The sequence below is a fragment of the Hyla sarda genome, chromosome 2 (assembly GCF_029499605.1).
Source record: "Hyla sarda isolate aHylSar1 chromosome 2, aHylSar1.hap1, whole genome shotgun sequence".
NCBI lineage: Eukaryota > Metazoa > Chordata > Amphibia > Anura > Hylidae > Hyla > Hyla sarda.
Window position 1 is genome coordinate 37,245,794 of NC_079190.1, and position 144,179 is coordinate 37,389,972.

General features: G+C 44.3%; 1 protein-coding gene and 1 long non-coding RNA gene across 4 annotated transcripts; one reads left to right on the plus strand and one right to left on the minus strand.

Annotated features, from left to right (window-relative positions):
- Window positions 1-12,498: 12,498 nt before the first annotated feature.
- Window positions 12,499-105,247, minus strand: PGR (progesterone receptor). Of its 3 annotated transcripts, XM_056561540.1 has the most exons (9): window positions 104,084-105,247; window positions 101,113-101,191; window positions 70,217-70,365; window positions 65,446-65,562; window positions 34,027-34,329; window positions 32,154-32,298; window positions 30,930-31,060; window positions 20,675-20,832; window positions 12,499-13,038 (listed from the first exon to the last, which is right to left on the minus strand). In XM_056561540.1, exons 1-9 carry the CDS (start codon window positions 104,088-104,090, stop codon window positions 12,883-12,885), a joined length of 1,245 nt encoding a protein of 414 aa, XP_056417515.1. In that variant the 5' UTR covers window positions 104,091-105,247; the 3' UTR covers window positions 12,499-12,882. The 3 variants fall into 3 exon arrangements, with proteins under 3 accessions (XP_056417515.1, XP_056417516.1, XP_056417514.1); XM_056561541.1 differs by lacking the exons at window positions 101,113-101,191; window positions 104,084-105,247 and adding an exon at window positions 88,895-88,950; XM_056561539.1 differs by lacking the exons at window positions 101,113-101,191; window positions 104,084-105,247 and adding an exon at window positions 77,774-79,293.
- Window positions 79,020-99,695, plus strand: LOC130358374 (uncharacterized). Its single transcript, XR_008889495.1, has 3 exons — window positions 79,020-79,158; window positions 80,905-80,951; window positions 98,473-99,695. It is a non-coding gene; the product is annotated as an uncharacterized LOC130358374 (long non-coding RNA).
- Window positions 105,248-144,179: the final 38,932 nt, after the last annotated feature.

Here is a 144,179-nt window from a genome sequence, read left to right on the forward strand (position 1 = left end):
GTTCAGGGTGGAGAAGTAAGCAGCCAACCCAAGGGCCGTGAGTGACTCCTCGATCATTGGCAATGGGTAGGCGTTTTTGTGTGTGACATTATTCAGTTTCCTATATTCGACACAGAAGCAGATGGTTCGGTCTTTCTTCTTGACCAGGACAAGTGGCGCCACCCAGGGGCTCTGACTCTTCTGCCTCTTTCATGTTGGCCAGCATCTTTTTGACAGTCTGATACATGCCTGGCTCGACGGACGGTGTCTATCCTTGATAGGTGCTGGATTATTGAAGTCTGCCCGAAGTCTGTGAGGTGCCTGCTGAAAGCCTCGTGGTACCTCTTGGCGACATTGATGATTCCACTGACTTGGTCCCTTGGTGTAGTGTTGTCTCCAACCTGGAGTTACGCCCACCAGGGCACTGGAGGGCTCACACTGGATCCTTAAGCCACTTGAGCTGCACGCTGTCGGGCCACCAGAAGTTCTGTGACAATGTCCTTCGACTCTAAGAGGTACAGCTGGACTACAGGAGTGTATTTGGGCAAGACAGTAGCATAATCAGACCGGGACTCTCCCGTTGGTGACAGTGACGAGACTTCTCGCAGCTCGAGCAAGAGGATGATCTCTCAATTGCATAGGTTCCAGCAGGACTTGATAGTCCCTATTCTTGACTCGGGACGTGCACGAAACCAGATGATGGTCCCCGTGTTGGGTTGTATAGTCACTGACCTCATGTCTTGAACTCGTACTCTGCATATTTCCCCTTGCTTGTTGGCAAATTTCTGCTCTGCCTGTAGGACTTTCAAGTGGTGCTGTGCTACTATGAAGTTAACATCATCAGGCTCACACAATAAACTAGCACCCCAATGCTTATAGAAAATACTTTTAGATATAGTAGACACTTGTGACCCTGTATCTATTAACGCCTCTAAAGGTACACCTTCTACAATAACTTTTACATAGGGGCAGGAGGCGACATAAAGTGAGAGTCCTGACTTAAGTCATTCGGGGATTGGACCTGATGACTGTTTTCCTGAGGGCCGGTCCTCGACCTCAGGGGAAATCCGTTTAAATCCTGGCACTGCATTTTCCAATGTCCTGACTTATTACATTAAGTGCAAAAAGGTCTTTGAGTCCCCGAGGGTCTATTGGGCGGAGGATTGCAGTAACTGAAATTGCGGGGAGCAGGGGCAGGTTTTCTAGGCAGGGGCAGTTCACAGTCAGGTGGAGTGGACCGGGTAGCAAGCTCTTTCAAAGCCTTAGTCATCGTTCAGGGTCCTGCCTAACACTCTGTAAATCTGAGGCTGCAGTGACTGGCAAAGTAGAGGACACTGGGGCGGGGGCTGGTGATGATTGTGATATAGGTCTGGCTACCACCCCTAGTGGCTCTTGAACGGGTGCAAGGGGTGTACAAACTAACTCTAACTCAGTCCCGGACTCAATCACTTGGATAGCCAGCCTTTCGAAAGCGGGGAATGACATGTTGGGGTTTTGGACCGCTAACATTCTCAGCTGGGCTTTGTCCCACTTATTATGAGCCCCATCAATAAAGCTGTCCAATTCTCCAGTAATCCTATGGTTGCTCAGTTATACAGCTTGTCAGAGCATGTATGGACATTGATACAGAGACTCTCTTGCATTCTCAGTTTTTGTCAGCAAACAGCCTGGATATGGATGTTAATTGCAATGCCCCAGGACTGCATGCATCCCCGTGGCCATTTCGCTCCTCAGCCTTCCAGGACGGAGGTCGAGGGTGACTTTACACAGGTAGGGGGGTTTGTGGTGTCCCAATACAGGATATGGTCCCATATGTTCCTTCTGTCTTGTAGAGTAAAGAATAAAGAGTAAAGGACCTTTATTGTTAGTTACATGATTATGTTTAAGTCACATGTTTAAGTCATATGATTGTTACCCAGAGAACCCAGTGACCAGGTGACCTCCCAAGTCAGGGGAGGAGCTGTAATCTCTCTCTTTCATCTCTCCTGTTCCTGAGGTCCAGTGCAGTCAAGTCGTCTCAATGCCTGTGTCCAGAGCATTGGAGGCCTCAAGCCTAAAGTCTGCAGCCATCTGTCATTTGCAAGTAAGCTAAAGTCATCTAATTGTCAGTCATCAAGTCAGTCAAGTCAAGTCTACTGTCTAGTCACCGTGGCCTGCATTATAGTCAGTCTACCTACTGTAAGTCCCAGCAAGCCTTAGAGGTCTCTCTGTGTCACTGGCCACCTCTCTGGGATATTGGCTGAACTGTATAGACTGTACCATCTGTCTAACCTCAGTAAAAGCTACCATTACCCTTAACCTGGCCTTGGACTCTTTATTGCCCCTGCCTGACCTAGGACTAGCGGTACTACCTTCGGGTGGTTATATAGGTAAACCACAAACACGTCACGAACACGAAGGGGTTAATACCATCTACCCCTGGGCAACACCATCTGCCTTTTACACCTCACCTCACACCCTGTGGCTCGTCACACTCATTGATTGTCATGTTATGGGCCCGAGCAGCATGGAGAAGATGGGGCCTGTTACATGGCACTTGTCACGATGCCGGCTGGCAGGTAGTGGATCCTCTGTGCCAGAGAGGGATTGGCGTGGACCGTGCTAGTGGATCGGTTCTAAGTCACTACTGGTTTTCACCAGAGCCCGCCGCAAAGCGGGATGGTCTTGCTGCGGCGGTAGTGACCAGGTCATATCCACTAGCAACGGCTCAACCTCTCTGACTGCTGAAGATAGGCGCGGTACAAGGGAGTAGACAGAAGCAAGGTCGGACGTAGCAGAAGGTCGGGGCAGGCAGCAAGGATCGTAGTCGGGGGCAACGGCAGGAGGTCTGGAACACAGGCTAGGAACACACAAGGAAACGCTTTCACTGGCACAATGGCAACAAGATCCGGCGAGGGAGTGAAGGGGAAGTGAAGTATAAATAGGGAGTGCACAGGTGAACACACTAATTGGAACCACTGCGCCAATCAGCGGCGCAGTGGCCCTTTAAATCGCAGAGACCCGGCGCACGCGCGCCCTAGGGAGCGGGGCCGCGCGCGCCGGGACAGGACAGACGGAGAGCGAGTCAGGTACGGGAGCCGGGGTGCGCATCGCGAGCGGGCGCTACCCGCATCGCGAATCGCATCCCGGCTGGAGACGGTATCGCAGCGCACCGGGTCAGTGGAGCTGCCCGGAGCGCTGCGGTAGCGAGAGAGAAGCGAGCGCTCCGGGGAGGAGCGGGGACCCGGAGCGCTCGGCGTAACAGTACCCCCCCCTTGGGTCTCCCCCTCTTCTTAGAGCCTGAGAACCTGAGGAGCAGACTTTTGTCTAGGATGTTGTCCTCAGGTTCCCAGGATCTCTCTTCAGGTCCACAGCCCTCCCAATCCACCAAAAAGAACTTTTTTCCTCTGATCGTCTTGGAGGCCAGTATCTCTTTCACCGAGAAGACGTCAGAAGAACCGGAGACAGGAGTGGGAGAAACTAACTTGGGAGAGAAACGGTTGATGATGAGTGGTTTAAGAAGAGAGACATGAAAGGCATTAGGAATACGGAGAGAAGGAGGAAGAAGAAGTTTGTAAGAGACAGGATTAATTTGGCACAAGACTTTGAAAGGACCAAGATAGCGTGGACCCAGTTTGTAACTGGGGACACGAAAGCGGACATATTTAGCGGAGAGCCATACCTTGTCTCCGGGAGCAAAAATGGGGGGAGCTCTTCTTTTCTTATCGGCAAACTTTTTCATGCGAGATGAAGCCTGTAAAAGAGAATCTTGGGTCTCTTTCCATATGATGGAAAGATCACGAGTCACTTCATCTACAGCGGGCAAACCAGAGGGCAAGGGAGTAGGGAGGGGGGGAAGAGGGTGACGGCCGTACACCACGAAAAATGGGGATTTGGAGGAAGATTCAGAGACTCTAAAGTTATACGAGAATTCGGCCCATGGTAGAAGATCTGCCCAATCATCCTGGCGGGAGGAAACAAAATGTCGTAAATAATCACCCAAGACCTGGTTAATTCTTTCCACTTGTCCATTGGATTGAGGATGATATGCAGAAGAAAAGTTTAATTTAATCTTGAGTTGTTTACAGAGAGCCCTCCAGAATTTTGACACGAATTGGACGCCTCTATCCGAGACTATCTGTGTGGGCAACCCGTGAAGACGAAAAATGTGTACAAAAAATTGTTTAGCCAACTGAGGCGCTGAAGGAAGACCAGGAAGAGGGATGAAATGTGCCATCTTGGAGAATCGATCAACGACCACCCAAACAACAGTGTTGCCACGGGATGGGGGTAGGTCTATAATAAAATCCATACCAATCAGAGACCAAGGCTGTTCGGGGACAGGCAGAGGATGAAGAAAACCAGCGGGCTTCTGGCGAGGAGTCTTATCCCGGGCACAGACAGTGCAGGCTCGCACAAAGTCCACGACATCCGTCTCCAGAGTCGGCCACCAATAGAAGCGAGAGATGAGTTGCACAGATTTCTTGATGCCTACATGACCTGCGAGGAGTGACCCCATTTGAGGATTCCGAGGCGTTGGCGTGGAGAGACGAAGGTCTTTCCTGGAGGAGTTTGCCTGATGGAGGCTGGAGAAGTGGAAATCAGGCAGTCAGGAGGAATGATGTGTTGCGGAGAGAGTTCAACTTCCGAGGCATCCGAGGAACGAGAGAGAGCATCGGCCCTAATGTTCTTATCGGCAGGCCGAAAGTGAATTTCAAAATTCAATCGGGCAAAGAACAGAGACCACCTGGCCTGGCGAGGATTCAGCCGTTGGGCAGACTGGAGATAGGAGAGGTTCTTGTGATCGGTGTAAATAATAACTGGAAATCTTGATCCCTCCAGCAGATGCCTCCATTCCTCAAGTGCTAATTTAATGGCTAGAAGCTCTCGATCCCCGATGGAGTAGTTTCTCTCCGCCGGAGAGAAGGTCCTAGAAAAAAAACCACAAGTAACAGCATGCCCGGAAGAATTTTTTTGTAGAAGGACCGCTCCAGCTCCTACAGAGGAGGCATCAACCTCCAATAGGAAGGGTTTAGAAGGGTCAGGTCTGGAGAGCACGGGAGCCGAAGAAAAGGCAGACTTGAGCCGTTTAAAGGCGTCTTCCGCTTGAGGAGGCCAAGACTTGGGATTGGCATTTTTTTTGGTTAAAGCCACGATAGGGGCCACAACGGTAGAAAAATGTGGAATAAATTGCCTGTAATAATTGGCGAACCCCAAAAAACGTTGGATAGCACGGAGTCCGGAGGGGCGTGGCCAATCTAAGACGGCAGAGAGTTTGTCTGGATCCATTTGTAGTCCCTGGCCAGAGACCAAGTATCCTAGGAAAGGAAGAGATTGGCATTCAAACAGACATTTCTCTATCTTGGCATAAAGTTGATTGTCACGAAGTCTCTGAAGAACCATACGGACATGCTGGCGGTGTTCTTCTAGATTGGCAGAAAAAATCAGGATATCGTCCAGATATACAACAACACAGGAGTATAAGAGATCACGAAAAATTTCATTAACAAAGTCTTGGAAGACGGCAGGGGCGTTGCACAGGCCAAAGGGCATGACCAGATACTCAAAGTGTCCATCTCTAGTGTTAAATGCCGTTTTCCATTCATCCCCCTCTCTGATGCGGATGAGATTATAAGCACCTCTTAAGTCCAGTTTAGTAAAGATGTGGGCACCTTGGAGGCGATCAAAGAGTTCAGAGATGAGGGGTAGGGGGTAGCGGTTCTTTACCGTGATTTTATTAAGACCGCGGTAGTCAATGCAAGGACGTAGAGAGCCATCTTTTTTGGACACAAAGAAAAATCCGGCTCCGGCAGGAGAGGAGGATTTACGGATAAAGCCTTTTTTTAAATTTTCCTGGATGTACTCCGACATAGCAAGAGTCTCTGGGGCGGACAGAGGATAGATTCTGCCCCGGGGTGGAGTAGTGCCCGGGAGGAGGTCAATAGGACAATCATAAGGCCTGTGAGGAGGTAGAGTCTCAGCTTGTTTTTTGCAAAAAACATCCGCAAAGTCCATATAGGCCTTAGGGAGACCGGTTACAGGGGGAACCACCGAGTCACGGCAAGGGGTACTGGGAACCGGCTTTAGGCAGTCCTTGAAACAAGAGGGCCCCCAACTCTTGATCTCCCCAGTGGACCAATCCAGGGTTGGGGAATGGAGTTGAAGCCAGGGTAGTCCAAGGAGGATTTCGGAAGTGCAATTGGGGAGGACCAAAAATTCAATCTTCTCGTGATGAGGTCCGATGCACATTAGAAGGGGCTCCGTGCGGAAACGTATGGTACAGTCCAATCTTTCATTGTTTACACAATTGATGTAGAGGGGTCTGGCGAGACTGGTCACTGGGATGTTGAACCTGTTGACGAGAGAGGCCAAAATAAAATTTCCTGCAGATCCGGAATCCAAGAAGGCCATAGTAGAGAAGGATAAGGCAGAGGCAGATATCCGCACAGGCACAGTAAGACGTGGAGAAGCAGAGTAGACATCAAGGACTGTCTCACCCTTGTGCGGAGTCAGCGTACGTCTTTCCAGGCGGGGAGGACGGATAGGACAATCCTTCAGGAAGTGTTCGGTACTGGCACAGTACAGGCAGAGATTCTCCATGCGGCGTCGTGTCCTCTCTTGAGGTGTCAGGCGAGACCGGTCGACCTGCATAGCCTCCACGGCGGGAGGCACAGGAACGGATTGCAGGGGACCAGAGGAGAGAGGAGCCGGGGAGAAAAAACGCCTTGTGCGAACAAAGTCCATATCCTGGCGGAGCTCCTGACGCCTTTCGGAAAAACGCATGTCAATGCGAGTGGCAAGATGGATGAGTTCATGTAGGTTAGCAGGGATTTCTCATGCGGCCAGAACATCTTTAATGTTGCTGGATAGGCCTTTTTTAAAGGTCGCGCAGAGGGCCTCATTATTCCAGGATAATTCTGAAGCAAGAGTACGGAATTGTACGGCGTACTCGCCAACGGAAGAATTACCCTGGACCAGGTTCAACAGGGCAGTCTCAGCAGAAGAGGCTCGGGCAGGTTCCTCAAAGACACTTCGAATTTCCGAGAAGAAGGAGTGTATAGAGGCAGTGACGGGGTCATTGCGGTCCCAGAGCGGTGTGGCCCATGACAGAGCTTTTCCAGACAGAAGGCTGACTACGAAAGCCACCTTAGACCTTTCAGTAGGAAACTGGTCCGACATCATCTCCAAGTGCAGGGAACATTGGGAAAGAAAGCCACGGCAGAATTTAGAGTCCCCATCAAATTTATCCAGCAAGGATAGTCGTAGACCAGAAGCGGCCACTCGCTGCGGAGGAGGTGCAGGAGCTGGCGGAGGAGATGATTGCTGAAGCTGTGGTAGTAGCTGCTGTAGCATCACGGTCAGTTGAGACAGCTGTTGGCCTTGTTGCGCTATCTGTTGTGACTGCTGGGCGACCACCGTGGTGAGGTCGGCGACAACTGGCAGAGGAACTTCAGCGGGATCCATGGCCGGATCTACTGTCACGATGCCGGCTGGCAGGTAGTGGATCCTCTGTGCCAGAGAGGGATTGGCGTGGACCGTGCTAGTGGATCGGTTCTAAGTCACTACTGGTTTTCACCAGAGCCCGCCGCAAAGCGGGATGGTCTTGCTGCGGCGGTAGTGACCAGGTCGTATCCACTAGCAACGGCTCAACCTCTCTGACTGCTGAAGATAGGCGCGGTACAAGGGAGTAGACAGAAGCAAGGTCGGACGTAGCAGAAGGTCGGGGCAGGCAGCAAGGATCGTAGTCGGGGGCAACGGCAGGAGGTCTGGAACACAGGCTAGGAACACACAAGGAAACGCTTTCACTGGCACAATGGCAACAAGATCCGGCGAGGGAGTGAAGGGGAAGTGAAGTATAAATAGGGAGTGCACAGGTGAACACACTAATTGGAACCACTGCGCCAATCAGCGGCGCAGTGGCCCTTTAAATCGCAGAGACCCGGCGCGCGTGCGCCCTAGGGAGCGGGGCCGCGCGCGCCGGGACAGGACAGACGGAGAGCGAGTCAGGTACGGGAGCCGGGGTGCGCATCGCGAGCGGGCGCTACCCGCATCGCGAATCGCATCCCGGCTGGAGACGGTATCGCAGCGCACCGGGTCAGTGGAGCTGCCCGGAGCGCTGCGGTAGCGAGAGAGAAGCGAGCGCTCCGGGGAGGAGCGGGGACCCGGAGCGCTCGGCGTAACAGCACTGCACTTAGCGTATCACAGCCCGAGGCGGGACATTAACGTGGCCAGCAATAAGCTGATTGCAGTGTGATGCCTCAGGATCCAAAATGCAGAATAAGACCGTCCCCAGAAGACAGAAGACCGATATCGGTGCATTGGGGGAGCACCGGAAGGGGAGTAAAAATTGTTATGCTTTTTGCAGCTTGGGCACAATGGATGGATAAAATATTCCGACGGAGTGCTCCTTTTATAATATTATAACTATCATTATTATTATCATTATTATTAAAAACTAATATATGCATATAATAAAGCTGTAACTTGGTTAAATGAGACGTTATATTTTGTACATACAGTTAATCTGTTCTGTGTACTGTGCCAAGGAAAGGAGGGGAATTCACCAAGGGCTGTAGTTTGCGCAAAATTTTTCAACTTTGCATCACAGATACAAATTGGGCAAAGCTTGGTATAATATAGGGCTAAAAGGAGGAGTGGTCTCACGTGACACCAAATTTATTACAATTTAGGCTAGAAAGATAGCATAAATTGAGCTGATAGGAGCCAATATAGAATTCAAAGGTCAGCGCATGGACAGCTGCTGAACTCCCTGATTTACTATGAGGCAGTGGCGTAGCGACCGGGGTGCGGGGGGTGCGGGCCACACCGGGTGACATAAGCCTGATGGGGTGACACCAGGTACGAGCTAGCAACCACCCACCCAGTCCTCAGTAGCGCTGCCCCGTAGCGCCGTAGTAACCCCCCCAGCCCTTGGTGGTACGTCCTGCCCATCCACTAGCACACCCCTTCCCCCGTCCAGTCCTCAGTTGCGCCACCAGGTGGCATGTCCTGCACATCCACAAAGGTACCTGTGCTGTGGGTCCGTGATGTGACGTTGTGACTGCCACTGACCTGCTAAAAACTGGACCAGTGGTGCAGGTCAGTCAGAACACCACTGACCAAGGAATCACGGGTATTGCCAGCAAGCCACCCAGCCAGCCAGCAAGCAAGCAAAGTAAGCTACTGCCAGAGAGAAAGGGGTTGATGGTGGTGATACTACCAGGAGGATGATCCTGCTAATGGATGATGTGATTGCTACTGGCGCTCCCTGGCAGTAGCACCCCCATCACTCATCGGCAGGGTCATCCTCCTGGCAGTAGCACCCCCATCATCCTGGAAGATGGTGCTGCCAATGGATGATGGGGGCGCTACTGCCAGGAGGATGATCCTGCAGATGGATGATGGGGGTGCTACTGCCAGGAGGACGATCCGGCTGATGGATGATGAGGGTGCTACTGACCCCCTGGCAGTAGCACCCCCATCATCCATTAACAGGAACATCAGAGGGTGCAGTGTGTGGTAGTATTTTATCCAGGGGGGTACACTATGTGGCAGTATTTTGCTCAGGGGGTTCAGTGTGTGGAAGTATATTCAGAGGGTGCAGTATGTGGCAGAATTATATTGGGGGGGGGGTCGCAGTGTGTGGTAGTATTATATTCAGAGGGTGCAGTGTGTAGCAATATTATATTCAGGTGGGGGGTGCAGTATGTGGCAGCAGAATTATATTCAGGAGGCGTGCAGTGTGTCGCAGTATTATATTCAAAGGGTACAGTGTCTGGCAGTATTATATTCAGAGGGTACAGTGTGTGGCAGTTTTATATTCAGAGGGCACAGTGTGTGGCAGTTATATATTCAGAGGGCACAGTGTGTGGCAGTATTACATTCAGAGGGTGCAGTGTGTTGCAGTCTTATATTTAGAGGGTACAGTGTGGCAGTATTATATTTAGAGGATACAGTGTGTGGCATTATTATATTGGGGGGGGGGGCGCAGTGTGTGGCAGTATTATATTCAGAGGGTTCAGTGTGTGGTAGTATTCTATTGAAAGGATACAATGTCTGGCATCATTAAATTAATAACTGTTTTCAAATTTTTAAGAGGATTAGAATGTGCTGATAAAGTAAGGAGCCATCTGGGCGTCAAGTTCTGCAGAGAGAAGATTTAGCTGGAACAAGTCAGGGCGGTATGTTCCATCTGAATTAGATAAATCTTTCCCATAGGGCCCATAGCAACAAAGTAGAGCTGAGCTTTCATTTCTAAAACTGACAGGATAAAACGAATGGAAATTGTACCGCAATTCTGCAAATTATTTTAAAACTGTGTACTTTTAATTTTGGAATGCAGTAAAAAATGTGTGGAAAATGTACCACCTAAAGACACCTAAACACAGCCTAAAGATGTCAAATCTTCATAAAATACATAAATTGTGATTATACAGGGTGGGCCATTTATATGGATACACCTTAATAAAATGGGAATGGTTGGTGATATTAACTTCCTGTTTGTGGCACATTAGTATATGTGAGGGGGGGGGGGGAAACTTTTCAAGATGGGTGGTGACCATTGCGGACATTTTGAAGTCGGCCATTTTGAATCCAAATTTAGTTTTTTCAATAGGAAGACGGTCAAGTGACACATCAAACTTATTGGGAATTTCACAAGAAAAACAATGATGTGCTTGGTTTTAATGTAACTTTATTCTTTCATAAGTTATTTACAAGTTTCTGATCACTTATAAAATGTGTTCAATGTGCTGCCCATTGTGTTGGATTGTCAATGCAACCCTCTTCTCTATATACTGCTATATACTACTATATACACCGCAGGAGAAATGCTAGCACAGGCTTCCAGTATCCATATACACTGCTATATACTACTATATACACCGCAGGAGAAATGCTAGCACAGGCTTCCAGTATCCGTATACACTGCTATATACACCGCAGGAGAAATGTTAGCACACGCTTCCAGTATCCGTAGTTTCAGGTGCTGCACATCTCGTATCTTCACAGCATAGACAATTGCCTTCAGATGACCCCAAAGATAAAAGTCTAAGGGGGTCAGATCGGGAGACCTTGGGGGCCATTCAACTGGCCCACGACGACCAATCCACTTTCCAGGAAACTGTTCATCTAGGAATGCTCGGACCTGATACCCATAATGTGGTGGTCACCATCTTGCTGGAAAAACTCAGGGAAAGTGCCAGCTTCAGTGCATAAAGAGAGAAACACATCATCATGTAGCAATTTCGCATATCCAGTGGCCTTGAGGTCTCCCGATCTGACCCCCTTAGAATTTTATCTTTGGGGTCATCTGAAGGCAATTGTCTATGCTGTGAAGATACGAGATGTGCAGCACCTGAAACTACGTACACTGGAAGCCTGTGCTAGCATTTCTCTTGCGGTGTATATAGTAGTATATAGCAGTGTATACGGATACTGAAAGCCTGCGCTAGCATTTCTCCTGCGGTGTATATAGTAGTATATAGCAGTGTATACGGATACTGGAAGCCTGTGCTAGCATTTCTCCTGCGATGTATATAGTAGTATATAGCAGTGTATACGGATACTGGAAGCCTGTGCTAGCATTTCTCCTGCGGTGTATATAGTAGTATATAGCAGTGTATACGGATACTGGAAGCCTGTGCTAGCATTTCTCCTGCGGTGTTGCTATCAGTGTGTGAAGAGTGGGAGAAGAGGGTTGCATTGACAATCCAACACAATGGGCAGAACATTGAACACATTTTATAAGTGGTCAGAAACTTGTAAATAACTCATGAAAGAATAAAGTTATGTTAAAACCAAGCACATCATTGTTTTTCTTGTGAAATTCCCAATAAGTTTGATGTGTCACATGACCCTCTTCCTATTGAAAAAACAAAAGTTGGATTCAAAATGGCCGACTTAAAAATGGCCGCCATGGTCACCACCCCTCTTGAAAAGTTTCCCCTCTCACATATACTAATGTGCCACAAACAGGAAGTTAATATCGCCAACCATTCCCATTTTATTACGGTGTATCCATATAAATGGTCACCCTGTAGATCAAATAACTTTCTCTTCATGGTGATATTTCTCTGATAAATGAACTTTGAGTAATACAACGTATGAAAACTGCACAGTGTGAATGGATACCAACCCACTTATGAGTCTAATGAGTTCACCTGGGTCATTTACACACTAGCAGCCTCATGAGATGACCAAATGGAGTGATTAAACACCTGACCCTCAGCCAGAGAATTTATTGGAAACGTAGGCTGCCGTACAAAACCACATCTTTGTGCATTTGTTAAAAAAAATGGAGCCTATCCCATGCCTGCCACATCAGTAGAAAGAGGTAGGCACCAGAATTATGCACATTATTCTCTAATAATAACCACTATCCAAGCCCTACAAAAAACATAAAAAATACAGGAGATAGCATTTTCTCACATGCTCTGCAACGCAATTTGGCTCAAGTGTCTTATAACTATGGTGAATGATAAGTAGCCAACAGCCCTCATACCCCAGAAGTCCACCATCCATTCAAAGTTTTACATCTTCCGCAAAAAGCAGGGACACTTATCGGGAATGTTGTATCAGTTTAATGTGTCAAGTTCACTTTAAATACAGTATAAGCAGAGGAACGTTGTACTCGTAAAGCAACATATGAAATAACCATCGGGCCACTGAATGTGCGCCATGCTAATAGCGTAGAGCGCCACGTAAACAGTAGCACGCTGCTGAAAAATGTTGCCCGCTGTCACATCTGTATACAGTTGGTGGGACAACATGACCAACCTGAAGAAAAAACGTAGTCAGAGAGGCTTATTTGAGTGCTAGCTCTTCTGCCAATCTTTACTGCCATGTTAGCCAGGACATTACTATATGATGAGACAAGAGCTACCATAAACGGAAAATAAATAAGTCAGCGGTGGAGAGGGGTATTCACTTTTTGTGAAAGATGAGCGGCTTTACCATGCCGGCGAGGATCTTGGGTAACTGCGCCGAAATCACTTCAGTCATCATCTCAGGGAATTCCACACTCAGCGCCCGGGACTGGAGGAAAGTGTTGAGGCAATAGAGATGGAGCTTCTTCACCAGCTGTTTTATGGAAAGGTAAAGTCACAGATTAACCCCTTCCCTCTTTGGCAATTTTTCTTTTTTGCACTTTAGTTTTTTCTTCCTCACCTTCTAAAAATCATAACACTTTCAATTTTCCCCCTAAAAATCCATATGAGGGCTTGTTCTTTGCGCAAAAATTTTACTTTGTAATACCATTAATAATTTCATTACAAAATCTACGGCGAAAGCCATTTTTCAAATTTTTGAGGCCTCCGTTTCTACGCAGTGCAGTTTTTGGTAAAAATTGCACCTAATATTTATTCTATAGGTCCATATGGTCGCAAAGATACCCAATTTATATAGGTTTGTTTTTATTTTACTCCCAAAAATATATATAACTACATGCATTATAATTAATACGTAGAAAAATATCCTTTTCTGACCCCCATAACTTTATTATTTTTCCATATATAGGGCGGTATGAGGACTAATTTTTTGCACCGTGATCTGAGGTTTTTAGCGGTACCATTTTTGTTTTGATCTGACTTTTTGATCGCTTTTTATTCATTTTTTTATGGTATAAAAAGTGATCAAAAATACGCAGTTTAATTAAGGATATATTTTTATAGTTTGGACATTTACACATGCGGCGATACCACATATGTTTATTTTTATTTACACTGGTTTTTTTTTTGTTTTTTTTTATGGGAAAAGGGGGGTGATTCAAACTTTTATTAAGGAAGGGTTAAATCACATTTATTAACATTTCATTTTCATTTTTTGCAATGTTATGGGGCTATAACACTGCACACACTGATTTCCTACACTGATCACTGCCATGCAATAGCATGGCATTGATCAGTGTTATCGCCACTCGACTGCTTCTGCCTGGATCTCAGGCACGGGGCAGTCATTCGGCGATTGGACCACAAGGAGGCAGGTAAGGATCCTCCTTGTGTCCTGCAAGCTGTTCGGGATCACCGCGGCGGTCCCGAACAGCACCACTGAGCTTAGGGTGCATTCACACCACGTTCCGGATCCGGCGGGGGGAAGGGGCAAACCGGGTGCTCCCATACCCCGGCCGGATCAGCCCGTGACTCCATTTACTTTAATGATCCAACAGGAGTCAAACGGTGACTCCGGTCGGCTCAGTTTTGACCCGTATGCGGTTTTGGACCGGACCTAAAACCATAGTATACTACTGAAACGGTGTGCCCACCTGCCTCTTGATAAAGCTGCTTCGGTAGTGAAACATGTCGAGGGGGGCCGTATGAAATTGGTTTTAAACTGGGTGCCATTGTCCTATATTCCCAAGAGTAAGGGTGTTCCTGCAGGTACCTACATTGGTACAAACTGAGTACTTTCCATAGACCGGCTGGTCAGGATATTTTTCTATAGACAGGACAATATGCCACTTAGATATTTTAAACAAAATTAATGTGCGGATTCAAATCAATAAAGATTGCACTTTTAATCATTATAATTTGGTATATGGGAAGAAAAGGGTATTTTTGGGTTGCCTTTGGTGACCTATAAGTAAGTGGCTTAATAATCCACCCTCAATATATTGGTCTCATCAACGTGTGTACCAAAACGGGGAGGGAGGTAAGTAACAGTCTGTTATTTATTGATTTTAATTTTAAAAGATGGAGAGCCCCTTTAAATCTTGTTGATGTTTAATTTACTGCCATATAGTTGGGGGGAGGCAAGAATCAGTTATGTTCAGAATAATTATTTTTTTAAATTTATTATTATTGCTTTTTTTAAAGGAAATCTGTCATCAGTGTCACCTGCACTAATCTGTCAGTACAGACCGGTAGTACAGGTGGCACTGATAACAATGGTACTTATCTTGTCCCGTTCCGTGCTGTGGTTCTCTGGCAAACCTCTTCAGTATCTTCAGCTCTGAGGCCGACTTGGAACATGGGCGGAGCTTAGTGATGTCACTGAGGCTGCTTTCACACTATGAGGTTCTCCCGTTAATACACGTACGATTGAAACATAATTATTAACACACGTTAAACAACCCCATTCAAGTCAATGGTTTTTTCGTTTACCCTTTGTCACACGTTATAGCCCGTCATGACTAACGTATGTTAGTTGTGACGGGAAAAATAACGGCACATGCACTAATTTTTCACACGTCACAAGAAATGGGTAAATTAACGTACGTTATTTTTAACATTGAAGTCTATGGCCGACATACGTTAGTAAATACACCCGTTAATGCCCGTTATTATAACGGACATTATTTTTACTGAGCATGCTCAGAAGAGGTGACATCAGTAGACTCCTGCAGTGCTGGGGGACTACTACTGCTCCCATCATGGAACAGACTTGTTTCCATGCTGGGAGTAGTAATTCCCCACTGCGGGGGTCTGCCGGTGGCTGGGGAGGTTACATTAGTGTTTGTACTACTACCCCCATCATGGAACAGACTCTGTTCCATGATGGGAGTTGTAGTACAGGGGCTGAGGGATTGATCGCACGGGGTCTCACTTCTGACACCCGATGCGATCAGAGGTTATTAAGCAGGGGAGCGGGCGGCATGCTCCGCAACCCTGCGATCACAATGTATTTTTTACTTTCATTTTTTTAAATTCCCCGCGGGAATCCCTGAATGGCCGGTACTGAGGAGCCAATCAGGGATCCCTGCTGGGTTTTTAAAATGGACAATGTGAGGGGACATATGTACAATAAAAGTGTTGTGTGTGTGTGTGTGTGTGTGTGTGGGGTGGGCATAGAGCGCTATATATCTAGCCCCCGCCAGTGCATTAATAAAAATATGACCCCCGCCAGCGCATTTATAAGTATATATCTATACCCCCCGCCAGCGCATAATGTGACCCCGCCAGCGCATTTGTCCTAATTTTCTATTGCAGCGCTATATTTGAGAACCATACCTATCAGAACGTATTCAGCAGCCGACCCGCCAGATGATCCTGACAGATATACTATTCATTCATAGCGCCGGCAGCTGTATATGTATATAGATGTGCTGGGGGCAGACATATAGCGTTATCTGCGTTATTTTTTTATTTTTATTTTTTTCCTTTTTTTTCTACTCCTCCCTGGACCAGGGATTTGGGTGGTGGGCGGGAAGGGGCAGAATAGTAAATGTTTATTATTTAAATTTGTATTCGCATCTGTCTCTTTTTTGGGATGATTAATGTGATTAATGTTGTATTTATGGTTGGTGACAGTGGAATACAATGGATTGTACAGTTTTATATTTATATAAAAATGAAAATAAAGATCTGCCCCCCACAGCGCTTCTATATACATATACAGCTGCCGCGATATGAATGAATAATGTATCTGTCAGGATCATCGGCCGAGCTGCTGCTGGATGCGCTCCTGACATATATACTTGTCATATATATCGCGCTTTGGGCAGCGCTATATATGAGAAGTATAAATGTCAGGATCGCATCCAGCAGCGCCTGGTCGATGCTGCAGACAGCATTAATGTGCTGACGGGGACCAGATATATAGCGCTCTATGCCCCCCCACACACACACACACATACACAACACTTTTATTATACATATGTCCCCTCACATTGTCCATTTAAAAAAAAAAAAAAAACGGGGATCCCTGATTGGCTCCTCAGTACCGGCCATTCAGGGATCCCTGCGGGGAGTTTAAAAATGAAAGTGAAAAATACATTGTGATCGCAGGATTGTGGAGCATGCCGCCCGCTCCCCTGCTTAATAACTTCTGATCGCATCGGGTGTCAGAAGTGAGACCCGGTGCGATCTATCCCTCAGCCCCTGTACTACAACTCCCATCATGGAAACAAGTCTGTTCCATGATGGGAGTAGTAGTAGTTTTGGCTGTGGGAGTCTGTAGGCAGAGGTGTAAAAACGTCCGTACATGACGGTTAATTCACCCATTATTAAACGTCCATTAATAATACATACTGTATTTTTCGCCCTATAGGACGCACCCTATTTTTAGATGCAAAATCTAAATAATTAAAGATTTTGAACCCAATAGTGGTCTTCAACCTGCGGACCTCCAGATGTTGCAAAACTACAACTCCCAGCATGCCCGGACAGCCGTTGGCTGTCCGGGCATGCTGGGAGTTGTAGTTTTGCAACATCTGGAGGTCGGCAGATTGAAGACCACTGCATTGGAGGTAATACTCACTTGTCCCCTCCGCTCCGGACCCGTCACCGCTGCCCTGGATGTCGCTCCATCGATGTCGCCGTGTCCCCATCGCTCCGGAACATCTCTGCTGCCGGCCGGGTATCCTCGCTCTCCGTCGCCGCCATCACGTTGTTACGCACGCCGACGCACGTACGCGACGACGTGATGACGAGGAAGGAGAGCGCCGGCCATACAGGGGATCCCTGAACAGAGAAGACACCGAGGAGGCAGGTAAGGTCCCTCCCGGTGTCCTGTAAGCACTAACCCGGCTATTCAGTCGGGCTGTTTGGGACCACCGCGGTGAAATTGCGGCGGTCCCGAACAGCCCGACTAAACAGCCGGGTTAGTGTCACTTTTCCTTCAGACGCGGCGGTCAGCTTTGATCGCCGCGTCTGATGGGTTAATACAGGGCATCACCGCGATCGGTGATGTCCTGTATTAGCCGCGGGTCCCGGCCGTTGATGGCCACAGGGACCGCCGCGATAGGGGTGTATTCGCCGTATAAGACGCACCGACTTTTTCCCCCCAGTTTTGGGGAAGAAAAAGTGCGTCTTATACGGCGAAAAATACGGTAATAACATACGTTTATTAACGGGTGAACTTCATAGTGTGAAAGCAGGCTAAGCTCCGCCAATGCTCCAAGTCGGCCCCAGAGCTGAAGATACCGAAAAGGATTGCCAGAGAACAACAGCACGGGACGGGACAAGGTAAGTACCTCTGTTATCAGTGTCACCTGCACTACTGGTCTGTACTGACAGGTAAGTGCAGGTGACACTGATGACAGATTTCCTTTAAAGTTGGATAACCACTTTAACATTGACAAAAAATAACTTTGTGGGTAATAATCTACGGTTTAGTTTGGTGATATTTGAGCTAGAATAGTGCCAACTTGATAAGTATTGTAGATAGGCCATTACCCAGTGGTTCTGAGTTGCCTTCCCCATGGTCATCCACTCCACAACCCTGTATTCAGGATGACAAGTTGTGCTTTTAGGCCAAAATAGTGACCCCCTAAACAAGCAGGACACAAAAGGTCTAGCAGGAGAAAACTTAAAGGGGTATTCCAGGGAAAAACATTTTTTTTAAATATCAACTGGCTCCAGAAAGTTAAACAGATTTGTAAATTACGTCTATTAAAAAAATCTTAATCCTTTCAGTTCTTAAGAGCTGCTGAAGTTGAGTTGTTCTTTTCTGTCTAAGTGCTCTCTGATGACACTTGTCTCGGGAACCGCCCTGTTTGGAAGCAAATCCCCATAGCAAACCTCTTCTACTCCGTGCAGTTCCCGAGACAAGCAGAGATGTCAGCAGAGAGCCCTGTTGCCAGACTGATAATTATTGAAAGGATTAAGATTTTTTAATAGAAGTAATTTACAAATCTGTTTAACTTTGTGTAGCCAGTTGATATAAAATAGAAAAAGGTTTTTCCTGGAATACCCCTTTAATATAGCTTACTATGAGGGTCTATTTCAGAAATCTCCTATTAGATCTTATGGCTGATCGGTCCTCTGTACAATGAGAAGGACAGTGTAAGTGGACGTGTCCTGTATATATGGGGGTTGGGATCTCACCGATCTGGGATGACTCTGACAGACACCTTTTCGTAAGTGGTGAAATGTCATGTGAGAAGTCTGCTTGTATTTTGGGAAGCTCTTGTTTAGATATCAGGAGATTACAGTGTTTTCTAGTTTAAACTTGTTTTTTTCTTATTTTTTATCTTTCTTCTCTGCCAAGAACATACTTAACCATCTAAAAAGGATAGATAAAGAAGAGTAGAATGCGGAGGTCAAGGCTGTTCTCTGACATATATAGGACATAATCCTCTTTTATAGATACTAGTAAATGTGTCTAAATATATAAAACATATGGGCAAATACAAGTTTATTTTTAAGGTTTGGTGGTGGTGGGGGGGGGGGGGCATACTGATCGTCATTGAGAAGACACAGTGGAGTATGAAGATTTATATTCAGGCAATGTTCCATGGGAAAATAGCATGTTAGCTCTCTACAAGTATAAACAAATTGATGTCATTCCAGCCAAACCAGTCACCTCCAAAGGGAAGAAAGGGGTGCTACTATGTCCACTGTGTGATGACAGCTAAATGGCCCCCATGTACCAATTAAGAATTAAAGGGGTAATCCACTGCTCAGCGTTTGGAACAAACAGCTTGTGATGTCATAGCCCCGCCCCCTCATGACCTCACACCACGCCCCACCCCGCCCCCTCAATGCAAGTCTATCAAGTCACGCCCCCTCCCATGGACTTGCATTGAGGGGGCGTGTCACCATGAGGGGCGGGGCTATGACATCACAAGCTCCTGGCATCGGCTCCAGTGTTCGGAACTGTTTGTTCCAAATGCTGAGCAGCGGAGTACACCTTTAAGGACGGCGGGTTTTGCCCTTAGGACACTTTTAATTTTTGTGTTTTCATTTTTTCATTGTGTTTCCATTTTAAGGGCCATAACTCTTTTATTTTTCCATCCACAGTCTCATATGAGGGCTTTTTCTTTGCACGACCAATTGTTCTTTGTATGTACGGCACAACTAAATTATTACTATTTTTTATCTTTCTGCATATGGGGCTGCATTTTCTGTGGGAACCTTAGTAAATATGTTGGGTTTTTGTGAAAATGCTGGGAAAACGCTCCTTTTCGTTGACCACGCCCCCTTTCCCCAACAACCACGCCCCTTTTTCAGGCTTTCTTACCAAAATGGAGAGTTAGTCAGGTTTTTTTCAATTCTGGCGCAAATTCTGGCGCAGACAGAATTTCTGGTGCATTACGCCAGAATCTGGCGCACAACCCAAAACATGTCGGGTTTGCAATAGTAAATGAGGGCCACTATGTCATAAGTCACATGATGAAAATACAGCATGTCCTAGTTTTTTTCTCTGCTTAAAGGGATACTCCACTGCTCAGCGTTTGGAACAAAATGTTTTGAACGCTTAGAGCCGGGTGATGTCATAGCCCCGCCCCTCATGGTGTCACGCCCCTCATGGCATCACGCCCCACCCCACCCCGCCACCTCAATGCAAGTCTATGGGAGGTGGCGTTATGGCTGTCACGCCTGCTCCCATAGACTTGCATTGAGGGGACGTGTCATCATGAGGGGCGGGGCTATGATGTCATGAGCTCCCGGTGCCGGCTCTAAGCGTTAGGAACATTTTGTTCCAAACGCTGAGCAGCGGAGTACCCCTTTAACTCCTGTAACATGTCGAACACCCGAAGGACCACCAGTGGATCTAACATCACTCCTATAGTTCCTACTTCTTCTTTCTTGATGTTATTTTAGCAGGTTCTGCCAAACTGAACTGCCTGAAGTTCGAGTTGTAGCCGGACACTACTTTTGGAAAGTTCTGACAAACTCAGATTCTATGGGTCGTGTTCGCTCATCTCTACCCCTAAATGTTTTTGTTTCAACAGACAGATAAACTTTCCACCATTACTGTCTACTGTCACCTCCTACCAGTTGGTGATATTACTGAATGGAAGATTACATGGAAACCTAAATAAGGAGGGAGCACTTACCTCATGCATGGAGTCCATAACTTTAGTTAGATGATAGAACCTCTGGGAACTTGCAACAACTCCTTTATGTCTTAAGCCGATCGCTTTTGCCAATTCTCTTATGTAGTTTGACCTCATCTCATCGAAAAGACTTTGGCTTTTGAGACCTTCCAAAGGAACTGAAGAGATAGACAGAACGTTCTACATTGATAACAGTTAGAATGGAAACCTCTATAATCGAAGAAGAATTTCTGTAATGTAGGACGTAGTACAGAAAGAGATAGACAAGACACTAATGCCTAGTCTTACACACCTTCTATTTCAATGTTATATACAAGTATGGAGGATATTTTCTTGTTATCCCTCCAGAACCGATGTCTACCTCTTGATTCTGGCAACCATCTGATGATCTAGCACCAATATTTTGAAGGTTGGTAGGTAGTCTGGCATTCGGTGTTGAACCAAACATACTTAAACACTCACTTTCACATTATAAATTACAAAATGTTCCAAACGCTGGGGCAGGGACAGGCGACATCTTTTTGATAAACCCTTATAATTCCTCTATCCTGGCAATTCTCTATTATCCCCTAAAGGACTCGTTTTTCCGTTTTTGCATTTTCATTTTTTCCTCATCATCTTCTAAGAATCATAACGCTTTCATTTTTACACGATATGATAGTTTATTTTTTGTGTCACCAATTCTACTTTGCAGTGACATTAGTAATTTTACCAAAAAATCCACGGCGAAACGGAAAAAAAATTAATTGTGCGACAAAATTGAACAAAAAATGTCATTTAGTAACTTTTGGGGCTTCCGTTTCTATGCAGTGCATTTTTCAGTAAAAATGACACCTTCTCTTTATTCTGTAGGTCCATACGATTAAAATGATACCCTACTTATATAGGTTTGATTTTGTCGTACTTCTTAAAAAAATCATAACTACATGCAGGAAAATTCATACGTTAAAAATTCTCATCTTCTGACCCCTATAACTTTTATTTTTCCGCTTATGGGCCGGTATGAGGGCTCATTTTCTGTACTGTTTTCTGAAGTTTTTATCGGTACCATTTTTGTATTGATCGGACTTTTTGATCACTTTTTATTCATTTTTTCATGATAAAAAAAGTGACCAAAAATACGCAATTTTACACGTTGGAATTTTTTGCGCATACACCCTCGACCGTTCGGTTTAATTAACAAAATATTTTTATAGTTCGGACATTTCCGCATGCGGCGATACCACATATGTTTATTTTTATTTACACAGTTTTTTTTATGGGGAAAGGGGGGTGATTCAAACTTTTATTAGGGAAGGGGTTAAATGACCTTTATTAACTTTTTTTTCTCACTTTTTTTTGCAGTGTTATAGGTCCCATAGGGATCTATAACACTGCACACACTGATCTCTTATGCTGATCCTTGCAAAGCCATAGCTTTGCATGGATCAGCGTTATAGGGGGTTGATTGCTCAAGCCTGTAGCTCAGGCTTGGACCAATCAAACGCCAATCGGACGTGATGGAGCAAGGTAAGGGGACCTCCGCTCGCATCCTAGCTGATCGGGACTTTGTGATTTTATCGCAATAGTCCCGATCAGCCCGACTGAGCTGCCGGGAAGCTTTTACTTTCGTTTTAGACGCGACGATCAACTTTATTCGCCGCGTCTAAAGGGTTAATAGCGTGCGGCACAACGATCGGTTGTCCCAGCTATCATAAGCCGCCGGGATCGACCCGGTAAAATGCAGGGTCACGGCGTGAGCCCGTTTTAAATCCCGGGATCGGGCGCAGGGCGTACAGGTACACCCTGCGTCCTTAAGAGGATTATACATGAACGCCCTGCATCCTTAAGAGGATTATACATGCTTGGCTAATTTATTCCTTGTTTATTTAACAGTTTCAGACAAATTTCCTAGTCTTTCTGTTTGGAGGTCTGCATACATGGAATTGTTATGTGTCTTTTGTAGTCTGTATTTTGATAAATGCAAATTAAAAGTTGTTTTTAGAAAAAAAGAAGCATATTTCCCAACATTTTAAAATATTAAAATCAGGAAATGTAAGCTCCACCCTGGAGGGTGCCTAGGACCTCCCTCTTTTAATCTGGATTTTAGCTCGGTTTGCACGATAGGGTCAAGTATGTAAATTTATCATACGTGTCGATCCCAGAGGTGATCTCTATGCTGTACACAGGGGTTTTCCATTTCACATTCTAAATAGTTGGACAGACAGTATAGAAGGAAAACAGAGGTAGCCACATTCAGTATATGAGCGGTCCATTTCTTTCACTTCTGAGGGAGTTACAGAAACCGTGTAGTTGCTTGGCCGAGTCTGTAACTTCCATAGAACAGAATTAACTGAGCCACATCTCCATTCTTCCTTGTTACGCCGAGCGCTCCGGGTTCCCGCTCCTCCCCGGAGCGCTCGCTTCTCCCCCTCCGCTGCAGCGCTCCGGTCACGTCCTCTGACCCGGGGCGCTGCGATCCTGCTGCCAGCCGGGATGCGATTCGCGATGCGGGTAGCGCCCGCTCGCGATGCGCACCCCGGCTCCCCTACCTGACTCGCTCCCCGTCTGTTCTGTCCCGGCGCGCGCGGCCCCGCTCCCTAGGGCGCGCGCGCGCCGGGTCTCTGCGATTTAAAGGGCCACTGCGCCGCTGATTGGCGCAGTGGTTCCAATTAGGGTTTTCACCTGTGCACTTCCCTATATTACCTCACTTCCCTTGCACTCCCTTGCCGGATCTTGTTGCCTTAGTGCCAGTGAAAGCGTTCCTTGTGTGTCCCTTGCCAGTGTTTCCAGACCTTCTGCCGTTGCCCCTGACTACGATCCTTGCTGCCTGCCCCGACCTTCTGCTACGTCCGACCTTGCTTCTGCCTACTCCCTTGTACCGCGCCTATCTTCAGCAGCCAGAGAGGTGAGCCGTTGCTAGTGGATACGACCTGGTCACTACCGCCGCAGCAAGACCATCCCGCTTTGCGGCGGGCTCTGGTGAATACCAGTAGTGGCTTAGAACCGGTCCACTAGCACGGTCCACGCCAATCCCTCTCTGGCACAGAGGGTCCACTACCTGCCAGCCGGCATCGTGACAGTAGATCCGGCCATGGATCCCGCTGAAGTTCCTCTGCCAGTTGTCGCTGACCTCACCACGGTGGTCGCCCAGCAGTCACAACAGATTGCGCAACAAGGCCAACAGCTGTCTCAACTGACCGTTATGCTACAACAGTTGCTACCACAGCTTCAGCAGTCATCTCCTCCGCCAGCTCCTGCACCTCCTCCGCAGCGAGTGGCCGCTCCTGGGATACGCTTATCCTTGCCGGATAAATTTGATGGGGACTCTAAGTTTTGCCGTGGCTTCCTTTCCCAATGTTCCCTGCATCTGGAGATGATGTCGGACCTGTTTCCCACTGAAAGGTCTAAGGTGGCTTTCGTAGTCAGTCTTCTGTCCGGAAAAGCCCTGTCATGGGCCACACCGCTCTGGGACCGCAATGACCCCGTCACTGCCTCTGTACACTCCTTCTTCTCGGAAATCCGAAGTGTCTTTGAGGAACCTGCCCGAGCCTCTTCTGCTGAGACTGCCCTGTTGAACCTGGTCCAGGGTAATTCTTCCGTTGGCGAGTATGCCGTACAATTCCGTACACTTGCTTCAGAATTGTCCTGGAATAATGAGGCCCTCTGCGCGACCTTCAAAAAAGGCCTATCCAGCAACATTAAAGATGTTCTGGCCGCACGAGAAATTCCTGCTAATCTACATGAACTTATTCACCTAGCCACTCGCATTGACATGCGTTTTTCTGAAAGGCGTCAGGAACTCCGTCAAGATATGGACTCTGTTCGCACGAGGCGTTTCGTCTCCTCGGCTCCTCTCTCCTCTGGTACCCTGCAATCTGTTCCTGTGCCTCCCGCCGTGGAGGCTATGCAGGTCGACCGGTCTCGCCTGACACCTCAAGAGAGGACACGACGCCGTATGGAGAACCTCTGCCTGTACTGTGCTAGTACCGAACACTTCCTGAGGGATTGTCCTATCCGTCCTCCCCGCCTGGAAAGACGTACGCTGACTCCGCACAAAGGTGAGACAGTCCTTGATGTCTACTCTGCTTCTCCACGTCTTACTGTGCCTGTGCGGATGTCTGCCTCTGCCTTCTCCTTCTCTACAGTGGCCTTCCTGGACTCTGGATCTGCAGGAAATTTTATTTTGGCCTCTCTCGTCAACAGGTTCAACATCCCAGTGACCAGTCTCGCCAGACCCCTCTACATCAATTGTGTAAATAATGAAAGATTGGACTGTGCCATACGTTTCCGCACGGAGCCCCTTCTTATGAGCATCGGATCTCATCATGAGAGGATTGAACTTTTGGTCCTCCCCAATTGCACCTCGGAGATTCTCCTTGGACTTCCCTGGCTTCAACTTCATTCCCCAACCCTGGATTGGTCCACTGGGGAGATCAAGAGTTGGGGGTCCTCTTGTTCCAAGAACTGTCTAAAACCGGTTCCCAATAACCCTTGCCGTAACTCTGTGGTTCCTCCAGTAACCGGTCTCCCTAAGGCCTATATGGACTTCGCGGATGTTTTCTGCAAAAAACAAGCTGAGACTCTACCTCCTCACAGGCCTTATGATTGCCCTATCGACCTACTCCCGGGTACTACTCCACCCCGGGGCAGAATTTATCCTCTCTCTGCCCCAGAGACTCTTGCCATGTCCGAATACGTCCAGGAGAATCTAAAAAAGGGCTTTATCCGTAAATCCTCCTCTCCTGCCGGAGCCGGATTTTTCTTTGTGTCCAAAAAAGATGGCTCCCTACGTCCTTGCATTGACTACCGCGGTCTTAATAAAATCACGGTTAAGAACCGCTACCCCTTACCCCTCATCTCTGAACTCTTTGATCGCCTCCAAGGTGCCCACATCTTCACTAAATTGGACTTAAGAGGCGCCTATAACCTCATCCGCATCAGAGAGGGGGACGAGTGGAAAACGGCATTTAACACCAGAGATGGACACTTTGAGTATCTGGTCATGCCCTTTGGACTGTGCAATGCCCCTGCCGTCTTCCAAGACTTTGTCAATGAAATTTTTCGTGATCTGTTATACTCCTGTGTTGTGGTATATCTGGACGATATCCTAATTTTTTCTGCCAATCTAGAAGAACACCGCCAGCATGTCCGTATGGTTCTTCAGAGACTTCGTGACAACCAACTCTATGCCAAAATTGAGAAATGTCTGTTTGAATGCCAATCTCTTCCTTTTCTAGGATATTTGGTCTCTGGCCAGGGACTACAGATGGATCCAGACAAACTCTCTGCCGTCTTAAATTGGCCACGCCCCTCCGGACTCCGTGCTATCCAACGCTTTTTGGGGTTCGCCAATTATTACAGGCAATTTATTCCACATTTTTCTACCATTGTGGCTCCTATCGTGGCTTTAACCAAGAAAAATGCTGATCCCAAGTCTTGGCCTCCTCAAGCAGAGGACTCCTTTAAACGACTCAAGTCTGCCTTTTCTTCGGCTCCCGTGCTCTCCAGACCTGACCCTTCCAAACCCTTCCTATTGGAGGTTGATGCCTCCTCAGTAGGAGCTGGAGCTGTTCTTCTACAAAAAAATTCTTCCGGGCATGCTGTCACTTGTGGTTTTTTCTCTAGGACCTTCTCTCCAGCGGAGAGGAACTACTCCATCGGGGATCGAGAGCTTCTAGCCATTAAATTAGCACTTGAGGAATGGAGGCATCTGCTGGAGGGATCAAGATTTCCTGTCATTATCTACACCGACCACAAGAACCTCTCCTACCTCCAGTCGGCCCAACGGCTGAATCCTCGCCAGGCCCGGTGGTCTCTGTTCTTTGCCCGATTTAATTTTGAGATTCACTTTCGTCCTGCCGATAAGAACATTAGGGCCGATGCTCTCTCTCGTTCCTCGGATGCCTCAGAAGTTGATCTCCCTCCGCAACACATCATTCCACCTGACTGCCTGATCTCCACTTCTCCTGCCTCCATCAGGCAGACTCCTCCAGGAAAGACCTTTGTTTCTCCACGCCAACGCCTCGGAATCCTCAAATGGGGTCACTCCTCCCATCTCGCAGGTCATGCGGGCATCAAGAAATCTGTGCAACTCATCTCCCGCTTCTATTGGTGGCCGACTCTGGAGACGGATGTTGGGGACTTTGTGCGAGCCTGCACTATCTGTGCCCGGGATAAGACTCCTCGCCAGAAGCCCGCTGGTTTTCTTCATCCTCTGCCTGTCCCCGAACAGCCTTGGTCTCTGATTGGTATGGATTTTATTACTGATTTACCCCCTTCCCGTGGTAACACCGTTATTTGGGTGGTCGTTGATCGATTCTCCAAAATGGCACATTTCATCCCTCTTCCTGGTCTTCCTTCTGCGCCTCAGTTGGCTAAACAATTTTTTGTACACATTTTTCGTCTTCACGGGTTGCCTACGCAGATTGTCTCGGATAGAGGGGTCCAATTCGTGTCTAAATTCTGGAGAGCTCTCTGTAAACAACTCAAGATTAAATTAAATTTTTCCTCTGCATATCATCCCCAGTCCAATGGACAAGTAGAAAGAATTAACCAGATCCTGGGTGATTATTTGCGACATTTTGTTTCCTCCCGCCAGGATGACTGGGCAGATCTCCTTCCATGGGCCGAATTCTCGTATAACTTCAGGGTCTCTGAATCTTCCTCCAAATCCCCATTTTTCGTGGTGTACGGCCGTCACCCTCTTCCCCCCCTCCCTACCCCCTTGCCCTCTGGTCTGCCCGCTGTGGATGAAATTTCTCGTGATCTTTCCATTATATGGAGAGAGACCCAAAATTCTCTCTTACAGACTTCTTCACGCATGAAGAGATTCGCGGATAAGAAAAGAAGAGCTCCCCCCGTTTTTTCCCCTGGAGACAAGGTATGGCTCTCCGCTAAATATGTCCGCTTCCGTGTCCCTAGCTACAAGTTGGGACCACGCTATCTTGGTCCTTTCAAAATTTTGTGTCAAATTAATCCTGTCTCTTATAAACTTCTTCTTCCTCCTTCTCTTCGTATCCCTAATGCCTTTCACGTCTCTCTTCTCAAACCACTCATCCTCAACCGTTTTTCTCCCAAATCTGTTCCTCCCACTCCTGTTTCCGGCTCCTCGGACGTCTTCTCGGTCAAGGAGATTTTGGCTGCCAAAAAGGTCAGAGGAAAAAATTTTTTTTTAGTAGACTGGGAGGGTTGTGGTCCTGAAGAGAGATCCTGGGAACCTGAGGACAACATCCTTGACAAAAGTCTGCTCCTCAGGTTCTCAGGCTCCAAGAAGAGGGGGAGACCCAAGGGGGGGGGTACTGTTACGCCGAGCGCTCCGGGTTCCCGCTCCTCCCCGGAGCGCTCGCTTCTCCCCCTCCGCTGCAGCGCTCCGGTCACGTCCTCTGACCCGGGGCGCTGCGATCCTGCTGCCAGCCGGGATGCGATTCGCGATGCGGGTAGCGCCCGCTCGCGATGCGCACCCCGGCTCCCCTACCTGACTCGCTCCCCGTCTGTTCTGTCCCGGCGCGCGCGGCCCCGCTCCCTAGGGCGCGCGCGCGCCGGGTCTCTGCGATTTAAAGGGCCACTGCGCCGCTGATTGGCGCAGTGGTTCCAATTAGGGTTTTCACCTGTGCACTTCCCTATATTACCTCACTTCCCTTGCACTCCCTTGCCGGATCTTGTTGCCTTAGTGCCAGTGAAAGCGTTCCTTGTGTGTCCCTTGCCAGTGTTTCCAGACCTTCTGCCGTTGCCCCTGACTACGATCCTTGCTGCCTGCCCCGACCTTCTGCTACGTCCGACCTTGCTTCTGCCTACTCCCTTGTACCGCGCCTATCTTCAGCAGCCAGAGAGGTGAGCCGTTGCTAGTGGATACGACCTGGTCACTACCGCCGCAGCAAGACCATCCCGCTTTGCGGCGGGCTCTGGTGAATACCAGTAGTGGCTTAGAACCGGTCCACTAGCACGGTCCACGCCAATCCCTCTCTGGCACAGAGGGTCCACTACCTGCCAGCCGGCATCGTGACATTCCTCCACCCGGATGTGGCAGCCAATTGTTCCAGCATAGATCTTATGGGTGTAAAGGGTGGATATGTTAAAAACTGTCTGACATGGGGATAACCCTAAAGAGCCCCTACCCTTTTATTTACACCTTATAGATGCCCAAATTACTATGAAGTGTGGCTACTAAAAGGTTAAAGGGGTACTCCGCTGCTCAGCATTTGGAACAAACAGTTTTGAACACTGGAGCCGGATTCGGGAGCTCGTGACTTCATAGCCCCGCCCCATCATGACATCACAAGCTCCCGGCGCCGGCTTCAGTGTTCGGAACAGTTTGTTCAAACACTGAGCAATGGAGTACCCCTTTAAAAGACCAGGGTCTGAGTTTTTGGTGCATTGTACTTGTCAACTATTTGTGTTGGTCTACTGCTCGGAGCAACATACCTACACATTGCAAGGCAGAAAGAGTTAAAGCATACCCGTCAGATCCAAAAAAAATGTTTTTCCCAAATATATCACTCAGTACCTAATCCTGACCATGTACATCTAATTTTTATGTGTCTAGCACCTTTATTTATTTTTTATTACACTTTTAATTTAGCTCACTAGTCTGAATTCCTCTCAAAGGGAGGGGGCGTGGCCTCACTGTGCAGGTCTCCGCCCCCTCCCTCAGTATGCTGTCTGCTCACATCTCCCCTAGTATTAGCCAAACTACAATTCCCAGCATGTCCTCACTGACAGTAACAGGGCACAAGCTGACAGTGGGAGGATTTTTCCTCCAGCTCTGAGCCCTGCGCTCACAGCTGTCAATCAAGGAAGTGTGTCCATGACATAGGTGATGACACATGGACACAGCAGGACTAGTATGTGTCCAAGCAGGCAGGGGGGGGGGGGAGTTGTTTGACTGGCTTTTTCAGTATGAAATACTGAAAATTTTCTAATGAAAGCAATTGCAAAACCTATTGGTCATACATGCTTTACAAAATATCAAAAGATTTTGTATCTGACCATGCCCATTTCACATAAAACCAGTTGACAAAAAAGTACAGAAAGATAAAAGATTGTTCTAACAAGGATATATCAGGAGTTTATCTTATCTCGTGTTTCCTCAGGAGAAATCTGAGATATTTTTACAGATGTTCAAGAGATATAATTCTGCTCCAAAATGTCCTGACAATGACAAAGTAAAATGCAAACATAACGTAGATGTGATATGATTGCTAAAGAGGAATTCTCCATCTATCCCCTTGTATTTATGTATTTACATGTGCAATAGACGTACATTACTGCAAAAAGAAAATTCTCCAGTTTAGTGGCTGTGATCAATAGGTAAAATTGTGTCTTTTGGAATTCCAGGAAAAGTCAGCTTTACTGTTCAATGTCTGGTTTAATTTCAATTTAAAGGGGAACATCGGCTGCTCAGCGTTCGGAACAAACTGTTCTGAAAGCTGGAGACGGCGCCAGGAGCTCGTGATGTCATAGCCCCGCCCCCATTATGCCATGCCCCGCCCCATCAATGCAAGCCGTCAAGTGACAGCCGTCAAGCCCCCTCCCATAGACTTGCATTGAGGGGGCGGGGTGTGACGTCATGAGGGGTGGGGCCATGACGTCACGAGCTCCCGACGCCGCCGGCTCCAGCATTCGGAACAGTTTGTTTCAAATGCTGAGCAGCGAAGTACCCCTTTAAAGAGCTTGTTCACTATGGTTCATCCGGTAGGTGGGACCCCAGCGATTAAAGGGGTACTCCACTGGAAAACATGTTTTTTTTTTTTTAAATCAACTGGTGCCAGAAAGTTAAACAGATTTGTACATTACTTCTATTTAAAAATCTTTATCCTTTTCTTTTTGAATTTCCTTTCTGTCTGACCACAGTGCTCTCTGCTGACACCTCTGTCGATTTTAGGAACTGTCCAGAGTAGGAGCAAGTCCCCATAGCAAACCTCTCCTGCTCTGGACAGTTCCTGACATGGACAGAGGTGTCAGCAGAGAGCACTGTGTTCAGACTGAAATTCAAAGAAATAAAATAAAAAAAACTTCCTCTGTAGTATACAGCAGCTGATAAGTACTGGAAGGTTTAAGATTTTTAAATAGAAGTAATTTAAAATCTGTTTAACTTTCTGGCACCAGTTGATTTTTTATTTTTTATTTTTCCAGTGGAGTACCCCTTAAACACACTGGACCATACCCATGACTCACAGAATAGCTTGTACATAACATTTTTTTTATGGTGACACCATCTTTCATTAAAATCCAATAGTTCCCCCAAGTCCCCATATACTGTACCCATATAACTCACTTGTGTTCAGGAGTAGCAGAGCCTTCATACACAGGAATTCTTCTTGGGTGATTTGTAACCTCACAAATTCCTGCGGTAGCTGTCTCATTGACAGACAAAGGGTGTAAAATGACGAATCTTTCATTCGTTGCCTGTGGAAACAAACATTTACATGTTAGGAGCATAAAGACACAAATTTGATAATGCAGATATTTAGTGAACACTGATCTTCTGCCGCCATAATCTCTAAAAAGTTAAATGGGCACTCTCATTAAATCAAATTTTTGCTATTGCACTCCTTATGGTAAAAAAAAAATATTTCTAATATACTTTGGGTAAAAAAAAAGAAGTTTTCTATGTTTTATTTGTGCTTAAAAAAGCTCAAGAGCACATTTCCCTCATCTCATACACAGACTTAGGACCGAAGCCCAAACACAAGAAGTGCAGCCTGGAGTGCTGAGGGGTGTGTCCAACCAACAGCATATGGCAGTTAAGTGTGAGAGGAGCTATGATTGGATGAGGCTGGACACACACCCCTCAGCACTCCAGGCTGCACTTCCTGTGTTTGGACCTCGGTCCTAAGTCTGTGTATGAGATGGGGGAAATGTGCTCTTGAGCTTTTTTAAGCGCAAATAAAACATAGAAAACTTCATTTTTTTTACCCAAAGTATATTAGAAATATTTTTTATTTACCATAAGGAGTTACCTATTAAAGGGGTACTCCAGTGGAAACATTTTTTTTTTCAATCAACTGGTGCCAGAAAGTTATACAGATTTGCACTTATCAGCTGCTGTATACTCCAGAGGAAGTTGTGTAGTTCTTTTCTGTCTGACCACAGTGCTCTCTGCTGACACCTCTGTCCATTTCAGGAACTGCTCGGAGCAGGAGAAGTTTGCTATGGGGATTTGCTCCTACTCTGGACAGTTCCTGACACAGACAGAGGTGGCAGCAGAGAGCACTGTGGTGAGACAGAAAATAACTACACAACTTCCTCTGTAGTATACAGCAGCTGATAAGTAGTGGAAGGATTAAGATTTTTTAATAGAAGTAATTTACAAATCTGTTTAACTTTCTGGAGCCAGTTGATATGAGAACATTTTTTTCAACCAGAGTACCCCTGTAAGGTGTATTGTACCCTGTCCCTATCCTGCAGGTAATAACCACAGGACACTTCACGGTTCGGCAGATCCAAACTTAAAAAACCATAAGGATTTGTGACTATATGTTCAATGTTCCATACTTACTCATTCAATATTAAATCTGGGGCAAAATAAAGCATCTGCCCGCTGACATGCTGGTACGACCTCCACCCCATGGCAAACACCATCAAACTCATCCATGAATATTGCAAGAGGGTAATCTGATCATCAATGTGGAGAGTCCTAAATCCTAAAATAGGAAATAAAATAATAAAGATAGAGCTGAGAAATAACAGGATTCGATAACAGAGCACATGATGTCCATCCACGTAGATGAGAGGTGGTCAACCTTAAAGACGTTACACCTCACAGTTGGGGTATATGTAGGGTGTAGAAGAGGACAACGATCCAACACTTCCCCAAAAAGATATCAGCTTTATTGTAGATTCAGACAACACAGGATTCAGGTAAGGTTGCAACACCAGACGCATTTCAAGCGAGCATGCACACACATTGTATGAGAAAACTGCATGTAATATGAAGTTTTCTAGGGGGCTGTAAGGATGTAGGGGTCGTGACGTCACGACTACGCTCCTCATGATGTCATGTCACACCCCCTCAATGCAAGTCTATGGGAGGGGGCCTGGCATCCGCCAGGCCCCCTCCCATAGACTTGCATTGAGGGGGTGTGATATCACATCACGAGTCATGTAGTCGTGACGTCACGAGTCACGACCCCTGCAACCCGCACCAGCGTTCGGAACAAAATGTTCCGAATGCTGGGGCAGTGGAGTACCCCTTTAACAGGAGAATACCAATGCGGAGAACATACAGATTCTAAACAGATGTTGTCCAGGAGCTACTGTAACTACGGAGGCACTGTGTTGCCTATTTATAAAAGGTATATGAAAAATTCACTATGTTATGGGGAAGGTGGAGCAACTAGAATGTTCTTGGGTCCCCCTAGTTCAATGACCTAAAGCAACCACAGCGCCAGCTGTTATATTTCATATTGTCTTGCTCACAATTACAGCCCCCATCTCTTTAGAACAAAAATACTGTACATATTTTTTGTTACCCAACTAGGATTAGCAGACAAAAATGGGGAATCGGTAGAGCGCTACTGCTTGAAAGGAAAGGACTCTGAACGCCACAGATGCACAGGACAGTTTATTAGAATAAAAGATACTGGACAACGCGTTTTGGCGCTGGCAAGCACCTTTTTCAGGTCCCCAATGAATTAATTCTGATGCGTCCTGAAGTGTCTTCCACGTACGTTGGTGGCATCACGAACAGGAGACACTTCAGGACACATCAGAATTAATTCAGTGTGGACCAGAGGAAGGCGCGTGCAAGCGTCAAAATGCGTTGTCCAGTATCTTTTATTCTAATTAACCATCCTGTGCATCAGTGGAGTCCTTTCCTTGCAAGCAGTAGCGCTCTACCGATTTCCTATTTTTGTCTGTTTATCCTGGTTCCATATTCCGTACCCTCGGGGGTATTGAGCTGCAAACTGCACATACTGGCTCCACCCTAAGCCTATCACAGTGTTGTGTCTGTCTTGTTGGACAACTACAACAGGTTAGTACGACACCATAGGTGTGGTGGTGGGTCACATCCACTCGATCCGAAAGAGTGCAACGTTTTTTGTTCTTTTTACCTTGTCCTTGTTACCCTACTGAAATATTTCCACATATTCGAAATATTTATGTTTTTGTTTTCAAATTCTTTGCTCATTCTGAACTTCAGAGTCCAATGGGCAGTCCCAAATAGTAACTAACAATAATGTCTGTATGGAAGCTCATATTGGGAAGACTGTCAATCACAGAGTGGGACCACCCACTGGACTCAATCTGCTAAGCTTCTCCTGCTTTATAACATGAGGCCTGTAGATTGAACAGCATTTTCATAGCCACAGGTTCCTTTTTTGTTTTGTTTTTTTAAACCCTATTACATGTACATTACAATGTCTGTTTACCTGGTAGAGATTTTGACCACTTTACAACACAGAGGAGTTGCCGCTCACACAGCTGGTTGAGGCTACACAACAAAGCACTAGGTGTCTCCGGCTGAGTGTTATCGTAGCCCGCATATAAAACCTCTGGCTCTATACTCTGTAATATCTGCAGGAGTTCTGGTATATACTGTATTTCTTGATTTTGACTGGTAGATAGTCTTTGGTCCAGCACCTGTTGACTTTCAAGTTTCCTGGGCTGCTGAATGACCACTGTCTCCATCTCTCTTCCTGGCTTCATTCTGTTAAATTTTTTTAACTTCCGACCTAAGTGGAAAAAAAAGTAAAATACAACTTTAAGGCTTAAAGGGATTTTCTGTCCTGGTTGCCTTCTCGGTCCAAGAAGATGGTCACTGAGCCAAACACTGTGTAACATTTGCGTTCTGGCCAGACACGCTGGCCGTGAGCTCTCTCTTGTCATGTCCCCACTGCCGCTGCTCCCGCATGCGAATTCCCACCTGTCAACTCACCTCCCTGGTCTTCCTGTTCTCGCATGCACTCATTGACGCACGCCGGAGCTCTTACATTTAAAGGGCCAGTACTCCTTTAATTGTCTACACCTGCACCCTGTCTTCAAGTATCAGCTCCTCCATTTGTTCCCGCATGGATCTTTGTTACCTTGTGCCCTAGTGAAAGCATACTGTGTTCCTGATATCCGTGTTCCTGATCCTTGTTCCGTTACCTGACCCTGCACCTTTGCCGCCTGCCATGACCTACTGCTTCCTTGACCTCATCTTGCCAGCTACCTTTAGTGCCACGCCACATCCCAGCAACCTGTGTGGACGAGTCATGCCAGGGGTAGGAAACTGGGTGCCGCCTGCCGCAGCAAGACCATCACACTTTGCAGTGGGCTCTGGCGAAAACCAGCGGCTCCCTGGCATGGCTCACGTCATCATCCACACAGGCCCAGAGGATCCGCCACCTTCTGTGACCCTAACACACTGGCTGTGGCTGGTCACCAATTCTGCCAGTTATTGGCTAATCCAGCATTTACTGTGTGAGGAGATGGAACCAGGAATGGCAAGGGAGCATGCAGGTGAGTAATGATTTTTAATTTTTTATTTTACTCAGCTTGGACATGGGGTACCTGCTGGATAAACCCTATAAACGTACAAAGTATTTTTTGTATCTGTGACCCCTAGGTCTATAGGTGGGCATTCAGTAATTAAGCATAATTCACACTGGATTCCATATTTAGAGGCTCGATTTTTTTTGTTTTGGTTGCCAAATCCATGTTGTATTGTCTGTCTGTTGTATTGAATGTATACATACTGTATATAGTGTACAACCATATTTTAGGTAAACATTATCCACAAGATTAGGAAAGAATGCAGCTTAATCACTAAACCACCATAAATAGCCAACAAAAAAATGAGGTCACTTTGATCGACATGCAAAGTTGTGGTTGGTGAGAAGGTGGGTAAAAGGGAATGTATTACCTAGAATAATTTTTTCCTGCACAAGTTCTTTTTTCTTCACCTGTTTTTATTTAATATTAATTAATTTTTTTTTTGTATATTATTATGGGGGGCAGCCATCTTGCCTGAGCTGTTTTTAACAGCAGTTAGTGATCTGCTTTACAGCAAGCCCCATGGACTGTGGCAGTGACTGTAGACTGGAACTGTGTCATTTACAGGAATTTGAAACGTTACTGAACATTCTCTGTGACCATTTTAGAGTTTTTTTTTTTACAAGAAGGGGGAGGCTGATCTGTGACAACACCTATGGTGAATATATGCCTCATCCATCTAATGGTGTCACCTTTCACTGTCCTCCTGTGTATGATGATAAGGAGGAGACTGTTGGGATATGATCTGTACAGAACAGGAAGCTTAGGTTTAGGACTAGTGGCCAGAATGGAAACTGCAAGATTTTAGGATTATTTTAAAATATACTGTAGATAGTAAAAGAGAAAATTAGAATAAACATCTCAGATTCCTATAAATATGATTACATAAAAGTTTTAGTTAAACAATAGGTAATTTTCTGATGACACATTTCCAGTTAAGCCACTAGCCACCAGGGATGGAAAAATAAACCACAAGAGCCACCAGGATGGTTTATAAGGAATTGAATTATCAGCAGGGACTGTGAACACTAAGCCAACAGCGACAGCAAACTAAACTATAATATCCACCTCTGGGCCTGATCATCAGGGGCTGTACATCAAGCCACTAGACCACCAGGGATATGAACCTAAACCACAAGTCTTATTTTATTGGGCCTGAAAAGAACTGCATGATCAGCAGGCAATGTACATTAAAGGGGTACTCCAGTGGGAAAAAAAATGTTTTCTAATAAACAGGTGCCAGAAAGTTATACAGATTTGTAAATTACTTCTATATAAAAATCTTAATCCTTCCAGGACTTATCAACTGCTGTATGCTTCAGAGGAAGTTGTGTAGTTCTTTCCAGTCTGATCACAGTGCTCCCTGCTGACACCTCTGTCCGTGTCAGGAACTGTCCAGAGTAGGATAAGTTTGCAATGGGGATTTGCTTCTACTCTTGACAGTTCCTGACACGGACAGAGGTGTCAGCAGAGATCAATTTGGTCAGACTGGAAAGAACTACACAACTTGCTCTGGGGCATACAGCAGCTGATAAGTACTTGAAAGGTTAAGATTTTTAAATAGAAGTAATTTACAACTCTGTATAACTTTATGGCACCACAAGGGGTACTCTGGTGGAAAACTTTTTTTTTTTTTTTTAAATCAACTGGTGCCAGAAAGTTAAACAGATTTGTTAATTACTTCTATTAAAAAATCTTAATCCTTCCAGTACATATTAGCTGCTGAATACTACAGAGGAAATTATTTTCCTTTTGGAACACAGTGCTCTCTGCTGACATCACGACCACAGTGCTCTCTGCTGACATCTCTGTCCATTCCAGGAACTGTCCAGAGTAAGAGAAAATCCCCATAGCAAAACATATGCTGCTCTGGACAGTTCCTAAAATGGACAGAGATGTCAGCAGAGAGCACTGTGGTCATGATGTCAGCAGAGAGCTCTGTGTTCCAAAAATAATTTCCTCTGTAGTATTCAGCAGCTAATAACTACTGGAAGGATTATGATTTTTTCAATAGAAGTAATTTACAAATCTGTTTAACTTTCTGGCACCAGTTGATTTAAAAAAAATAAAAAAAAATAAAAAGTTTTCCACCGGAGTACCCCTTTAAAGGAGATATATCATGCAGAAAAACGTATCCCCTATATCAAGTGTGGCTGGAAATGCTATTGGAGGATATTGCATATTGGGGGGCATGGACTGGCCAAATATTTTAAGATTATGGGATAGGGGCAAGCATTACCAAGTTATGAAACATCCAGTGAAAATATACTTGCTAGCACAATACACCATTACATGTTACATCCTTTTATTTTAATATTATTGATGCGTCTTCAGTTTTTATTTTCGGCAATATAAAACATACTTTCCCATATAATCCAATAATTAGTTGTGTTGTTTAAATGTGAAAATGGAAAAAATAATTTGGAGGTAATTGCTGCTAATGCATTTGACCTCCTGCGACTGAAGCGACTGACGCTTAACTCTAAGATAATTACGGTTGAATCATTTTGCAGATGTTTTAGGCTTTACCTAGGTTTATCTTTTATTAATGTTTCTTCCTGGCATAAAAGATTTAAAACATTAACAAAACATACCTAGTATTAAATGCTGTATTCTATTTGTTTCTTTAGTTTTATGGCATAACACAGCTGCTCATTAACAATGGGGGTGGTAGCCATTTTTTTTTAAATTTATTTATTTTTTTACCTTTTCTTTATAATTTTTTTTTTTTTTTAAATATTACGTATAATGTTCAATCATCCAGAAATGATTTGTCAAAACCTGTGCAGGGGAAAAGTTGTTGAGTTGCCCGTAGCAACCAATCAGATTTGTTTAAAAAAAAAAAAAAAAAAGATGCAATCTGATTGGTTGCTAGTGACGTCACACCACGCCCCCTCCATTCATGTCTATGGGAGGGGGCGTGACGTCCGTCACGCCCCCTCCCACAGACATGAATGGAGGGGGGCGTGGTGTGACATCACTAGGGGCGTGGTCGTGATGTCACGCCCCCGTCTCGGAGGCGGCGGCCGGCACAGAATGCCGGGGGGGCTGCACAGAGATCGCGGGGTTCCCCAGCGATGGGACTCCTGCAATCATACATCTTATCCCCTATCTAAAGGGGTACTCCGGTGGAAAATAATTTTTTTTAAGTCAACTGGTGCCAGAAAGTTAAATAGATTTGTAAATTACTTCAATTAAAAAATCTTTACCTTCCAGTACTTTTTAGCAGCTGTATGCTAGGAAATTCTTTTCATTTTGAATTTCTTTTTTGTCTTATCCACAGTGCTCTCTGTTGACACCTGATGCCGTATCAGGAACTGTCCAGAGCAGGAGAATATCCCCAAAGCAAACCTATGCTACTCTGGACAGTTCCTGACACAGACAGAGGTGTCAGCAGAGAGACAAGGCAAAAAAAAAATTCAAAAAGAAAAGAATTTCCTCTGTAGCATATAGCTGCTAAAAAGTACTGGAAGGGTAAAGATTTTTTAATAGAAGGCATTTACAAATCTGTTTAACTTTCTGGCATCAGTTAATTTAAAAAAAAAAGTTTTCCACTGGAGTACCCCTTTAACTCCTTAAGGACGTAGGGCGTACATGTACGCCCTACACCCGATCTCGGTGTTTAAAACTGGGTCATACGCATTTAACCCAGGGTCCCAGCTATCATTAGCAGCCAGGACCCTGGGCTAATAGCGTGCAGCACCGATCGTTGTGCCGCGCGCTATTAACCCTTTAGACGTGGCGATCAAAGTTGACCGCCGCGTCTAAAAGTGAAAGTAAACGCTTCCCGGCAGCTCAGTCGGGCTGATCGGGACATCGCAATAAAATCGTGATGTCCCGATCAGCTAGGATGCGAGTAGAGACCCCCTTAATTTGCTCCATCGCGTCCGATCGGCGTTTGATTGCTCCAAGCCTGAGCTACAGGCTTGAGCAATCGAGCCCCTATCTCGCTGATCCATGAAAAGCTATGGCTCTGCAGGGATCAGCATAGGAGATCAGTGTGTGCAGTGTTATAGGTCCCTATGGGAGCTATAACACTGCAAAAAAAAAGTGAAAGAAAAAAGTTAACAAAGGTCATTTAACCCTTTCCCTAATAAAAGTTTGAATCACCCCCCTTTTCCCATAAAAAAAAACTGTGTAAATAAAAATAAACATATGTGGTATCGCCGCGTGCGGAAATTTCCGAACTATAATAATATATTGTTAATTAAACCACATGGTCAATGGCGTGCACACAAAAAAATTCTAAATCCAAAATAGCATATTTTTGGTCACTTTTTATATCATTAAAAAATGAATAAAAAGCGATCAAAAAGTCCGATCAAAACCAAAACAGTACCAATAAAAACTTCAAAACACGGCGCAAAAAATGAGTCCTCATACCGGCCCGTATGTGGAAAAATAAAAAGTTATAGGGGTTAGAAGATGAAAATGTTTAATGTATAAATTTTCCTGCATGTAGTTATGATTTTTTACCAAAGTACGACAAAATCCAACCTATATAAGTAGTAAGAAAATGAAGGAGATCGGATCCAGCTCAGTGCAGGTAAAATCAGGTTTAATCCATAGGACAAGGAAGAAACAAGTAACGCGTTTCAAGCGCAATAAGCGCCCTTAGTCTTGTTCCTTCCTTGTCCTATGGATTAAACCTGATTTTACCTGCACTGAGCTGGATCCGATCTCCTTCATTTTCTTGCTATTGGCTGGTGCCATCCAGCACCTGGATCCGTGCTCTGCTGTCCGGGGCGGGGTGAGCTGGTCACCTTGTTTGCTTTCCTATATAAGTAGGGTATCATTCTAACTGTATGGACCTACAGAATAAAGATAAGGTGTCATTTTACCGAAAAATGCACTGCGTAGAAACGGAAGCCCCCAAAAGTTACAAAATGACATTTTTTTCTTCAATTTTGTCGCACAATGAATTTTTTTTCAGTTTCTCCGTGGATTTTTTGGTAAAATGACTAATGTCACTGCAAAGTAGAATTGGTGGCGCAAAAAATAAGCCATCATATGGCATTTTATGTGCAAAATTGAAAGCTTTATGATTTTTAGGTGATGAGGAAAAAATGAAAATGCAAAAACGTAAAAACCCTGCGTCCTTAAGGGGTTAATGTCCCTTTAAGAACCAAAGCCAGAGCCATCACAACTATACATATTGTGCGACACACTTCACTGAGTTATCTACTCCCCGCCTAAGAAGTGCCCAATAACAATGATTTGCGAATCACATTTACATGTATTGTATATTTACATATTACAAATACCAGCTGACATTATTTAGCTATTATTGACTTGTGTTTTCCTCCAGAGCCTCATAAAGCTGAATGATCTCATAAGGTTTTACAGGCAGTATATTCAGGTCATTCTGCCCTGGATCTCTGCTTCTAGTATAAGTGAGGTCATAAACACCTTTCATGGCAAGTGAAAAACAATCTGACAAACTTCATAAATAAACCGGGGGGATTGACTTCACAATAAAGGTTAGGCTTTTGGGCACAGGATATGGAGACAATCTTTAATGAGTTATAATATTTTTTTTTAATGTTAATAAATTATAGTTTATACAGACCCTGGCATTATGTCATAGGTATTAAAGCATTTCCTAGACTGGATACCGTACAGTATCATAAAGGCTCAGAAGACTTTTAATTTACATGGTAAGAAACCTGAAACAAGAAACCGCCTTAAACCAATCGGATTGAATTATTTGTGCATTCTAACAAAAGAGGCAGAGACTATGGCTGTGGCTGAATTTCCCTTATTGCTTTGCCTCACACAATGAATTGAATTCTGTTTACGTGGTGCTGCCACTAGATGGAGCTCATTACACAGAAAGATATACAGTTCCCAGTGACTTCAGTGGGAGCGGAATAAATCAACAGCAGTGGGCTCCACCTAGTGGTTATACAATGTATTATTATCTTTCGTCTTTGGTTACCATTCTGAGTTGTGCTAGGATTTTATGGGGCCCTAAGTTTTTTTTAGTGCGCCCCTGTAAGTTTAGGTATAAAGCAGTAATAACCCAGAGCCATTAATTATGCAAAAACAATTATACCTTTTTTTTTTACAGTAAATAGCAGTAAATATTTTGTACTGCCACTATTATATATTATAGCTAGAAAAATGAAAAAAAAATGTAGATAAAATGGCTCCATAGGAGCAGAAACGTTGCTGTATTGAGACATGTGTGAATAAATGCACCTTTTTTTACTGGAGTGCTGCGCCATTGGAATTTTTTGTCTATGGGTAACGCTGATCAGGTTTGGACGCTGGCACCCTTCTCTTGTTAAGCAGAGCTGTGCTGCAACTTCTTTTATATATATATATATATATATATATATATATATATATATATATCATAGGTAAGACTATCATAGTATTACTGACCAAATCCTGTATACTGAGACCAATATTACCAATTATACCAGTATACAAGGAGGAATATTATTTATCACCATACATATTACCATTATACTGTTACTGACCAAATCCTGTATACTGAGACCAACATTACCAATACCAGTATACCAGGAAGAAAATTATCACCATACATATCACCATCATAATGTTACTGACCAAATCCTGTATACTGAGACCAATACAGATTCCCAAGGTAACAAAATCTTGCTCTGAATATTCTCCATTGACTACAACCCTCGGTTGTCTGTCCTTCAGTCGCTGCCTAATCCATTCAATAATATGGGAGTCCAAGCTCAATGACTGCAGTTTATGAATAAGTCTACATGTCAGACGCCTGTCTACTGCACCTCCACCATCTTTTATTTTAGTGAAAAACAATGATAACACTCCTTTAATGACTGGAATAAACATTATCAAGTAGGTTGTTCCTTTGAAGAGCAGTGTAGATAGCTTCAAATGGAATGGGTACCCAGAAGGGTGCCTAGAAGTACCACCAGCACCATCCACCATATTCTTTTTATAATTCCATAACTTACCAGCAGTTCACAAGGACCTCTATTAGTCTAATTCCCTCTTTTTCTTTTCTCTATAAAGGTAGAGACAGTTTTACTAAGGTTACAATGCAGATTTTTCGAAGTAACACAAAGTTCAGTCTGTTCCGATGTTGTCTAAACTGTGAGGGCACCCTGACCTTCACAAATAAGCTGCTATTAAATTACCATTTCTCATATTAAGCAATATTATACGCAAGCAGAGAATAGTTTCCAAGCTCTTTCCATTTTGACAAGCTGACAAAATGAATATTGATAACGTTTGGCAATTAGGAGTATTACAGAAAAGCAACAATTTAGCCATAAATGTCTATAAAGAAATGATGTCATAAAAGACCTCCGAGAGAATGGAATGCCAGGGTACAGTATAATGGCACTATGATAATATAGTAGATAGTAAATGTACAGTATGCCCTATCGCTGATGTCTGCCATTAGTGGCGGGTCCCTGGCTGCTATCAGGACCTGCTCTCTATGAAGCGAATGCAGCTCCTTTTTGGTAGATCGTACATGCCACAGGGCATAAATGTACACCCTGGTGCGCCAAGCACGAGGTGGCAAGGATATATATATATATATATATTTATATATATATATATATAAATGGGCAAGTAATCTGCCACTGTGAAAATACTGTCCAATCTGCAGACATCATGTTATGTCATGTAAATCTCATTCTAGGGGAAATAGTCATGTGGGTGGTCCTACTCAGTGATTGACGGCTCTATATATGTACACTTATTCACACAGCTGTCAATCACTGAGTAGGACCGCCCACATGACTATTTAGCCCAGAATGATCAGAGAGAGATTTACATGAATAAATGAAAAGTTAACTTGAAACTTTTTCCATAAAACCATATATAAATCTGCTCAACCCCCCCTACTCTGTAACCTGATGTCCCCAGATTGGACCGGATTTTAAAGAGATTTTTTTCATAGGGGTGCTAAACATTTTAACCCCTTAAGGACCAAGCCCTTTTTGGCTTTAAAGGAGAACTCCAGAATATAAAAATTGCCCCCCATTCTGCCAGCAAAAAAAAAAAAAAAAAGATGTACATACCTTCCTTCGCTCCCCCGGGGCCTCCGGTAACTGGCTCCAGTCTCCGCCGCGATACTCTTCCTAGTTGCCGTTGGTCGGCAAGTCATACTGCGCTCAGCCAATCACCGCCTGCAGCGAAGTCCCGGCTCGGCCAGCGATAGGCTGAGTGGCAGTGTGACATTTTTGGCCCTGGCAGCAGGTGCCGGTGTAGTGAAGAATTTTCTTGAAGCGTTCTCACACTGCTGCTCAGCCTATTGCCGGCCGAGTTGGGACTTCACTGTGGACGGTGATTGGCCTGTTCTCCGCTGGTGAGAATGGTTTAAACCCCGTAAATGGGACCAGGGCGTACATGTACGCCCTTGGTCCCTAAAAGGGGTACTCCACTGGTGAAAAAAAAATTTAAATCAACTGGTGCCAGAAGGTTAAACAGATTTGTAAATTACTTCTAGTTAAAAATCTTAACCATTCCAGTACATATCAGCTGCTGTATGCTCCACAGTAAGTTCTTTTTATTTTTAAATTTCCTTTTTGTCTGACCACAGTGCTCTCTGCTGACACCTTTGTCCATTTTAGGAACTGTTTAGAGCAGGATAGGTTTTCTATGGGGATTTTCTCCAGACAGTTTCTGACATGGACAGAGGTGTCAGCAGAGAGCATTGTGGTCAGAAAGAAAATAAATTCAAAAAGAAAAGTACTTCCTGTGGATCATACAGAATGGTTAAAATTTTTAAATAGAAGTAATTTATAAATCTGTTTTCTGGCACCAGATGATTTAAAAGAAAAAAAAGTTTTTCAGTGGCGTACCCCTTTAAGTACCAGGGCTCGAGGGCGTACCTGTACGCCCTTGGTCCTGGACAGGTTAATCCTTTACGGCACATTTCAGCTCTGGATTTAATGGGGATTTTAGTTTGCTTGCATGTGGTTCTAACCATTAAAGTCTACAGGACTTACAGAAGGGACCAGAAAAAGCCACACACTGCCACTTCTGCCTTGAACTGGGTAGGGAAGTGGCTAATGTGAATTAGCAAATGAGGATTATTTAACCAATTTCCCTGAAGTTCGGTTTGGCTCAGTTAGACTCGAACCGGCAATTAAATAAGCCCTTAAACACGTTTATAACACTGCCTAACAGCTCTAAACCTTACACTGTTAGGAATGTATTCAAGTAGTTTTAAAGTGTTTTTTTATGCTCAGTTATGGTGACATGTCTTAACCCATTATTCACTCCACAATAAAGCGGCATAAAGTATCCCTGGTTTTCGGTAGATGCCTGCCGGTGTTAATATGCACACACAGGCATGGGAAGACGCTGTGGCCTTATCCCGGTGCGTCAAAAATTATCCCTTTTTTGGGAGGAGTCTAGCAAGTGAAGAAGACGGCATGGATTTTTCTAAGTGTTCCAAAAGTTAACCCTGTTTTGTAATTCCTAACAGAATTGGCATCCTAAAATAATGTAGACTGAAGAAGAAATAGCTCTTGTATGAAAAGCCAAAAAAAAAAGATCTCTTTTCTGGGGACGATGGGTTGTGTACGTGTAGGCCTGGCTGGAAGTAGGGTGATGGTGGATGGGTGTTCCTAGTAGTATCCTGCGTACAGTAGGTGGTGGCTGAGTGATGTCACTAGTGTACAGCATGAGATGGCGGACAGATGTCACTAGTGCACAGCATGAGATGGCAGAGAGATGTCACTAGTGCACAGCATGAGATGGCGGACAGATGTCACTAGTGTACAGCATGAGATGGCAGACAGATGTCACTAGTGCACAGAATGAAATGGTGGACAGATGTCACTAGTGTACAGCATGAGATGGCGGACAGATGTCACTAGTGTACAGCATGAGATGGCGGACAGATGTCACTAGTGCACAGCATGAGATGGCGGACAGATGTCACTAGTGCACAGCATGAGATGGCAGAGAGATGTCACTAGTGCACAGCATGAGATGGTGGACAGATGTCACTAGTGCACAGCATGAGATGGCGGACAGATGTCACTAGTGTACAGCATGAGATGGTGGACAGATGTCACTAGTGCACAGCATGAGATGGCGGACAGATGTCACTAGTGCACAGCATGAGATGGCGGACAGATGTCACTAGTGCACAGCATGAGATGGCGGACAGATGTCACTAGTGTACAGCATGAGATGGTGGACAGATGTCACTAGTGCACAGCATGAGATGGCGGACAGATGTCACTAGTGTACAGCATGAGATAGCAGACAGATGTCACTAGTGTACAGCATGAGATGGCGGACAGATGTCACTAGTGCACAGCATGAGATGGCGGACAGATGTCACTAGTGCACAGCATGAGATGGCGGACAGATGTCACTAGTGCACAGCATGAGATGGCGGACAGATGTCACTAGTGTATAGCATGAGATGGTGGACAGATGTCACTAGTGCACAGCATGAGATGGTGGACAGATGTCACTAGTGCACAGCATGAGATGGCGGACAGATGTCACTAGTGCACAGCATGAGATGGCGGACAGATGTCACTAGTGCACAGCATGAGATGGCGGACAGATGTCACTAGTGTACAGCATGAGATGGTGGACAGATGTCACTAGTGCACAGCATGAGATGGCGGACAGATGTCACTAGTGTACAGCATGAGATAGCAGACAGATGTCACTAGTGTACAGCATGAGATGGCGGACAGATGTCACTAGTGCACAGCATGAGATGGCGGACAGATGTCACTAGTGCACAGCAGGAGATGGCGGACAGATGTCACTAGTGCACAGCATGAGATGGCGGACAGATGTCACTAGTGCACAGCATGAGATAGCAGAGAGATGTCACTAGTGCACAGCATGAGATGGCGGACAGATGTCACTAGTGTATAGCATGAGATGGCGGACAGATGTCACTAGTGCACAGCATGAGATGGCGGACAGATGTCACTAGTGCACAGCATGAGATGGCGGACAGATGTCACTAGTGCACAGCATGAGATGGCGGACAGATGTCACTAGTGCACAGCATGAGATGGTGGACAGATGTCACTAGTGCACAGCATGAGATGGCGGACAGATGTCACTAGTGCACAGCATGAGATGGCGGACAGATGTCACTAGTGCACAGCATGAGATGGTGGACAGATGTCACTAGTGCACAGCATGAGATGGCGGACAGATGTCACTAGTGCACAGCATGAGATGGCGGACAGATGTCACTAGTGTACAGCATTAGATGGCGGACAGATGTCACTAGTGTACAGCATAGATGGCGGACAGATGTCACTAGTGCACAGCATGAGATGGCGGACAGATGTCACTAGTGCACAGCATGAGATGGCGGACAGATGTCACTAATGCACAGCATGAGATGGCGGACAGATGTCACTAGTGCACAGCATGTGATGGCGGACAGATGTCACTAGTGTATAGCATGAGATGGTGGACAGATGTCACTAATGTATAGCATGAGATGGCGGACAGATGTCACTAGTGCACAGCATGAGATGGCGGACAGATGTCACTAATGCACAGCATGAGATGGCGGACAGATGTCACTAGTGCACAGCATGAGATGGCGGACAGATGTCACTAGTGCACAGCATGAGATGGTGGACAGATGTCACTAGTGCACTGCATTAGATGGTGGACAGATGTCACTTGTGCACAGCATGAGATGGCGGACAGATGTCACTAGTGCACAGCATGAGATGGCGGACAGATGTCACTAGTGCACAGCATGAGATGGCGGACAGATGTCACTAGTGCACAGCATGAGATGGCGGACAGATGTCACTAGTGCACAGCATGAGATGGCGGACAGATGTCACTAGTGTACAGCATGAGATGGTGGACAGATGTCACTTGTGCACAGCATGAGATGGCGGACAGATGTCACTAGTGCACAGCATGAGATGGCGGACAGATGTCACTAGTGCACAGCATGAGATGGCAGAGAGATGTCACTAGTGCACAGCATGAGATGGCGGACAGATGTCACTAGTGTACAGCATGAGATGGCAGACAGATGTCACTAGTGCACAGAATGAAATGGTGGACAGATGTCACTAGTGTACAGCATGAGATGGCGGACAGATGTCACTAGTGTACAGCATGAGATGGCGGACAGATGTCACTAGTGCACAGCATGAGATGGCGGACAGATGTCACTAGTGCACAGCATGAGATGGCAGAGAGATGTCACTAGTGCACAGCATGAGATGGTGGACAGATGTCACTAGTGCACAGCATGAGATGGCGGACAGATGTCACTAGTGTACAGCATGAGATGGTGGACAGATGTCACTAGTGCACAGCATGAGATGGCGGACAGATGTCACTAGTGCACAGCATGAGATGGCGGACAGATGTCACTAGTGCACAGCATGAGATGGCGGACAGATGTCACTAGTGTACAGCATGAGATGGTGGACAGATGTCACTAGTGCACAGCATGAGATGGCGGACAGATGTCACTAGTGTACAGCATGAGATAGCAGACAGATGTCACTAGTGTACAGCATGAGATGGCGGACAGATGTCACTAGTGCACAGCATGAGATGGCGGACAGATGTCACTAGTGCACAGCATGAGATGGCGGACAGATGTCACTAGTGCACAGCATGAGATGGCGGACAGATGTCACTAGTGTATAGCATGAGATGGTGGACAGATGTCACTAGTGCACAGCATGAGATGGTGGACAGATGTCACTAGTGCACAGCATGAGATGGCGGACAGATGTCACTAGTGCACAGCATGAGATGGCGGACAGATGTCACTAGTGCACAGCATGAGATGGCGGACAGATGTCACTAGTGTACAGCATGAGATGGTGGACAGATGTCACTAGTGCACAGCATGAGATGGCGGACAGATGTCACTAGTGTACAGCATGAGATAGCAGACAGATGTCACTAGTGTACAGCATGAGATGGCGGACAGATGTCACTAGTGCACAGCATGAGATGGCGGACAGATGTCACTAGTGCACAGCAGGAGATGGCGGACAGATGTCACTAGTGCACAGCATGAGATGGCGGACAGATGTCACTAGTGCACAGCATGAGATAGCAGAGAGATGTCACTAGTGCACAGCATGAGATGGCGGACAGATGTCACTAGTGTATAGCATGAGATGGCGGACAGATGTCACTAGTGCACAGCATGAGATGGCGGACAGATGTCACTAGTGCACAGCATGAGATGGCGGACAGATGTCACTAGTGCACAGCATGAGATGGCGGACAGATGTCACTAGTGCACAGCATGAGATGGTGGACAGATGTCACTAGTGCACAGCATGAGATGGCGGACAGATGTCACTAGTGCACAGCATGAGATGGCGGACAGATGTCACTAGTGCACAGCATGAGATGGTGGACAGATGTCACTAGTGCACAGCATGAGATGGCGGACAGATGTCACTAGTGCACAGCATGAGATGGCGGACAGATGTCACTAGTGTACAGCATTAGATGGCGGACAGATGTCACTAGTGTACAGCATAGATGGCGGACAGATGTCACTAGTGCACAGCATGAGATGGCGGACAGATGTCACTAGTGCACAGCATGAGATGGCGGACAGATGTCACTAATGCACAGCATGAGATGGCGGACAGATGTCACTAGTGCACAGCATGTGATGGCGGACAGATGTCACTAGTGTATAGCATGAGATGGTGGACAGATGTCACTAATGTATAGCATGAGATGGCGGACAGATGTCACTAGTGCACAGCATGAGATGGCGGACAGATGTCACTAATGCACAGCATGAGATGGCGGACAGATGTCACTAGTGCACAGCATGAGATGGCGGACAGATGTCACTAGTGCACAGCATGAGATGGTGGACAGATGTCACTAGTGCACTGCATTAGATGGTGGACAGATGTCACTTGTGCACAGCATGAGATGGCGGACAGATGTCACTAGTGCACAGCATGAGATGGCGGACAGATGTCACTAGTGCACAGCATGAGATGGCGGACAGATGTCACTAGTGCACAGCATGAGATGGCGGACAGATGTCACTAGTGCACAGCATGAGATGGCGGACAGATGTCACTAGTGTACAGCATGAGATGGTGGACAGATGTCACTTGTGCACAGCATGAGATGGCGGACAGATGTCACTAGTGCACAGCATGAGATGGCGGACAGATGTCACTAGTGCACAGCATGAGATGGCGGACAGATGTCACTAGTGCACAGCATGAGATGGCGGACAGATGTCACTAGTGCACAGCATGAGATGGCAGACAGACGTCACTAGTGTACAGCATGAGATGGCGGACAGATGTCACTAGTGTATAGAATGAGATGGCAGACAGATGTCACTAGTGCACAGCATGAGATGGCGGACAGATGTCACTAGTGCACAGCATGAGATGGCGGACAGATGTCACTAGTGTATAGCATGAGATGGCAGAGAGATGTCACTAGTGCACAGCATGAGATGGCAGACAGATGTCACTAGTGCACAGCATGAGATGGCGGACAGATGTTACTAGTGTACAGCATGAGATGGCAGAGAGATGTCACTAGTGCACAGCATGAGATGGCAGACAGATGTCACTAGTGCACAGCATGAGATGGCGGACAGATGTTACTAGTGCACAGCATGAGATGGCAGACAGATGTCACTAGTGTATAGCATGAGATGGTGGACAGATGTCACTAGTGTACAGCATGAGATGGCGGACAGATGTCACTAGTGCACAGCATGAGATGGCAGAGAGATGTCACGAGTGCACAGCATGAGATGGTGGACAGATGTCACTAGTGCACAGCATGAGATGGCGGACAGATGTCACTAGTGCACAGCATGAGATGGCAGAGAGATGTCACTAGTGTATAGCATGAGATGGCAGACAGATGTCACTAGTGTACAGCATGAGATGGTGGACAGATGTCACTAGTGCACAGCATGAGATGGCGGACAGATGTCACTAGTGCACAGCATGAGATGGCGGACAGATGTCACTAGTGCACAGCATGAGATGGCGGACAGATGTCACTAGTGTACAGCATGAGATGGTGGACAGATGTCACTAGTGCACAGCATGAGATGGCGGACAGATGTCACTAGTGTACAGCATGAGATAGCAGACAGATGTCACTAGTGTACAGCATGAGATGGCGGACAGATGTCACTAGTGCACAGCATGAGATGGCGGACAGATGTCACTAGTGCACAGCAGGAGATGGCGGACAGATGTCACTAGTGCACAGCATGAGATGGCGGACAGATGTCACTAGTGCACAGCATGAGATAGCAGAGAGATGTCACTAGTGCACAGCATGAGATGGCGGACAGATGTCACTAGTGCACAGCATGAGATGGCAGACAGATGTCACTAGTGTATAGCATGAGATGGCGGACAGATGTCACTAGTGCACAGCATGAGATGGCGGACAGATGTCACTAGTGCAGAGCATGAGATGGCGGACAGATGTCACTAGTGCACAGCATGAGATGGCGGACAGATGTCACTAGTGCACAGCATGAGATGGTGGACAGATGTCACTAGTGCACAGCATGAGATGGCGGACAGATGTCACTAGTGCACAGCATGAGATGGCGGACAGATGTCACTAGTGCACAGCATGAGATGGCGGACAGATGTCACTAGTGCACAGCATGAGATGGCGGACAGATGTCACTAGTGCACAGCATGAGATGGCGGACAGATGTCACTAGTGCACAGCATGAGATGGCGGACAGATGTCACTAGTGCACAGCATGAGATAGCAGAGAGATGTCACTAGTGCACAGCATGAGATGGCGGACAGATGTCACTAGTGTATAGCATGAGATGGCGGACAGATGTCACTAGTGCACAGCATGAGATGGCGGACAGATGTCACTAGTGCACAGCATGAGATGGCGGACAGATGTCACTAGTGCACAGCATGAGATGGCGGACAGATGTCACTAGTGCACAGCATGAGATGGTGGACAGATGTCACTAGTGCACAGCATGAGATGGCGGACAGATGTCACTAGTGCACAGCATGAGATGGCGGACAGATGTCACTAGTGCACAGCATGAGATGGTGGACAGATGTCACTAGTGCACAGCATGAGATGGCGGACAGATGTCACTAGTGCACAGCATGAGATGGCGGACAGATGTCACTAGTGTACAGCATTAGATGGCGGACAGATGTCACTAATGCACAGCATGAGATGGCGGACAGATGTCACTAGTGCACAGCATGTGATGGCGGACAGATGTCACTAGTGTATAGCATGAGATGGTGGACAGATGTCACTAATGTATAGCATGAGATGGCGGACAGATGTCACTAGTGCACAGCATGAGATGGCGGACAGATGTCACTAGTGCAGAGCATGAGATGGCGGACAGATGTCACTAGTGCACAGCATGAGATGGCGGACAGATGTCACTAGTGCACAGCATGAGATGGTGGACAGATGTCACTAGTGCACAGCATGAGATGGCGGACAGATGTCACTAGTGCACAGCATGAGATGGCGGACAGATGTCACTAGTGCACAGCATGAGATGGCGGACAGATGTCACTAGTGCACAGCATGAGATGGCGGACAGATGTCACTAGTGCACAGCATGAGATGGCGGACAGATGTCACTAGTGCACAGCATGAGATGGCGGACAGATGTCACTAGTGCACAGCATGAGATAGCAGAGAGATGTCACTAGTGCACAGCATGAGATGGCGGACAGATGTCACTAGTGTATAGCATGAGATGGCGGACAGATGTCACTAGTGCACAGCATGAGATGGCGGACAGATGTCACTAGTGCACAGCATGAGATGGCGGACAGATGTCACTAGTGCACAGCATGAGATGGCGGACAGATGTCACTAGTGCACAGCATGAGATGGTGGACAGATGTCACTAGTGCACAGCATGAGATGGCGGACAGATGTCACTAGTGCACAGCATGAGATGGCGGACAGATGTCACTAGTGCACAGCATGAGATGGTGGACAGATGTCACTAGTGCACAGCATGAGATGGCGGACAGATGTCACTAGTGCACAGCATGAGATGGCGGACAGATGTCACTAGTGTACAGCATTAGATGGCGGACAGATGTCACTAATGCACAGCATGAGATGGCGGACAGATGTCACTAGTGCACAGCATGTGATGGCGGACAGATGTCACTAGTGTATAGCATGAGATGGTGGACAGATGTCACTAATGTATAGCATGAGATGGCGGACAGATGTCACTAGTGCACAGCATGAGATGGCGGACAGATGTCACTAATGCACAGCATGAGATGGCGGACAGATGTCACTAGTGCACAGCATGAGATGGCGGACAGATGTCACTAGTGCACAGCATGAGATGGTGGACAGATGTCACTAGTGCACTGCATTAGATGGTGGACAGATGTCACTTGTGCACAGCATGAGATGGCGGACAGATGTCACTAGTGCACAGCATGAGATGGCGGACAGATGTCACTAGTGCACAGCATGAGATGGCGGACAGATGTCACTAGTGCACAGCATGAGATGGCGGACAGATGTCACTAGTGCACAGCATGAGATGGCGGACAGATGTCACTAGTGTACAGCATGAGATGGTGGACAGATGTCACTTGTGCACAGCATGAGATGGCGGACAGATGTCACTAGTGCACAGCATGAGATGGCGGACAGATGTCACTAGTGCACAGCATGAGATGGCGGACAGATGTCACTAGTGCACAGCATTAGATGGCAGACAGACGTCACTAGTGTACAGCATGAGATGGCGGACAGATGTCACTAGTGTATAGAATGAGATGGCAGACAGATGTCACTAGTGCACAGCATGAGATGGCGGACAGATGTCACTAGTGCACAGCATGAGATGGCGGACAGATGTCACTAGTGTATAGCATGAGATGGCAGAGAGATGTCACTAGTGCACAGCATGAGATGGCAGACAGATGTCACTAGTGCACAGCATGAGATGGCGGACAGATGTTACTAGTGTACAGCATGAGATGGCAGAGAGATGTCACTAGTGCACAGCATGAGATGGCAGACAGATGTCACTAGTGCACAGCATGAGATGGCGGACAGATGTTACTAGTGCACAGCATGAGATGGCAGACAGATGTCACTAGTGTATAGCATGAGATGGTGGACAGATGTCACTAGTGTACAGCATGAGATGGCGGACAGATGTCACTAGTGCACAGCATGAGATGGCAGAGAGATGTCACGAGTGCACAGCATGAGATGGTGGACAGATGTCACTAGTGCACAGCATGAGATGGCGGACAGATGTCACTAGTGCACAGCATGAGATGGCAGAGAGATGTCACTAGTGTATAGCATGAGATGGCAGACAGATGTCACTAGTGTACAGCATGAGATGGTGGACAGATGTCACTAGTGCACAGCATGAGATGGCGGACAGATGTCACTAGTGCACAGCATGAGATGGCGGACAGATGTCACTAGTGCACAGCATGAGATGGCGGACAGATGTCACTAGTGTACAGCATGAGATGGTGGACAGATGTCACTAGTGCACAGCATGAGATGGCGGACAGATGTCACTAGTGTACAGCATGAGATAGCAGACAGATGTCACTAGTGTACAGCATGAGATGGCGGACAGATGTCACTAGTGCACAGCATGAGATGGCGGACAGATGTCACTAGTGCACAGCATGAGATAGCAGAGAGATGTCACTAGTGCACAGCATGAGATGGCGGACAGATGTCACTAGTGTATAGCATGAGATGGCGGACAGATGTCACTAGTGCACAGCATGAGATGGCGGACAGATGTCACTAGTGCAGAGCATGAGATGGCGGACAGATGTCACTAGTGCACAGCATGAGATGGCGGACAGATGTCACTAGTGCACAGCATGAGATGGTGGACAGATGTCACTAGTGCACAGCATGAGATGGCGGACAGATGTCACTAGTGCACAGCATGAGATGGCGGACAGATGTCACTAGTGCACAGCATGAGATGGCGGACAGATGTCACTAGTGCACAGCATGAGATGGCGGACAGATGTCACTAGTGCACAGCATGAGATGGCGGACAGATGTCACTAGTGCACAGCATGAGATGGCGGACAGATGTCACTAGTGCACAGCATGAGATGGTGGACAGATGTCACTAGTGCACAGCATGAGATGGCGGACAGATGTCACTAGTGCACAGCATGAGATGGCGGACAGATGTCACTAGTGCACAGCATGAGATGGCGGACAGATGTCACTAGTGTACAGCATAGATGGCGGACAGATGTCACTAGTGCACAGCATGAGATGGCGGACAGATGTCACTAGTGCACAGCATGAGATGGCGGACAGATGTCACTAATGCACAGCATGAGATGGCGGACAGATGTCACTAGTGCACAGCATGTGATGGCGGACAGATGTCACTAGTGTATAGCATGAGATGGTGGACAGATGTCACTAATGTATAGCATGAGATGGCGGACAGATGTCACTAGTGCACAGCATGAGATGGCGGACAGATGTCACTAGTGCACAGCATGAGATGGCGGACAGATGTCACTAGTGCACAGCATGAGATGGTGGACAGATGTCACTAGTGCACTGCATTAGATGGTGGACAGATGTCACTTGTGCACAGCATGAGATGGCGGACAGATGTCACTAGTGCACAGCATGAGATGGCGGACAGATGTCACTAGTGCACAGCATGAGATGGCGGACAGATGTCACTAGTGCACAGCATGAGATGGCGGACAGATGTCACTAGTGCACAGCATGAGATGGCGGACAGATGTCACTAGTGTACAGCATGAGATGGTGGACAGATGTCACTTGTGCACAGCATGAGATGGCGGACAGATGTCACTAGTGCACAGCATGAGATGGCGGACAGATGTCACTAGTGTACAGCATGAGATGGTGGACTGATGTCACTAGTGTACAGCATGAGATGGTGGACAGATGTCACTAGTGCACAGCATGAGATGGCGGACAGATGTCACTAGTGCACAGCATGAGATGGCGGACAGATGTCACTAGTGCACAGCATGAGATGGCAGACAGACGTCACTAGTGTACAGCATGAGATGGCGGACAGATGTCACTAGTGTATAGAATGAGATGGCAGACAGATGTCACTAGTGCACAGCATGAGATGGCGGACAGATGTCACTAGTGCACAGCATGAGATGGCGGACAGATGTCACTAGTGTACAGCATGAGATGGTGGACAGATGTCACTAGTGCACAGCATGAGATGGCGGACAGATGTCACTAGTGCACAGCATGAGATGGCAGACAGATGTCACTAGTGCACAGCATGAGATGGCGGACAGATGTCACTAGTGCACAGCATGAGATGGCGGACAGATGTCACTAGTGCACAGCATGAGATGGCGGACAGATGTCACTAGTGTATAGCATGAGATGGCGGACAGATGTCACTAGTGCACAGCATGAGATGGCGGACAGATGTCACTAGTGTACAGCATGAGATGGTGGACAGATGTCACTAGTGCACAGCATGAGATGGCGGACAGATGTCACTAGTGCACAGCATGAGATGGCAGACAGATGTCACTAGTGCACAGCATGAGATGGCGGACAGATGTCACTAGTGCACAGCATGAGATGGCGGACAGATGTCACTAGTGCACAGCATGAGATGGCGGACAGATGTCACTAGTGCATAGCATGAGATGGCGGACAGATGTCACTAGTGTACAGCATGAGATGGCAGACAGATGTCACTAGTGCACAGCATGAGATGGCGGACAGATGTCACTAGTGCACAGCAGGAGATGGCGGACAGATGTCACTAGTGCACAGCATGAGATGGCGGACAGATGTCATTAGTGCACAGCATGAGATGGTGGACAGATGTCACTAGTGCACAGCATGAGATGGCGGACAGATGTCACTAGTGCACAGCATGAGATGGCGGACAGATGTCACTAGTGCACAGCATGAGATGGCAGACAGATGTCACTAGTGCACAGCATGAGATGGCAGACAGATGTCACTAGTGTACAGCATGAGATGGCGGACAGATGTCACTAGTGTACAGCATGAGATGGCAGACAGATGTCACTAGTGCACAGCATGAGATGGCGGACAGATGTCACTAGTGCACAGCATGAGATGGCGGACAGATGTCACTAGTGCACAGCATGAGATGGCGGACAGATGTCACTAGTGCACAGCATGAGATGGCAGACAGATGTCACTAGTGCACAGCATGAGATGGCAGACAGATGTCACTAGTGCACAGCATGAGATGGCGGACAGATGTCACTAGTGTACAGCATGAGATGGCAGACAGATGTCACTAGTGCACAGCATGAGATGGCGGACAGATGTCACTAGTGCACAGCATGAGATGGCGGACAGATGTCACTAGTGCACAGCATGAGATGGTGGACAGATGTCACTAGTGTACAGCATGAGATGGCAGACAGATGTCACTAGTGCACAGCATGAGATGGCAGACAGATGTCACTAGTGTACAGCATGAGATGGCGGACAGATGTCACTAGTGCACAGCATGAGATGGCAGACAGATGTCACTAGTGTATAGCATGAGATGGCGGACAGATGTCACTAGTGCACAGCATGAGATGGCGGACAGATGTCACTAGTGCACAGCATGAGATGGTGGACAGATGTCACTAGTGCACAGCATGAGATGGCGGACAGATGTCACTAGTGCACAGCATGAGATGGTGGACAGATGTCACTAGTGCACAGCATGAGATGGCGGACAGATGTCACTAGTGCACAGCATGAGATGGCGGACAGATGTCACTAGTGCACAGCATGAGATGGCGGACAGATGTCACTAGTGCACAGCATGAGATGGCGGACAGATGTCACTAGTGCACAGCATGAGATGGCAGACAGATGTCACTAGTGTACAGCATGAGATGGCGGACAGATGTCACTAGTGTACAGCATGAGATGGCAGACAGATGTCACTAGTGCACAGCATGAGATGGCAGACAGATGTCACTAGTGCACAGCATGAGATGGCAGACAGATGTCACTAGTGCACAGCATGAGATGGCAGACAGATGTCACTAGTGTACAGCATGAGATGGCGGACAGATGTCACTAGTGCACAGCATGAGATGGCGGACAGATGTCACTAGTGCACAGCATGAGATGGCGGACAGATGTCACTAGTGTACAGCATGAGATGGCAGACAGATGTCACTAGTGCACAGCATGAGATGGCAGACAGATGTCACTAGTGTACAGCATGAGATGGCGGACAGATGTCACTAGTGCACAGCATGAGATGGCGGACAGATGTCACTAGTGCACAGCATGAGATGGCAGACAGATGTCACTAGTGTATAGCATGAGATGGCGGACAGATGTCACTAGTGCACAGCATGAGATGGCGGACAGATGTCACTAGTGTATAGCATGAGATGGTGGACAGATGTCACTAGTGCACAGCATGAGATGGCGGACAGATGTCACTAGTGCGCAGCATGAGATGGTGGACAGATGTCACTAGTGCACAGCATGAGATGGCGGACAGATGTCACTAGTGCACAGCATGAGATGGCGGACAGATGTCACTAGTGCACAGCATGAGATGGTGGACAGATGTCACTAGTGTAAAGCATGAGATGGCGGACAGATGTCACTAGTGCACAGCATGAGATGGCGGACAGATGTCACTAGTGTACAGCATGAGATGGCGGACAGATGTCACTAGTGCACAGCATGAGATGGCGGACAGATGTCACTAGTGCACAGCATGAGATGGTGGACAGATGTCACTAGTGCACAGCATGAGATGGTGGACAGATGTCACAGGTCACAGAGCATGCTTACAAATCTAGCCCTCACAAAGAAATCAAGATAGTATATAACAAAATTCTAAAAAAAAAAAAAAAATGTTTAAAAACAGCCCAGGCAAGATGGCTTCCACCATAATTTTTACTACAAATGAAATAAAATAAAAAATATATCAGAAAATAGAAAAAGATGAAAAAAAATTAGCAAATCTAGGCGACCCATCATTCTAAGGAAAAATTCTTTCATATTTATCTTTTTTTTAAATTGTAATTTTTTTCTCTTTGTGATTTGCTTTTCTAACATATGTCCATTTACACTTTTTCTATAGCTTTCATTGTAAAGTAGTATGTAAGGACTATTCTGATAAGCAGCTCCTGACTCCTAACCACATAATATAAATACCGATTGGATTACATTCTGTATATTTATATTTTGTGGTTACATTTTGAAGAGGAGCCCTGACTGCAAACATAAAGCTCTCTTCATATCTTTATTGCTGTAGCCAGAAGATACTTAGAAAATGTGGAGGAGTGTGGAGAAGGTGGGAAAACAGAATACGAAGGGAAAAGAAGCACAGGGACCTGCCATGGACTCGGGAGGGGGGGGGGGGGGGTGGGGGTGATGAACCCCCCTTCTCCTGAATGAGGAGGCAGGAGATTCGATGACTGCAAGGACTAGCAGTGCACAAGAATAGTGCAATATCTCCAACATTTTACATTTTTCACCTATAAAAACTATTTATTGGGCAACCAGTAAGAAATGCCTCAAAGCGTGCTTTAAATGTAGCCTAAGGTTTTAATAATAAACTCCATACTAAACTACATACTTCAACAATTGAAGGATGAATATAGATGGAGCACTCACGGAATCCGTGTACACCAAGGAGACGTAAGACAGACGGGGAGTGTGGATGGGCAATGCCTAGCCCTACATACTTCAACAGCTGAAGGATGAATATAGATGGAGCACTCACCGGATCTGTGTGTACCAGGGAGACGTAAGACAGATGGGGAGTGTGGATAGGCAACGCCTAGTCCTACATACTTCAACAGCTGAAGGATGAATATAGATGGAGCACTCACCGGATCTGTGTGTACCAGGGAGACGTAAGACAGATGGGGAGTGTGGATGGGCAACGCCTAGTCCTACATACTTCAACAATTGAAGGATGAATATAGATGGAGCACTCACCGAATCCGTGTACACCAGGGAGACGTAAGACAGACGGGGAGTGTGGATGGGCAATGCCTAGCCCTACATACTTCAACAGCTGAAGGATGAATATAGATGGAGCACTCACCGGATCTGTGTGTACCAGGGAGACGTAAGACAGATGGGGAGTGTGGATGGGCAACGCCTAGTCCTACATACTTCAACAATTGAAGGATGAATATAGATGGAGCACTCACCGAATCCGTGTACACCAGGGAGAAATTGCTTTTTCTTTTTTTTTTTAAGAGCTGAGGAACGTGCTCTCTATCACTCAAAGTGCAAGAAGTGCAAACGTGTCACACTAAAGAAACATGCACAAAGGATGCAGTCTATTGCAAAGCCCTTCTCCAACAGGATAGAGACCCCCCAACAAACCTACACTTCCATGCCCCTTTTCACCGAAGCTACTAAGGGGCCACAAATGCACCTTGCATCAACCTAGTCATTAAAGGGTACCTCTCATCAAATAAACTTTTGATATATTTTAGATTAATGAATGTTGAATAACTTTCCAATAGCATGTTAATGAAAAATATGCTTCTTTCTATTGTATTTTTCCCGATCAGTCCTGTCAGCAAGCATTTCTGACTCATGCTGGAGTCCTAAACACTCAGAGCTGCCAGCCTGCTTTGTTCACAGCCAAACAGGCTGTGAACAAAGCAGGCTGGCAGCTCTGAATGTTCTCCTTTGTGAACAAAGCAGACTGGCAGCTCGTAGTGTTTAGGACTCCAGCATGAGTCTGAAATGCTTGCTGCCAGGACTGGTAGGGAGACCCCTAGTGGTCATTTCTTCAAAGTGGCAAATTAAATAGAAAGAAGCATATTTTTTAATAACATGCAATTGTGAAGTTATTCTGCATACATTAATCTATAATATATCAAAAGTTTTTTTGATGAGAGGTACCCTTTAACGAAGGAGTTGTATACTTATGGCATCTAGGCTGAAGAAAAGATACCCGGGGGTTGCAGGGAGGTGAGGAACCTGATGGCCACACACACCTCCCCTAGACCACCAGGAGGGACACCCAGAAGGGCTACCGCATCCTGACAAATCATGTTTACAAACAAACATGTATAGTGGCAAACAAAGAAAATACATTTGTTGATGAGTGCAAATATACTGCCCGGACATCCGGCCGAATCTATAAAAATTTCCCTGATCCTATCCAGAAGCCCAGGATACCAAGGGTGAGTGCCAAGGTGAAGAGTTAATGGTGCAGTGCTCCAACTCAGTGGGGCATCCATCCAGTGAGTTTAGGCACCTCAGGGTGAACACTCCCCGAGGCACAAAAGTACCTCGGATCTACACCCTCCTGCCCAATGACCAGACCTGGAGGAAATAGGTCACATCAGGGCAGCCATTGAGCTGGTTATGTGGCCCCAGCCCCAGAACACCCTGGTACACCTCCTCCGCCATGCAGTCATCCATCCCTACCAGTTGACTGCCTGATAAGAACAGATACTACATTTGAGCTTAGCCAAAACAGAGAGACAGCTGTTTCAGGGTGATTGTCCCTCGTCAGTACAGCAGTTTCAGGAAGAAATAGAAAATGAAATAGATGAACCTGATATCTAGCATAGATCTTAAAGGGGTATCAACTGGCTCCAGAAAGTTAAACATTGGTAAATTTGTAAATTACTTCTATTAAAAATCTTAATCCTTCTAATAATTATCAGCTGCTGAATTTGAGTTGTTCTTTTCTGTCTGGCAACAGTGCTCTCTGCTGATATCTCTGCTTGTTTCAGGAACTGCACAGAGGTTTGCTATGGGGATTTGCCTCTACTCTGGACAGTTCCCGAGAAAGGTGTCATCAGAGAGCACTTAGACAGAAAAGAACAACTCTACTTCAGCAGCTCATAAGTACTGAAAGGATTAAGATTTTTTAATAGAAGTAATTTACAAATCTGTTCAACTTTCTGGAGCCAGTTGATTTTATATATATATATATATATATATATATATATATATATATATATATATAAAGTTTTTCCCTGGATAACCCCTTTAATAAGTAATTATGTAATGAAGAGTTTCTACAAGTATCTAAAGAGACCAAGTGATAAGAAATTGTTCATGGAAATGATTGGCCATGAAACAAGCTCCTCCATTTTAAACAACTGAGAAACTGACAAAGGATAATGCTGAACAAGGGCCTTGCTGTTATTTACTGAGTCATACCAAGTCAGAGTAGTGCTTCATTAAGTGTCATGTCAGAAAGGACTGCCAAAAGGGTAAATGCCTTACACAATGGTTTACCCCTCGTGAGGATCCTCGTCCTGTACTTTCTGTAATTTAGGTTGTAAGCTAGAGTAACAGAAACTGTAGCAGCTACATATATCTCCAGAGAACATATTTCCTGTGCAAAAGCCAAAGCACTAAAGCTCTATTTCTGCAAAGTATCTTTGAAAGCAGCATTCAGTAAAAGGGACAGTGACTAAATTCTTCATAAGTAGGTAGGTTGGTAAGAAAGTAGGTAGGTAGTTAGGTAGGTAGCTAGGTAGGCAGCCATGTAGGTAGATAGGTAGCCAGGTAGATAGGTAGGTAGCTATATAGGTAGGTAGGTATCTGTTTATGTAGGTCGGTAGCCAGGTAGGTAACTATGCAGGTAGGGAGCCAGGTAGCTAGATAAGTAGGTGGTGTAGCCAATACAGCTGAAGCAGTGCTCGCTCGCTTGGGGATCTAGTACAAGTATCCTGGATTCCTCATTAGCCAGCATGTATGCCTGTGCTGGACCTACACTTTGGCGTGCTCCCCCTGAGGGGGCAGGGTTCAACAAAGCGTAGGTATGCCACTGTGTGCAGGAACATGGAATATCAAACATGCAGTATCATCTGTCAATGTGGCATTTAGTATTAAAGGACACCTGCAGCAAAAAACAACTTATCCCCTATCCAAGTGTTTGATCGCGGGGGGTCCGACCGCTGGGACCTCCCGCGATCTCCCAAATGGGGCTCTGCATTGCCACTCTATGTGAGCGGCTGATGCCTGTAGCGTTGACCTCTCTGAGGTTGACGGTACGCCCCCTTCCCATACAGTACTATGGGAGACGGGGTGGCACGAATGCTGCCTCCCCACCTCTCCCATAGAACAACATGGAGGAGCTGTGTTGGCCAAGACGTCACACTGCGGCCAGCACACCTCCTGTACGGGAGAGCCGCAGCAGAGTCGTGGCCTCGTGCAGGAAATCAGACACTTATCCCCTATCCTGTGGAGAGGGGATAAGTTGTTTTTTGCTGCATATGTCCTTTAATCCAGCTGTACCCCTTGCCTAAAGATACCCCCCTTTACAAAAAAAAAATACAGTAAATGTCTACGACTGCTCCATGTAACTTGGCCCAATGCAATCGGCAAACAGGCAGAACCTCCTTTTCCTGAGATATGAAGACTTCCTCCTGTTTCTTGTTTTATTGCTCTTATATCTTATTAGACGTCAGACATTGTTTTCAGAATTCTCTTCAGCTTGGCAGACGCTCAAAAGGAAAATTCCTATTCAGGAAAAAGGAGCCAAACTGTGAGGGCTCGGATCATGTACGCGACGTGGAGATATATCACTCAATACGATGAATTGACATCTATGTTGTTGATTTTATGGCTATTTTTGTACCTTTTTAGAAGAATTTTGTGGAACGCTTTTTGTTTTCAAAGATAAATCTATTTTTTTAGATTTTATTTTTATATAGACCTTTTAATCCTCACTTTTTCCTATTTTTGGATGATATTTTGGGGGCTTCAGTCCTCCAGATTCCCAGAAAATATGTTTATGTACATTGCACTTAAAGGGGTATTCCAGGCCAAAACTTTTTTTAATATATCAACTGGCTCCGGAAAGTTAAACAGATTTGTAAATTACTATGATTAAAAAATCTTAATCCTTGCAATAGTTATTAGCTTCTGAAGTTGAGTTGTTTTTTTCTGTCTAACTGCTTTTTGATGACTCACGTCCCGTGAGCTGTGCAGTTCCTATGGGGATATTCTCCCATCATGCACAGCTCCCGGGACGTGACATCATCATTAAGCAGTTAGACAGAAAACTTCAGAAGCTAATAACTATTGAAAGGATTAAGATTTTTTAATAGAAGTAATTTACAAATTTGTTTAACTTTCCAGAGCCAGTTGATATGTAAAAAAAAAAGTTTTTGCCTGGAATACCCCTTTAATTTAATGCATACACTGAGGTCTTGCATATAGTGGCAGGGGTTAATATTTTGTGCATTTACTGTACAGCTGATTTGTAATTTGGCCATATTCTACTCCTAGCCAGGAGAAAGTCCTTAACCCAACCCAACTTTCAGGAGAAGAGGAAGGTCCAAACCTGTTAGAACTAGTCTAGGCCTGGGTCTTGACAGAGTAATATCTTCTAGCCATGATGCACTTGCTGAGAGTTTCAGTAAGCCAGCAACATGTATTTCCTTTGTATTTCCTAGCCCATACTATTGCTAGGCATAACTACACCTAGGGCCACATAATGTCATATACATTGGTCTACAATGCTGTGAGGATAATGTTCTGCAATATTCCGGTCTCCAAAAGTGAGAACTTTGTCATAATAAAAGAGGAGAATGCTGGACAAGGGCCTCTCTGAATTACACTGATCTTTATTCGGCCAAACGGTTGAGTCAGTGCTGCCTGACTACCACGTTAGGAAGATTTCCCTAAATGCAACTTTCGATTGACGTGTCACAGAAGCCATCAGACAGTGAGTAAAGGGAAGTCTACAGTTTGCACCTTGCACCACAGTGAACCAATCAGGATCCTCACCCAGCAGTTTCAGTAATTTTGGACTAATTTGAGAGCCAGTGAACATTAACATCTGCATTAGATAGTACACATGCCAATGCTAAGAAGCCCCTAAAGTTTTTCAAATTCAATAAAGCTGCTGTAAAAGCGTTAATTAAAGGGACAGTGACCAAATATTCATTCTTCTGACTCCAAAGCTGTGACCCACCAAACTGCATTCAAGCATTTGTATTTCATTGGATTTTTCAAAAGGAGTTCAGTAACGTTTACAAGTTGTTTCACAGAATCGTAGTGTCTAAAGGTCTAATCCTGGCACTTTATACACGGGAATAACGTTACTGACAAAAGGGGTGGAGTCACAGAGGGACACTGGGTTAGTATGCCACCCTGTCACGTACCATTTACATTGAGGACTATACACCCACCAGAACCCTCATCATCTATCCTACTGGCTACCACAGATACATACTTCCTGCCTCCCCCTCTCCTCCTGGCCTTGAATGACTGACAAACAGAGCTCAGTGCTGGAAGATGAGCTCTGAACGTCAATCAATCCAGACAAGAAGGGGTGGGAAAGGGAGGAGTCGTGCATCCTGTTGTCAGTATCACCTTTTTGACATTTAAACGGGTACTCTGCCCTTAGACATCTTATCCCCTATCCAAAGGATAGGGGATAAGATGTCTGATTGCGGGGGTCCTGCCTCTGGGGACCCCGTGATCTCCCTGCTGCACCCGGTGTTCGTTCAGAGCGTCGGGTGCAGCACCGAGACCCGGAAGGGGCATTGGTGTGATGTCACGAGCGGGGCGTGACCGTGACGTCACGAGTCTCCGCCCGCATCGCCAGTCATCCGGCAAGGAGCGAGTCTGTTCCCTGCAAGAGATGTCAGGGGTGCCGCAGGCGAGATCGTGGGGGTCCCCAGCGGCAGGACCCCGCCATCAGACATCTTATCCCCTATCCTTTGGATAGGGGCTAAGATGTCTAGGGGCGGAGTATACTTTTTAAGCTCTGAACATGATGCAGAGTAGACTTTAAGCTCTGAACATGATGCAGAGTAGCCTTTCAATAGGCGCTGTCATTTAAACAAACGTTACATAGATCAATAGTACAAGCAAAAAAAATGAAACTTTGTAATATATCATATTAGACAAAAATGCTTCTTTCTCTTGGTATCAAGCTTTTTCCCCCTCTCCTGTAAAACTGTATTCCACTCTGTAAATCAGCTCAACTTTGTCCTGTGTCTGCAAAACAAACAATACAAGTCTATGGAGGGCGGAGGGGAAAGCGCTGACCACCTGCTCACAAATCTGCTGAAAAACACCATAAACAACTCATATAATGGCCAGAAATAGTGCTGCTCCTTATGTACAGACACAGGACAGCTTATCCTGAAAAGTCACCTGAAAGGACAGGTACAAGGCCTGAAACAGACATGGGTCCATAAACAGAGGACCAACAACCAAAGTTAAGTTTAGTCCAGTGTTTTCCAGTGTTTCCCTCCAGCTATTGCAAAACTACAACTCCCAGCAAGCCCAGAGAGTCAATGGCTTATTTAGTCCTCTTAGCTGCACAGATAGGTGATCACATGCTTCTTACCTCCCAGAATCATTCCAGCTTGGCAGCATTTTCTCAGTCTACAGGACGGACAATTCTTCCTTCTGATTTTATCCACAATACAGTCATTCCGTCCAGCGCATAAGTAATTGTGCTGCCCTGCAGTGAGGAAGGGAAATCCAGGTTATTTTATATTTATATATGTGGTGTCCCAGCACCAATGGCTGTCCTGTGGCTTCGGACTGCTTTGGGCAGCTTTGCAGTACAAGGTGTTGGGCCCATTAAAGGGGTACTCCGGTGGAAAACTTTTTTTTTTTTTTATTTAAATGAACTGGTGCCAGAAAGTTAAACAGATTTGTAAATTATGTAGTACCCCCCTTTGTTACCATCCGTTGTCTCCCCTAGAACTGTACTATGGCTGTGAGTATTGTGCAATAAAACCTGCTGAATTGGAAATCCGGTGAGTGCCGACCTTTCATTTTTCTTCTTATGCACAGATTTGTAAATGACTTCTATTTAAAAATATTAATCCTTCCAGTACTTATCCTCTGCTGTATGGTCCACAGGGAAGTTCTTTTCTTTTTGAATTTCCTTTCTGTCTGACCACAGTGCTCTCTGCTGACACCTCTGTCCATTTTAGGAATTGTCCAGAGTAAGAGCAAATCCCCATAGCAAACCTATCCTCCTTTGCAGAGTTCCTAAAATGGACAGAGGTGTCAGCAGAGAGCACTGTGGTCAGCCAGACAGAAAGGAAATTCAAAAAGAAAATAACTTCCTCTGGACCATATAGCAGCTGATAAGTACTGGAAGGATTAATAGTAAAGTAATTTACAAATCTGTTTAACTTTCTGGCACCAGTTGATTTAAAATAAGATGTTTTGCAGTGGAGTACCCCTTTAAAGGACTTATTGTAGTATTAATTATGTTTGCACTTTGTTGAGTAATATATTTTTTCTAATTAATTATATTGTTGTTATCTGTATAAATGTTATTCATGTGTTACTGTCCCCTTAAGAGAGCGCAGTGTAAACCTCATGCGACCCTGCCTGCTAATGGGAACACCAACATTATAGTGTAGTGGGGGAGGAGTTGTCCCAGTTGAGAGTTCATCTCCAGCAGTCTAAGGGAGAGCTCGTGCTAAGCACCAGTGTGGTTAAGGTGTTGAGTATGGAGAAGTCTCAAGGGAAGGCCCCAGTCAAATGTATTCAATCCGGTCATTCTGCAAGGATCAACCGTATGGTGAAAGTTCATGACCCGACGGAGAAGTCTACAATACCTTGACAGAACCCTAGCTACCAGGATCAATCAACCCATCTTACAATGCAGTATCCACCCATTTGGTGAAGCACCACAAGTCCTAGCAAGGCAAGAGGGCTCCCAAGGGGTTACACTGCATCCTCTCACTCTGCAGCATACTGTCCGTGTATCAACATCTGCACCTGCTCAGTATAGACAGTTATCCGTAACCTGACATTGATGTGTTCTTTCACTACCCGAGTCTGGCCCAGGAGAAGCTGTCTCCAACCTCGGATCATGAATAGGCTAACGGTGCCCTGGCGTCACAAAGTGGCTAACACCCCGTGGCTACCACATATATATATATATATATATATATATATAAATAAGAATGGTTAATTGGTATTAGGTAGTGGTTCATGGGATAATGCCCACAGTGATGTCACGGCATATAGATAGTGGAGAAATGTCATAACAAAGGGATAAAACACATCAAGGGATTATGTAAAACTCAAAGTGATATCATAACATAAGAATAATTTATGTAGTGAACTCACAGTACAGAAACAATATATACAGTGATGTCACAGTACGGGGATAATACACAGTGATGTCACAGTACAGAAACAATATATACAGTGATGTCACAGTACAGGGATAATACACAGTGATGTTACAGTACAGGGACAATAAACAGTGATGTCACAATAGAGGGATAATACACACCATGATGTCACAGTACAGGGATAATACACACAGTGATGTCACAGTACAGGAATAATACACAGTGATGTCACAGTACAGGAATAATACACACAGTGATGTCAGAGTACAGGGATAATACACACAGTGATGTCACAGTACATGGATAATACACACAGTGATGTCACAGTACAGGGATAATATACACAGTGATGTCACAGTACAGGGATAATATACACAGTGATGTCACAGTACAGGGATAATACACACAGTGATGTCACAGTACAGGGATAATATACACAGTGATGTCACAGTACAGGGATAATATACACAGTGATGTCACAGTACAGGGATAATATACACAGTGATGTCACAGTACAGGGATAATACACAGTGATGTCACAGTACAGGGATACTAGAGGTAAGCTGGCTGGGAAACACTGGTCTAATATGGTAAATGAAGAAACAATTTTATTTCTTTTTTTGGGGGCAAATTTCGATTCTTCATCAAGTGAATTGATATCACTAATACCCGAAATGTTTCTATTTAATGTCAACCCCTCCAATAATTGCTGCTTAACCCTTTACATATATAAGTGGTCTGTGTATATATGATGCAACTTTGCAAATCCACCTCTACTCCCTTTATTTTATTGGCACCCAGCTGACCTTCCATGTTCCTCCCTCCTAGGCAAACGGGTTACTGTTATCTCCAGAATACATCCAAATAGGAGGCTGAATCCAGATCTAACTTGCATAGCTTCCCATTACATTCCTGGTCCCCAGCATGGTCCCTCATCTCTTACCCAGCCCCTAGCATGGCTCTCCATCTCAGTCCTGGTCCCTTGCATAGCTTCCCATTAGATTCCTGGTCCCCAGCATGGTCCCTCATCTCTTACCCAGCCCCTAGCATGGCTCTCCATCTCAGTCCTGGTCCCTTGCATAGCTTCCCATTACATTCCTGGTCCCCAGCATGGTCCCTCATCTCTTACCCAGCCCCTAGCATGGCTCTCCATCTCAGTCCTGGTCCCTTGCATAGCTTCCCATTAGATTCCTGGTCCCCAGCATGGTCCCTCATCTCTTACCCAGCCCCTAGCATGGCTCTCCATCTCAGTCCTGGTCCCTTGCATAGCTTCCTGGTCCCCAGCATGGCCAGACTTGTATAGTGGGCAGGTCCTGCTCAGATGACTCAGGACCAGGGTAGATGAGCATCACTTATTTTTACCATGTTCCCAACATAATATAAACAATTTATGATACCAAAATACTCTTCAATATTCGATCAAATTGACTACAACTTCCAGCTTGAATGAGAGCTTGCTGCAAACACGTATGGATTCAACTTTCGAAATTAGATCATGTCCCTCCTTTACTAGCCCGAAAACCATATGTATAAGACCATTCCCCAAAGGACCACAATCACTGTGAACTTTTCTCTTATTAAACTTTCCTTCAGCCCTATCTGCTTCCAGAGGAATGTGCTTACCATTATGTTCATCCTTGAAAATCACAAAGAGTTCCCATTTAGGAGAACTCGGCGCAGATTACAATAAACATATTTGGAGATCAGTGTCATAACTATATTACTCTTTAAAAAAAAAATAGTCAAGGACTTCTGGCAGATGACACGTGGGTTGTAGCACAAATGTGTCCTAAAGTTATAATTAGTGCTTGAATATTGAGGTAACTTTAAGGTGGTGGCGTTGGTGTGCGGGCTCAGGTATGTCCTTTAGATAAGGATATACTGGCTATTGTCTCAATTTTAACATCAGTTTTGAGGGACAGCCAATGTCATTGTTTACATCTACCACAGTAGTGCTCCTAAATTCCTGTATTATGGAAAATTTAAGAGTGAAGGAAATTAATGAACCGTCATGAATGTTGTTCTCTCCACAAAAGGCATTTATGGAATATGGACTCTAAATGGTCATTAAAGGGGTTATCTAACATAAAGGGACTTTAGAACTTACCTGTCAGACAGTAAGGGACATGCTTGTGTTGATTGATTGTTAGGATTTGTGCTTGTGTTGGTTGTAAACGGCCATGTTCTATGTCCCCCATAAAGCTGCTGGTTTGTTTGTGTGAACTGGCTATTTCCTGTTTCTGTTCCCTCCCTCCAACTACAATCCCCAGGATCCTTTGTTTCAAGGTGGGAGGTGATGTTTCTCCCTCCCACACATCGGCCACCCCATTGCAGCACAGCTAGGCTCCTTTTAATGTTGTGCTGTGCTTGAAATTAAAATTTCCTGCAGACCTGTGAAGAATGATCTCCTCCCCACCCAGCTGTCGGTCCACCCATTAAAGCACTACCATGCTCCCTCTCAACACCTGACTAATGATGCATTTTTCTCAGGCTGCACTGCACAGATCACATAAGAATTGGGAGACCTGCCATCAATCACGGGTACTGACTATTATAAACTACATTAAATTTTCAGCCCCTGTTGCATAGTCTAATAAAAAAAATGTCCTAGAATTAAAGATGTTGGTCCAGTTTTCATTAACCCTATTTGAGAATTTCAAGAGGGGGGGGGGGGGGGGGTTCTTTATTTATTTAATAAATGTGGTTACTCTGTAACCTACAAGAGAACCTGGCTAAAAGTGTTCATTTCCCATTGCGGCAACACCACAGGGGGAAAAAAAAAACATTACAAGGTGCCCATTGAAATCCACGTGCTTGGTCCTACAACGTGAAATATGTCTTTTTCAACCAGTCTCTCCCCTACGGCTAATGGTTGATTGTCTCAAATATGAGATCCCTATCTATTCCCTTATGATGACCTAAAAAGTAAATTCTAAAACAGAGAATAGGAATACGGAATCCTGGTTGACCCCCATAAACTAAGATCTAAGAATCATGTAAAAGATTTCTTACCTTCTACAGCTCTCTTAAAGAAGACCTTACAGCTCCCGCAGGTGAGGACCCCATAATGACATCCTGATGCCTCATCTCCACAGATTAAACAGATCTTCTGGGGTGAAGAGTCAAAGCCGTATTGGGATGTCTGATCCGGTTCTTCAGACCTTTAGATACAGAAATATGCATAACAGTGTGACCATTGCATATAATATGGATCACAGAAACCATGCTTTAAAAATGGGGTCTACTGGGTTTTTTAAGATTTTTTTTAAGATACCTGTCAGATCCAACAAAAAAACTTTTTTTTAACCCCTTAAGGACGCAGCCCATTTTCACCTCTAGGACGAAGGCCTTTTTTGCACATCTGACCACTGTCACTTTAAACATTAATAACTCTGGAATGCTTTTACTTATCATTCTGATTCTGAGATTGTTTTTTCGTGACATATTCTACTTTAACATAGTGGTAAATTTTTGTGGTAACTTGCATCCTTTCTTGGTGAAAAATCCCCAAATTTGATGAAAAAATTAAAAATTTAGAATTTTTCTAACTTTGAAGCTCTCTGCTTGTAAGGAAAAAGGATATTCTAAAAAATTTTGGGGGATTCACATATACAATATGTCTACTTTATGTTTGCATCATAAAATTTATGAGTTTTTACTTTTGGAAGACACCAGAGGGCTTCAAAGTTCAGCAGCAATTTTCCAATTTTTCACAAAATTTTCAAACTCACAATTTTTCAGGGACCAGTTCAGGTTTGAAGTGGATTTGAAGGGTCTTCATATTAGAAATACCCCATTATGAAAACTGCACCCCCCAAAGTATTCAAAATTACATTCAGTAAGTGTTTTAACCCTTTAGGTGTTTCACAGGAAAAGCAGCAAAGTGAAGGAGAAAATTCAAAATCTTCATTTTTTACACTCACATGTTCTTGTAGACCCAATTTTTGCATTTTTACAAGGGGTAAAAGGAGAAAATTTATACTTGTATGTGTAACCCAATTTCTCTTGAGTAAGCACATACCTCATATGTCTATGTAAAGTGTTTGGCGGGCGCAGTAGAGGGCTCAGAAGCGAAGGAGCGACAAGGGGATTTTGGAGAGTACGTTTTTCTGAAATGGTTTTGGGGGGGCATGTTGCTTTTAGGAAGCCCCTATGGTGCCAGAACAGCAAAAAAAAAAAAACCCACATGGCATACCATTTTGGAAACTAGACCCCTTGAGGAACGTAACAAGGAATAAAGTGAGCCTTAATACCCCACAGGTGTTTCACGACTTTTGCATATGTAAAAAAATTTTTTTTAAATAAAATCTCAGGAACTAGCTCAGGATTTTCACTGATTTTGCAAGGGTTAACACCTATCTACCATCTGCACCATCGGTTGCTGCTTTGTCCACGTTGGAACTGCATAAAAACTATTGGGGAGATTTATCAAAACCTGTGTAGAGGAAAAATTGACCAGTTGCTCATAGCAACCAATCAGATTGATTATTTAATTTTTCAGATGCCTTTTCAAAAATAAAAGAATCAAACTGACTGGTTGCTATGGGCATCTGGTCAACTTTTCCTCTGCACCAGTTTTTGATAAATCTCCCCATATGTCTCCATGTATAAGTATGATTTGTTATTAATCACAGCAAGGGTAGGATCACATGTAACGGACCGCAACGTATTATATGCTGCCAATGACCGACCCTAGTGAGCCCCCTGCCTTTGCCACTCGTAGCAGCATCCGCTTCTATGAGCACACACAGAGCGATCTGCGCTACTGTACTAAACTGCGCACACGTGTGCAGTTTACTCTCTCCTACTCTTGCTCTCTGCCTAGTTCAGGAAGCAGGGGAGCGGCTGCGATGTCTTTGAGTAAAAACTGTACATGCGCAGTTTACTACATTCGCGCAGATCCCTGTGCGTGCACTCGGATTGCTGCTACCAGCGGACACACCACTGGTAGCAGAAATCCGAGTGCACACACAGGGATCTGCTCAACTGTAGTAAAGTGCGCATGGGCACAGGCAGGAGGCTCAGTCTAGGGTCGGTCATCAGCGGATCCGCAGTGTAAAATACGCTGTGGATCCATTATGTGTGACCCTACCCTAAAGTTGCCCTGCTCTTTATTCCTGCTCCAGTCGTCCTGGCTTCACCGGCACCCATGTAACTTCAAGGGTACCCCAAGATCACATCAGTCGGGCACTGTATTTGGGTATTTGGGTGAGGGCAAAGCAAGGGGTTAACATCACTCAAACATCAGTGCAGCCCTGCCTAACACCTCTACTACATGCGCTGGAGGGGTGCCCCAGGGTCAAAGGCTCCACTCTAACTATCGTGACCCCCTTGTGCTAGTAAATACAAGTCCCAGCTGGCCCTTGGATAGCACCTTCAACCTCACAGTGGCATTCTGCATTACAACACCTTTCTAATGCAATTATATTATAATAAAAATCAATCTGTAACCAAATAGTTAAACTGAAAACCAGAACCGTTCTCTGCCTTCCGTTACCCGGGATCTCTGAGTTCTGCACAGCGATGTTATCATAGGCGAGAAGGCAAGAACAATACTTGGAATTTCATTATATCAAGTGGCAGAGTGACCTGGTTTCAATACCCTTCATAATGAAGGTAAAGTGGAGGAGCTTAGTTGCCAATACTGTAGTGTTTAATTATTTACCCAGCATGGGATTTTTGACAGGACTGTGGGGAGAGTTCTGGGGGTACAGTGACAAAATACTGTAGGTCAAAGACAGATTCAGCTAAGCTACTTTGGGGAAACAATAGGGGACTATAAATTCCCTTTCACAGAATACTACAATGCATAGTGTGCTAAAATGTTGGCTAGATGGCGGTACCAGCTCGAGAATCCCCCAACTATAAAGGGGAAGAGGTCATTTGACTTTTTATTTGACAATCTCAACATGATGATAAGTAATACATCCCCTAGACTTCAACGGGTAGAGCCAGCTTATGCCATAAACATATAGGTAAACAGATACAGAGGGGCAAAAAAGTATTTAGTCAGCCACCAATTGTGCAAGATCTCCCACTTAAAAAGATAAGAGAGGCTGTAATTTTCATCATAGGTATAACTCAACTATGAGAGATATAATGAGAAAAAAGTCCATAAAACCACATTGTCTGATTTTTAAAGAATTTATTTTCAAATTATGGTGGAAAATAAGTATTTGGTCACCTACAAACAAGCAAGATTTCTGACTCTCACAGACCTGTAATTTCTTCTTTAAGAATCTCCTCTGTCCTCCACATGAAACCTGTATTAATGGCTCCTGTTTGAACTTGTTATCAGTATAAAAGACACCTGTCCACAATCTCAAACAGTCACACTCCAAACTCCATTATGGCCAAGACCAAAGAGCTGTCGAAGGACACCAGAAACAAAATTGTAGACCTGCACCAGGCTGGAAAGACTGAATCTGCAATAGGCAAGCAACTTGGTGTGAAGAAATCAACTGTGGGAGCAATTGTTAGAAAATTGAAGACATACAAGACCCCTGATAATCTCCCTCGATCTGGGGCTCCATGCAAGATCTCCCCCCATGGTGTCAAATGATCACAAGAACGGTGAGCAAAAATCTCAGAACCAAACGGAAGGACCTAGTGAATGACCTGCAGAGAACTGGGACCAAAGTAACAAAGGCTACCATCAGCAACACACTATGCCGACAGGGACTCAAATCATGCAGTGCCAGATGTGTCCCCCTGCTTAAGACAGCACATGTCCAGGCCCATCTGAAGTTTGTTAGAGAGCATTTGGATGATCCAGAAGAGTATTGGGAGAATGTCATATAGTCAGATGAAACCAAAGTAGAACTTTTTGGTAAAAACTCAACTCGTCGTGTTTGGAGGAGAAAAAATGCTGAGTTGCGTCCAAAGAACACCATACCTACTGTGAAGCATGGGGGTGGAAGCATCATGCTTTGGGGCTGTTTTTCTGCTAAGGGAGCAGGAAGACTGATCCGTGTAAAGGAAAGAATGAATAGGGCAAAGTATCGTGAGATTTTGAGTGAAAACCTCCTTCTATCAGCAAGGGCATTGAAGATGGAACGTGGCTGGGTCTTTCAGCATGACAATGATCCCAAACACACCGCCCGGGCAACGAAGGAGTGGCTTCATAAGAAGCATTTCAAGATCCTGGAGTGGCCTATCCAGTCCCGAGATCTCAACCCCTAAGAAAACCTTTGGAGGGAGTTGAAAGTCCATGTTGCCCAGCGACAGCCCTCAAATCAAATTCTCCTGTTGCTGTATATTTAGCCCAGCAGCCTGCACCTGTAGGCCAGGTCCGTATAATAGTTTGTAATCAATAGTGCTGGCCAACTTATTATTTGTTTGTATTACACATATGGGGGAGTGGCTGCCTCCATGTTGGTTCTTACACCCCACCCACCTCTATCAGGTGTATATAAGGTGTCTTGGATGTTTCAGATCCTGCAATGCCTGCTGATCTATTCACACAGAGGCATATTCATAGTGTAGGGTCTGTCCCAATGAGATCACCTTACCGTGGTGGGACGGTCCAAGCTATTTGGCTGCCAAAAGTCAAGCTAAGTATCTCACAATTTCATTACTGCACCATAGCTGAATAGCTTCTCATGTTGTATCTATATACTCATCTATATCTTTGTGCTAGCAGTGTGCTGCTGTATTCTCCTCTTTCTGTATATTTAGCCCAGCAGCCTGCACCTGTAAGCCAGGTCCGTATAATAGTTTGGAATCAATAGTGCTGGCAACTTATTCTTTGTTTGTATTGCACATATGGGGGAGTGACTACCTCCATGTTGGTTATTGCACCCCACCCACCTCTATCAGGTGTATATAAGGTGATTTGGATGTTTCAGATCCTGCAATGCCTGCTGATCTTTTCACACAGAGGCATATTCATAGTGTAGGGTCCGTCCCAATGAGATCACCTTACCGTGGTGGGACGGTCCAAGCTATTTGGCCGCCAAAAGTCAAGCTAAGTATCTCACTATTTCATTACTGCACCATAGCTGAATAGCTTCTCATGTTGTATCTAAATACTCATGTTTTATCTATATCTTTGTGCTAGCAGTGTGCTGCTGTATTCTCCTGCTGCTGTATATTTAGCCCAGCAGCCTGCACCTGTAAGCCAGGTCCGTATAATAGCTTTGGAATCAATAGTGCTGTCCAACTTATTCTTTGTTTGTATCTATCTATCTATCTAATATCTATCTATCTATCTATCTCATATCTATGCATGTCACTAAGCCTTGCCCAGAGTATTTAGAATCCTTCATTAAGGAGAACCTATCTATGCTTCATTGTCACCAATAATAAGACTAAACTTCTTTTTCCTCTAAAACTTGGTTCAGAAGCACAGATTATGTGCACATTCTGGGAAACACTTGCTGATGGCAAGGTTTTTTTTTTTTTTTTTTCCACTAGTCCGTGAACAGATCTCAGGGGTTCACAATTCTGAATGTAGAGACTTAGTGGTAGGAGCTGAAGACATCATTGACGGAAAACAGTGATATATATATTTTTCCATCTTACAGTTATAGGAGATGTCTCCGATTTCATTTATACTCAGCGGTAAAAACATTAGGGGTCCACAAGCTTAGCCGAACTACCAAACCGTCTGTAGTTAAAATACAAAAGTAAAGCAACTTCTTGGTAGGAAATTTCAGTATTTTGGGCTTGGAGAGGTACCCAACATCGGCCATGGAGAGACACCACAGCAAAGCACATGTACATTGACTGACAGCCATACAACACCCAGAGAGAACTGTGCACAGTTGCCATAGCAACTCTACATTCATTGTGAAGTGGTGTCTCTCCATGGCCGATGCCTGACAGAAAGGAGGTACACATTAAAGAAGTTGGCCAACATATGGCCACCAAAGGCTTTCATCTAGCAGGCATCTGGCTTTAATACAGGGTTCTTACCCCATGAACCTGCTATTCCTGGAGACTGTCACCCATCCCTCCACACTAGGACAAGCCATATTTCCCATAGAATTCTAGGGCATTGCACATGCTTGGTCTCTGCTCCATACAACACCTTATAATGTGGACATTCTGGTATTAATACAGGATCCCCCATCCTAGTCTGTGGCAGCAGAGGTCCACCCTGGCAGTCTGACTGAAGTAGGTTCACCCCCTACCTTTCCCTGTTACAAGCTTAAAGTGGTACTCCAGTAAATGTTCCGAGCTCTGTTTTCACGCTGTGGGGGTCGGCCATGCCCCCTCATGACATCATGGCCAAGCCCCCTCAATGCAAGTCAATGGGTGGGGATGTAACATCATTGAGGGGGCGTGGTTGTGATGTCACGAGGGTTGTGGTCGACCCCCGCAGCGCGAAAACAGCGTTCGGAACATTTACTTCCGAACGCTGGCCAGTGAAGTACACCTTTAAAGGGGTTATCTTAAGATTGAAAGTTATCCTTTATCCACATCATAGGAGATAACTAATTTGTTGGGGTTTTACCACTTGGACCCTCACCTATCATGAGAACAGAGGTCCCATGGCCCGAGTGAAGGGTAGGGCACATGCATAGCCATCACACCATATACTCTCAATGTCACTTCTGAACAAGGCCAATTGCTGTAGTAGGCAATGTTCAGAATTTCTATAATGGGTGGAGAATTCTGCCACTTCATTCACTCAGAAAATGAGGGACCTTCATTCTTATGATTGGTGGGGGTCCCAGTGTTCAAACCCCCACAGATCAACTAGTTATCACCTATCTTGTGAATTAATTTTGTTATCCCATTCTGGCCCCTTCTGTGTAAAAAGACAGTTGTAAGACAGGCACCCCACCTAAAACCTAAACTGCTGTTGCTATGCTATGCATGAGTGAGGACACCTCCCCTCCAGAGAACAGAATGACAAAACATGTGGGCAACAGATTGAAGATATTTGTGAGAGAAATACAGGTGCTAGACACAAACATTATATGCAGATGATCATGATTAGCTACTGAGTAACATATAACATTTTTATGTGGGGTATATCAGGCACTCTTTAAGCTTAAAGCAGAGAAAAGAAGGAGGTGAAACACTTTAATATGTACGCAGCACCCTTTTAAGTAGTTGTCCTTTAAATGAATATTATGTTGACGACGTGTATCACTTATCTACAGGATAGTGGATATATGTTAAATCAGTAGAGGTCTGACTAATGGGACACAAGACTGCCCCTCTATAGAAGATTGCCCTCTATAGAAGAATGCCCCTCTAGAGAAGATTGCCCCTCTATAGAAGACTACCCCTCTAGAGAAGGATTCCCCTCTATAAAAGACCACTCTTTTATATAGGAATGCTCCTCTACAGAAGACTGCCCCTGTGGTGAAATGGGAACAATACAAAATGTGAGCATGTTTTCTTAACAAGAAGACTGCCCCTCTATAGAAGACTGTCCCTCTATAGAAGACAGCCACTCTACAGGAGACTGCCCCTGTGATGAAACTGGAACAAGTAAAAATTGTGAGCCACTTTTTAAAATAATTTTTTATCAAAATTATCTAAACTAATATTAAAATATTGAATTCATAAAAATAAAAAAATATATACAAATAAATTAATAAATGAAATAGTTACCTGAAGTACTGGACATAGGGTAGAAGAATCTGTGGTAGATAGGTATCTCGCACTCCTCCTGACTGGTACAAATGCTGTTGTTGCCCATTAGGACTCATAGCTTGGTAGATGTTTTGCTGGGGGTTAGAGGGTGAAGGTACAACCTGAACCTGGCCTTCTGCTGGTTTACCCATGTGGGGTCTATAGGTTTGGTACTCTGTTTCAGACTCAGTTTTGCAGAGGATGTAATCCAAAGACTGGTCAGTTTCAGGGGTACCAGGACCCGAGGTGGATAATTTATAATCCTGGTGCAAAGCTCTTACTTTTGTAGGATGAAATAGTAAGACCTCAGATCCTTCCTGCTTGATCTGTCCATCTCCAGGATGTAAAGCGGGATGCTGGGATGGGATGGGGGGAGAAGACCTTTGGTCATGGCCATCTGCTTCTATGGAGTCTGTTCCAGATAGGTATAACACATTCATACCCAGATCTGGCATAGCAATGTTTGCTTCAGGTACCAAGGGTAGATGCCTACTGGGCACAGCTCCCATGACACCACTTTTCACAGATGACTGGTCTTCAGTAAAGTCCTCCAGGGTGGTTCTGTCTGGACTTATCTTCTTTCCAGATGTTGTGGCGTCAGTCCAAACCCTGATGTCTACAATGCCATCTTTGGAGCCACCTGAAGTCTTACCTGCTATTCCATGTATCTCAGGAATATCACAGTGAGACCATAGGTGTTGGTGGGCTGAGGCTGAAGAGTCCATGATGCAGTCCAGGACATTATCCAGCTCATTGTTATCAGAAGATCCTGGTCCTCCTCTCTTCTCATAGGTGTCTTCTGCTTTCATATATAGAAGACTATCCAATGACAGGTCCCCAGGGCCTGTGACTTCCTGCAAAAAATCCATCTGGGAGCTGGACATTCTGGTCAGGTATCTGCTGGATTCCTTCCCTGGATCCTGTGTTGTTTCAGGGCATTGCTTCTTTAGGTCCTCCATGCCAGCAAGGAGTCTAAGAAGTCTGAAGGTTCTGATGTTTTCCAGGTAGTTTCCACTGGCAGATCCCCAGGAGCTGGTCCTTCAGTGTCCCTCTCCCTGGTGCTGTGTGTGTGAGGGCTAAGATATCAGCTTGGAGAAAAGTTTCAGGAGGCTGCACTGCCTGTTGCTTGCTCTGTACTTCCCCTCCTGTGTCTGCTGGATATATCTCTTCTTTTCCTTATTGTGCTTGCTGTGGGCTCTGCACACTGCTCTGCACCCCTTGTGCTGCAGACTCCCTCTCTCTGTTTTCTGGTAGCAAGGAATTGGCACTTAAAGCTGGCACTGTCCTCACTGTGCAGGAGACTGGCACCAAGCTTGCACCTCTACAAAACAGGGTTTCTTACTGTGTGCAAGCAGAAGCAGCAGGTAAGGAGAGGGTGGCACAGGTCTCTTCTCACTGTGCAGGAGACTGGCACTAAGCTTTGCACAGTACTGCTGAATGCCAGGGGTTTTGCTCTGGATTAGAGGCGAGGTCACTGCCTGGACGTCTCTCTGCTGTGTGTCTCTTCTACAATCTGCACAATCCTACTTTATAGCTGCTTGGTTGTATGTCTGTTATTTTTAAAATTATTATTATTATTAATTCAATTATTTATTTATGTGTGTATTTAGAGTTATTTTTTTTTATGATTTTATTTATTTATTTTTTCTTTTATTTATTTATTTATTATTTATGTGTGTGTATTTATAATTATGTATATATTTGCTTTTATTTGATTTTATAAATTTTTATTTTATTCATATATTATTATTTAATTATTTATTTATGTGTGTATTTATAATTATGTATTTATTTGTTTTTTATTTGACTTTATTTATATTAATTTATTTAGTAAGTATTTAGTATTTATTTGTTTAATAGTTTTTTTGGGGGGTAATGATGTTTTTTTTTTTTTTTTCTATATATTTATTTATATTAGGTTTTTTTTTTTTTGTTTATTTCTTTATTTTTGTAAAAGGAACAATGTATCTGTGCAGCACAGTGATAGACAAACAGGCACCCCATTCATAATTTTACTTCTATCCTGGTATTACCCCGTGGCAGCAGGAGGCACAGGGTCGTCCTCTCTTGTGCCCAAATCCCCCCCCCCCCCCCCCCCTTGGCGATAACATTGAGTAAGTACCTTCTTAATTTTGGGGCATTTTAAGGGTAAAGAACAGTGGTCTCCAAACTGTGGATGTCCAGAAGTTGCAAAACTACAATTCTCAGCATGCCCGGACAGCCAACCGCTGTCCGGGCATGCTGGAGGTTGTAGTTTTGCAATCTTTGGATGTTCACAGTTTGGAGACCACCATCGGTAGGCAGAGTAGGCAGCTACCTAGGGCACTATTGAGGGGGAGCACAATACACTTGGCAGTGGTGGGGAAGAGGGGAAGGGGAGTTATGTTCTGACAATTTGTATGCTGTATAGAAAAGCTAGTGGGTGCTGGATGCATTTTAGAACCCCTGCTGTGGGCACGAAGAGTCTGGTATGGGTTTTGTCACAACGGCAGCAATGTAATGTTTTGTGAATGGCAGACGTTAAATTGAATGGCCAACTATGCAATACGTAGACAGGGAGGGTCTTCTAAATCTAGAAGCCCAATCATGTAATACTTGGAAGAAAGAGTTTATTCAGCAGTCTTCTGCTTCTGTACTGAGGCTGCTGCAGAGGTGGTGCAGGGGGGCCCGGGCCCCCTTGTGAGCCTGAACCCCTTACTGGGGTACTGGCTGTACCCTTCCCCTGACAGCGGCCCTGTCCTAGATGGGTAGGGTCAGCCAGACCTAGAGCCCAAACCACATAATACATGGACAGGGTGGGTTAGCTAGATCCAGAGCCCCAACTAGGTAATACATGGATGAGGGGGGGTCAGCTAGATCTAGAGCTCCAACCATGTAATACAGATCTAGAGCCCCTATTTTGGAGTAATTTACCACTCTGTATAATAGAAGGGGGTCCAAAGTGATGTATCCCATACTATAACAAGCATCTGCCACAATAGAGGATATGGAATAGGGTTGTCTTTAAAAGGGTTGTCCAAGATTTAAAATATATATATAGCCACGTTCTTCCAAAAGAGTTTGGGATGGATTTGTCATAACGGCAGCAATATAATGGTTTTTTTTTTCAGAATAACGTTTTTATTCATCAAATACCATTCACAACAATGACGAAGAGGTAAGAAAAAATCTCGCCAGTAAGTAAAGGTACATACAACATTGTAGATAACTAGCTAAGCAAGAATTGCACAATATATAGTCACAGGTTACAGCGTCGTCTCTTGGCATCCCAGATGAGCTTCCACAATTAGTGCAATCAAACGGAAACTACGCATTTCAGTGGGAATGGCGGTCATGAGAGTCAATCACTATCTAAGTTAACACTTTCCCCCGAAGCATCATGGAACCAACGTACATATCACTTATTCGTAGCTGTGGAACAAGTGTATAAATGATGTAGAAGCAAGGTTGAAGCAAACCTGAGTCTAAGAAGGTTGCTGGGGTGTGAAGGGGAAGGGGAAGGCAGAGGGAAGGAGAGGGAAGAAGAGAAGGAAGGAAGGAGAGAAAGAAGGAAAGTGCTAGGGATATGAGGGGGAGGGAAGAAGATAGGTAGAAGAAGTCAGGCAGGCCGAGGAGCGACCCGAGGGGCAAGAAGGTAGAAAGAGAGGAGGGAAGAACAGAAGAGAAAGACAAGGAAGTTAGTAGCTAGAGCTGAAAGGTTTAAAAGCAGCATAGTGAGATTCTCTCGTGGTGCACATACCTCTCCAGACCAGTCCCTATCGCAATATAATGTTTTGTGAATGGCAGACATTAAAACGACAATACATAGACAGGGAGGGTCATCTAAATCTAGAGCCCAATCATGGAATACTTGGAAGCAAGAGTTTATTCAGTGGTCTTCTGCTTCTGTACTGGGGCTTCTGCAGAGGGGGTGCAGTGGGGGCCAGGGCCTCCTTGAGAGCTTGGGCCCCTTACTGGGGTACTGGCTGTACCCTCCCCCTGACAGCGGCCCTGTACATAGACGGGTAGGGTCAGCCAGATCTAGAGCCTAAACCATGTAATACATGTAGAGAGAAGGTCAGCCAGCTCTAGAGCCTAAACCATGTAATACATGTAGAGAGAAGGTCAGCCAGATCTAGAGCCTAAACCATGTAATACATGTAGAGAGAAGGTCAGCCAGATCTAGAGCCTAAACCATGTAATACATGTATAGAGAAGGTCAGCCAGCTCTAGAGCCTAAACCATGTGATACATGTAGAGAGAAGGTCAGCCAGATCTAGAGCCTAAACCATGTAATACATGTAGAGAGAAGGTCAGCCAGATCTAGAGCCTAAACCATGTAATACATGTAGAGAGAAGGTCAGCCAGATCTAGAGCCTAAACCATGTAATACATGTAGAGAGAAGGTCAGCCAGCTCTAGAGCCTAAACCATGTAATACATGTAGAGAGAAGGTCAGCCAGATCTAGAGCCTAAACCATGTAATACATGTAGAGAGAAGGTCAGCCAGATCTAGAGCCTAAACCATGTAATACATGTAGAGAGAAGGTCAGCCAGATCTAGAGCCTAAACCATGTGATACATGTAGAGAGAAGGTCAGCCAGATCTAGAGCCTAAACCATGTAATACATGTATAGAGAAGGTCAGCCAGATCTAGAGCCTAAACCATGTAATACATGTAGAGAGAAGGTCAGCCAGCTCTAGAGCCTAAACCATGTAATACATGTAGAGAGAAGGTCAGCCAGATCTAGAGCCTAAACCATGTAATACATGTAGAGAGAAGGTCAGCCAGCTCTAGAGCCTAAACCATGTAATACATGTAGAGAGAAGGTCAGCCAGATCTAGAGCCTAAACCATGTAATACATGTAGAGAGAAGGTCAGCCAGCTCTAGAGCCTAAACCATGTAATACATGTAGAGAGAAGGTCAGCCAGCTCTAGAGCCTAAACCATGTGATACATGTAGAGAGAAGGTCAGCCAGATCTAGAGCCTAAACCATGTGATACATGTATAGAGAAGGTCAGCCAGATCTAGAGCCTAAACCATGTAATACATGTATAGAGAAGGTCAGCCAGATCTAGAGCCTAAACCATGTGATACATGTATAGAGAAGGTCAGCCAGATCTAGAGCCTAAACCATGTGATACATGTAGAGAGAAGGTCAGCCAGCTCTAGAGCTTCAACCATGAAATACAGATCTAGAGCCCCTATTTTGGAGTAACTTACCACTCTGTAAAATAGAAGGGTGTCCTAAGCGATTGATCCCATACTATGACAACCATCTGCTACAATAGGATATATGAAACAGGGTTGTCTTCATGAGACAATCCCTTTAAAACAGTTGTCCAAGATTAGAAAAAATAGAGTCACTTTCTTCTAAAAAGCAGCACCACCCCTGTCCTCTGGTTGTGTGTGGTATTGCAACTCTACTCCTTTTACTTAAAAGGAACTGAGCTGCAGTCAGTGTTACCTCTGGAAAGGAAAGAGTTCAAGCATTGTTCTAATAAGGTCTAATGTGCCCTGTAAACATTCTTAACCCTATATGGCACATAGCTTATAGGGAACAGCGGCTGCAATACCACAAACATTTATGTATTTTTATTTTATTTATTTATTATTTCTTTGTTTATTAGATTTTTTTTTTTTGGGGGGGGGGGGTTAATGATGTTTTCTTTAATTATTTTTGTATTATATTTATTTATATTAGGTTATTTATTTTGTAAATATTTATTTATTTAATTTGTAAATATTTATTTATTTTATTTATATTAGGTTATTTATTTATATTAGGTTGCACTATTAAGAGGGGAGCACAAAACTACTTACCCAAGTTCTACAGTAGAATACAATACTACTTCAATTTTTTTTGCATCAATCCTTTAAAAGGGTTGTCCAAGATTAATAAAAATAGAGTCACTTTCTTCTAAAAAGCAGCACCACCCCTGTTCTCTGGTTGTGTGTGGTATGACAACTCTACTGCTTTTACTTAAAAGGAACTGAGCTGCAGTCATTGTTACCTCTGGAAAGGAAAGAGTTCAAGCATTGTTCTAATAATTCTACATGTGAGATTAATATACACTGTATCTTAGCTGGAATTCTGGAGTTTACGGGAAAAGGACAGATTAGGTAATACAGACATGTAGCATCAGCAATAATGTATCAACTTTAAGGGGTACTCCAGTGGAAAAAATGTTTTTCAAATCAACTGGTGCCAGAAAGTTAAACAGATTTGTAAATTACTTCTATTTAAAAATCTTAATCCTTCCAGTACTTCTCAGCTGCTGTATACTCCAGAGGAAGTACTTTTCTTTTTGAATTTCTTTTCTGTCTGACCACAGAACCCCCGCGATCAGACATCTTATCCCTTATGCTTAGCTCTGTTTTTCTATTCCTGGATAACCCCTTAAATAGTTCAGACATATGCAGACATAGAGTAATCAAACCACATAGATTTATCTTTGTTTACATTATTTTATCTCTTACACTATATTTAAGTCCCCATGGGGGAATTTTACAAGCAATTGTTCGATTGCTAACACTGAATATTGCTGAGCCATAGCATGGCATTGATCAGTGTTATTCAGGCTTTGTTTGTATAGGTTGCTGTAGCAGCCTGCACACACACAGATAAGGTGGGGAGGCATGAAACAGAGACCTCCAGCCGCCATTTTAGCTCATCAGATTCCCCGATCATCCTGTTGGGGTCTGATGAGAGCCCCCAGACTCCTGACACCTGTCATTTTGACCCTTAGATGCTGTGATCGGAACTGATCATGGCATCTAAATTGTTAATAGTTAATTTTTATTTTTTTTGCCAATTACAGAAGACAAAATCAGCTAGAAGATAAAAAAAAAAAAAAAAAAAAAAATGGTTCCGGTAACATGTATGGATAAACCAGCACTTGAATAGGCCCCTATATTCTCAATGTGATGCACATTACTAATACTGCTGTAATACTATAATTATTCTGACAAGACAGGCTCTACACTTGGAGACTCCTCATATGATCTCCATTAACCGCAGTGACTATTACCCTAACAAATGGACTGCCGCTCTCCGACATCAGAGATTACACATTACCTATTAAAACCGAAGCTTTGATATCTGAGGTCGATAAGCGTTTTGATGTCGGATCGCAAAGAGGAAGTTTTTGATGATCTTAATAAAATGTTATTGCTGGAAAAGCTGACTCATTCCTTAATAGAGGAAATGATAAATTTCATTGTTTCTCAAAGTTTCACCAAATTTTAGAAAATTATATGTGTGGAGTTTTCAAAGTCTTTTATCGTCTCTTGTAGCAAATAGTGTGATTTACAGAGAGCTCTTCAATATGACATTGCCATAAAAGTAACTTGCAGAAATATGACATTGTTACGACAATTCATTCAGACGCATTTCAAGTCCCCCAGTCAGTCTAAGCAACAATTATCCAAAACATATTTTAGACGTCAGGTTGAGATCTGCCGTGTTTTACATATGGATCAACACTTTTTACATATGAATGCCTTGTATAAATCTTATGTAGTATTTGATAAGGCGAGGATTAAGATTGCTAAAATGGCATATTTGTGGGAGCCTCCCGATTCTCTTGTAGATATTTTGGGAGAGATAAAGATTGAACAATTACATTTCCAAAAGTCATTTTTAAAGGAAATCTGTTAGCTCTAGGGGTGGGGGAGAGAGGAAGCCTGCATGCTATGGCTCATCACCTCCCCCTGGCAAATATGGCCTATGTGTGGGAGCCTCCTAATTCTCTCGCAGACATCTTGGTGGAGATAAAGATCTGGCAGTTCGATTACTAAAAGTCTTAGTTAAAGGGAATCTGTCAGCTCTAGGAGTGGGGGAGAGAGGAAGCATGCATCCTATGGCTCAGCAACCTTCTTTTTGACACTTGAGCTCTAAACATAAATATGACAGATTCTCTTTAATGTGTATGGGCAGCTTGAAGGGGTACTCTAGTGCTCAGCATTCGAAACAAAATGTTCTGAACGCTTAGAGTCGACACTGGGGGCTTGTGACATCATGGCCCCATCCCTTCAATGTAAGTCTATGGAAGGAGGTGGTTTCCACGCCCCTCCCATAGACTTGCATTGAGAGGGCGGGACCGTGACTCCCGGCGTCGGCTCTAAGCATTGTTTTCTGAACGTTGAGCAGCGGAGTGCCCCTTTAAGTCACAGTGACCTTTAGAAACCTTTTCTTGACTTCTGAAACCCTAATAAGTCCTCCTAGATAAAAAAAAAATAAAAAATTCAGTCCACCAAGGTATCAGCTGAAAGAATGATTTAAATAAATAGTCCGACATGTGTATTGGACACCATGTCCCAGGATTTTCAGGTTATATAACAAATACAAGAATGCAGCAGCACTTCTATCACGATTTGCCCATACGTGACACGTATATATCGAAATCCTGCCCACAATGTCCTGGAGACATGTCAAAGGTTTTAATCGGTTGGGGGTCTGAGTACTCACTCCCCAACCAATCAGCAGGAAGACTCAGCATAATGCAAGTCTATGGGATCGTCTCGCTCACATAAGCACAGAGCGGGGAGAGAAGCACGCAGCAGCGCTCTGTGTCCACGTGAGCGAGATGATGCCATAGACTTGCATTATGCTTCTCTCCTGGCTCTTTCTAGTGAACGGTTCCGGGTCTGACCATTTGGACCCCAAACAGTCAAAAAGTTTTTACATATTTCTCCGACAGTCCACCTTTAATAAAATACTAAGCATTGCTTCTATGAGGAAATGTACACCACGACTTTACTAATGGAGCCTGTACGGCAGCACATGGAAGCTGTGCAGCTCCTTACTAGAGGAGCCATACAAGCTACATGCACTACATTCTTTATGCATAGTTCTGCCATGTGCATGAGCCTTTAAATAATAGTATATACTGTATAGCAGTAAGGCCATGTCAAATGCATAGATCTTTTGTTTGTGTTTTTTTGCATTAGGGTTGTGTTTTTTGGCTTTGATGTTGTGTTTTATTGCATTGAGGTTATGTTTTTTGAGGGTAATTAAGAAATGGAGATGATATGACTGCCAGAAACTGTGCTTATGTTCAGCCAAGGACTGCTGCTCCTCTCCATTGTTCTAAATTAAATGTTGATGTTATTTACCTTTGTTATTTTGTTGAATGGTTGCCTATATCCAACCAAGAGAAACTGAATAAGTTGGTAAAAAACCTAATGCTTTTTTTGGTACACAGTTGCAGGACAAAGTACATGGAATGACTTGGATTTCTCCTGATTACTAATAAATTGGGGACTGTCACAATTGAATAGATATGATATAATTAAGATAATACAACAGATACAATTGTTCTATTCGTGACTTTTATTTAGCACATTGAGTAAACATTATCGGTGCAGGAGGAAAATTTCAGCAGTTATAGAAACAATGTAGCTTATAATGCTATATTATTTACACAACTTCCATTAAAGAAGTCCTTGGGAGGAATTTTTTTTTTTTTTTATATCAACTGGTGCCAGAAAGTTAAACAGATTTGTAAAGGACTTCTATTAAAAAATCTTAATGTTTCCAGTACTTATCAGCTGCTGTATGCTCCAGAGGAAGTTGTGTAGTTCTTTCCAGTTTAACCACAGGGCTCTCTGCTGCCACATCTGTGTCAGGAACTCTCCAGGGTAGGCACAAATCCCCATAGCAAACCTCTCCTACTCTGGACTGTTCCTGACATGGACAGAGGTGTCAGCAGAGAGCACTGTGGTTAGACTGGAAAGAACTACTCAACTTCCTGTGGAACATACAGCAGCTGATAAGTACTGGAAGGATTAAGATTTTTTATATAAAAGTAATTTATACATTTGTATAACTTTCTGGCACCAGTTGATTTAAAAACATGTTTTTCCCTGTAGAGTACCCCTTTAATGTTATAAGAAGGTAAACAAACTGCATACAACAAAAACCTTGGCTTTTTCACCTCTAGCAACCATACCAGAGGAATCCAAGGGGCCCTTGATTTTAAGATAGGGGTGGGCTTCAGAGTTGGAACACACATTTCTTTTACATTTATTACATATTTTATGGATATGCCATACATGTCCAGATGGAAATACTCCTTCAATGACTTCTCTAAGAGCTTGAGCCACACAGTGGAGATGATTGATGTTAATAAGGGTTCTACAGTTATTGAAGGTTCTCTTGCTCTTTCTCCCTGCACTGTGGATGTTTACTCGTGGTACTCAATAAAACACATGAACAGCACAACTGTTCTTAGTTTAACAACTGTTCTTAGTTTAGCAAGATTGGGTTTGTCTACATTGTATTTTATTGTATATGCCAATCCTTATGTGGTAGATTATTTTGCCTCTTAGACTTCATTGTATGGCCATTTATGGCGCTATGAAAATATCTAAATTTAACACTGTGTGTTAAAGGTTTAAAGAAAGTCTTATTGACCAAAAATGTACCTCCACATACATATGGGCAAAAGTGCCTAAACATATTGAAAAGCTATTGTATGTCAATGGATCCTGTACAGCAGCTTATGTCAGACCGATAGGGACTTTATGTGCCACCATATGGTACCTCTATGAGGTGTATGTATTGGCCCATAACAACCAACGATATGGATCAATGCATTACACAGAGCTGTGTGCATGACCTCCAACAAAGACAATGTTTGTATCTGATAATTTTTATATATACAAATATATATATATAGCAGATAGGGAGAAAGAGCACCCTGGTCCTAGGTCCAACACTGTAGATACACCGGCATATTCCAAGCAAGGAGTAGCTTTATTCTAGATATACAAGGACAATGTTCCTGTGGTCTCACACCACCATTTTCAAGCCAAAGTGCAAGTGATCCAATGAGGTTTAAATATACATAGTCATGTAACTGATTCATTTTGCATACATTATACAATAATCAGATATAAACAAAGTATAAAATCCCAAATCGTGCAGAAAAATACAGATAAGGGACATTACAGATATGTCCAAACGTGCAGACAATTATCAGGTGTTAGATTGTGCATAAAGTGCATAATAACTTAAAATCACATAAAATATCAAAAAGGAGAGCAAGGGTTCACAGCTGTAAACATTACATATAGTCAATCATATTCAGGATCGGGCGGTGACAATCCGAACTTACCCCACAGAATATGTACACAAGGCTGCATAGAGTGGTACCATAGGGCCTCACAAATCCTAAGATTAAAAGATAAATTTTTTAGGTAATGTCCCAGCAGCATGAGGAGACCATATAGTGGCTGAATTACATAGCCTGGAGTTGGCAGCAGCATGAGGAGAGCATATAGTGGCTTAATGACACAACCTGGAGTTGGCGGCAGCATGAGGAGTAGATATGGTGGCAGAATGAGACAACCTGGAGGTGGCATCAGCATGAGGAGAACATATGGTGGCAGAATGAGACAGCCTGGAGGTGGCAGCAGCAGCATTAGGAGTCCTGAAAGTGACCGGGTGACAGAGTGGTGTGGTGGGTGGCAATGCCAGTACCCGGTGATGAAGGTGGGTAAAAAAAAGGAGAACTTGGCATCAGATGTGTGGCATCAGGTGGGTGGCAGGATCAGAATAGTAGCTGAGGCAGGTAGGCAGAAAAAAACAGTCTCTTTTGTAAAAGTGTTAGTGTGCACAAGTAATTATTGAGGATATGCATTAGGTAAAACTTAACTTCTATTAATATGCTTAGGATTAAATATTTGGACCCAATTTTTATTTCAAAAAGACAAGGAAAAGTGTACAAAAAACACCATGTGCCACCTACACCACCAAGTATTCATGTGATGCAATGACCTCTAAAAGGTGGAAGGGAACAATGTATGGTCCATTGTAACCGGTGGGGGTAAAAACTTAAAGGGCGGCCCCACACAGGGAGGTGGCAGGATTTTACAAACTCTCTCTATTTGCACCTAAAAACCCTGGGAAGTGGCAGTGTTTGTAGGGGGAAATAGGGAGAGGTTCCTGTGTGGGGCCACCCTGTTTAGGGTGAGTAACACTTGCCAAGAAGGGAATTCATAATGCGAGAGTAGGTCCTTACAGGGGAAGTTTTACCCCCACTAGTTACAATGGACCATACGTTTTTTCCTTCCACCTTTTAGAGGTCTTTGCATCACATCAATACGTGGTGGTGTAGGTGGCACATGGGGTTTTTTGCACACCTTTCCTTTTGTTTGATTTAAAAAAAATTGAGTACATATATTTTATCCTAAGAAAAGTTAAGTTTTAGCTAATGCATATCCTCAATACTTAGGACCTTAAAGGGCTACTCCGGCGCTAAGACATCTTATCCCCTATCCAGGTTAACCTGGCCACACGCCACACTGCTGAGTAGCTGATTTTCCCACCAACAGTCTGCACTGGTTGACTGCTACTGCCACCGACTCCAGGAGCCCTTGTTCCACTACCTCCCGGGAAGGTAGCCTGCCCTGAAGCAGGTGGTCTACCTACCAGATTTTCCATTTCTGCCACCATGCTGACTGTCAACCATACTACCACCATGCTACCTCACGGGTAACCTGCAACCCTCTTCTCCTGATGATGTTGAAGCCCCTTCTGTACCCGGCTCCCAAGTGTGATCGGCTTCATCATCATCAGTTGTGTCTGGACGTCACTGATGTCCTCCTCAGGTTCCTCAACAGTGTCTGCTTCAGGAGCCTGAATGCTCGCAACACCACCTCCCACGCCACTCTCCTCATCACTACTTGCGCATCTAGTGGAGGAAGCGGCGGATGCCTCCTCCACTTCTTATCTAGGCAGGAGCTGCTGACTGTCCTCTAGTAGATCATCCTCACTAAATAGTGGAGCTGAACCCACAGCTTAAGATACTTCTGTGGGGGGGGAACGGCATAGGACAAAGGCAATGAGAGGACAGGGACTGCTCCCGGGCCATGCCAACTGAGGGTTGTGTCTGAGGAACCCACCAACTGTTGACTGGGGTTGTCAGATGTCACTTGTGATGAAATTGATGACCATGTTAACCAATCGATGATGGCAGATGGGTTTCTGGTTGAGACACGACCGCTAGCTGATACCGGGAGCTCAGGCCTCTCGCTACGACTCCTGATGCCACTCATCCCTAGTCTGCTGCGTCCTCTGCCTGATGAATTTAGGCCTCTGCCACTCCTCTGTGCATGTCCTGGCACTTCTCTGCCTGACATACTTATTGCATATATGAGGGGATTACAATACGCTCCACTACGCTTAAAACAGTATTTGTCTACAACACCAGCAGGTGTGTACTGTGCCTGGCCTTTCACAGTATCTAGGCCCTTGAGACTTTAACAGGAACAAAATAGTACACCACTTAGATGTACAGATGTGGTATGCACTTATGATGGGAGGACAATGCACTACAGTATGCTTAAAAAAGTATTTTTGTAAAATACCAGCCGGTGAGTACTTTTGGCTGATCTTTCACAGTATCTAGGCCCTTGAGACTTTAACAGGAACAAAATAGTACACCACTTAGATGTACATATGTGCTATGCACTTATGAGGGGATGACAATGCACTACAGCTTGCTCTTTTTGAGTGTTGCTGTGTAAGAGGGGGCGTGAAAGAGGAGTTTCAAAAACTGTGATTATCTGTTGTGCGGAGTGAATCTGTGGAGTGGGTGCGACTGCCTATAGCCCACATTCTTATTTTGGGTAAGTTTTTCTCTTTTGCACATAGTGGGATAACTGTTAGAGTTTAAACACCCTTTTTCATTTTTTTTTTTTTTTTTTCTCTGTTCCACCTCTAGGGGGAGGAGGAGTAGATTGGGCACAGGTGTATAAATCTTAGCTTGGGACTCTTATTGAGAGCTTGCTCTTTTTGAGTGTTGCTGTGTAAGAGGGGGCGTGAAAGAGGAGTTTCAAAAACTGTGATTATCTGTTGTGCGGAGTGAATCTGTGGAGTGGGTGCGACTGCCTATAGCCCACATTCTTATTTTGGGTAAGTTTTTCTCTTTTGCACATAGTGGGATAACTGTTAGAGTTTAAACACCCTTTTTCATTTTTTTTTTTTTTTTCTCTGTTCCACCTCTAGGGGGAGGAGGAGTAGATTGGGCACAGGTGTATAAATCTTAGCTTGGGACTCTTATTGAGAGCTTGCTCTTTTTGAGTGTTGCTGTGTAAGAGGGGGCGTGAAAGAGGAGTTTCAAAAACTGGAGTTTGAAAGCAGGAGGTTGAGATCGCTGTGAGTTTTCATTTTTGAACCCACAAGGTCTACAAAAAATTTTAAGTGTCATTTTGACTGTCTGTTTTTTTTTGTGAAATCCCCATAATTAGATGGCCTCCATGTTGGAAAATGCAGTCCAATGTACATCCTGTTCAATGTATGCAATTCTTGAACAACAGTTTGAGGGTGCATATTGTTGTGCGAGATGTGTGCTAGTTGTCCGTTTGGAAGCCCAGATCCTGCATCTAGAGGGGCGACTGGCAACAATGAGAAGCATTAACAACATGGAGAGGAGTCTCCTGCTCACTGAGCAGGCACTCTCGGGAATAGAGGTGGGGGAGGACAGTGGGACGGAGTTGCAGGACAGTCAGGCAGTTAGCTGGGTTACAGTTAGAAAGAGGGGTAGGGGAAAAAGTGTCAGGGAGGCTAGTCCTGAACTGGCACACCCCAACAAGTTTGCCCGCTTGGCAGATGAGGGGGATGCCATTACAGAGCTAGCAGAACTGCAGCAGGATACCGCCTCTGACCGCCAGGGGGGTGTCTGCTCCAGTAAGGAGGGAGGGAGGAGTACAGGGCAGGCCAGACAGGTACTAGTGGTGGGGGACTCAATTATTAGGGGGACAGACAGGGCAATCTGTCACAAAGACCGGGATCGCCGAACAGTGTGCTGTCTGCCTGGCGCACGAGTTCGGCACATCGCGGATCGGGTTGACAGGTTGTTGGGCGGGGCTGGAGAGGACCCAGCAGTCATGGTACATATTGGCACCAATGACAAAGTAAGAGGTAGGTGGAGTGTCCTTAAAAATGATTTCAGGGACTTAGGCCGCAAGCTTAAGGCAAGGACCTCCAAGGTAGTCTTTTCTGAAATACTACCAGTACCACGAGCCGCACCAGAGAGGCAGCGGGAGATCAGGGAGGTAAACAAGTGGCTCAGAAGCTGGTGTAGGAAGGAAGGGTTTGGGTTCATGGAGAACTGGGCTGACTTCGCTGTCGGTTACCGGCTCTACCGTAGGGACGGGCTGCACCTCAATGGGGAGGGTGCAGCTTTGCTTGGGGAGAAGATGGCTAGAAGGGTGGAGGAGTGTTTAAACTAGGGACTTGGGGGGAGGGAACCTACAGCAAAGAGGGGGAAGATAGTGTAGATAGAGAGGTGGGAATTATAAATGTACCTGGGGGTGGAGCGGAGGGAGGGGTTAGAATAGTTAATAGGAATAGGCTTCATAGGAAAATAAAACTTACACCCTTGAATCCCATTAACCCCAATAACATAAAGGATGGAAATGTAAAGTGTATGTTCACAAATGCCAGAAGCCTAGCAAATAAAATGGGGGAGCTTGAGGCCTTGATACTGGAGGAACATATTGATATAGTTGGGGTCACTGAGACATGGCTGGACTCCTCGCATGACTGGGCTGTCAATCTGCAGGGGTTTACATTGTTTCGCAAGGACAGAACGAACAGAAAAGGTGGTGGAGTCTGTCTGTATGTAAGAAGTGGTATGAAAGTCAGTGTGAACGATGCCATAGTGTGTGATGATTCTGAGGATGTGGAATCATTGTGGGTAGAATTACAAAAGGAGGGAAATACTGAAAAAATAATATTTGGGGTAATCTACAGACCCCCTAATATCACTGAAGAGATAGAAGTTCGGCTTCATAAACAAATAGAGAGGGCCGCCCGGGCAGGTACAGTGGTAATAATGGGAGATTTTAACTATCCAGATATAGATTGGGGTCCGGGGTTGGCTAAAACTACAAAGGGGCGACAATTCCTAAATTTATTGCAGGATAATTTTATGGGCCAGTTTGTGGAGGACCCAACAAGAAGTGATGCCTTGTTGGATCTGATCATTTCCAACAACGCAGAGCTGGTTGGTAATGTAACTGTGCGGGAAAACCTTGGTAATAGCGACCACAATATAGTTACTTTTGACTTAAAATGTAGAAAACAAAGACAGGCGGGGAAGGCAAAAACATATAACTTTAAAAAGGCAAATTTCCCTGGGCTGAGGGCTGCACTACAGGACATAGACTGGGGGGAGGTGTTCTCAAATACTGATACAGAAGGTAAATGGGACATCTTTAAATTAACTCTAAATAACTATACAGCTAAATATATACCAAAGGGGAACAAATATAAACGATTGAAACTAAATCCTACATGGCTGACACATGATGTTAAAAGAGCAATAAACAGCAAAAAAATAGCCTTCAAAAAATACAAATCTGATGGGTCAGCGATAACATTTAAACAGTACAAGGAGCTTAATAAAATCTGTAAAAATGTAATAAAAACAGCAAAAATTCAAAATGAGAGACAGGTGGCCAAAGAAAGCAAAACTAATCCTAAATATTTTTTTAGATATATAAATGCAAAAAAACCAAGGACAGAGCATGTAGGACCCCTTAATAATGATAATGGGGAGGTTGTCACAGGCGATCAAGAGAAGGCGGAGCTACTGAATGGGTTCTTTAGTTCTGTATATACTATGGAAGAAGGAGCTGACATTGGCCAGGTCAGTGCTGGTAACACATCATGTAATGTACTGAACTGGCTTAATGTAGAGATGGTACAAGGTAAGTTAAGTGATATAAATGTAAGCAAATCCCCAGGACCGGATGGACTACACCCAAGAGTTCTTAGAGAGGTAAGTTCAGTAATATCTGTACCCCTGTTCATGATATTTAGAGATTCTCTGGTGTCTGGTATTGTGCCAAGGGACTGGCGCAAGGCGAATGTGGTGCCAATCTTCAAAAAGGGCTCTAGGTCTTCCCCAGGAAACTATAGACCGGTAAGTTTAACGTGCATTGTGGGTAAATTGTTTGAAGGACTTATAAGGGATTACATACAGGAATACATAGGGGATAATTGTATTATAAGTGATAGCCAGCATGGGTTTACTAAGGATAGAAGTTGTCAAACCAATCTAATTTGCTTTTATGAAGAGGTGAGTAGAAGCCTTGACAGAGGAATGGCTGTGGATATAGTGTTTCTGGATTTTGCTAAAGCATTTGATACTGTCCCTCATAGACGTCTGACAGGTAAGTTAAGGTCTTTGGGTTTGGAAATTTTAGTTTGTAACTGGATTGAACACTGGCTCATGGATCGTACCCAGAGAGTGGTGGTCAATGATTCGTACTCTGATTGGTCCCCGGTTATTAGTGGTGTACCCCAAGGTTCAGTACTGGGACCGCTGTTGTTTAATTTATTTATCAATGATATAGAGGATGGTATTAACAGCTCTGTTTCTATCTTTGCAGATGACACCAAGCTTTGTAGCACAGTACAGTCTATAGAGGATGTGCATAAGTTACAAGATGACTTGGATAGACTAAGTGTCTGGGCATCCACTTGGCAAATGAGGTTCAATGTGGATAAATGTAAAGTTATGCATCTGGGTACTAATAACCTGCATGCATCGTATGTCTTAGGGGGGATTAAACTGGCAGAGTCACTGGTAGAGAAGGATCTGGGTGTACTTGTAGATCACAGACTACAGAATAGCATGCAATGTCAGGCTGCTGCTTCCAAAGCCGGCAGGATATTGTCATGTATCAAAAGAGGCATGGACTCAAGGGACAGGGACATAATACTCCCCCTTTATAAAGCATTGGTACGGCCTCACCTGGAATATGCTGTTCAGTTTTGGTCACCTGTCCATAAAAGGGACACTGCGGAGTTGGAAAGGGTGCAGAGACGCGCGACTAAACTAATATGGGGCATGGAACATCTTAGCTATGAGGAGCGATTAAAGGAGTTACAATTGTTTAGTCTTGAGAAGAGACGTTTAAGGGGGGATATGATAAACGTATATAAGTATATTAATGGCCCATACAAAAAATATGGAGAAAAACTGTTCCAGGTTAAACCCCCCCAAAGGACGAGGGGGCACTCCCTCCGTCTGGAGAAAAAAAAGTTTAGTCTCAAGGGGCGACACGCCTTCTTTACCGTGAGGACTGTGAATTTATGGAACGGTCTACCTCAGGAACTGGTCACAGCAGGAACAATTAACAGCTTTAAAACAGGATTAGATACATTCCTGGAACAAAATAAGATTAATGCTTATGAAGAAATATAAAATCTCATCCCTTCCCCAATATCGCGCCACACCCCTACCCCTTAATTCCCTGGTTGAACTTGATGGACATATGTCTTTTTTCGACCGTACTAACTATGTAACTATGTAACAGTACGCTTAAAAAGTATTTGTGTACAACACCAGCCGGTATGTACTTTTGTCTGGCCTTTCACAGTATCTAGGTCCTTGAGACTTTAACAGGAACAAAATAGTACACCACTTAGATGTACGTATGTGGTATGCACATATAAGGGGAGGACAATGCACTACAGTACACTTAAAAAAGTATTTGTGTACAACACCAGCCGCTGCATACTTTTGCTTTGCCTTTCACAGTATCTAGGCCCTTGAGACTTTAAGAGGAACAAAAAAGTACACCACTTAGGTCACCTGGTCACTGGGATTCTCTGGGTAACAATACAATCATGTGGTACAGATTTAAAGGTATATTACACTTAAAATACATAACTACATATAACCTGTAATACTATAGGATTTGCTGCAAGAGAGCCCCAAGGACACGCAGGGATTCTGCTTGACAGGGCAGAAGGACAGTACGGCAACATCCCGTACTGTGACATTACATAGGTTTGTGGTATGCATTTATGAGGGGAGGACAATGCGCTACAGTAAAGTTAAAAAAGTATTTGTGTACAACAACCGCCGGTGTGTACTTTTGCCTGGCCTTTCACAGTATCTAGGTCCTTGAGACTTTAACAGAAACAAAATAGTACACCACTTAGATATACGTATGTGGTATGCAGTACTTATGAGGGGAGGACAATATGCTCCAGTACCCTTAACAAAGTATTTGTGTACAACACCAGCCGGTGAGTACTTTTGCCTGGCCTTTCACAGTATCTAGGCCCTTGAGACTTTAACAGAAACAAAATAGTACACCACTTAGGTGTACGTATGTGGTATGCACTTATGAGGGGAGGACAATGCGCTCCAGTACGCTTAAAAAAGTATTTGTGTTCAACACCAGCAGTACACACCAGTGCTGCAGCACACAGTCACTATGTGCTGCACCCAAAATTGCACTTTCTCTCTCAATCTCACTCCCTTCCCTATCAGTGCTTCTAGGCATTTGTGCTTTAGCTGAATCGCTGCTGTTCTGTGCAACACACTGTGCAACACACTGCTCTCTGTCTTTCTCTGTAACAGAACGCTGTAGTGACTGGTAGGTGAATCACTGCAGTAAGAATGCTTTTCTGTGCAACACACATTGCTCTCTGTCCCTCTGTGGAACAGAACGCTGATGTGACTAGGAGTTTAATCGCTGCTGGAAAAAAGCTGTTCTGGCCAACACACAGTGCTGTCTGTCCCTATCTATCTGCAATGAAAGGCTAAAGTAACTGACCACAATATGGCTGCCGATTATATAAGGCTGTGCCATCACAGGGGTGACTGGCTGCTGATAGGCTGCATGCTGCATGTGATTCAGGGTCATCCCACCTAGCCTTGTTCCCGCCTTCCCAGGATTCCTTACCCCATGTCCTCACATGTGGATCCTCCACTTTAGATGCCCTGGAGCCTGGAGAGCACTAAATGGAGTTTAATGAAGTTATTGCCGCAATCGAATCGCGCCGATATTCGCATTTGTTACTAATTAAAATTTTCATGAAATTCATAACGAATTCGGATTCATCAGATTCGATTCGCTCATCACCAGTCTACGGTATGACAATAAAGGACATTCACCAAATTCAGAAATGTCAGGAAAACATGTTCTCAAAACACTCCAATGTTTGTTAAGAGCACTGCCAATAGCCTTGGATTGAGAGCAAAAAGTCGACACAAAAGAAATACGTGGTTTAGAATCTCATTTCTTTTGATCATAGAGTAACCATAAACATAGACAGAACTAAATTACTCTACGATCAAAAGAAACAAGATTCTATACCCGTATTCCTTTTGTATCGACTTTTTAGGGGCTCCTAACCCTGCCAACAGTGTATCAACTGTGACTATATGAACAAAGGCCCATGCTTTGTTCATCGACGATCTGGTAAAACCTATAAGATAAAAAAGACCTGTACATCGGACTTTGTGATCTATGCCTTCATGTGCCCATGTGGTTTCCTCTATGTGGGGGAGACCACATGGGACTTCAAGACTAGGATCAATCAACACTGTTACAGCATCCGTAAGCGACATACAGACCTTCCTGTGGCCAAACATTTTGTTGAGGCCAATCACTCTGAGAGGGATCTAAAGTTTACCTTGCTTGACCATATTGCCCCTCTTAAGAGAGGTGGAGATCGTGTTAGTTTCCTCAAAAGAAGGGAGCTGAAATGGATTCATGAGTTACAATCTCTGAAACCCTTGGGACTTAATGTCGACTTTGCGGTCACACCTAAAATTTATAATGCCTGATATCTTTGCTGAGATATATCGTGTCTTTTCCCCTGCAGTCTAGGTTGGTGCACTGAGATCGTTATTACTTAATCTTATCTTTCTATTTTTCCTAGTTCCAAGGATGGATCGGTGGCTCCGCTGAACAACCCATGAACCCAGACCCAAGATTTTATACGTGAATGTACTTTTCTATTCCTGCATTATATCTATATTTTTTTTTTGTGCCTTCAACCTCCTGTAGTGTTCTGAGCCAATAGGTGGTACATGTGCATAATATTTGTTGATTATTGCATAAAATATGCCTGTTTTCAGGATCCTTGCAGAATGTATGATCCCTGATTGTTGGATAGTGGTTTACACCATTTAAGTTCGCCCGTATACCCTTGGACCCTCGGTCTTTCTATGGTTACCGATAGTTGTCTGTTGGGCCATGAACCTTGTCCCCTTCTGTTCCCCAAGGATGGGACACAGTGTGGTTGGGATGCCTCGGGTGGGCCAATACAACACACCCAGTATGTATGGTCTTCTCTGATTGTAAGGATCCTTTTCCTCTTTTGGTATTAGCTTGATTCTATCCCCCCCCCCCCCCCCCACACACATATTTATTCACTCAATATTCCTGTGTTCTAGACATCTGATTATGACATTTTGATCACTTATTTATGCAGCAATGTTTTCATTCCGTGCCTTCAGACACTTATGTGCGCTGCGTCCCTTCATTGGCTGACACAGGTGCTAGCCATGTGACCTCCTGCGTGTGGTCCTTCTTTGATACGCTTCCCTTTCATGCCCTGCAGTAAGATGGCTGCACTCTCACGGCGCATGCGCCAGTGATATTTTCCAGTAGCGGGACATATTTCACACCTATCTTCTTATCTTCCCCATTACGCTATTGGCTCAGTACACTCAGTGCAGAAGCACCGATATGGCGCGCTACGGATATACCACTCCAGGCTGCTTTGTGTACATATTCTGTGGGGTAAGTTCGGATTGCCACCGCCCAATCCTGAATATGATTGACTACATGTAATGTTTACAGCTGTGAGCCCTTGCTCTCCTATTTGATATTTTATGTGATTTTAACGTTATTATGCACTTTATGATTGTCTGCACGTTTGGACATATCTGTAATGTCCCTTATCTGTATTTTTCTGCACGATTTTGGATTTTATACTTTGTTTATATCTGATTATTGTATAATGTATGCAAATGAATCAGTCACATGACTCTTGCATATTTAAACCTCATTGGATCACTTGCACTTTGGCTTGAAAATGGTGGTGTGAGACCACAGAAATGTTGTCCTTGCATTTCTGGAATAAAGCTACTCCTTGCTTAGAATACGCCGGTGTGCTGCAGTCATCTTCTTCATATATATATATATATATATATATATATATATATACCATATTTTTCGCCGTATAAGACGCACTTTTTCTTCCCCAAAACTGGGGGGGAAAAGTCGGTGCGTCTTATACGACGAATACACCCCTATCGGGTCGGTCCCTGCGGCCGTCAACGGCCGGGACCCGCGGCTAATACAGGACATCACCAATCGGGGTGATGCCCTGTATTAACCCTTCAGACGCGGCGATCAAAGCTGACCGCCGCGTCTGAAGCGAAAGTCGGGCTGTTCGGGCTGTCCCGAACAGCTTACAGGACACCTGGAGAGACCTTACCTGCCTCTTTGGTGTCTGCTCCGTGCCGGGATCCCCTGCATGGCCGGCGCTCTCCTTCGACGTCATCACGTCGTTGCGCACGCCGCCCCGTCATCCAATAGGATGACGGCGACAGAGAGCGTGGATCCCGTGGAAGAAGACGTCCGGAGCGGCGGGGACACGTGAGTTTTACCTCCTATCCAGTGATCTTCAACCTGTGGACCTCCAGATGTTGCAAAACTACAACTACCAGCATGCCCGGACAGCCAACGGCTGTCCGGGCATCCTGGGAGTTGTAGTTTTGCAACATCTGGAGGTCCGCAGGTTGAAGATTCCTGTTGGGTGCAGAATCTTTTTTTTCTAGATTTTGCACCTTTAAAATTGGGTGCGTCTTATATGCCGGTGCGTCCTATAGGGAGCGAAAAATACGGTATATATGTAGTTTCTTATCTCATAGCTGTGGACCCCCTGCCAGTACATAAGATTTACACCTTTATTAAGACGCATTATCATTTATGAGATACATACATTCATGGTTGTCTATATAAAAGGGAATATAGAGAGATCTATGTGTGGGAAAACAAATTTGTTCTCAGCAGCGTGTCTGTATATTATTGTCAGGCCTAATAAGTGAATGCATCTGCTTGTTTATAACCTCATCATGTCGCCCACTCTCCTAGAAGGATCCGACCTCTTCAGGGGAAGTCTTAATAATGATGTATTGAGCAATTCACACTTTTCCTCCTGGCTGCCAATTAAATCTCTTTTTTCGGGCCTGCAGCGCTCTCCATCCTTCTACTAAACCCAAATAATAGCTCTTTCATTCTTCACGAGTTATGGGTGGTTTCTTGACAATTTTATTGTAAATGATAAATAATTATAAGTATTATTCAGTTTGTTCAGGTCTAGGGACTACTAGTTCAAAATAATGATCTGACGCCACATTGATATGACTGGCCCTTCGCTTAGAATGTTGGAGGCTTTCAGAAACAGAAATCACTGAGCAGTGTCTAAGGAGTTTCAGAGCTACATTTAGCGCGTGTAATAGTACTCACTCATACACAATAGATTCTAAGGTTAGGTTAGCTCACCAACCTACAATGGTCACCCCCCGCCTCGGAGGACGGCCAGCTGGAACAAGCCAGATCCAGAATCCAAGAAATGATGCCTACTCCTGTTGAAAAAGTTTAAAAAAAATAATAATTTATTGTAGCATATGAAAAATAATAAAAGTAAAGCAAACCACAGTGGGTTACTAACGTGTTTCGAACTAGGCATTCTTAATCATAGTCTATGATTAAGCTCTCCAAGTTCGAAACGCGTCAGTCACTCAATAGTACCCACTTTAACTCAGACTTATTGGGGTTAAACTAAACAAAACTTAGATCACTGTAGCACTGTCAGGTCAATTGTGTTCAGTGGAACAAGTCTTTTGGATATCTGACTGAACCCTTATACGAGAAATGAAAATGTTCCGCATATACTCTGGTCACGTTCATCACTGTCACATTGCCCAGGTCCCACAGTGATTCTAAGCAGTCTGTTGATACTAACAGTAGTGGCATATCATCCATATTGACATGACCATGGAAGGCAGTATTTGGCTTGCTATGTCATTAGTAAGGATGGTAAAGGGTATGACATGAGCCAATGGGGCATCTATCCCCCCCAATGTGGCTGAAAATGAACAGGGTTGTCCATGAATATAAAAACTGAACTTATTTCTTCTAAAAACAGCACCACACCTGTCCTCTGGTTGTGTGTGGTATTGCAACTTGGCTCTACATTTATTTTAATGGAACTGAGCTGCAATACCACATACCACCTGAGGACAAGAGTGGTGCTCTTTTCAGAAGAATTCAGCTCTGTTTTTGCATTCCTGGATGGAGGACTGTATTTGTATTTATGGCATGAGCTGTCCCGGCCAGTGAATATCCACCATTTTGGTGATTCCACGTGCAGTGGAATTTTTCGGTTGAGATCTATTCCAGATATGCAGCAAAAAACATGGAGCTTATTTTGCAGATTCCCTGTAGATCATGCAGAAAGTCCCCAACATAATGGTTTGTTGCATTTCTGAAGATACATTTCATACTGTTTTGACCCATGTGGCTTCAACCAAAGAGGCGAATTTTTTTTTTTTTCTCCAGGCCACAGCATGGTGGCAGCAGCTACATCAGAAGTATTCCGCCCTATGCACAGGTCCACGGGTGCCTAATAGTAAATAAGGCCCTGCCTGGACACCCTCCTTAAAGGGGTACTCCCGTGGAAAACTTTTTTTTTTTTTTTTTAAATCAACTGGTGTCAGAAAGTTAAACAGATTTGTAATTTACTTCTATAAAAAAAAATCTTAATCCTTACAGTACTTTTTAAGGGCTGTATACTAAAGAGAAATCCAAAAAATAAATGCATTTCCTCTGATGTCAGGACCACAGTGCTCTCTGCTGACCTCTGCTATCCATTTTAGGAACTGTCCAGAGCAGCATATGTTTGCTATGGAGATTTTCTTCTGCTCTGGACAGTTCCTAAAATGGACAGCAGAGGTCAGCTGAGAGCACTGTGGTCATGACATCAGAGGAAATGCATTTCTTTTTTGGATTTCTCTTTAGTATACAGCCCCTAAAAAGTACTGGAAGGATTAAGATTTTTTTTTAATGGAAGTGATTTACAAATCTATAGTGCAAGAAGAAGATGAAAAAGTCGTCAGACTCACCAGAACTTCTTTTTCAGGGTTCTTTATTGTATACTCACATATAAAACATTGTGCAGGGGGAGAGGAAGGATCACGGTGGGGGGGGGGGCATTCACTGTCGGGCGACAGAATCTGTTTCACTCGATACTCGAGCTTCTTCTGCCCAATACCCTAGTCCTAGCGGTTATCAGCAGCAGTGCCGAACATTGAACTTTTCGTTTCTGCTTGATTTACAAATCTGTTTAACTTTCTGGCACCAGTTGATTTAAAAAAAAAAAAAGTTTTCCACTGGAGTACCCCTTTAATACAACATCATAAAGCAAAGCATTAACAACAGATACCTCAAGAGTCCTGAATATCCAATGCACTGGCAAATGTATTCACTGTAGATAACACAAAACTTGTTTTTGGCCTTGATAATCCCATTGTTACAGTGTTTACCCAAACAATTTCTAAAATTACATGAAGAATTGCAGAAATTCTTGCACAGTTGTGCCCGGGTAATTCTGAGCAGGTCCGACAATAAACATTATATGTTATGAATTGCCCCTTGTAATTTGGAAAGTGATTGTCACAATGTCCTTATCTTCTGTGTACACTGGCAGAACATCTTGACAGCATGTAAATCCTGTCCCTCCCTCCTGCGGGGTCATTGTTCCGAGCACATTGGTTCCAGTAGAAGGTATTACTGTAGGAAGCGGCTACAATACTCTCGGAGGAGGGGGAGCAATGCTTCTTATTTACGAGTTATTGCTGGTTATTCTTGAACATGTCATTGTAATATTGTATTCTGTAATGAAGCCATCAGAGGGGGTGCCAGACAAAAGGATCTCTCTTTTTTTCAGTTACAGCGTCACTCTTGTTTACTGGCTGTGTCTGGTATTACAGTTTAGGTGAATCGTGCTGAGCTGAACTATCACACATGGCCCATACACAAGACTGGGAGGTTTTACTGGCAATAAGACTAAGCTCACATTCAGGAAGCTCCGGGTGGAAAAATGAACCAAGAGGCTATATTGGAGGGGGCGGGGTGTGAGGGGCACCATTTTGTGGAGCAGCGTGGAGAGTAAAGTTCTCTCCTACTAATATAGACCAATGGATGGAGAGTTAAAGGGGTATTCCAACATCAGGTAAAAAAGACATATAAAGCTACAGAAGCATAAAGCATTGCTTACCTGTCTGGCCCAAATCTGAAACCCCCAAAAATCCATTTGTTTTGGGGGGTCTTAGTTCTGTACTTTCTGACCGAGAAGTTGCTCAGTATTACAGTTCCCAAATACATTGCTTTCCCTCAGCTCTTAATTATGGCTGTTCCCTGCCCAGAGCTGTTACATCTAATTTCACAGCAGACTATTGCACTGTTGCAGCACTTACTATTCATTCCCTGTCTGCTCCTCTGCCTCTATTGTTAATAGACTTAGCCGGCATGTTCTTATCCAAATATCAGTTTGTACAGGTTCTTGGTTTGCACACGTTCCATATTGGTATATGGGGGCTTGCTTCAGATGTGATAAAGAAAATTGGATGGTCGGAGTTGGATCGTTTTCGTATCTACATTCATCCGCATTTACTGTAGTGGGGTATTTAGGGTTCAACTTGCATTAGCTTCTGGTTTGTGATGTGGTAGCAGGGACAGGTGAGTATTCTTAGGAGGGCAATCTATTCAGGGGGTTGTGGTACAGTTCAGTGGGTGCAGTGGCACAATTCATTAGGGGCAGAGACACAATTTATTAGGAGGCATTGGCACAGTTTATTAGATGCAGTGGCACAGTTCATTAAGGGTTAGGGACATGGTTTATTGGGGATGGTGGCACTAGTGTTGGGCGCGAATATTCATAATACACATCACATCACAGTATACATCACAGTGATCATCCCTCCCTGCTTCCAGTTTGTGGAGTAAACAAGACTCCAATACTAGTTCCTGCATCAGACTGGCGGGCGCCCGGAAATTCGCAAATGCGAATATTCACACATGCCAATTTTTGCGCATATTGATCCCTCCCTTCTTTTAGTTATTTTATCACGCGATATTGCACATGCACATGCAAATTTTATGGTGAATGCGCATGTGCATGCAAATTTTATGGTGCATAGTAAAAAAATGCTGCGAATATGAGAATTTTACGTATATATGTTGAATATTCGTCCATATATTCGTCCATATATGCCGCTCAACAGTAGGTGGCACAATAATTTAGGGGGCAGTGGCACAGTTTATAGGTACAGTTACACAGTTAATTAGAAGAGCAGTTGCACATTTTATTGGGGGCAGTGTCACTGTTCATTAGGCGCAGTGGTTAAGTTCATAGGGGGGCTGTGGCACAGTTCATTAGGGTGCAGAGGCACAGTTCATTAGGGTGCAGAGGCACTGTTCATTTAGGGGCAGAGGCACAGTTCATTAGGGTACAGAGGCACAGTTCATTAGGGTGCAGGGACACTGTTCATTTAGTGGCAGAGGCACAGTTCATTAGGGTACAGAGGCACAGTTCATTAGGGTGCAGGGACACTGTTCATTTAGGGGCAGAGGCACAGTTCATTAGGGTACAGAGGCACAGTTCATTAGGGTGCAGGGACACTGTACATTTATTGGATGTGGCACAGTTCATTAGGGTGCAGAGGCATTGTTCATTAGGGTGCAGGGACACTGTTCATTTAGGGGCAGAGGCACAGTTCATTAGGGTACAGAGGCACAGTTCATTAGGGTGCAGGGACACTATTCATTTAGGGGCAGAGGCACAGTTCATTAGGGTACAGAGGCACAGTTCATTAGGGTGCAGGGACACTGTTCATTTAGGGGCAGAGGCACAGTTCATTTAGGGGCAGAGGCACAGTTCATTAGGGTGCAGGGACACTGTTCATTTAGGGGCAGAGGCACAGTTCATTAGGGTACAGAGGCACAGTTAATTAGGGTGCAGGGACACTGTTCATTTAGGGGCAGAGGCACAGTTCATTAAGGTACAGAGGCACAGTTCATTAGGGTGCAGGGACACTGTTCATTTAGGGGCGGTGGCACAGTTCATTAGGGGGCAGAGGCATTGTTCATTTAGGGGCAGTGGCACAATTCGTTAGGGTGCAGTGGCACAGTTCATTAGGGTGCAGTGATACAGTTCATTAGGGGGCTATGGCACAATTCAGGTAAGAAGCACAGTAGCATAATTACCCCTCAGTGCCACATGCCAGTGTCTGCTGGCCCACTTAGCTAGCCACCATCGGGACCACTCTAACAAAAAGCAACTGGGTAGTCTCTAGTAGCAAAGTCCAGATTCTTGCACAGGGTTTAATGGATGAGAACCTAAGGAGGAGTTAGAAAATGCGCTGGAAAGTGGGGCGAAACCCAAACTAGTTGGGTAGCAGTGCAGGTCTATGTAATGCATGACAAGTCCTCCAGACTGCGAGACGCTCATTGTTACTGCTGCCTGCTCTGACCAAGAGATGAGGATCCTGAACAGAGACCCCAATAAACTCAGAAATGATGTCAATATATTTTTATATTTGATTTACTGCCGACCACCACGTCCTAATATTAAATTGTCCGTGTCCCCATGAAGTTCTAAACAGTAGACACGTCCTCACAATAATCTTTGTACATTTATATTTTTACATATCCCCAGCCTCCGCAGATATCATGCTGTGTCCTGACTGTCAGCGAGCGACCAAACAAATGGAACAGAATTCATCAGACGTGTCAAAGACTTATTAAATATTCCTTCCGCTCCAGAGGTGCGAGGAGTTATAAATGCTTGTTAATCATCGGCCTTTTATGTGTATTCGCTTCTCAGCCTATTTCCTAGGGCATCTGTTATCCAATTTCTTTTACAAACATATTCCAAAGAGTACGAGTGTACGATATACTTAGATGTGTCAATTGTCGCGCTAGACAAATATATCTGTCAGTAAAAAGATCCACTTGATGCTCCCAATGTAAAACATCTCAAATGTCATTTTACAGAATTAAAAAAAACGTACTATAGTGAATAAACATTGGTATGGGTGTACTGGCAGATTCAAATAGACCCTAAAATAGCATATAATACTGTACAGCAGTGGTCTTCAACCTGCGGACCTCCAGATGTTGCAAAACTACAACTCCCAGCATGCCCGGACAGCCGTTGGCTGTCCGGGCATGCTGGGAGTTGTAGTTTTGCAACATCTGGAGGTCCGCAGGTTGAAGACCACTGCTGTACAGGGTTGTATTTACTAGGGATGCACCGATATATCTGCGGCCGATACATATCGGGCGAAAATAGCTATTTTGGGGAAATGCGGAAACAACAAAAAATTTCCCGATAGTGACCCACTTCCCCTGCCCGCCCACAGCACAAGTTACAAACACTGCCAGTGCCAGAGGCGTAGCGTGGGGGGTGCAGGGGGGGGGGGGGGGCGGCCGCAACATCTGGGGGGGCGTGCTCTCCGGGATAGGAATACTTCTTTTTATGTGCCCGGACCGGCTCCCGTGTGTGGCTGCAGGCGGGGGCCGACCAGAGCATATAAAACCTAATACTGTATACTAAAAACCAGGGGGCCTTCAGCTGTTGTGAAACTACAACTCCCAGCATGCCCGTACCGACAAATGCTGTCCGGGCATGCTGGGAGTTGTAGTTTCACAACAGCTGGAGGCCCCCTGGTTTTTAGTATACAGTATTAGTTTTTATATGCTCTGGTCGGCCCCCGCCTGCAGCCACACACGGGAGCCGGTCCGGGCACATAAAAATAAGTATTCCTATCCCGGACATCCCTGTGTCCCGAAAAATCTTTTCGGGACATAAGGATGTCCGCCGGTCACTCACCATTCCCCGGCCAGCGTGCTTCCTCCTTCGGTCCTTCACTTCTTCTCCTCTATGGTTGTACGCACGGGACGTCACTGACAACCATAGAGACGCAGGAGGACCGCAGGATCGTCGCAGGAGAACGCGCGCTGGCCGGGGCCTGGTAAGTGACCGGCGGCGCGTCATCTTCTTCAGTGTTTCGGTCACAGCTCCTCCGGTCCCGGCACCTACTGCTATGGTCCATAGGCCATAGCAGTAGATGTGACCCCGGGTCGGAGGAGCGGTGACCGGATCACTGTGGGGGCCGCAGTACAGACATACAGCCTGCAGCCATACACTGTAGATGGCTGGAAGCTGTATGTCTGTGGGGTGGGGGGAAGCTGCCTACTATTGTGGGGGAACTGCTGACCTAATGTGGGGGGGAGCTGCCTACAAATGTGGGGGGAGCTGCCTAATATTGTTGGGGGGAGCTGCCTAATATTGTGGGGGAACTGCCTACTATTGTGGGGAACCTGCCTACTATTGTGGGGGAAATGCTGACCTAATGTGGGGGAGCTGCCTACTATTGTTGGGGAACTGCCTATTAATGTGGGGGAGCTGCCTACTATTGTGGGGGAGCTGCCTACTATTGTGGGGGAGCTGCCTATTAATGTGGGGGAGCTGGCAATCTAATGTGGGGCAATCTAATGAGCGGAGCGCTGCGTTTTACCAGAAGACGGGGAGAATTCATTTTCGGTTTCGGTATCGGTTTCGGACGGACATTTTTTTTAATTTCGGTTTTGTTTCGGTTCTGAAATTTCCATTTCGGTGCACCTCTAGTATTTACACATTGGGGAGATTTATCAAGACCTGTCTAGAGAAAAATTTGCTGAGTTGCCCATGGCAACCAATCAGATCACTTCTTTCATTTTGCTAAATGAAAGAAGTGATCTGATTGGTTGCTATGGGCAACTCAGCAACTTTTCCTCTGGACAGGTTTTGATAAATCTCCCCCCATTGTGTTTTTTCGGTAATTATTGATGCAGTTTTGTTAGCTAATACGAGAAATAGATAAAATATGAAGAAATGACCAGCGTTTTGAAGACAATTGCAAGAGATTTCAATACAATTTTTGTTTGCTTGCCTTGTAGTAAATTCCGTGCCCTGGGGCAACCACGCCCCCTTCACCACAAGCCACACCCCCTCACTGCAAGCCCTACCTCTTCAGCACAATGCCAACTGGCATAAAGTTGCATAACTTTTAGGTTTGTACAAAAATTTTGCAACTTTCCCCCTTTTTTGCAAGGCACAAGAATGATTAATATCCGCCTTAAAGGGGTACTCCGGTGGAATTTTTTTTTCTAAATCAACTGGTGCCAGAAAGTTAAACAGATTTGTAAATTACTACTATTTAAAAATATTAATCCCTCCAGTACTTATCAGCCGTTGTATGCTGCATGTATGCTTTGAATTTCTTTTCAGTCTGACCCCAGTTCTCTCTGCTGACACCTCTGTCCATTTCAGGAACTGTCTGGAGCAGTATAGGTTTGCTATGGGGCTTTGCTCCTGCTCTGGACAGTTCCAAAAACAGACAGAGGTGTCAGCAGAGAGCACTGTGGTCGGACAGAAAGTAAATTGAAAAAGGAAAGAACTTCCTGTGGAGCATACAGCGGCTGATAAGTACTGGAAGGATTAAGATTTTTAAATAGAAGTAATTTGCAAATCTGTTTTAAGGAGTTCTCTTAGCTAAAACTTTTAACCCCCGCTGTGCCCGGGCTGTAAAACTATACACAATAAACTTTCACTTACCTGCCTACGATCCCCCGTTGTTCCTATATTGCCGTCCCGTTCTCCGGTCCCGGTCTCTTCCTCTTCCTACGGGTCGGTGACTTTACTCTGCTCTCAGCCTATCAGCGGCCGCGGCAATGTCCCGTCGCGGCCGCTGATAAGCTGAGCGCAGAGTGAAGCCAACGACCCGCAGCACGGGCGGCGATATCAGAACAATGGGGGATCGTAGACAGGTAAGTGAAAGTTTATTATGTATAGTTTTACAGCCCGGGCACAGCGGGGGATAAAAGATTTCAGTTGGAGAACTCCTTTAACTTTCTGGCACCAGTTGATTTAAAAAAATATATATGTTTTCCACCGGAGTAACCCTTTAAGGTCTTCTCGAGAGACCTCTTCCTGGGGGATATCATAAAAAAGAAAAGGGTCTTTAGGAATGAGGAAGAGGTGTTGTTTAATAAAGTGAAGGAACCGGGGGGTCCCTTATGTTGAATTCAAATTTAGAAAATTTAACAAAATTAAAATTAGCACAAGATGAATTGAGAGTCTGGCAGATAGAGAAAGCTCAAAATAAATTATTGTTCGCAGGATAAAAAAAAATTTTCTGAAGAGTGTAAACCAAGTAGAATATTAGTGAACTTAGTGAATGCACGGGAAAATAGGAAACCGATTAGCTCAATACTAAACGAACAGGGGATTATAACGCATAACCCAGAGGAGGTTGAGAAAGTTTTCTTGGACTTTTTCTCTAAGCTGTATTCCTCGGAACAGCGGGTAGAGAAGGCAGAGATAGTCTAATTTTTAAAGGGTCTAGGGTTGCCCTGGGTTACGTCAGAAGGGGTGGAGATCCTTGCCTCTCCCATTTCCCTGGGGGAGATCAGGAACGCCATTCAAACAGCGCCTGATAGATCTGCACCGGGCCCTGATGGATTACCTTTTGTTTTTTTTAAAAGATTCTCTGATGTGCTGGCCCCAATATTATTAGAAATAATCAATGAATCCTGTAAGGGAGGTCATCTCCCAGAGTCTATGATGGAGGCATACATAGTTTTGATTCTAAAAAAAAATAAAGATCCTACTTAGGGATCGCTTCATTAAACTCCATTTAGTGCGGTTCAGGCTCCAGGGCATCTAAAATGGCGGATCCACATGTGAGGACATGGGGTAAGGAATGCTGGGAAGGCGGGAACAAGGGTAGGCGGGATGACCCTGAATCACATGTAGCATGCAGCCTATCAGCAGCCAGTCACCTCTGTGATGTCAAAGCTATATATAATCGGCAGCCATCTTGCGGCCAGACACTTCAGCCTTTTAATGCAGAGAGAGAGAGAGAGGGACAGACAGCAGTGTGTGTTGCACAGAAAATAATTTTTACAGCAGGGATTCACCTCCCAGTCACATCAGCGACTTTTTATTGCAGAGAGAGAGAGAGAGAGAGGGACTTACAGCGATGTGTGTTGCACAGAAAAGCTTTTATTACAGCAGCGATTCACCTCAAGCCCAAATCCAGCCTAGAAACACAAATAGGGAAGGGAGTAAGATTGAGAGAAAAAGTACAATTTTGGATGTAGTACACAGCGACTGTGTGCTGCAGCACTGGTGTGTACAACAACTGAAAAGCTAATAGTAGCCAACCAGTTACCTAGAGCAGAGCACTAAAAGCATATTGTCCATCTAGTAAGTGAAACTTGTGAGTGCATCAAAATGGTGTACCATTTTGTTCCTGTAAAAGTCTTAAGGGCCTAAATACTGTGAAAGGCCAGGCAAAAGTACACACCTGCTGGTGTTGTAGGCAAATACTGTTTTAAGCATACTGGAGCGCATTGTCCTCCCCTCATAAGTGCATACCACATACATACATCTAAGTGGTGTACTATTTTGTTCCTGTTAAAGTCTTAAGGGTCTAGATACTGTTAAAGGCCAGCGAAAAGTACACACCTGCTGGTGTTGTAGACAAATACTGTTTAAAGCGTACTGGAGCGCATTGTCCTCCCCTCATAAGTGCATACCACATACGTACATCTAAAGGGTGTACCATTTTTTTCCTGTTAAAATCTTAAGGGCCTAGATACTGTGACAGGCCAGCCACTCTATGTTCTCCTCACTGCCGCCACCTCCCGCTGTGTCATTTAGCCACTATGTGGTCTCCTCATGCTGCCGCCACCTCCACGCTGTGTCATTCAGCCACTATATGGTCTCCTCATGCTTCTGCCAACTCCAGGCTGTGTCATTCAGCCATTTGTTCTCCTCATGCTGCCTCAAACTCCAGGCTGTGTCATTCAGCCACTACGTGGTCTCCTCATGCTGCCGCCAACTCCAGGCTGTGTCATTCAGCCACTATGTGGTCTCCTCCTGCTGCCGCCAACTCCACGCTGTGTCATTCAGGCAATATATGGTCTCCTCATGCGCCCGCCCCCTCCACGCTGTGTCATTCAGCCACTATATGTTCTCCTCATTCTGCCACAAACTCCAGACTGTGTCATTTAGCCACTATAAGCTGCAACCAACTACAGGCTGTGTCATTCAGGCACTATATGGTGCCACCAACTCCAGGCTGTGTCATTCAGCCATTATATGTTTTCGCTCATCTTTAATCCTACTAAAGTAGAGTAATTTTGTCCAATATCTCTTCTTAACTTCGGTGTTAAAATTTTTTGTGAACATTTTGGCGAAAAGTTTGAGTAGAGTAATAGATCGGTTGATAATGGAAGATCAGACAGGTTTTATTCCCTATAGAACATTATTTTCTAATATCGAGAGGGCATACATGGGTATTCAGAGAGGGGTGGGGGAACTCAGCTCCCCAAACCCAAATGCCCTGAGGGCCACCCAGAGGTACCTCCACTCCACCCTGTCAAATGATTTAGTAGCATCAAGGGGATGCTACTAAATCATTTGACAGGGTGGAATGGAGGTACCTCTGGGTGGCTCTAAGGGCATTTGGATTTGGGGAGTCATTCACTAGATTCAACTACTTTACTGTGCCCCATAAGCGTGTATATCACTGGGAAATTTGCTATCTGGTTGGTTTGAGATGTCAAGGGGCACTTGACAGGGGTGCACCTTGTCCCCTCTACTTTTCGTTCTGTACATTGAGCCTTTGGCTGTTCTGATTAGAGGGAGTCTCGTATTTTATTGTATGCCGACGACATGTGATGTTTCTACATGATCCTGTTAAAACTGTCCCCATAATTATTAAGGCTTTTTCTGATTATGGTAATTACTCGGGGTTGGAGATAAACCGGTTGAAAACGTATATCCTCCCCCTCTCTAATACACTTGCTGCGAAGGAGACCCCTTTTCAGATAATAGGTGATGGATGTGGGTTAAATTATTTGGGGGTAGTTATTACAGCAGATCCAAACAAATATTCTGAATATAATCTTAAACCCCTGCTAGGGAGAATTATAAATAAATTGCGCATATGGTCTAAACTTATTTTCTCTACGGTGGATCGTGCCTCGTTTATAAAAATGACGCTCCTGTGTGGATTCCACAAATTTGGTTCAATAGGTTGCATAGAAATTTAAACAAGTTTATATGGGGGAGGAAACGCCTTAGGCTTAAATACGAAATTTGGTGTGCCCCGGTTGGGGAAGAAGGTTTGGCTCTACCAAATTTCAGCTTATATTACCTTGCTAGGATTGCTAAAATTATTACTTAAGGTATTCTATAGTAGGTTTGCACTGTTCTTTCTTTAGTACAGATAGAATGGCACTATTGGAAGGGTAAGAAGCTAAGCAAATTTCACACCCGTTCACATGTGATAAAATGGTGAGTAAAGGCTGGACTTTGCTAAAGAAAATGATTAAAGGTAGCACAGTTTTCACTCCAATATGGAATAACATGAAATTTTCTGAATTTGTAACCATCCCCGATGTTAATTGGTGTATTAAGCATGATGTAAAATATGTATCACATACAGTCATGGCCATGCAGTGACTGATTTTCCCTACTTCGCTTGACCAGCGGTTTCTAAGATTGCCATAATATGTTGCTGAGACCTCCCTCATTAAACATCTATAAACATTAACCATACATTTTTTACCCATAATCCCCTTTTGAATCATGTCAATCACACAGTGATCCTGTAAGTGAACGTGAGATTTATTTGGAGAGTTTTTAAATGCTTTAAAATACCCAAAATATTGATTGCTGTTGATACCATACAAATTTTGCATAGCTTCAAAGCTATCAAGATTACCTTCAACCACTATACAGTATATAGTTCTATTAGCATTTGTCTTTTGCTTATCTAGATGACTGGCTGTATGCACATGGTAATACCAGTGCATCTATATTTGATGTTATCATCCCTCTCGTCCACCACTTTTCTACCTGTACAACCCATCTACCTCTCAGTATAAGTTTTATTTATTTTTTTATCATGTGTACTAATAAAGATTGATAATTTTTTGATAATTTATACCCTGGTCTTTTTGCTTGGTGCAGATACACTGCTCAAAAAAAAATAAAGGGAACACTAAGATAACACGTCCTAGATCTGCATGAATGAACTAATCGTATGAAATACTTTTGTCTTTACATAGTTGAATGCGCTGACAACAAAATCACACAAAAATGATCAATGGAGATCAAATGTATCAACCCATGGAGGTCTGGATATGGAGTCGCACTCAAAATCAAAGTGGAAAACCCCACTACAGGCTGATCCAACTTTATGTAATGTCCTTAAAACAAGTCAAAATGAGTCTCAGTAGTGTGTGAAGCCTCCACGTGCCCATATGACCTCCCTACAATGCCTGGGCATGGTCCTAATGAGGTGGTGGATGGTCTCCTGAGGGATGTCCTCCCAGACCTGGACTAAAGCATCTGCCAACTCCTGGACAGTCTGTGGTGCAACGTGGCGTTGGTGGATGGAGTGAGACATGATGTCCCAGATGTGCTCAATCGGATTAAGGTCTGGGGAACGGGCGGGCCAGTTTATAGCATCAATGCCTTCCTCTTGCAGGAACTGCTGACACACTCCAGACACATGAGGTCTAGCATTGTCTTGCATTAGGAGGAACCCAGGGCCAACCGCACCAGCATATGGTCTCACAAGGGCTCTGAGGATCTCCTCTCGGTACCTAATGGCAGTAAGGCTACCTCTGGCAAGCACATGGAGGGCTGTGAGGCCCCCCAAAGAAATGCCACGCCACACCATTACTGACCCACCGCCAAACCAGCAGCAGAACATTCTCCACGGCATCTCCAGACTCTGTCACATCTTTCACATGTGTTCAGTGTGAACCCGCTTTCTTTTGTGAAGAGCACAGTGCGCCAGTGGCGAATTTGCCAATCTTGGTGTTCTCTGGCAAATGCCAAATGTCCTGCATGGTGTTGGGCTGTAAGCACAACCCCCACCTGTGGACGTCGGGCCCTCATACCACCTTCATGGAGTCTGTTTCTGACCGTTTGAGTGGACACATGCTGTGGCCTGCTGGAGGTCATTTTGCAGGGCTCTGGCAGTGCTCCTCCTGCTCCTCCTTGCACAAAGGCATATGCAGCGGCCCTGCTGCTGGGCTGTTGCCCTCCTACGGCCTCCTGATGTACTGGCCTGTCTCCTGGTAGCGCCTCCATGCTCTGGACATTGCGCCGACAAACACAGCAAACCTTCTCGCTACATCTGGCATTGATGTGCCATCCTGGATGAGCTGCACTACCTGAGCCACTTGTGTGGGTTGTAGACTCTGTCTCATGCTACCACTAGAGTGAAAGCACTGCCAGCATTCAAAAGTGACCAGAGCATCAGCCAGGAAGCATAGGAACTGAGAAGTGGTCTGTGGTCACCACATGCAGAACCACTCCTTTATTGGGGGTGTCTTGCTAATTGCCTATAATTTCCACCTGTTGTCTGTTCCATTTGCACAACAGCATGTGAAATTGATTGTCAATCAGTGTTGCTTCCTGAGTGGACAGTGGGATTTCACAGAAGTGGGATTGACTTGGAGCTACATTGTGTTGTTTAAGTTTTCCCTTTAGTTTTGTGAGCAGTGTATTACGAAAACTGCTGAGATGTAATTCCCTAGTCCAATGTAAAACGGGACTCCAATTTGGGCTTCACCTATAACATGTCTTCTGAAGTGATCACAGCTAATATACCAATAAAACACGTTTACGGTCCTCTGAATACATAGGACATAATGGGGTACATTCTACAGGTTGCCTCCAGCTGCAGAATGGTGGGTAAAGGCTCCTAGGGGAGACATATAGGTAGTCAGAAAAAATCTATAAAGATGAGGGCTGTAAATACATTCACACCCTGAGGCAGTCATACAAGTATTTTACAGCTGGAAAAATAAAAAATAAATTCACTGATAATAAAACTGCAGAACTGTACACGATCCTGGGCTCCAATGCAATATCTGACTCCACTAACTCACATGTCATTAAAGGGGAACTGTGACATTGTACTTTTTATAAAAATAAAAAAAAACAGGTGGTCAACATAAAAAATAAATAAAAAAAAACAACAAAAAAAAAACAACAAAAAAAAAAACACTGGCTTTACCTCCCGACGCTCCCTGGTTCCTTTGGTATCCCCCAAGGCCTCTGGGGAAGTCCTCTTCCTGGTTGCAGGGAGTTGACTCATCAGACTGTAGCTTCCACCTCGGCCAGTGATTGGCTGAGCGGTAGAGTGAGATATTAGGCCCTGGCACAAGGTAGAAGACTGGTGCTATAGTTCAATGCGGTGCACTGCCGCTTAGTCTATATAAGCATTGAAAAGAAATCTGTCATCAGATTCACCTGCACTTACCTATCAGTACAGACAGGTAGTGCAGGCAACACTGATGACAGTGATACTTACCGGAACCCGTTCCGTGCTCCAGTTCTCCCGCTATCTTCTTCAGTACCTTTCGTTCCAGGGCTAGCTTGGAGCATGGGCGGAGCTTCGTGACATCACCGCTGCTTTTTTGATAGAAGCAGGACTTAGCAGAGAAGCAGGAGCGATGACGTCACAAAGCTCCACCCATGCTCCAAGTGGAACAAAACATACAGAAGAAGATAGCGGGAGAACCAGAGCAAGGAATGGGTTCAGATAATTATCGTTGTCATCAGTGTTGCCTGCACTACCTGTCTGTACCAACAGCTTAGTGCAGGTGACACTGATGGCAGATTATCATTAAAGGGGTAGTCCACCGGAAAGCATCTCATCCCCTAGCCAAAGGATATGGGATAAGATGTCTGATCATGGGGAACCCCGCGATCTCCGGCAGTGGTGTTTGTGATGTCCCGCCACACCCCGTCCATTCATGTCTATGGGAGGGCGTGTGACGGCTAATACAGTGGGGCAAAAAAATACACTGCTAAAAAAAATAAAGGGAACACTTAACACAATGGGAGAGATTTATCAAAAAGTTGCTGAGTTGCCCATAGCAACCAATCAGATTGCTTCTTTCATTTTTCACAGGCCTTTTCAGAAACGAAAGAAGCAATCTTTTCCTCTGGACAGGTTTTGATAAATCTCCCCCAATGTAACTCCAAGTCAATGACACTTCTGTGAAATCACACTGTCCACTCAGGCAGCACACCTGTAGTGGGATTTTCCACTTTGATTTTGAGTGTGACTCCATATCCAGACCTCCATGGGTTGATACATTTTATTTCCATTGATAATTTTTGTGTGATTTTGTTGTCAGCACATTCAACTATGTAAAGACGAAAGTATTTCATACGATTAGTTCATTCATTCATATCTAGGATGTGTTATCTTAGTGTTCCCTTTATTTTTATTTTATTATGCAGTGTATTTAGTCAGCCACCAATTGTGCAAGTTCTCCCACTTAAAAACATGAGAGAGGCCTGTAATTTTCATCATCTCATCAACTATGAGAGATATAATGAGAAAAAAAATCCATAAAATCACATTGTCTCATTTTTAACGAATTTATTTGAAAATTATTGTGGAAAATAAGTATTTGGTCAATAACATAAGTTCATCTCAATACTTTCTTATATACCCTTTGTTGGCAATGACAGAGGTCAAATGTTTTCTGTAAGTCTTCACAAGGTTTTCACACACTGTTGCTGGTATTTTAGCTCATTCCTCCATGCAGATCTCCTCTAGAGAAGTGATGTTTTGGGGCTGTCGCTGGGCAACACGGACTTTAAACTCCCTCTAAAGGTTTTGTATGGGGTTGAGATCTGGAGACTGGCTAGACCACTCCAGGACCTTGAAATGCTTCTTATGAAGCCACTCCTTTGTTTCCTGGGCAGCGTGTTTGGGATCATTGTCATGCTGAAAGACCCAGCCACGTTTCATCTTCAATGCCCTTGCTGATGGAAGGAGATTTTCACTCAAAATCTCATGATACATGGCCCCATTCGTTCTTTCCTTTAAACAGATCAGTTGTCCTGGTCCCTTTGCTAAAAACAGCCCCAAAGCATGATGTTTCCACCCCCATGCTTCACAGTAGGTATGGTGTTCTTTGGATGCAACTCAGCATTCTGTCTCCTCCAAACACGACGAGTTGAGTTTTTACCAAAAAGTTCTACTTTGGTTTCATCTGACCATATGACATTCTGCCAATACTCTTCTGGATCATCCAAATGCTCTCTACCAAACTTCAGACGGGCCCAGAAATATACTGTCTTGCACTGCATGATTTGAGTCCCTGGCTGCGTAGTGTGTTACTGATGGTAGCCATTGTTACTTTGGTCCCAGCTCTCTGCAGGTCATTCACTAGTTCTCCCCTTGTGGTTCTGGGATTTTTGCTCACCGTTCTTGTGATAATTTTGACACCACAGGGTGAGATCTTGAGTGGAGCGCCAGATAGAGGGAGATTATCAGTGGTCTTGTATGTCTTCCATTTCCTAACAATTGCTCCCACAGTTGATTTCTTCACACCAAGCTGCTTGCCTATTGCAGATTCAGTCTTCCCAGCCTAGTTCAGGTCTACAATTTTGTTTCTGGTGTCCTTCGACAGCTCTTTGGTCTTGGCCATAGTGGAGTTTGGAGTGTGACTGAGGTTGTAGACAGGTGTCTTTTATACTGATAACAAGTTCAAACAGGTGCCATTAATACAGGTAACAAGTGGAGGACAGAGGAGACTCTTAAAGATGAAGTTACAGGTCTGTGAGAGCCAGAAATCTTGCTTGTTTGTAGGTGACCAAATACTTATTTTTCACCATCATTTTCAAATACATTTTTTAAAAATCAGACAATGTGATTTTATGGATTTTTTTTCTCATTATGTCTCTCATAGTTGAGGTATACCTATGATGAAAATTGATGGCTGACTAAATTCTTTTTTGCCCCACTATATGTATGGTAATGCCTCCTCCCATAGACATGAATGTAGGGGGAGTCGCGGCTGTGGTCGCCAGTCGGAGTTCGCTCCATGCACCTGATGTCTGAGGTGCCACAGAGATTGTGAGGGCCCCAGCGGTGGGACCCCATGATTAGACATATTATCCCCTATCCTTTGGATAGGGGATAAGATTTTTTTCCAGCAGAGTACCCCTTTAAGGTAGTCCACTTGCTTTAAGGTTTGCTCCTGTTTCATGTATCATGAATTTCTATCACTTGGTAAAAATAAGTATCCCGACCAGATGAGGAACATGATTACAAGCCAACCTGTAAATTCTCCTTTCATTATAAATAGACAGGAGAAACATGAGATGATCTGACAACATCTTCTGGTTTACATCACTTCTGAAAATGTCGTCTATTTGGAGGTTCAGGAGCTATAAAGTTCTCCAAATGTGAGATTTATAATAGGAGACGGAGCATATGAGTAATAACCAGGTGACAGCTAGAACTTTATATGGTAGAAGAATAAGATTGTATTCCGCATTCCCTTAATTATGGAGTACAACATGTAATAATAGTCGAGATCGTAAGAAATTTGTAATTAAAAAGTCAAAATCTTTTTATGCTATTTAATGTATTCATAAATCACAGTTTTGTATTGTAAAATGAATACAAAGTAGAAACAACATTGAGCTCTACAGCTGTTTTAGATTTTGAAGTTCAATTGCCAGGATTTTTGGGGAACTCAGTGTGATCGTGGGGGTCCGATGAGTGAAGATTGTGGCCGGAGGTCTCTAACCCTCCTTCATTATGATTTCTGGGAATCTTATTGTATAACCTGCCTGTCTGGTAGTAGCAGCATGTAGTGTGATGGACTGGTGGTAGATGTAGTAGATAGCGGACAGCAGGAATTGGTGGACTAGTGATAATTCTAGTCAGGCCTTGTGATCCCGCTCCATGTGCTTCAGAAGAATTGTAATAAATACATTCTTGGCTATGCCTTACTTACTTTCTGCAGTTACAGCACTGTGCCTGGTTTTCTGCATCAGGTAAGATACAAAAGAATTACCAGTAGGTAGGATACAGGTAGACCACCACCCGACTGTGCCCCTCCTCTGGAAGGCTGTTTTCTCAAGCCTGCAGATGCAGCAACGACGTTGTCACCTGCTCCTGATTTGAAAAAACAAGTAGGCCTACATCTGGTACATTTGATGGATGTTCTGGCCTTACCTCGGCTCCGCTCTTCATTGTTGACATCATCATCATCCTCAGCCTCATCATTCCCACCACTCCTGACAGTATGAACTTCTGATATGTGATGAAGGGCTCCTCGCTCTCCCTCAGCATATCCACGACGATGCCTTACAGTATCACCAGCACACCTACTACCACGAGTCCCACTAATGCTATGCTCGGGAATTGCTTCCACCTCCACCACCTCTGCAGAACACTCCAAAGGCTGATTTTACAACAAGACAAAACGCTCCTATTATGCTTTTTAAACCTCTTTTACTTACTCAGCAGCAAAAGAAATACATATATAAGATGATATGTATGATAAAAAACTTTAAACGTAAGGTATAGCGTAGCCAAACATGCTACCTTTCACATTAGCCAATAGTAACACAGGATACATAATAAAGGTGACAGTTTGTATAATATCTTCCTCTTCTTTTGCTGCTCAGCAGAGTGAATAGATGAGTGTCCCTTATATATATTGATTTAATTGATATATATAATTAATTATTGTTTCTATTTTAATTTATACTGTGTATTCACCCCTATACATATTCGTTTATCATATTCCTTGTTGACACTTATTTTAATTTCTTTGCCCCCTTTTTGTTATGCTTATGTGTCTTATGCTTATATTAAATGTATAATTCTGTATTTATATATATATATTGACATTCCCCTTTGATATTATTAGACTTTATTGCAGACATATCTTCCTTTTCACATTCAATTGTCTTTTGCACTGATATCTCCCTACTATCGCATGATTTCTCATTCTTTATCACTTAATTCGTCTCCGATTACGTTCTGACTACTTACCTTGTCCTCCGACCTCAGCTTTTGTCCATCGTTACTTCATAATCTTCACGGAACTCCGACATCTTCTTTCTTCTTTCTTGCTGCGTCACCGCCGCCATCTTGTGCACTGGATCTCGGCTCTCGCGAGATCTCGGCAGAGTGGTCATCACCTGCCGTGGGCGGGAACCCGTCTCTCAGACGGTTCCTGTCAGTCACTCAGAGAACATCCTCCCGTTCAGCCTCCTCCATTTTAGATACTATTATACTAATTGTTACCTTACATCCATTATTTTAACAAATAATTCATTACCTCAGCCTCTGCTACCACCTTGTGGCCAGCTTTAGGTACTCTTGTAAAGAATTTTTTCAGAATTTATTCAGATTTTCTCCTCATAGAAAATCTGTTTATATATTCTATCCCTTATTATTTATCTACAATAATTTAATATGGAAATGTCAGACGAATCCAGGGCTGTCCCAAGAGAAAATCGCCCTCAACCTACAGTTTCTGACAATTCCAACCTGGATAATATTCAGGCATTAGTGGATTCCTCAGTGGCACGCTCTGTCCACTCAGCCTTGCAATCCGCTGTTACGGTGTTACAAGATAGTGTATCTAGATCAATTTCTATGGCTTTAGCTCATCCCACTACATCTAATCCAAAAACTCCCTCAGACCTATACTGGTCCCCTGAGACCTCTGTTTCTAAATTGGCTAAGGGATTTAATATCCATAAAAAAAGCTAAGGCTAAGAGACATCATATCTCTAGCGACGGCATCCCTTCTAAAAAACATCTAAAAAAGGGTCGCCTAGAGGATGTCCTTATTGATGCTCCTACTACTAGCCATATGACCTGTGTCCCTGAGACACATATTGTACCCTCAGCCCGTGAGGAAGAACATAAATTAAGGGCTCAAAAATCCGCAAAGCGGCAAAAACCAGACTCTTTCATTGAAATTGAGTCAGATGGTTCTTCTGATCCTCAGGATGATCTCTCTGAGGAAAGTGAATATCTTTCACAAGAGAGTGGAGAAATTATTGAAGACCCTGTCTTACAGGAAGATTTTGCTCCATCCGAACAGGATGCAGCTTATTTTGATCCATCCCTGATCCGTCATCCCCGGTCAGGTGAATGGTTACCTAACTCACTAATAGCACAATTCATGACAGCCAGAATCAATAAAGCACTTGATAAGTCTACTAGAAATAAAATGAAAGCTGAGTGCCCTCGCCCCACTCTTCCCCATTGTTCTTCTGTAACACCTGAAATTGACCCAATTCTAAACAAGTTTTTAATGAAAACGGGCAAAAACCCGAAAAAAGGAATTGACAGGAGTTTTAAATCCTGCCAAGACAAACTCCTTGATCTTTTAGGCCCATTGTCAAAAATTTTGGACTTAGTTGAGGAGTCTGCTTCTACTTCTAAGCCTATTAACATTGAAGTCCTCCGGGGCTGGGCTCAACGAGCTGTATGTTTCCTTGGAAACGCTAATACGGCGCTCACTACAGAACGCAAAAGAGCGATTCTTATGAAGATTGACCCCCAACTCTCAAATTTAGCCTCTAATGAACCCTCTAATCCCACTGAAGGGATGTTATTTGGGGATGATTTCATTCAACAGATGGGGAAGTATGTTGGCATGTTCTCCTCAATTACCAAAGCTCAATCTTCCCTAAAAAAGGTATTCTCGAATAGAGTTTTTACCAGGGCCGGAAAAGGCAGGAGCCGATTTTCCGGCCGTTACATCCCGGCTAGACAGCAGAGAGGCTCCTTCCAACAATACCAACCCCCCCAACCCTTCTACCCCACTCAACCCCCGAACCCCACTCCATTTTTTCCCTATAGAGCCAGAACCTGGCGCCCCAGAAGTCAACGTGGAGTCCCAAGAACAAGACCTTCTTCAGGTAAGCCTTCCATTTTCTTTCCACAACATTCCATTGGGCGGAAGGATCATGCATTTTTTGAACAATTGGAATACGATTACATCAGACTCCTGGATCCTGAATACAGTTTCAGGCTTCCACATAGATTTTGTATCCCCTCCTATTCAATACAACCCACCTCATCCAATCCAATTTTCAAAATCAGATCAACTTCTGATAGATACAGAGGTAAAAGACCTTATTACCAAGGCAGCTGTTATACCCGTCCAACAAACTCATTCGAGTTTTCTCAGCAACCTATTTCTAGTGAACAAAAAGGACGGAGGTCACAGACCTGTAATCAATTTACGACTACTCAACAATTTTGTTGTGTACAGACATTTCAAAATGGAAGGTATACACCTCCTAAGAGACTTATTACTAAAAAACGATTGGTTAATAAAAATCGATCTGAAAGATGCTTATCTGACTATCCCAATTCATCCTTCATCCCAACCATTTCTTCAATTTCCATGGAACAATCAAATATGGCAATTCACTTGCCTTCCATTCGGCCTATCCTCGGCCCCATGGTGCTTCACAAAACTTCTGAAACCGGTTGTAGCACTTTTAAGAAGTCGAGGGGTACGCCTCATAATTTACCTCGACGACATACTTCTCATGGCACAATCTCTATCCCTTCTTCTCACACACAGAGACTGGACTTTATCTCTCCTGTCCAATTTAGGTTTTCTGATAAATTTCAAAAAATCTATATTAACTCCGTCCCAAGAATTGGAGTTTCTGGGCTTCTTAATAAACACTCAGTCAACTACTCTGAGTCTACCACCCAAGAAACTAAAAACTATCCGGAAAGAAATTCGCCAAATTCTCCGAAAAGATCTTATCTCTCTGAGATCCATTGCTCGAATAGTGGGTCTTCTATCAGCTTCAATTCAGGCTATCTTTCCAGCCCCTCTTCACTATCGAGCTCTTCAACGATTGAAGATCCAACATTTGAGGGATGGCCTGGGATACTCGGACGAGATTCGTTTATCCCAGGACGCCAAGGAAGAACTTCTTTGGTGGCTCTCCCATATCCAAACTTGGAATGGAAAAACCATTTTTCATCCAAACCCGGATATTATAATAGAATCGGACGCAAGTCTCTCAGGTTGGGGAGCTCGCTGCGGCTCCCTCTCTACTGGAGGGAAATGGTCTCCTTCCGAATCCCAATTACACATCAACTGCTTAGAACTTTTAGCTGGGTCCTTCGCTCTAAAGAGTTTTGTCAAGAATTTATCCCACTGCTGTGTCTTACTTCGCATGGACAATATATCTGCAGTCCAATATATAAATCATTTGGGCGGAACGAATTCCAAGTCCCTTGCCGATATTGCCAAAGATTTTTGGCATTTTTGTCTAGACAGGCATATCACTTTGAAAGCAGAATACCTTCCAGGAATTTCCAACTCCATTGCGGATTGGAACTCTCGCTTTCTCACGGATTTCAGCGACTGGAAACTTCATCTTTCCGTATTCCAGACAATAGATCAATTATGGGGCCCCCTCCAACTAGACATGTTCGCTTCTCGACTGAATCGTCAAATTCCTCAATTTTTCAGTTGGAGACCAGACCCGGATGCTCTAGGATCAGACGCATTCCTACAATTTTGGCCTCCAGAAACTCTCTATGCATTTCCTCCCTTCAACCTAATTCCAAGACTTCTTCTTCAAGTCTCAATTCGGAAATCTACTATGGTCACAATTCTTCCCTGGTGGCCAACTCAATCATGGTTCCCTCAACTTCTTCCATTATTAATAGATTACCCACGAATCCTTCCATCCCTTCCGGACCTACTGTTGGACCCTCTTGGCAACTCTCATCCTCTAATTCTCTCGGACCAATTAACCCTAATTGCTTGTCTGATTTCAGGCAGTCTAGATCATTCTCGCCATTTTCTCTCACAACTAGAGAACTCTTATCAGACGCTTGGGCTCCAGGCACCAAATCTGCTTACAGATCAGCCTGGAAAATTTGGCTTCATTGGTGCTCTCAATGGGACTTGGATCCCTTACAAACATCTATTTCTAACATCTTAAATTTCCTTTCCGCTTCCTTTGATTCCGGCAAAGCCTACAGGACCATAAATGTATACAGATCCGCCATCTCTGCTAAACATTCTCTCATTGACTCTATCCCTGTTGGTAAACATCCTCTTGTTTGCAGACTTTTAAAGGGCATCCGTTTTCGTCGCCCTCCTTTACCAAGATATAACTCTACTTGGGATGTTAATCTTGTATTAAATCTGTTTACTTCTTGGGAAGACAATGACCTTCTCTCTCTTAAGTTACTTTCCTTTAAACTTACAGTTCTTTTGTGCCTCATTTCTATCAAACGCATCTCTGATGTTAGAGCCCTTGATGTCTCTAGAAGACAATATTCTCCAAATGGGGTCATATTTACCGTTTATCGTCGTACCAAGACCAACTTACAGTCAGTATTTTATCCGTTTTTTCCTCATCACCCTAAACTCTGTGTGGTTCGTTGTTTACGTTCTTATGAATCTAAGACGGAATCTTTACGTTCTGCCTATTCCTCTCAGTTACTGATATCCTATTGTAAACCTCACAATGCTGTTTCTTCCACGACCTTAGCTCGTTGGGTTAAACTTACCATGACCATGGCAGGTATTGACACTTCAACATTCACGGCCCATTCTACTAGAGGTGCATCTTCCACAAAAATGTTTCAATCTGGTGCTTCCCTCTCTGATATAATCAAAGCTGCCAATTGGTCTTCGGACTCTACATTCAAAACGTTCTACTTTAAACCTGATTCTCATGTTTCTATGGTTTTATTGTAAATTTTATACTTATGTCCTTAGATGTATGTATTTATTTCTCTAGCTTTAAACAAGCATAATAGGAGCGTTTTGTCTTGTTGTAAAATTGAAGATTTTCCTATCCATGGTGAAGGAAAATATAGATTTTATTAAAGACAAAACGCGAGTATTATCCCTCCCTTATATCCCATCCCTATAACATTTCTAATTTATTTCACAGCTGTCTAAAGATGACATCTTTCCAGACGACACTTCTATCGTTGGACGAAGTTTCTTCATTATGCATGGATTCCTGCTTCGAGACCTACATTCAAGAATTCATACTATGTTAATTACTAGTCCAGTTTGACAAGCTACCCATGTTCAAGAAAATTCTTTCCAGAAAATCCCTGTTATGTTTTCGGACTTGTTTTTTCTCTTATTATACTTCTACTACCTTCGCAGAAAAAGAAGAGGAAGATATTATACAAACTGTCACCTTTATTATGTATCCTGTGTTACTATTGGCTAATGTGAAAGGTAGCATGTTTGGCTACGCTATACCTTACGTTTAAAGTTTTTTATCATACATATCATCTTATATATGTATTTCTTTTGCTGCTGAGTAAGTAAAAGAGGTTTAAAAAGCATAATACTCGCGTTTTGTCTTTAATAAAATCTATATTTTCCTTCACCATGGATAGGAAAATCTTCAATTGTGACACAACTCCTCCTCATGGCTAATGCTATCCTTCTGCTTAGCACTAGGGGAGAAGCAAAGACAGAGGTGATGAAACAGACCCTCTAGGACAGACATTTTCACCACGCCATGTGACTATAGACGATGAGGAAACCACTAACACCTGGCTCACCGTCATATCATCAGATGCCTCCTCCTCCCGAGATGACCGAGAATGAGACAACCAGTGCACAAGGGCCGTACTATCCTCTGAAACCACACAACCCCTGAAAGACAATGACAACTTTTGCATGCTGATGCTTCTGCTACTATTACCACTAGGCACCTGGCTGCTGCTACCTGTACTGGTGATGGTACTGCCACCACCATTCCTACTGGAGGATATGGTAGGGGTGCTCTTTCCTCTAGTCCGTCCTTGTCCAACAATTCCTTTACCAGATTTTTTTGTCTTTACTAAAAAAAAGATTTGTCAAGTGATGGAGAAACTGCAGTCAATTTAACTTTCAGCACATTTAATGCTTATTTAAGTTAAACCCAGGTGGAAACGCTATATGTTTGATGAAAAATGATATTTCAGTGAATTTTTTTTACCAGGCGGATATTGCTCTGGGCCCCGGTGTTCTTCTGCATTTTGGGCCCAAAGCATTACACACTATGCTGAGATTATTGCTGGCTGCAGCGATGTCCCACCTTGGCCATTGATACACTGAGCGGCAGTGTGATGTTATGGCTCTGTATAGATCTACTATATATCCTGATCCCATAGAGATAGCAGCAGTATACAGTTAGAGCTGGGTTGGGAGTGGTCTAGGAGCAGCCAGAAGTAATCTAATTGTAATCATGCCATCCTGTAGGAAGTCAGCTAACCGAGGACAGACCACTTCCTCACATTAAACATTGTGATTATCTGTGGGTCAGACTAGTGATTACATGACCCAGTTACAGTAATGGAACACATTGATGCAGCTGTGCAGTGCTGTACCACACTACTGCCCTACATACAGTACATTTTCAACTTGATATGTGCCTATATGTGCATCTTGTTTACTACTTGGAAACTTGTTTAAACAAAAAAAATCTTTTTTTTTTTAAATAAAACTAAAACAGATGATTGATTTCCCCTCATTTAAATGGGTACTCCGCTGCCCTGCTTCGGAAGCTCCGCTCCCCAGCATCCGGAAGTTTATTGTTCCGAACGCTTCGTGCGGGATTTCGTGTTCAGGGCCGCCCCTCATGACATCATGCCCGCCCCCTCAACGAAAGTCTATGGGAAGGGGGCGTGACGGCCGTCACGCCCCCTTCCCATAGACTTTCGTTGAGGGGGCAGGTGTGACGTCACAAGGTGCGGCCCTGAATACGGAAGCCTGCATGCAGCGCTCGGAACAATAAACTTCCAGATGCTGGGGAGCGGAGCTACCGAATCAGGGCAGCGGAGTACCCCTTTAATACCCAGGTATGTAGTTTTCATGCTATGATAGTTACATAGTTACATAGTTACATAGTTAGTACGGTCGAAAAAAGACATATGTCCATCAAGTTCAACCAGGGAATTAAGGGGTAGGGGTGTGGCGCGATATTGGGGAAGGGATGGGATTTTATATTTCTTCATAAGCATTAATGTTATTTTGTTCCATGAATTTATCTAACCCTGTTTTAAAGCTGTTAATTGTTCCTGCTGTGACCAGTTCCTGAGGTAGACCGTTCCATAAATTCACAGTCCTCACGGTAAAGAAGGCGTGTCGCCCCTTGAGACTAAACTTTTTCTTCTCCAGACGGAGGGAGTGCCCCCTCGTCCTTTGGGGGGGTTTAACCTGGAACAGTTTTTCTCCATATTTTTTGTATGGGCCATTAATATACTTATACTGTGATAATCTCCATAAAACAAGTGACATTCAGAAGCTATTACTGTATAGTCTGTCCCTCGCTGATGAACTAGAAATTCTGCACATTCCATAAAAATGTTATCCAATTTAATGGGCATCGTGCGAAAATGAGTCTCACATAATATTCAATACAGTCAGTAAGATATTTAATTTCAGAGAGACTTAATCATTCCCCCTGAGGCCACTGTCATAAAGCTGTTATAACAGGCTATAGAACAATTTAGATATCTGCTTCACTGTAATTTTACTCTATTATAGGGAGAAGAGAAGATTAATAAAATATTATTCTGGTTCTTGGAAAGTGTTGTCCGCCAGACTGAGGAAATAATAATGCCTCACGTGCATCATTACCAAAAGCTTCCAAATATATATATATATATATATATATATATATATATATATATATAGTGATCCTCTGTGTATGGGGTGCCCCCCATTTTATCGTGTGCTGCCTTTGGTGTTGAGGGTGCAGGGTACCAGACATATGGAGGCTAGGAAATATCGCAATGCCATATTACTTGAGGTAACTTCAGATGTTAAAAATAAACAGTTCTTTAACCCCTTAAGGACCCAGGGTTTTATCCGTTTTTACATTTTCATTTTTTCCTCCTTACCTTAAAAAAATCATAACCCTCTCAATTTTGCACCTAAAAATCCATATGATAGCTTATTTTTTGTGCCACCAAAAATCTACAGCAAAACGGGGAAAAAAATCATTGCGAGACAAAATTGAAAAAAAAAAAACGCCATTTTGTTACTTTTGGGGGCTTCAGTTTCCACGCAGTACATTTTTCGGTAAAAATGACACATTCTCTTTATTCTGTAGGTCCATACGATTAAAATGATACCCTACTTATATAGGTTTGATTTTGTCGGACTTCTGGAAAAAATCATAACTACATGCAGGAAAATTTATACGATTAAAATTGTCATATTCTGACCCTTATAACTTTTAAATTTATAAAATTGAAGATTGAAGATTTTAGCGGTACCCTTTTTGTATTGATCGGACTTGTTGATCGCTTTTTATTCATTTTTTCATGATGTAAAACGTGACCAAAAATACACTATTTTTCACTTTGGAATTTTTTTGCGCGTACACCATTGACCGTGCGGTTTAATTAACAATATATTTTTCTAATTCGGACATTTCTGCACGCGGTGATACCATATATGTTTATTTTTACTTTTATTTACACAGTTTTTTTTTAAATGGGAAAAGGGGGGGGCTTCAAACTTATATTAGGGGAGGGGTTAAATGATCTTTAGTCACTTTTTTTTTGCAGTGTTATAGCTCCCATAGGGACCTATAACACTGCACACACTGATCTTTTACATTGATCAATGGTTTCTCATAGGAAGTTTCTCAAAGGATAGCCTGGAGTCATTCGGCGATCGGACACCAGGAGGCAGTTAGGGACCCTCCTCGTGTCTAACAGCTGTTCAGGATGCCGCAATTTCGCCGCGGACATCCCGAACAGCCCCTGAGCTAACCTGCAGTAATTTACTTTCACTTTAAAGGGTTAATAGCGCGCTGCACCGCGATCACTGCGCTATTAGCCATGGGTCCCGGCCGTTGTTAGAGGCTGGGCCCGACCCGCTATGATGCGGGGCCACGTCTTGGCCCCGGGTTATAGAAAGGGAAAGGACTCAGGATGTACCGGTACGTCCTTGGTCCTTAAGTGGTTAACCCCTTAACGACGCAGGACGTATATTTACGTCCTGCGCCGGCTCCCGCGATATGAAGCGGGATCGCGCCGCGATCCTGCATCATATCGCGTCGGTCCCGGCCCTCATCAACGGCCGGGACCCGCGGCTAATACCACACATCGCCGATCGCGGCGATGTGCGGTATTAACCCTTTAGAAGCGGCGGTCAAAGCTGACCGCCGCTTATAAAGTGAAACTGAAAGTGACCCGGCTGCTCAGTCGGGCTGTTCGGGACCGCCGCGGTGAAATCGCGGCTTCCCAAACAACTGATCGGACACCGGGAATGCCCTTACCTGCCTCCTCGGTGTCCGATCGACGAATGACTGCTCCGTGCCTGAGATCCAGGCAGGAGCAGTCAAGCGCCGATAATGCTGATCACAGGCGTGTTAATACACGCCAGTGATCAGCATAGGAGATCAGTGTGTGCAGTGTTATAGGTCCCTATGGGACCTATAACACTGCAAAAAAAAAGTTAAAAAAAAGTGTTAATAAAGGTCATAAAGGTCATTTAACCCCTTCCCTAATAAAAGTTTGAATCACCCCCCTTTTCCCATAAAAAAAATAAAACAGTGTAAAAAAAATAAATAAATAAACATATGTGGTATCGACGCGTGCGTAAATGTCCAAAATATAAAAATATATCAATAATTAAACCGCACGGTCAATGGCGTACGCGCAAAAAAATTCCAAAGTCCAAAAAAGCGTATTTTGGTCACTTTTTATACCATTAAAAAATGAATAAAAAGTGATCAAAAAGTCCGATCAAAACAAAAATCATACCGATAAAAACTTCAGATCACGGCGCAAAAAATGAGTCCTCATACCGCCCTGTACGTGGAAAACTATAAAAGTTATAGGGGTCAGAAGGTGACATTTTTAAACGCATAAATTTTCCTGCATGTAGTTATGATTTTTTCCAGAAGTGCGACAAAATCAAACCTATATAAGTAGGGTATCATTTTAACCGTATGGACCTACAGAATAATGATGAGGTGAAATTTTTACCGAAATATGCACTGCGTAGAAACGGAAGCCCCCAAAAGTTACAAAATGGCGTTTTTTTTTCGATTTTGTCGTACCATGATTTTTTTTTCCGTTTTGCCGTGCATTTTTGGGTAAAATGACTAATGTCACTGCAAAGTAGAATTGGCGACGCAAAAAATAAGCCATAATATGGATTTTTAGGTGGAAAATTGAAAGGGTTATGATTTTTAAAAGGTAAGGAGGAAAAAACGAAAGTGCAAAAACGGAAAAACCCTGAGTCCTTAAGGGGTTAAAGGGGTACTCCACTGGAAAACCTTTTTTTTTTTTTTTTTTTTTTTTAAATCCACTGGTGCCAGAAAGTAGACTTGTGCACTAGAAAAATTTTCGTTTAATTTCGTTTCGTTTTTTCGTTTTGGAAAAAAATTTCGGTTCGGCAATATTTTCGGTTTAGATTTTTCGGATACATTCGGTATTCGGGTATTCGTGTTGTTTTTTCGGATACATTCGGTATTCGGGTACATTCGGTAAATCTTTAGTCTTTTTTTGGACTTTAGCGATCCTAATAAATAATGGAGATACCTTTTTTATTAAAATTTCGCAGGGTATCATAAAAAAATCATAATAAAAAAGATACAGTGGTGATGAAAAAAATTGTATCTAACGAAATGTATCTTTTTTATTATGAAATGTTTATTCATTTTTAAACAGGGATCAATTTATGTGAGCGGGTAAAGCACTAAAAATGTAGCCGACAATAATGAAAATGTAGTGTGTGCGTGTTTTTCACTTTTTTTTTTAAACATTTTTTAGGTAGTACTACGACTCCCAGCATGGAACACACTCTTCCATGATGGGAGTAGTAGTTACCTGTACTAATTGACAGATTGCAGGGGTCCCTTGCGATCCTCTTGTATAATGTATAGATGCGCCGGCTGCTCTTCTATGGTCCCCTGCACTCACGTATATATACACATATTCATATTTCCCGCAGAGCTGTGATTGGCCAGATGGTTCCAGCCAATCACAGCTCTCAGTGAGAAATAGGAATATGTGTATATATACGGCCGTGCAGGGGACCATAGAAGAGCGGCCGCCGCATTCATACATTATACTGGAGGATCGCAGCGGGTGTCAGGAGTAATACCTGTAGTGATCTTCGCTTTACTACAAGTACTACCACTCCCAACATGGAGTACACTCTGCTCCATGCTGGGAGCTGTAGTACCTGTATTAATAGACAGATCGCAGCGGGTGTCAGAAGTTACACTCGCTGCCATATGTCTATTAATGCAGGTACTACAGCTCCCAGCATGGAGCAGAGTGTGCTCCATGTTGGGAGTATTAGTACCTGCAGTAAGGGACAGATCCCAGGGATGTCACTTCTCCTGACACCCGCTGCGATCCTCCTGATGTGAATGTCGGGATCAGCTGTTCTCAGGGCTACAGAGCCGGGAGAACAGCTGACGCTGAGCCGTAGGTATATATCGTATATCTACTGCCCAGCAAGAACTTACAGTGAGCCTGCAATGTGTATATACAGTATACACATTGCTGGCTCACTTAACCCCTTGCTGAGCTGTGCGCTATGCGCAAGCCCAGCAAGGGAAGAGTTAACTTACACTGCTGGCCAGTGTAGGTTAACCCTTTGGGCGGTATACACTATATACAGCTATCTAGAGATAGCTGTATACAGTGTATACAGAAGACGAAGTCCAGCTTACTTCCCTCGAGTCCCGGGCGGGGTTCAGAAGGGAACAAAGCTAGTTTATCTGAAGCTCTGTTCACATTGTACGTTTTGTATAATGTGAACAGACCCTTCTGGCAGTGTCTACCCAGACAGGGAGACTCCAGCTGTTGCTAAACTACAACTCCCAGCATGCCCAGACAGCCAAAGGCTGTCTGGGCATGCTGGGAGTTGTAGTTTTGCACCAATTGGTGGCTCCCTGTTTGGGTAGACATTGCATCATGGGTGCTCTCCCCAGCGGACAGCGCCAAAAATGTCATAACCAATTTTTTGTGTTTTTTTTCTTCTCGTTTCAGATCCGTGTATGCAGAGGATTACTGCGGATTCGATGGATTACGGCGGATTATTATTTTTCCCTTTAATAAAATGGTTAACGAGGGCTGTGGGGGAGTGTTTTTTTAAATAAAATAATTTTTCCAATGTGTTGTGTTTTTTTTTTATTTTTATTGAATTTTCAGGGTTAGTAGCGGAAGCTGTCTTATTGACGGAATCCATTACTAGGCCAGGGCTTAGTGCTAGCCCCAAAAACAGCTAGCGCTAACCCCCAATTATTACCCCGGTACCCACCGCCACAGGGGTGCCGGGAAGAGCCGGTACCAACAGGCCCGGAGCGTCAAAAATGGCGCTCCTGGACCTAGGCGGTAACAGGCTGGCGTTATTTAGGCTGGGGAGGGCCAGTAACAATGGTCCTCACCCACCCTGGTAACGTCAGGCTGTTGCTGTTTGGTTGGTATTGTGCTGAGAATGAAAATACGGGGAACCCTATGCATTTTTTTTTTTTAAATTTAAATAAAAAAATAAATGAAAAAAACGCATAGGGTTCCCCGTATTTTCATTCTCAGCCAGATACCAACTAAACAGCAACAGCCTGACGTTACCAGGGTGGGCGAGGACCATTGTTACTGGCCCTCCCCAGCCTAAATAACGCCAGCCTGTTACCGCCTGGGCCCAGGAGCGCCATTTTGACGCTCCGGGCCTGTTGGTACCGGCTCTTCCCGGCACCCCTGTGGCGGTGGGTACCGGGGTAATAATTGGGGGTTAGCGCTAGCTGTTTTTGGGGCTAGCACTAAGCCCTGGCCTAGTAATGGATTCCGTCAATAAGACAGCGTCCACTACTAACCTTGAAAATTCAATAAAAAAAAAAAACACAACACATTGGAAAAATTATTTTATTTAAAAAAACACTCCCCCACAGCCCTCGTTAACCATTTTATTAAAGGAAAAAAATAAATAATCCGCCGTAATCCATCGAATCCGCAGTAATCCTCTGCATACACGGATCTGAAACGAGAAGAAAAAAACACAAAAAATTGGTTATGACATTTATGGCGCAGTCCGCTGGGGAGAGCACCCATGATGCAATGTCTACCCAAACAGGGAGCCACCAATTGGTGCAAAACTACAACTCCCAGCATGCCCAGACAGCCTTTGGCTGTCTGGGCATGCTGGGAGTTGTAGTTTAGCAACAGCTGGAGTCTCCCTGTCTGGGTGGACACTGCCAGAAGGGTCTGTTCACATTATACAAAACGTACAATGTGAACAGAGCTTCAGATTAATTAGCCTTGTTCCCTTCTGTAGCTCCGCCCCCTAATGACGTCATCACTAGGGGGCGGAGCTACACGAACCCCGCCCGGGACTCGAGGGAAGTAAGCTGGACTTCGTCTTCTGTATACACTGTATACAGCTATCTATAGATAGCTGTATATAGTGTGTACCGCCCAAAGGGTTAACCTACACTGTCCAGCAGTGTAAGTTAACTCTTCCCTTGCTGGGCTTGCGCATAGCGCACAGCTCAGCAAGGGGTTAAGTGAGCCAGCAATGTGTATACTGTATATACACATTGCAGGCTCACTGTAAGTTCTTGCTGGGCAGTAGATATACGATGTATACCTACGGCTCAGCGTCAGCTGTTCTCCCGGCTCTGTAGCCCTGAGAACAGCTGATCCCGACATTCACATCAGGAGGATCTCAGCGGGTGTCAGGAGAAGTGACATCCCTGGGATCTGTCCCTTACTGCAGGTACTAATACTCCCAACATGGAGCACACTCTGCTCCATGCTGGGAGCTGTAGTACCTGCATTAATAGACATATGGCAGCGAGTGTAACCGCTGCGATCTGTCTATTAATACAGGTACTACAGTTCCCAGCATGGAGCAGAGTGTGCTCCATGTTGGGAGTATTAGTACTTGTAGTAAAGGAAAGATCACTGCAGGTATCACTCCTGACACCCGCTGTGATCCTCCAGTATAATGTATGAATGCGGCGGCTGCTCTTCTATGGTCCCCTGCACGGCCGTATATATACACATATTCCTATTTCTCACAGAGAGCTGTGATTGGCTGGAACCATCTGGCCAATCACAGCTCTGCGGGAAATATGAATATGTGTACATATACGTGAGTGCAGGGGACCATAGAAGAGCAGCCGCCGCATCTATACATTATACAAGATGATCGCAAGGGACCCCGGCGATCTGTCAATTAGTACAGGTAACTACTACTCCCATCATGGAAGAGTGTGTTCCATGCTGGGAGTAGTAGTACTACCTAAAAAATGTTTTTAAAAAAAGTGAAAAACACGCACACACTACATTTTCATTATTGTCGGCTCCATTTTTAGTGCTTTACCCGCTCACATAAATTGATCCCTGTTTAAAAATGAATAAACATTTCATAATAAAAATGATACATTTCATTAGATACAATTTTTTCCATCACCACTGCATCTTTTTTATTATGATTTTTTTATGATACCCTACGAAATTTTTATAAAAAAGGTATCTCCATAATTTTTTAGGATCGCTAAAGTCCAAAAAAAGAATAAAAAGATTTACCGAATGTACCCGAATACCGAATGTATCCGAAAAATCAAACTATCTATATCCTTTTTATTATATTTGTTATCAGAATGAATTCTTCACGTTCGTTTACAGATAACGAATGCATTCGTTATTTACAGCATTATGGTTGGGAAATAACGAATGTATTCGTTACTTTGCTATTCGTATTATCGTGGCTATTCGGGAATGTTCAAAATATGTTTTCGTGCATTCGGTTCGGTCCGAATGCACGAAAACGGTAAAATTCGTTAATTTAGACATTCGTGCCGAACCGAATTGCACATGTCTACCAGAAAGTTAAACAGATTTATAAATTACTTCTATTAAAAAATCTTAATCCTTCAGCTGCTATATTCTCTACAGGAAGTTCTTTTCTTTTGGAATTTCTTTTCTGTCTGACCCCAGTGCTCTCTGCTGACACCTCTGTCCATGTCAGGAACTGTCCGGATCAGGATAGGTTTGCTATGGGGATTTGTTTCTGCTCAGGACAGTTCCTGACATGGACAGAGGTGTCGGCAGAGAGCACAGGGGTCAGACAGAAAGGAAATTCAAAAAGAAAAGAACTTCCTCTGGAGCATACTGCAGCTGATAAGTAATAGAAGGATTAAGATTTTTTTTGTAAAGAAGTAATTTACAAATCTGTTTAACTTTCTGGCACCAGTTGATTTAAAAAAAAAAAAAAAAATATTCCACCGGAGTACCCCTTTAACAGCTCACAGATTGGTGGTGCTGAGCAGAGGAGAGGTGCTGCTCCAGTGTCTATTTGCATTCTCTGTCTGATTGAGAGGTTGGTTCTTTTTTGGGACTTCTTATAATCCCCAATCGGTGACAGCTTGACTTGCACTGGCCAATGTAGTTCTCACTGTCCAGGATCTTCCCAGGGGTGCAGCACAGGATCTCACACCTACTGACTTGGCCCTGCTGTGACACGACAAATGTGGTGCATTCGGGGGGGGGGGGGGGGATGGGGGGTATCCGCTGACGTGTCTCTTGGTGTACTAACTGGACCAGGACCAGGCACATTCCATCCAGTTCCTTTATGCAATGAAGTCTGCAGAATATCTTTCTCCAATGCAAGCCTTGTAGCACTATCCTGGCAGTGTGGTCTGACTAGGTGTCTCTCTAGGTGTCTAGGTGTTGCTCTGTCTCAACTCATACTCAGGTTTATATAACCTTTGGAACACATGGTCTGACATATACCTGGAAAGTTCTGGTAACTAGAGCCTTTCCTGGTGATTGCTTTCTATGCAAAGCACTGCTCTAAAGTTTGTCCACTAGATGGCACTGTTGGTTAACATGTATACACTCTGCAGCATTGTAGTTACATGTTGTTAAAGAGTACCTGTCATCAAACCATATTTTCTAATCTAACTCAGATTATATTCCCTAACTACTCCTAACACCCCTCCTGCCCTTAAAAAAAGCTGTGTATCTGTGTATCATACCTGTCCCCTTGCTCACATCCGGCAGGATAAAGTGGGTATTCCCCAGCTGGTGTGACGTCACTGAAGTCTGTGAGAGCTGTGCTTCCCCATGCCCCGCACCCACTTCCTGAGTTTGGTCTCCTGCATGGCCAGGAGGAGACCAAACTAACTGTTTGACTTGCAACAGGGAACAGAACAGAGACACCTAGTGGTCGTTTTTTCAATCACATTAAAAACATGTAAAGGTTGAGAATTTTAACAGCAAGTAAATAGCAAAGTGTCTTATAGTAACATAAGGAACAATATATTAAAAGTTTAGTTTGGTGACAGGTACTCTTTAAATGTTTAATAAATGTAAAAAGGGGATAGAGGGATTTATGTCTTGTAAATTGCTGGCATAATACTATGATATACTGTCACTTTATGATCAGTGGGGGTCTAAACAAGTTCCCACAAAGTATTATGAGCTTTTTGAACAAATAAACAGCTGCCTAATGTTTCTACTGAACTCAACATTAAAACTGTTTGCGAATAAGTGCTTTCATTTACAGCTGTAAAATAAATGTTGGGCCCTTATCTGGGCCATAGACAGCTCAAAACACAACAGCTTTTAAAAAATGTATTTTGGCACTAATTTTGGGACATGAATTGTCCAAAATATGTTGCATGCATGAAAATAGTAATTTTTGGTTAATAGTCAAAAATAGTTCAAAATATTGGAACAAAAAGTAAAAAAAAAAAAAAAGAGCTGAAAATGGCTAAGAGCCATTGATTTACAAAAAGAAAAATAGGAATATAAAAAATAAAAAAAGTAAAAAGAACTATTTGAGAGCCATAAATTATAAATATAACCCTTGTTCCCTGCACACCCATAGGGGATGTCGCATTAAATCAGTATCAGGGACTCTTTATTCTCAAGATCAGTGGGGTCCAAAAGGTAGCAGCATCTTTGGAGCACATTGGAGTACACAATGACCACGTTTTTACGTCTGGAATTCCTATTTGACATAAATCATCACCAAAGGGATTTGTGCTGCTACTACCAGTCAGGCCTGAACGTAACCAACTCACCATGATCCCAAAAAACAAGGGACAAATGTTTCTACTTTTTTAGTGTCAAAATGAGAAAGTTTATTGAGTTGAATACAGAATGTACAATACATCAGTATAGATATAGTGTAAAAAGAAAGAGCAAGTCATCGACATAGCGTAAACCAAATGCTGATACTAAGCATGCAGTACAGGCATCAGCAATCCAACGTGAATAACAGTAGTGATCATCGTATATAAACTAACAAAGATAAAGTCACCTATCCGGCATTAGATACACTAGGAACAGGGCAAGGAGAGGAGGTACAGAGGGAAGGTGAGGCTAGGAAAACGGGGAGGGGCACCAAAACCCCAATGGGAAGGGAGAAATCAGGGTCTACAAATCCAGATCAAGTAGTCCAGTTGGTCGTCATAATATCTAAACAATTACATCAGCCAATTAATTACAAAGAAAGGTAATAGGCAACATCAGGAGCATGTGAAGAAGACAACCATGGATTCCCCACTTTTTCAAATGATACCATTGAGTCCTTGCGTATGGCATTCAATCGTCCCATGAGCATAATGTCATTCACACGTGCAACCACCATAGATATAGATAGGTCAAGTGATTTCCACTTGGAGGCAATATGTATACGAGCTGCCAACAATATACATTGAGTAAGACGAAAAACTGCGTTCTGCATCCTACCAGGTTTATGTCCCAGGAGGCACACCGCTGGGTCACGAGGAATGGTTCTAGATGTCACCGAAGAAATCAGAGACATCACTTGGGTCCAAAAGTCAGAGACTCGTGGGCAAGTCCACCAAATGTGGAGCATGTCCCCTACATCAGTGCATCCCCTTAAACAATGAGGGGAGGCCGATGGATATATAGTATGGAGCCTGGCGGGAACATAATACGATCGGTGTAGTATTTTCAAAGCCGTCTCAGCCAGCGACACCTGCCAACTACCCCTACTTAGTTGGGTACAACAATCATGCCACGATGAGAGAGGGAGATCTATATTGAAGTCCGTCTCCCACTGTGACATAAAGGGGAGTTTAATCTCACTAAATGGCCGATTGAAAGTTGAGTATAGTAGTGAGAGGGAGCCTGAGCGAAGGGGAGAGTATAAAGCCAAAGCCTCATAGGAGGTAGGAGAAATGAGGGCAGCAGGAGTAATCAGGGAAGTAAGAAAGGAGATAATCTGGGTTAGTCAAAAGGATTCAGATCGAGGGGGGTGAAAATTAGAAATTAGTAGGGACTTGGAAATTAATTTCTTCCCCACAAGGAAGTGGTGTAGAAGGAAGAGTTTTTGGGAAACCCACCAGGAAAAGTCAGAAGGTCCAAGTCCTGGTGGAAAGAGGGGATTAACAAGAATAGGCAGTACAGGAGAAACGGGAGATTGTAGTTGCAGCTTGAAGCGGACAGAGCGCCATAGAAGAAGAGAGTACAGAGAAATGTTAGCGACATAGGGAACATAAGAAGAAGTTGGTTGAGTGATCCACATGAGAGAGGATAGAGTGTATGGCGACAGGAGTGAGTTTTCAAGGTCCACCCATCTAGGGTAGGATGACGGGGCGTTACAGAGTACCAGCTGCGCCAATCTAGCCGCCTTATAATATTTAGCAAAGTTAGGTACTGATAAGCCGCCCAGTCTTTTATGGTAGTACATTATAGATTTAGGAATACGAGCAGGACGTCCTCTCCAAATGAAACCAAACACGTCTGCCTGTAATCTATGAAGATCAGACATCCTGATTGGGATCGGTAGTGTTCTAAAGAGATATAGAAGACAGGGGAGTATTACCATCTTAATTGCATGCATGTGACGCAACCAGGAAACATGTGGAAAGTTCCATTTAGCAAGGTCCTCCCTAATGGATTTATAAAGCGGTATATAATTCAATTTATATAGTTCCGATATGGAGGAAGAGATAGAGACACCCAGATAGGGAAGAAAAGAAGAAGAGGGATGAAGAGAAAAGTTTTGAGAAACAAGTTCCCGCACCTGTTGAGGAGTATTGCAGAACAGTACTTCAGATTTAGATTTGTTCACTATCAGACCAGATACTTCAGAGAAACTATCTAAAACAGAGAAGAGGTTGGGTAGGGAGACCAAAGGATTAGTGATCGTAAGGAGCAAGTCATCAGCAAAGAGGTTCACTAAATACTCATCTGACCCTATGCGAGCTCCAGTTATGTCCGGGTTAGCGCGTAGGGCACTCGCCAGAGGCTCCATAGCCAATGCAAATAGTGCTGGAGAAAGGGGGCACCCCTGGCAAGTATCTCTGCATATTGGGATTGGAATGGATCGTGGAGACGGTAATTTAAGGTAAGCTACTGGATTGGAATATAATAGGCGCAGAGCTTGCACAAACGGTCCCAAGAAGCCCATAGCACGAAGGACTCCAAAGAGATAGGGCCACAATACAGTGTCAAAGGCCTTCTCAATGTCTAGACCTAATAAAGTGAGTGGGGTGTTGGTAGCTGTCGCCCAGTGGACAACATTGAGTACTTTGTGAATATTGTCAGGCGCTTGCCTGCCAGGTATAAACCCCACCTGATCATTATGCACAAGGCCCGGCAATATGGCATTGAGACGTTTGGCAAGTATAGAGGTGAATATTTTGGAGTCCAGGTTAAAAAGGGAGATGGGTCAATAATTGGACGGGAGCAAAGGGTCTTTATGGGGCTTTGATATAACTACAATGGATGCATGTAGAAATTCTGGCAGCATAGGGGAGCCTGATAGGAGTTTATTGCAATATGAAACTATGTGGGGGGTCAGGATCGTTTCAAATTTCTTGAAGTAAAGGGCCGAGAGACCGTCAGGTCCTGGGCCTTACCTAGTTTTAGACGAGTAATAGCGTCCGCTACCTCCTCTACCGTGATGGGAGAGTTGAGAAAAACCCTATTAGAGACAGATAGGGTTGGAAGAACGAGAGATTGCAGATTTGCCGAAATAGTAAAGGGAGAGGGAGGAACAGTAGGAGATTTATATAGGGAAGAATAGAAGGAGCGGAAAACCTCATAGACCCTGGATGGGTCAGAAGTGGACACTCCAGGGTGCAGTTGTATTTTGTGTATCCTATTCTCTGCTTTTGTCTAAGCATGGAGGCTAGGAGGCAATCCGGCTTGTTCGCCCACTTATAGTAGGAAGCCCTAGTCCATCTCAAAGCCTTTTCAGTGCGGTCAGAGAGAACCGCATCTAGCTGTAGTTTGGTAGTTTTAAGCGCTTGATATAGATAGGGTGATAGGCAAAGTTGGTGGGCCGTTGCTAGTTTTGCCAATTTATGTTCTAGGGTGGCCTGCGCTTTCGTTCTGTCCTTCTTCAACTTAGAAGCCAGAGCTATTATTTTCCCCCTTACATAAGCTTTGTGCGCCATCCAAACCCATCCAGAATCAGCAGAGGGTGTAGAGTTGAGAGAAAAGTAGTCAGTCAGAAATGTCTTTATTTGCGTGCATAGATGGGGACAAGATAATAAGGACTCATTAAGTCTCCAAGTGAAAGGAGTGGGGCAAGATTCCCCAAACTGAAAATGGGCATAGACCATGTAAGGATCAGACCATGCGCATGATATGTGCCTTGCATATAATAGAGAGGCAAGCGAGGAGGTGTTAGTGAGCATCCAGTCGATGCGAGTGTATAGAGAGTGATAGGGAGAATAGTAAGTGTATCCCCTTTGGGTCAAATTATGTTCCCGCCATACATCCGCCATATCAAGATCCACAAATTGCTGTAATAGAAGACGTTGTTGCATACCTGATTGTCGGAACCCAGCAGTGTGCGACCTGCCCTGCATGCCGTTGACAAACATATTGAAATCCCCCATCCATAACAAAACATCATAAGTAATGGACTTTAACCTGGCAACTAATTGAACAAAAAAAGAGAGAGGATCATCATTAGGTGCGCATGAATTAACAATACAGATCTTTCCTTCCAGAAGAACGCCCTCCAGGATGAGGAAGCGCCCCTCAGGATCCGAATATGAAGAATGTACCGTGAGTGGGAAATCATTATGCAAGAGTGTCAAGACCCCCTAGCTTTAGAGACAAAAGATGCCATGTAACTGCGAGAATAATTGGTATGGAAATATTTGGGGAAAGAAGATGTGGTAAAGTGGGTTTCCTGTAGACTAATAATATCTGGAGAGTGTTTCAGGTAATCTATGAATGCCTTTTTCCGCTTCGTGGGGGAGTTCAAGCCCCTCACGTAATGAGAGAGAAGACGACACATAATGAAACCGTGAGGTAGTTGTGAGGAAGCTGAGCGGAAACATCAAACAAAGAGGACGAACAGTAGTAAGACACGGGAGTAGGATGGATATAGACCACAAATGTACAAAGACCCAGGACATGACAGGGACGGGAGGCCGCACAAAATAAGACATTAAAAACGAGAAGAAGCAAAAAAAAAAAAAAGAAACTGGGGGAGAAATAACAAGGAGAACACAAGTCAGGAGAACCAATGGGAGTGTAGATCTCATCACAGCGATCCAACAGTGACCCCTAGGGGTCCAACACTTCCTACACATCAGGGACAACATGAGAGTCCAACGGCCCAGTAGTATGGAGAACAGCAAACCCAAACCCCGGCAAGGATGCAGTAGGGTGTGCGACATGTTCAGGTCCCCTAAGGCACTACAGTAATGGTAGTAGACCGGTAAACAAACTTAGCTAACTACAACTCCGGAGATTGGTCACAATGAAGTCCCGGACAATAATAAAGGAAAAAACACAAGTAAGTCCCAAACAGTAGATGAAAACCTGGTAGCAACTGGAGACAGACATCATCCAGGTTTCTGCGGGTGAGAGCGATGCCTCTTATGTGGTATTTCAGAGCACTTCCACATACGTTTGAGGGCTGATGACTTAGAAGGGGGAGCAGTCTGGTCATCAAATGGAATGTTCTCCCGATAAAGTATCTCCATGGCTTCAGAGAGGGTACGCACAACATGTGTCTGGGAGCGAATCTGAAACTACAGGTTAAAGGGGAACCCCCACTTGTAGCGTATCTGGGCCTTCTGCAATGCAAGTGTAACCGGTCGCATGTGGCGTCTCCTTTCCAAGGTGGAGGGAGCCAAATCAGCATATAGGTGAACTGAAGGTGGTAGTCTGGGAGTGGAGTGACATTACGTGCTGCTTGTGAAATCTTGTCCCGCATCTCCGGGTAGTGTAAGCGGAGAACAACGTCTCTGGGAATGTCGGGGCCTTTAGGGCGGCCTAAGCCCCTATGAATACGATCCAATTTTAGCAGTGTAGTGTCCACTTGCGGTAATAGTTTGGCAAATGAATTTAGCGCCGCTGCTGCGAGGTCTGTGACTGATTCCGGCATGCCACGATTGTGTATGTTTGCTCTACGCGACCTGTTCTCCAAGTCCTCAATCTTTAGCTCAAGCATGTCCATGCGCTCGGTATGATCAGACAGGAGGGTGCGGTCACTTTCTATGGTGTCAGACAGTTCATCCGCTCTCAGCTCAATATCTGACACTCTCTGTCCCAGTTCACCCACCTGCTTCGTGAAGTCCACCACAGCCTTTCCCAGTTCGGTTTTGAAGAGTAGCTGGATGGAGCGGTAGAGATCAGCAGGATTCAGTGGGTTAGCAGGTATGGGCAGCAGCGGTGTAGAGTCGGCTATGTTCTCCTCCTCGTCAGCCGGCGGGCTGGAGGCGCGCAAAGGGGTCGGCGCCATGTTGGATTTAGGGCCCACTCTGAAGATCTCAGGAAAAGCCTGCGAGAGCGATTTGTGCGACCCGCCAGACTTGTTCTTGTCCATGCTGAGGACTTCACCGGAGCGTTCGGAGAGGTTTTAGGTCGGTGGAGCTGGATGAACAGCGCTAAGGAAGCTTTATCCCGGCCGGTGGCACGGAGCTCACAGAGGACGCGTCCTTCCTAGCGAGCTGCGCGCATGCGCCCCCTATTTTTCAACTTTTTAATGTTTAACAAAATTAGCAGGTACAGTGATTATGATCTGTAAAATACATTGCATAGATTAAAGAGGTTTTCAGTATAACTGTTTGCAGTCATTGAATGGAAAACTTGATCATGTGAAATTCACAGAGGTGGTAAGCTTGAAGGGGTTATCCACCATAAGATGATTTTAGTACGTACCTGGCAGACAGTATTGGACATGCTTAGGAAGGATCTGCGCTTGTCTTGGGGCTAAATGGCTATGTTGTGAGATTACCATAACATTGTAGCTAGTTTTTTGTGAACTGGGTATTTTTTGTTGGAGTTCATTCTCTCAAACTACACATCCCATCCCTTGTTTGTAAGTGTGAGGTCACTTTTATCCCTCCCTCACATCAGCCACCGTACCCATTAAAACCCAAAAGAGCTGCATCCCATCCAAAAGATCCAACCAGGGTGCCTCCAGCTGTTGCAAAAATACAATTAGTTGCAGAATGATTACCCCCCCCCCACACACACGCACCCACACCCAGAAGTCTTTTCAACCATTAAACCAGGACAGGCTCCCTTTGCACACCTGGCTAGTGATGTCATGTCTCGACTGCACTGCAACCTGGGACGACCTGAGACGACAGTAATTTTGTGTGCAGTTAAAAATGAATATTGTGGCTAAAAATCCCTGAGAATTGCGAAACCACCGTCACATACAGGTACAGACACTATA

Excerpts from the sequence above, each read along its gene's own strand:
- PGR (XM_056561539.1), bottom strand. The coding sequence starts at position 78,753 with ATGGAGGACCTAAAGAAGCAATGCCCTGAAACAACACAGGATCCAGGG. Across the intron at positions 70,366-77,773 it reads CCCTATGTCCAGTACTTCAG|GTCTGAAGAACCGGATCAGA; the intron begins GTAACTATTTCA and ends CTGTATCTAAAG. Across the intron at positions 13,039-20,674 it reads TTATGGACTCCATGCATGAG|CTGGTGAAGAAGCTCCATCT; the intron begins GTAAGTGCTCCC and ends TCCATAAAACAG.